Genomic DNA, 103,722 nt, shown 5'->3' with positions numbered 1-103,722 from the left:
CCTAAAAATCTTATCTTCCCTGGAGCCGGCGCCGGCTTCGCTCCATGGCCTCCCACGAATCTCAACCCTGGCAACTGGAGTATTTTACCTTAATTACTTGCTGTACAACTGCAGTATTTCTAAAACAATTTCCATGGCTAGCAGTCAGGTTGAATTAGTAGCTGAGTTTTGCATATATGCAATCACTTTCGCCTGTCTTTGGCCTTTCGCCCTTCACTTTTGAAGCAATGAAATGTTCAATCTTGAAGATGATCTTCGTGTTAATGTTCAAGTGTTATAAACTCAGATTTCAGTGTTAATGTTCAAATGTTCATTAACACTATTTGAAATCTGAGAACTAGAAATGCTGAAATCTGAAAACTGGAATCTCCAGTTAACTGAATTTTTTGAACATTTAATCTTGTCTGACTATTTGTGAGGTTTATTGGGGTTTCCAGTAGATAAAACCTAACCCTATGTATCTATAAATGTAGCAGAACTATATTTATAGAACTTCAGAGAATATATTGTTGTCTTCCTCATATTCTTTTATTACTGGAGCCACCATACAAAACTCTCTGCAGCAGAACTGCATTTCAACTATAAATGACAGGAACAATAAAATTATATATTTCTTGTGAGTACAACTTGAGAGAGTTTCAGAGAAATAAAAGAAAGAAACTAAAACTTCAGAGAATATGTTGTTGTTTATATGGACTGAATACTATGTACTGTCAATATTCAGAAGCAGAGAATATATTGTTGTTTATGTAAACATAGCTGCTTGCTGGTATCTCCATTTTTCAGCTGGGCTTTGCAGTTATCTCAGTTTCTATCTTTTATTGGTTAGGCCTGGTACCCTGCTTCAAATACATTGGCTGAGAAGGCAGCATGGAAGTTTGAAGAGGAGAATGGGCTGCATGTGGTTGTGGTCAATCCAGGGACTATTTTGGGCCCGATGATTCCGCCAAGGATCAATGCTAGCATGGTCATATTTCTTCACTTACTTGAAGGTACGCGTATTACGATAATGTAATCTTGACAATGCTCTGGTCATAGTTTAAGATCTTTTTTATAATTTTCCAGATAGAGAAATTTATATAGTGCTACTCTTTAATCATTGCTTAGTCCCTCTAGAATGTTTGCTGATAGGCTAGCAATAATATCATGAGTAGCAGACTGAAGCAGGGGCAATTCATGAACTTGTACAAACTAAACACATTCTTTTCCTGATGAAACTTTCATACAACATCTAAATTAATCAGAAAACGGATGAGTAAATTATTTTTATCAGGAGAGAACTGGCTGAAATGAAGCTAATACCGATATACTGTATATTCTGCAGTGGTTAGTATATTAGAGAGTTATAAACTGCATGTTTTGTCATATCTAAAACCCTTTTCTACTCCATACTTTACATAAACAATGCCTCTGCATTGGCATAAGAACCATAGATTGAAAAATCATCATCCATTGGCATTCGTCACCCTGGCAATGAAATAACCCGCATTTGCTATTCAGAAGACTTTTCTTGTCCGGTTCAGTGTGTGATTTGTTACTATGATAAGGAAACATTTCCTCAACCCATCTAGCCAGAACAGCAGGTAGGATTATATTTGTTCTTCTATATTCGGTTGGACAGCCTAGAGTTTCAACATGGATTATCTTCCATTGTATTTTGAAATAGCCAAAGAAGGTCTCTAATAACACTAAGTAGCAACAGCAAGTTGGTCTTCATACCAGTCGACTTTATGAGTACGTGATGTCATTTCAGATCATAGACCAACCACTCCTCCCCCTTTTGTGCATATCTATAGAGAGATCTAACACGTCTTCTATAATATGTGTATTTGTCGATCCGCTGATTTAAAAAAAAAAGATCTTACAAGAAAAATACTAAGAGCCAACTTATGTCATCAAGAATCAACATTGCATCTCCATGATTCTGTGGGTTTGTAATAGCCTCTGTTGGAAAAGGCAGTGCCTAGGAGGCGCTTAGGCACGCCTAGGCGCTAGGCAATGGTCAAACGCCTCGCCTAGGGCATAAGCAGAAGTCTAGGCAGAGCAAGTAAGAAATTGTCTACCCAAGCGAGAAATCATGCATACTATACTGATATGCCAAAAAAGCCATATTTCAATCGTAGTAGCTGGTAGTTAAAATACTCATATGCCTTGAATTAATAAAATACACATACAATAACCACATATACACCGAGATAGTAAAAATTATATAACCGCCTAGGCTGCGCCTAGGGCGCCTAAGCACCGCCTAGGCACTAGGCGAAGGCCAACCGCCTCGCTTACGCCTACCGCTTTTTTCAACCTTGGTAATAGCATGTCTAGCGTGCCAGTAACTTTGAAAAACATGATGTAGAAACCATGCTGCAAGAATTTATCAATGCGTACATGCCTTTTCAGTCCATATTTAACAGTGATACAAAATTGTGTTCCTTTTGTTTATGTTCAGAAGTAAAAATCAACTCAGAAATAGAAATGGACCTGATATATGATTTGTTCTGCATGTAGTCTGCACTGAAGAATGTCCATCCTTACCTTCCATCACCTGTCCTATCGTAACAAAGCCAATTTTTCTGTATCTAATTAGTTCACAGACCCAGTTTGTATATATCCAGAGTTCATAGATGGATTAGTAAACATATAAGCTTTTTGTAGAAACAGATAGCCTTTTTCTGTTAAATGGTTATGCAGGTCCGAGCATGCTCAAAGTAGGCTAGGAAGATGACCAACAATTATATTGTGCAGTTCATCACCTATGTAAAATGGTTCTTCATGTTGGACCATATTTTTTGTGCATATCTAAGTATTCGGTCAAATACAAACATGTGACTTGCACTAAAAACAAATGTACAATTTTTTTTTTATCTAGAAGCAGTACAGCTCTTGATTATTTAAGATTGTCAGACATCATTTTCAGGTTCAGATGTATACTTTCTATTCTTGTACTTGGCTGACCATGCTTGAATATTGTCTAACGATGGAAGATATTTTGGTGCTATTTTTTCTCCAAGTTAACGACGAAAGAAGTTTGTACGAACATTTATCTGCTCTTTGACGTTCTTGTGAATTTTCTGAATCTCCGCAACTCTGCAACCAAAAAGGGCTCTCTGAACTTGCCGCTGATTCACCTAACTGCTCCTGCTGCTCTTGGCTGCCTTCGGATGAAGCTACTGCTTCTGTGCTAGATTGGATGGATAAGCAAGAAAGCAAACCGAATGGGGAAAGATTGGGAGCATATGCATTTGTTTGGAAACTAAAAAAGGAGAAGATAAGAGTATGTGGTGTACAAAGCTCACCCGTTTATCAACAACTATGAGTAGGTTGACTTTTACACTGATTGTGTAATATTGACATATGGTTATCAGTATTTTTTTCAAACTTTTCTATAGTTAGTACTATGGTACAGTGAGTTCAAGCGTACTCAGAGTGCAAGAAAAACTGAATGTTGCTACCAATTTAACTTACCATTGCACAATACAAGATAATCAACTGCCATTACCAGTAATTTCGCCGAGGAGCAGATGTAAAAAATGAGAGTGAAATAAATATACCACTTGACATGGATCAAATTATGCAGATATGTAAACCACCGAGGCGCCGCGGACTCCAACATGTCCACGGTTAGACAGTTGATGCTACCCATGGGGCGCGTCATGGCACACTTCAAGTATCTATCGAATATAAGGAGAGGCAGCTGCACCGGTTTTGCGATGGTGATCACATTGCATAATAAGGGAATAAAATGAGCAGCGGAAGCACGGCTTGAGGCGGGTGTTCATGATCAAGCAGTTTTAGGTTAAAATAGAGCGAATATGAGATATATTCTTTTCTCCCGTTGCAACGCACGGGCATATTTCCTAGTAAAAACATTAAAAATAAAAACGAAACATTTCTTGAAAAAAACGTGAACAACTTGGAAATGTCGAATATTTCCTGAAAAGCAAATAATTTATAAAACTCCAAACTTTTGGTACTATTTTGAAAATTTTGTAGAATTTTCGGGATTCCTTACATTTCTTTAAAAAATGTGAACTATTTATAAAAATACAAAAAAATAAAAATATAAAAACACGAAAAGGTTTCAAAAACACGATTTTTGAAAAGAACGCAAATATTTTTTTAAACTTCGACCAAAATTTGGAAAAAGCAAACATTTTATGGATGTGGGAACATTTTTCCAAATATATATTTTTTAATTTGTGATTTTTTTGACATAAGGACTATTTTTTAACTTCTAATCTTTTGAAAGCATGACAATTTTTTCTATTCCTGAACATTTTTGAAACGAACAAAATATGAAAATACGAGCATTTTTTTTCAAATTTCAACGGAATTTCAATAACATGTATATTTTTTGAAAACGTGAATTTTTTTGTAAAATTGCAAACTGATTTAGAAATTCCCAATAGGCGCCTGACGGGAGCGATAACGTCACCTAGTTGGTCCGAGGCCTAAACATTTTTTTCCTTCTATTCTTTTATTCTTCTCTTTTTCCTTAATTCATTTTTCTCCCTTTTGAACTTTATAATTCTTTTTGAAATCTAGTCAAAAATTTGAAATATTGTTTGGAATTCCAAAATAACAGTTTTAAGCAAATGTTTTAATGCTTCTAAATTCTTTTTCATAAATATATTTTTTTCATGTGCTTACATAACCAATTCAAGGTACCATGCCAAGTTGTTTGAGTTTTCAACAATTTCTAGAGTTTTCTCGGCGAAAAATGGTCGATAAATGGCTGGACATGACGCAAAGTTTTCTACTATGTCAGAAATCCTTCAAGCCTGGCAGGGATGCATACCACGGGCATGCCCATATTTTGGAAAAAATGAGGTCATTTCATTTATGTTCGAAGATAGACCATGTTCAACATAGGGTGTCCGAGTAGGACAGAAGGTCCCTATGAGAGCATGTTTTTTTCGGCATCGTCAAACGAATCAATTTCTTCCATGAGCTTATATGACCAATTCAAGGCACTATGCCAAGTTGTTTGATTTTTTGACAATTCTTGAACTTTATGGAGTTTTCTTGGTGAATAATGGCTGATAAATGACCAGACGTGATGCAACTTGCATACAGTGTCGGAAATCATTCAAACCTGCATGGATGCCTGCCATGGACATGCCCATCTGCTGGCAAAAGTTGGGGTCTTTTCATTTATGCCCAAAATTAGACCATGTTTCACGTTGGTTGTCCGGGTAGGCCAGAAGGGTCTGTATCCATAGTCCAAAAAAACCATCAGTTGAGAGGAGTGTGCCACACCAGGGCAGAGTGGTCCATTCGGGAGCATGTAATTTTCCGTAGTTAGAATGCTTTTGTTATTTGCAATTTTCGTCATTATCAAACAACATGAATATTTTATATGTCCTCACCATTTTCTTGAAATTTGTCAATAATTTTGGATGCTTCTGTTATTTACAATTTTCGTCATTATCAATCAACATGAACTTTTTTTTGCAACCCAAACATTTCTTAAATTTGTGAAAAGTTCACGAATTTGAAAAAAAGGAAAAATAATAGCATTTAAAAAAAATAAAACCGTTATATAATAGAACAAAACCCAGTTAAAAAAAACGCAAACACAACTGGTCAGAAAATTCACAAACTTACATTTGGCACATAAGCCAAAAAGAAAAGTGTTCAAGTTGTATTAAAAAATTGTTCAAAATGTTAGTTCTTAAGTTTGCACACTCCTCATATCTCTTTGAAATTGTTCAAAATGTTGTTCCTAAAATGTTCAACATTTTGAACTAACATATCTCTTTAAAATTTTCAAATGTTCATGCTTTTAGAAACTATTGTTCAAATTTTTTAAAAAATGTTAATGCTTTTTTAGAAAAATGATGTTTTCAAAATGTGTTCAAGTTGTTCACAAATTGTTGGATTTTCAAACATTATTTGATTTTTAAAAAATTATTCTGAATTTCCAACAAATGTAAAAAAAATTGGAAATGTGTCCGGATTCTACGTTGGTGTTACCTATGTCCGGGATTTCTAGGCTAGAGGAAGTCCACTTTTGTAAGACCGATTGCTATTCACTACGCCTGAATTAATAGCCAGTTTTTTTTTGAGGTGTAATAGCCAGTTTGTTAATCGATGAAAATTAATTTCAAGCAGTTAAAAGGAAGTTGCGGTCCGATTGGGCCATGACCCATGCGCCATGCAGCCAGTATATGCGTGTGGTGCAGCAATGCATGCGGAAGCGTTGATGGATTTTGACAATTAATTTACGGTAGTTAAAACCATTCAATCCTGCTCACTAATTGGGCAGATTCAAAACAAAAAATCGGCCGTGATGTGCCTTGGTTTTGGCAATACTGTGGGTAGGCACAATAAATCCCGACAATGCAATTCTTAAGTTTGTAGGCTCCTAATTTTTCACAGACACTAATCATCCCAACCGGTGAGCCACTCACCATCACGTGCAAGCGGTCGATGGTTCGATTCCTAGTATGTGCATGTCTTACTTTGTGAATTTTTACCTCCCGTGAACGGCCGCACTCTCTACATCGGTCACTAATGGGCCGGCCCAGTAGGCGTAATGCGTATACACTTCGATGGATGGTCGACGTATTTAAAAAAAATCAGCCGTTCAGAAAAAATTAGGAAAAGACCATCCTACCCTTTCTTATGAAGGGGTATGGATAAATCTCATCCGTTGATGTGTTTAGGGGGGTTGTACCGAAGTGGAAGTGTCTTAAATGCTAGTATGTTTGAAATATATTTTTCCTAAATATTTGCCTACTTATTCATATAAAACTTCAATAAACGCACAAAATTGCTTACCGGGCGCCATGCAAAATAATTTTTTTATTTATATCCATCTTATTAAAAATGGGGGAGTAAATAGATGGTGCTCTCAATGGTGGATGTATGTCTTAACAAGCCGCGAACCCATGCATTCACAATGCTGCTGACATACCCTTAATTTGATCAAGCCAACCTGATGAATACTTCCTTTGTAAAGAAATATAAGAGCGTTTAGATTTAAACACTTATATATTTTTGTACGGAGGGATTACAAAGTACTCCCTCCGTTCGAAATTAATTGTCTCGGAAATGGATGTATCTAAAACTAAAATACATCTAGATACATCCATTTTCGCGACAAGTAATTCCGAACAGAGGGAGTATAACTTAAGAACAATTGTACAAACCGAAAGTGACATTTCAATTTGCAACTCCGGAAGTCAGAATGCTGTTACAAACAAATCATTGGGAGCAAAGCAGGAAAATAATTAATAGTTCATCATGGGAAAATTGCATGGGGTCGGCCCTACACACTTCATTGTTCTTTAGTTGCCCTCAAGCAAGAGGAAAATTCAGACACAAAGTGGACAGTATGCATGAGGGCCTTACGTGGCTGCACAAGATGATCAAACGGCAACAGAATTACAATGCTCTTGACGGTCTTGGTTGGAAGCTATCGCACGATCGATTGAGTCCATGTCGACGAAATCTGTTAGCTCCTGCGAACAGGTGGTTCAGTTAAATGCCGCACATGAAAACAGAGTTCATCCAGGTACAGACAGGGCATGCGTGTTATCTGCAGATTCTTGATCTTCATGCCATAATCTTGTGCTAGATAGTAACAACACGTAGTGCTATTTGTTTGCGCACCACAAGAAATAAAAAGTTCAGAACCAAGGAGAAATTCTTGATATTTCTTGGTACTTGAAATATGAAGGTAGGGCAAAAGGAAAAACAGAGTTCATCCAAGCGTACAGAAGGGCATGGATATGCTCAGCTGTACAACGAAAAATGAACTCAGTTCATCCAACTACCCAGAAGGGAATATAACTAGTGAATTATTTGCTAATCTGGGAAACGTCATGCTTAATCTTGTGGCAGGCAAAAAAATAAAATTAAAATAAAATAAAATTAGACAGTAGTAATGGACTGATCGAACTAGCTAGCTACAGAAAATAGGCTAAAGGAAAATTCCTAAATAGCGTATAGTTTGGTGCTAGTGTGCTACTGACTGATGGAGTACCTGATTGCATGGCTTGATGAATCAATCCCTCCACCTGAAACTGGAAACAATGACAGAATAAATGAACACCGAATACATAACAGTAGGTGAAAGAAAAACAATGTATGTATAACAGAGGTAGCTCATGGGCGAGTGGCGAACCTCGTCACATGCAGGCTTGCCATCATCCTCCCCTGAAATAAAAAGAAAAGGCGACGAAAGGATTGAACATTTGGGACTTGTGAACACAGAAATGTTAATAGGTGTGTGCTGAGTGGAGGTGGGAGTAAAATGCAAGCGTGGTCCTAATTCTTTTCTGAAAGTGTTACTTGGGTCCTAATTCTTTCTAAGTTGTTCACGCGATTAGTACCTCACGTGAACAACTTAGAGAGATTTAGGACTCGGATATTCATTTTAAAAGAATTAGGACTCAAGTGACAATTTCAGAAAAGAATTAGGACCACGCTTGCATTTTACTCGTGGAGGTGGAGTAGGTGTACCTTTCCCGGTCTGCCAACATTACCAACTGGACAAATTAAGGTGCACGCCGTTGGGATGTTCCTCCACTGCGGCCCTCACTGCAACATCTGCTTCCTCCAGCTCGACGTCAGTTGCTTTTTCACACAGAAGCTCAACCTGGACATACTTCAGAGAAGGGAGGTGTCCCATGCCGAAATCAAAGTCGCCACGGGAAATCCACACGGCGGGGAAGCCAAAGCGGAGGAGTTTAACCCTTGGCATAGCTCCTTGTGGAAATATAGATGGCACTGCGGCGACACCGATGAAGCGGCACTCCGTCGCGCATGGGAATGCATCAGCGGCGACGACTGACATTTCCACTGCAGCCGGGCAACAGCCCGAGGAGCAGAATGTCATCCGGTCGCACTTCCTCCACCCATATTTCCAGGTAAGAAAGTAAAGGAAGCGTTGAAGGATTAATCCATGTTGGCAGAGTCTGGAATGAGCAGGTGGTTCCCTGAAACTGCAATCTATGGAGCTGTGGGGGAGGAACCCAGCCTTCACGCATGAGATCGACATGTCGACCGCCATCTGCACAAATATCTAGATTTTGTATTCTGTGCAGGTTACTTAGGGACTCAACCAAAGTTTTATCAGTGGTGTCATTGATACATCTCCATTTAAACCGGAGCACACTCAACTTGGTCAGTTGGCCCAACTCTTTTGCAGTGTCTTGATTAAAATTGCCTGAAGATAACTGGCCTACCAGCAGTCCGTCTAGCACTTCTAGGGACGTGAGGTTACACATTCCGGATGGCATCTTCATGCCCTCGTGAACGTACAAGCAAATCAAATGCCGTAGACGGACAATACTCAACGGTAGTTCTTTTATACCACGAGCTCGTCTCAAGTCCAGCGTCTGCAGAAATTGCAACTTTCCTATTTCCACTGGAAGCTCATTATCATGTGCATGTATCAGCCGTAGGTACCTCAAGTGTAATAACTTCCTCATATACCCAGGATCTGAAACAGTACAACCTTCTAAATCCAACACACGCACAACTTCAAAACTGCAGGTATTCAGCTCACTAGTAGAAAAAGGGGCAAATCTGAGACACATTAGTGCCGGTTCGATTTTGAGTCGGCACTAATGTGTCCATTAGTGCCGGTTCAAACGGCTAACCGGCCGCTCTCATTAGTACCGGTTCGTGACGAACCTTTAGCACCGGTTCGTGCCACGAACCGGTACTAAAGAGAGTGGTGGCAGGATGTTGTCAGTCTGGGGGCCGTCCAGCACCTTTAGTACCGGTTCGTGGCACGAACCGGTACTAAAGGTCGACGTACATAAACCCTTCGTCCACCTGAGCCACTCTTTTCTTCCCCTTTCCCCTCACTTCCTCTGTTCTTCCCCTCTCTTTCTCGAGCTCATCACACATTTTGCCCAAAATTTGTCAAGATTTGAAGGCCCCCATCCATTCAAATGATCACAAAGGTTAGCAACTTTGTCCTTTCAACTCTCATTGCTAGATTAGCTCTTGCAATGCTTTGTATGGTGATTAATTTGGGAGGAATTATATTTGCTAGTATTTGATTTATATGCAATTTGAGGTCAAAAACAACACTTAGTTTGCATATGTAGGTGTGGTTTACTTAGTGCCTTCTAAATCTCCGCCGTAACCACCGTCGATCGCCCGCACCGTCCCGTCGCCGGCACCACCTTGTGGTGAGGCTCTTGTTCATGAATGTTTTACATTACCAAATTGATGTTTGTGTGATTTGGATATATAGTTACTCATATAATTATCTTACCCGTATGTTGTTTGTTATACATAGTGCCATGGTTTTGATATCCGTCCCCGTCGGCCCTCGTCCTTGTTATGATTCGAATGTGGTATATTCTCTTTTAAAACTAGTTGTTGCATTTCGTGTTTATGACAAATTATGCCCATCAAGTTGACATAGATATTTTTATCTAGGAGGTATGTGAACCGGAAATTCCAACCGACCCTATTGTCGAGAGGTTAAATTTAGGTGAAAGAGAAAAACGGGTATTTGAAAGAAAAATTGAAAAGAATTAAGGGGGAGAAGATGGAACTGGAGTTGCATGTTGCCGATGTCGTCGATGATCACAAGATCAAGATGGAGAAAATGAGGTTGAAGATTAGAAATATTAGAAAATATGCCATTGATAGTGTGGCTTGGTATCATTATGTTGTTGGATCAATTGTTACCTTAGTTGCGATCTTGATCGCATTTGTTGTTGCATTTAAATTCTTTAGCTAGAGAGTTATTTGTATGTTGCATTTAATTAAGTGTTGTATATGAACTTTATGTATGAACTTGTATTAATTTGGTCTATTTGGTGTTGTGTATAATGAAGATATGAGCCGACAATGGATGTATGATGACCGATGCTCTCCCGGGTTCATTAATGGCGTGCATACTTTTCTGCTTGCCGCTGAGGCAAACAAGCGGGCGGATGGTTTTATGCCTTGACCATGTGCTGGCTGTAAGAATGGTCACAATTACTCTACGTCAAGAACCATTCACGTCCACCTATTTGAGTTCGGTTTCATGCCCTACTATAATGTTTGGACCAAGCACGGAGAAAGAGGGGTTATGATGGAAGATAATGAAGAAGAAGAGGACGACGACATTTATCCTGGCCATGGGTTCCCTGAATACGATAATACAACAATGGATGAAGAAGCTGAGCCGGCAATGCGGGAACAAGCTGAAGAAGAGGCATCAGATGAGCCCGCTGATGATCTAGGTCGGGCATTGCCGATGCAAAGAAAAATTGCGCAAGTGATTTGGAGAGGAAGAAGTTGCAGCGCATGTTAGAGGATCACAAGAAATTGTTGTACCCGAATTGCGAAGCTGACAAAAAAGTTGGGCACCACACTGGAATTGCTGCAATGGAAGGCAAATAATGGTGTATCTGACAAGGGATTTGGAAAGTTGCTGGTAATGATAAAGAATATGCTTCCAAAGGACAACGAATTGCCCGAGAGTACGTATGAAGCAAAGAAGGCTGTCTTCCCTCTAGGGTTAGAGGTGCAGAAGATACATGCATGCCCTAATGACTGCATCCTTTACCGCGGTGCGTATGAGGATTTGAACGCTTGCCCGGTATGTGGTGCATTGCGTTATAAGATCAGTCGTGATGACCCTGGTGATGTCGAGGGCGAGCGCCCCAGGAAGAAGATTCCTGCCAAGGTGATGTGGTATGCTCCTATAATACCATGGTTGAAATATTTGTTCCAAAACAAAGAGCATGTTGAAAGTGCAATCATGCCCTTAATCATATTTTGATGTTGATGACAACACATATGCTAGGGACTAATCATGTTTATCAAGTATATCTCAGGATTATGTCTCAAAGACCGTGTGCATGGATCATGACTAGGGACAAAAAGCATATAACTCAAGAATGGAGATACAAGATATTGACTTCATTTATGGTTTGTTCTTGAGTATAGGGATCCCGCACTATTAAGAGAGGATCGTTGGATCTAGTGAAAAACTTGCTCAAAAGCCACTTTTTCTATACCTTGCCTTCGGACATCCGGTTTTCTACGGACGTCCGGTCCCTCTTGATTGCCCGGACGTCCGGCCACTTCCGGACGTCCAGTGTTCCTTTACAGAAGCATTTTTATGGATGTCCAGAACTCTCCGGACGTCCGGCACTTTCACAACAGAAGCATTTTTACGGACGTCCGGACTCTTCGGTCGTCCGTGCTCCGGATGTCCGGCCCAGCTCGGACGTCCGTATCCTGTACACTGGGTTGTGGCTCACAGTTTCACAGCGGCTGGTCATCCGATGACTGTCGGACGTCCGGACCTATTTGTGCCTCCGGACGTCTGACGTTCTCCGAATGTCCGGCCCATCCTGTACACTTACGTTTCTCCAAACGGTCACTTTTACCCACCACCTATATATATATACCTTTCCCTTCCACGGGATAGGACTGACCATTCACTTTGAGCCTATCAAGAACACTCCTCACTCTCTCTCTCATTCATCCACACCAAATCCTAGATTCCCAAGTGTTCTAGGAGCATTTGAGAGAAGTTCTCCAATCAAGTGATAGATCCACTCCTTCCCCTTCTTTGCACCAAAGGAATTCGTGATTTGAGCAAGTTTTGAGCTTTTCCCCATCGTTCTTGTTACTCTTGGAGGTTGGAGACTCCTAGGCGGTAGGAGTCATTCGGAGAGAAATCGAACTTTGTGATTACCCTCGGAAAAGTTTGTGAGGGTTTGGAGACCACCCCAAGGTCTACCACTAGTGGTTGAGAAACGCCTCCGTGGTGTTGTCTCAAAGGGAGAATAGGGTGAGCCTTTGTGGCGTTGGTGTGCCTTCGTGGTAACATCCACCTCTCTAACAGTGACTAGCTTCCCTCCAAGGAAGTGAACATCGGCATACATCCTCGTCTCCCGGAGTTGCGGTTATTCCTAACCCTAACTCTCTACTTGTGGTTACTTGTCTCTTTACACTTACGTACATCATATTGTGCTTGCCTACTTACGTGTTTGTGTTACTTGCTTAGTACTTTGTGCTCACGTGCAATTGTTAGGCTCATCTTCATATTCCGCATTATTGCCTAAAATTGCTAAGTAATAATTAAAATTTGTAATTGTAACTATTCACCCCCCCTCTAGGTCCATCTCGATCCTTTCAATTGGTGTCAGAGCCTCGTGCTCTATTCTTGTGGCTTAACCGCCCTAGAGCGAGATGAACCCAGATGGGACTCCCCTGGTTGTAGATCCTAAGGATAAAGGTGAGGTTTCTTCTGAAGTCATGTCCTTTACGTCTGAGGATCTAGAACGGGCTCTTGCTAAGCAAAAAGAGGAGCATGATGCTTCTCTTGAGGCCTTGGTCCAACTGAGATTAGCCACGTTGTACGCGGTGCTTGCACCACACTCAGGTGGTGTGGGTTCGAGGCCAACCGTGCCTACTTCATGACTTGGTCAACAACCTCCTAGTAATGAACACGCCAGTGTTCCTTGGCTTTATGCAAGACCTCAGGTTGAGAAACCAAGATATATCCTCAAGGCAAACCTCCTTTACTTAGTGCCACTTCCGATTTTGCTTTGTGGAGAGTTGCTATGCAGGATCATCTTCGACATGGAAACGATGAGATGCTGGAGATCATAGAGTATGGCTATCATGTGGTTGATCCAAAGAACCCCACACCAAGAGAAATATATGACAAGAACCTCAATGACACGGCAATCATGTGTATAAGGAGAGGTATGGATGAAAAGCAAAGGAGACCGTTCATACACATCACAAGTGCCAAGGAACTATGGGAAAGTATTATACGATCCAAGACTGGCACTTCTACCCTCCGGAGTGCTCAATATGAAATTGCCAAGGGGCAATTGCAAAACTTTTGTATGGAAAAAGGTGAAACCCCCAATCAACTCCATGAGCGTCTCATGACTCTCACTGCGGATATTGAGTCATGTGAGTGTGACAAGACACAAGATGGATTCAACATGACTAAGAGGTTTCTTGTGGATAAGTTGCTTCATGCTCTTGCTCCATATCACCATCAAATGGTGTGGGACATAAGACAACACCATACCTTCAAGGAAATGACTACAGATGACATCATATCCACCTTCCAACTATTTGAAGAGTCAAAGGCTAATGCCACAAAACATCTTGCCATGCATGGTTCCCCATCATCAAAGATCAATCTTGCATTGAAGGCCAAGCAAGTATGTGAAGATGAGCAAAGTGAAGAAGAAGAAGATGATGATGATGATGAAGATGGTGATGAGATTGAATCCGACGAGGGCCCTTCGTATGAAGACATGGCTCTTTTTGTCAAGAAGTTTAGCGCGGGGAAATTCAAGGGAAGATTGCAAAAGAAGAAAGTAAGAAAATGCTACAACTGTGAAGAAACCAATCACTTCTCCAACGAGTGCCCTTATGAGAAGAGAGAAGATAAACCAAGGTTTCCCAAGACCTTTCCCAAGAAGAAGCTGCCAAATCCTTTGAACTCCAAGCTCAAGAAGAGAGATGGAAAGGCAATGGTTGCTCAAAAAGAATCTGATCCGATGATGTTAGTGGTGTTGCCGGAGTTGCTCAAGACTCTCAAAACACTTTGAGGTTAGTTAACAAGAGTGGTGACGTGGTCACCTACAACTACATGAAGATTACAAGGGTGTCAGGACCCCGATCCTAAGTCACACCGATCTAGCATGTAACACATCATATCACTTTGCGGCCTCACGCACGGTATTCCCACGGGTGCCACCTTACCTAGCCCGGGACCGTTTGCGCCTTTTGGCTCACGTATATGATAGTGCCGCTAGCATCCATATGACAAAGAACCCGAGCTGACATGGCTACTCGTGAACCCAAAGTGGCACTAACTTATAGGGACAGGCATACATGACCCAACAACGAACGTGTCGGTCATCAGCGAGTGAATCCAGGCTGTAGCACTGGGCTAGCAGGACTCCGGTGAACCGGGCTATAGCGGGCTAACAGGACTCCGGAATTCATCGCGTGACATTTCCCCGAGGGGACAGACACAGGAACGAAGAAGGACACATGCCGGCCAGCCTAAGTGTTCCGGAGCAGTAGCAAGCTACCATGGCTCAGTGGAAACACTAGGAGACATTTCCCGGTAAGAGAGGCTACTAAGGATAAACAACTAGATAGTCAGATCCCACACATACCAAGCATTTCAATAACATACACACAATATGCTCGATATGTGCAAACACAACATGGCATCACAACATGACTCTACAACTCAAGTATTTATTCAATAGGCTCCGAGGAGCGAGATATTACAATCATGGGTCTCATGACCCAACATTCAGAGCAAACAAGTCAAGCACAAGCGGAAGCTTAACATGTCTGAGTACAGACATCTACAAAAGAAAAAGGCTGAGAAGCCTGACTGTCTATCAGATCCTGCCGAGGGCACAAGATCGTAGCTGAGGTAACAAGCTAAACGTCGAAGTCCACGCGGAACTACTAGCGAGACTGAAGTCTCTCTGCAAAAACATAAAATAGGCAAACGTGAGTACAAATGTACCCAGCAAGACTTACATCAGAACTATCTACATATGCATCATTATCAACAAGGGGATGGTGGGGTTTAACTGCAGCAAGCCAGCTTTGACTCGGTGGCTATCCTGAACTACGAGTGCAAGTAACTCTTTTGAGGTGGCGCACACGAGTCCACATATTCACCATATCAATACACCACTATGGATCCGCTCCCGTCTCCCTACAAGAACGCCATCCATAGCACTCACGCTTATCTTGCGTATTTTAGAGTATCCACTTTCACTTGTCTATGAACTGTACAGGCAACCCAGAAGTCCTTTACCGCGGACACGGCTATTCGAATAGATCATATTAACCCTGCAGGGGTGTACTTCTTCACACACGCTCTCACCACTTACCGCCGTTTACACGACATGTACTCGGCAACCTTCAAGCGGAAGCCCAGCGAGGGTGTCGGCCACGACCTGACTAACCACTCAAGTCTCTCGTCTAGGTTTATCGCCTATTCGGGTTCCATCCGCAAGGAGATCCGGCCGGGGTGTCGCTCATGGCCCCAAACGATGTGTGCAGGGTTCCCAAGCCCACCATCCGGGTGCTACTTGGTACACCGGGCCACTATGCCTAGTCTGTCCCAAGCCCACCTGTACCGGGTGCCACTTGGTAGACTACTAACACTACCTACAAACACCAGAAACTAGTTGCAACTCCTGGACATAGATCGAGTTGATTAATAAGTCGAGAGAGCTTGGAGCGCCCGGAGCCCAATGAGTGGTAGTAACTGATCATGGATCACAAACACAGAACTCATTTCCTGAGGACGGCTGCAATGAGACAACCCACCATGTACTCCTACATGGCCTCTCACCGCTACCTTTACCAAATTGTGTTCACACACTTAGTTCACACACAGTAGGACATGTTCACACACCTCCGATTCATTCCCGATGAATCAGACCTGACTCAACTCTAAGCAGTAGCAGGCATGACAAACAAGCAGGAATGAGTAGGCACATCAGGGCTCAAACAACTCCTACTCATGCTAGTGGGTTTTATCTATTTACTGTGGCAATGATAGGTCATGCAGAGGATAAAGGGGTTCAGCTACCGCAACAAGTAACAGATGAATCATTGTTGTCCTAATGCAGTAAAAGAGAGCAGGAGAAAGAGAGTGGGATTGTATCAGAATGAACAAGGGGGTTTTGCTTGCCTGGCACTTCCGAAGATAGTATAGCTCTTCATCAGTGTCATCGATCTCATCGTCGATATCGCGTCTATCGAGAGGGGACAAATACCGGCAACACAGAAAAGAACACAATCAATGCAATGCACAATATGATGCATGATCATGACATGGCAATATGATGTGGTTTGAGCTAATGCAACTAGTAGCAGGTTAAATGAAGTTGGTTTGAATCAAAGATTCAAATTCAAACTCCATATGTGATTTATTACATGCCATTTAATTGAATTGTCCTAAACAGTAGTCATAAGTTGTTCTAACATGCATGAAAATGGTACAGATGGATAGATTGGATTTTTCTGATCATTTTTCATATATAATTTGTTTCATTTTGGAGTTACGGTTGATTTTATATGATTTTTAGAAGTTTTGGGCATTTTCTGAAAATAATAAATCATTTCTGATTTATTAAAATCCCAGAAACAATTACTGCGTCAGCATGACGTATTAGTGACATCAGTAGGTCAACGGGCGGCCCAGGTCAAATTGACCAGTGGGTCCCGCGTGTCAGTGTCATTAGTCTAACTAATTAAATTAGTACTAATCCTAGATTAATTAGCAGTGCTAGGACCCACCTGTCATTGACCCGAGGGTCAAACTGGGCCCCACCCGTGGTCAAACAGGGTCAGTGGGGTCAAACTCGCCGGCGACTCGACGCCGGCGAGGCCCGAGACGGCGGCGCGGCTTGGAAATCGCCCACAGGGCACGGACGAGGTCGTTCTTGGGCTCGTTGGAGAGCTCTCGCTGGCGCTCGTCGAGTGGTGGTGGCAGTTGGGCCTGGGGTGGCCGGAGTTGTCGCCGGCGTCGACCTTGGCGGTCGCCGGAGCTCGGGTGAGCTCGGGGTCGACGCTATGGTGGCCGGGGAGGCTCGTGCAGGGCACCTATGTGCTCTACATGGCGCGGGAAGGGAGTTGAGCACGACGGCCGGACCGCTAGGTGGCCGGAGGCTCGGCGGCGGCGGTCACAGGCGGCGGTGCGTGCGGGCGAGCAAGGTGTGGCAGCTACGGCGCACGAGAGCGAGAACGAAGAGGGGGAAAAGGTTCGGTGGCTCACGACGGTTGCAGCAGATGTCAAAGCGGGCTCGGGGAAGGCCGGATGGCGACGAGTCGACGATGGGGATCCGCTGCAGCCGACGATGAAGAAGAGGTCGGTGACGGCGTTTTGAGGCGTCCGGCGTCGAGTGAGTCGACGGGGAGGACGAGGGCGTCGAGGCGGAGGCCATGGACACGTCGGCGAGGTGAGGGAGGGCCTGTGGCCGCGGTGGTTCTAGTCGGCGGCGACGGCTGCGCTCGGTGAGATGGGGAATGGCGAGGGAGAGAGGCAGGGGGTGTGTGAGGTGTCTGCGGGGTCGGGGCGGCAACGAAGAGAAGGCCCGAGGCGTCGTGGTGTCCTCAGTGACGCAGGCAAGCAGGGAGGTGCGTGGCGCCGCGGGCGCGCGTGCGCTGTCTCCCTCCTCTGCCTACTGGCAGAGGTAGGTGATGACTGGCACGGGCCAGGTGGTGGGCTAGGCCGGCTACAGGGCCTCCAGGTGGGCATCACAGGTAAGTTAGGTAGGTTCCTTTCTCTCTCTTTTATCTCTTTCTGTTTTCTATTTTTCTGTAGTTGTTTGAGCTTTATTAAAAATACCAGGGCACTTCTAAAAATCCTGAAAATAATTGTGGGCACCTCCTGAAATATATACAACAGCCCACATTTAGTTTCAGAATTATTTGAGCATTTAAATTATTTATAGCATTCGAATGCCCAAATTCAAATACTTTATGAGTTAATTCAAAAATCCATAAATGGCCAAGAAATATGCTCATCATTTTTGGCAGAGGTTTTCACCTTTATCAAAAATCATGAACATTTCCAAAGGCATTTTGGGTTCATTGAAAATATTTTTATTGAACCTAGTTGAATTCAATTGGTGCTAGGGTTTCAACAATCCCCATTTCAACTTTCAAAGAAATTTAGACATGATGCATGGATGCTTGTGCAACTATTTGCAATCAAATTCTAGGGCTGTGACAACTCACCCCCACTAAGCAAGAATCTCGTCCCGAGATTCAAGACGTGAGGTAAGAAGACAGAGGGGACACCAAACTAACACAATCTTCATGATCCAACTTGCGCTTCATAGGAACGTCGATTCGATCACCATCTTTGTCTCGACGTCTTGCTCTGAGAACTCCAGCCAACATGACAAAGAGAGGATAGGGAAAAAATCTAAAAGGATCGATCTTATTGAAGGTCGAACAACTTAGGATCAACTCCAGGAATGAGACATAGCAACATCTCTCGAGTTGAGTCACGAGGCACACATCTAGAGGGATGGAGTGAAACAGATGACGAGGGTTCACTAGGTAGACAACAATTCCACACTTAAGAGGGTGGTGAGCGGTTGTCAACGTAGCGAGGAGTTAAGTTGGCATGACACCATAACGATGCACCTTAGGGAAGGTGACTCGTAGAAATATCCCCTTAAGTGGATAAAAGAATTACCTTTGATTCAAAGATCATTAAAACTCTTTATACCACCTTAAGGCAAATCACAAACGATTATTTGGAGGAGTTCGGTAGAATGACATACTTGGACTAGAATGGATGATGTGGACTACCTTGTTGAAGACAACGCAAGGGATGATTTTGCTTGCGCGTGCTCTCCAAAACTTGAGCATTTCCATATTCATCAAGGTTTTACCAACATCCGTGTCAAGGATCCTGGCAACACAACATACCACCATGATGAATAGTGATGGACGATGCAGATGCAAACGAAGATACCACCTTCTCAGATTTCACCTTAGCAAGGCCAAGGAAACAAAATCTGGATGATCGACCAAGAGACATTTAGCACTCCGCTTCTAATGTTCTCCTTGATGTGCTAGCGTAATCCATAGATAATTATGGTTTGATATCTAGAACATCAAGTAAAAGGTCGGACTTCGGGAACACAAAAATCCATAAGGAACAACTAGGGAGTAGATCCTACGAAATCCTTATGGGGAGGTGGCCAACTTCCTCAATCAAGATACTACAACAAGAGGTCTTCCGGCTGGGTGTGTTGGCCACGACATCCACTTTACCGGGTTACAGAGAGACCATTATTATAGTTCTTGGGAAACATTCCAACCATCATATCTGCCTGAGATTCAGATCTGGTTGGTGTCAGAATAATCCAGACTCATCAAGTCTAGGAAGAAAAATGAAAGTTTACAACACAAATCGACGAAATGACATTGCGAGATTCTCGGGAAATGAACTACGATAGCAAGCTCCAAAACATGAGCTGGTTCTGCTACACATGTGTGAACACGCTGTCTCAGACAAACATGATCACATGGTAGTCTGACAATAAAACACTACCGAGTTCTGGTAGGGAACCATCATTGAGGATATAGGAATCTTGTGCATGAACTAGTATTTGCACAGCAACTCCTTTTCCTTGAACAAATCAATCAGTGGCTTGGTGTGCTAGGGATACATATAGAATGAAGGTTGCAAATCTCCAAACCACAGAATACTTCGCACATGTGCATGACTGACTTGGGATGATTCCAGAGGAAGCAAAACTAACTTTCTCAAATTCACGGCGGCAACTTTCACCAAATGCACGTGTATAAGAGGAAGTCACTCCTTTCATCAAACAAATACTTCATGAGCTAGCATGAAGAAAATGCTTTCAAAAGTTTCCAACACTAACTTATTGTCCAACAAGATCTTGGAGAAGATAAAATGATGTTGATGGGCTCAACAACAAATCATCGAGATTTCCATGAAGATGGAATTCCACGACTAGGTGAACAAGGTGATAGCATTGGTCAGACCAAAAGATGTAATGGTGTATGCCCGAGGGTTCAACCACGAATAAGACAACATTATGAGCATCGTTGGTTCTGACTTGATTTGAGGATAGCCCACGCCCAAATCAAAGGTTGGATAAGATGATAGGTCCATTAACTCATCACAGGGACCAATCGGTGAAGATATCATCTTTCTTCAACACACACACACACACACAAAGATATCCCTTAACATGAACTAAGTCATACAAGCTTTTATCTTCCAACTCTCCAAGTTGTTGTTTGGCTTAATCAACTAGCTCAGGGGTATCCCACACAGATTCTTGGAGAATGGGTGGTTTGGAGGAAAACCAACATGATCACAAACTCAACATAGCGGTCAGGTGACGACCTGGTGATACTTCCGAGAAGATATACAGAAGATCACGAACCACTGACATGTTATTAAGCTCAAGAACAATCTTGCTTTCGAGGCAAGGCGATATGATCAAAGGAGCAAGGGATTGGCACTATCCTAACTCATTGATCGAAGGGTGCACCGAAAATAAGGACTAGGTAGCACGATCAGTCTTAGAATGATGATTCAAGAACCAACACGCTAAGAATGAAATTATTGTCCTTTAACTACCAAGCAACAAGGTTGCTAGGAGTATTGATTTCACACATCACGATTCACTTGTCGACATTCCGGTTGTAACAACATGGGAACCGAGAAATGAATAATGATAGAGAGAGTATCACTGTACCAAGAGTTCATAGGATGGTGTGCAATTCCCATGATATTCTTGATATAAAGATGGTAATACTCCAAGGTGGAGCAGAGCAAAAGCTGGATTAGTATTTGATCTGCGGAGCACAACTACTTTGACCCAATCCTGGATATGGATGGGGTACTGGAGTTTGTTTCTCCTAGTCATTCTGGAATAGAATGGCTTGACGGACCACAAGAGTAATAGGCAACGATTACGGATGCACACATACTCTTGACTATCAATGGATAGACGAAGGTCAGAAGACAACTAAAGAGGGACAACTCGAAAGAACATACGATTTACTGAGTTGTGTATGCATGGATTTGCATGTCGAACGAGTTCAACATATTTCTTCCGGATAACCCATGCAGAAAGGTTGAACTGGCAGAGTTTCAACATAGAATCGAGAACTCGTCAAGAGCACTCTGGTTGTGATCTTTCGGTTTAGCAGAGAACTTCTGCCATAAGCAGTTCATGGTATTTGGAAGAAGGATATACCACGAATTTCGAGGACTATCGCAAAGGTTACTAATAACCCAAAGCTGTCAGGACCCCGATCCTAAGTCACACCGATCTAGCATGTAACACATCATATCACTTTGCGGCCTCACGCACGGTATTCCCACGGGTGCCACCTTACCTGGCCCGGGACCGTTTGCGCCTTTTGGCTCACGTATATGATAGTGCCGCTAGCATCCATATGACAAAGAACCCGGGCTGACATGGCTAGTCGTGAACCCAAAGTGGCACTAACTTACAGGGACAGGCATACATGACCCAACAACGAACGTGTCGGTCATCAGCGAGTGAATCCAGGCTGTAGCACTGGGCTAGCAGGACTCAGGTGAACCGGGCTGTAGCGGGCTAACAGGACTCCGGAATTCATCGCGTGACATTTCCCCGAGGGGACAGACACAGGAACGAAGAAGGACACATGCCGGCCAGCCTAAGTGTTCCGGAGCAGTAGCAAGCTACCATGGCTCAATGGAAACACTAGGAGACATTTCCCGGTAAGAGAGGCTACTAAGGATAAACACCTAGATAGTCAGATCCCACACATACCAAGCATTTCAATAACATACACACAATATGCTCGATATGTGCAAACACAACATGGCATCACAACATGACTCTACAACTCAAGTATTTATTCAATAGGCTCCGAGGAGCGAGATAGTACAATCATGGGTCTCATGACCCAACATTCAGATCAAACAAGTCAAGCACAAGCGGAAGCTTAACATGTCTGAGTACAGACATCTACAAAAGAAAAAGGCTGAGAAGCCTGACTGTCTATCAGATCCTGCCGAGGGCACAAGATAGTAGTTGAGGTAACAAGCTAAACGTCGAAGTCCACGTGGAACTACTAGCGAGACTGAAATCTCTCTGCAAAAACATAAAATAGGCAAACGTGAGTACAAATGTACCCAGCAAGACTTACATCAGAACTATCTACATATGCATCATTATCAACAAGGGGATGGTGGGGTTTAACTGCAGCAAGCCAGCTTTGACTCGGTGGCTATCCTGAACTACGACTGCAAGTAACTCTGCGCACACGAGTCCACATATTCACCATATCAATACACCACTATGGATCCGCTCCCGTCTCCCTACAAGAACGCCATCCATAGCACTCACGCTTGTCTTGCGTATTTTAGAGTATCCACTTTCGCTTGTCTATGAACTGTACAGGCAACCTAGAAGTCCTTTACCGCGGACACGGCTATTCGAATAGATCATATTAACCCTGCAGGGGTGTACTTCTTCACACACGCTCTCACCACTTACCGCCGTTTACACGACATGTACTCGGCAACCTCCAAGCGAAAGCCCAGCGAGGGTGTCGGCCATGACCTGACTAACCACTCAAGTCTCTCGTCTAGGTTTATCGCCTATTCGGGTTCCATCCGCAAGGAGATCCGGCCGGGGTGTCGCTCACGGCCCCAAACGATGTGTGCAGGGTTCCCAAGCCCACCATCCGGGTGCTACTTGGTACACCGGGCCACTATGCCTAGTCTGTCCCAAGCCCACCTGTACCGGGTGCCACTTGGTAGACTACTAACACTACCTACAAACACCAGAAACTAGTTGCAACTCCTGGACAGAGATCGAGTTGATTAATAAGTCGAGAGAGCTTGGAGCGCCCGGAGCCCAATGAGTGGTAGTAACTGATCATGGATCACAAACACAGAACTCAGTTCCTGAGGACGGCTGCAATGAGACAACCCACCATGTACTCCTACATGGCCTCTCACCGCTACCTTTACCAAATCGTGTTCACTACTTAGTTCACACACAGTAGGACATGTTCACACACCTCCGATTCATTCCCGATGAATCAGACCTGACTCAACTCTAAGCAGTAGCAGGCATGACAAACAAGCATGAATGAGTAGGCACATCAGGGCTCAAACAACTCCTACTCATGCTAGTGGGTTTCATCTATTTACTGTGGCAATGACAGGTCATGCAGAGGATAAAGGGGTTCAGCTACCACAGCAAGTAACAGATGAATCGTTGTTGTCCTAATGCAGTAAAAGAGAGCAGGAGCGAGAGAGTGGGATTGTATCGGAATGAACAAGGGGGTTTTGCTTGCCTGGCACTTCCGAAGATAGTATAGCTCTTCATCGGTGTCATCGATCTCATCGTCGATATCACGTCTATCGAGAGGGGACAAATACCGGCAACACAGAAAAGAACACAATCAATGCAATGCACAATATGATGCATGATCATGACATGGCAATATGATGTGGTTTGAGCTAATGCAACTAGTAGCAGGTTAAATGAAGTTGGTTTGAATCAAAGATTCAAATTCAAACTCCATATGTAATTTATTACATGCCATTTAATTGAATTGTCCTAAACAGTAGTCATAAGTTGTTCTAACATGCATGAAAATGGTACAGATGGATAGATTGGATTTTTTTGATCATTTTTCATATATAATTTGTTTCATTTGGAGTTACGGTTGATTTTATATGATTTTTAGAAGTTTTGGGCATTTTCTGAAAATAATAAATCATTTCTGATTTATTAAAATCCCAGAAACAATTACTGCGTCAGAATGACGTATTAGTGACGTCAGCAGGTCAACGGGCGGCCCAGGTCAAACTGACCAGTGGGTCCCGTGTGTCAGTGTCATTAGTCTAACTAATTAAACTAGTACTAATCCTAGATTAATTAGCAGTGCTAGGACCCACCTGTCATTGACCCGGGGGTCAAACTGGGCCCCACCCGTGGTCAAACAAGGTCAGTGGGGTCAAACTCGCCGGCGACTCGACACCGGCGAGGCCCGAAACGGCGGTGCGGCTCAGAAATCGCCCACAGGGCATGGACGAGGCCGTTCTTGGGCTCGTTGGAGAGCTCTCGCTGGCGCTCGTCGAGTGGTGGTGGCGGTTAGGCCTGGGGTGGCTGGAGTTGTCGCCGGCGTCGACCTTGGCGGTCACTGGAGCTCGGGTGAGCTCGGGGTCGACGCTACGGTGGCCGGCGAGGCTCGTGCGGGGCACCTATGTGCTCTACATGGCGCGGGAAGGGAGTTGAGCACGACGGCCGGACCGCTAGGTGGCCGGAGGCTCGTCGGCGGCGGTGCATGCGGGCGAGCAAGGTGCGGCGGCTACGGTGCACGAGAGCGACAACGGAGAGGGGGAAAAGGTTCGGTGGCTCACGGCGGTTGTAGCAGACGTCGAAGCGGGCTCGGGGAAGGCCGGATGGCGACGAGTCGACGATGGGGATCCGCGGCGGCCGACGATGAAGAAGAGGAGGTCGATGACGGTGTTTTGAGGCGTCCGGCATCGAGTGAGTCGATGGGGAGGACAAGGGCGTCGAGGCGGAGGCCATGGACACGTCGGCGAGGCGAGGGAGGGCCTGTGGCCGCAGTGGTTCTAGTCGGCGGCGACGGCTGCGCTCGGTGAGATGGGGAATGGCGAGGGAGAGAGGTAGGGGGGCGTGTGAGGTGTCTGCGGGGTCGGGGCGGCAACAAAGAGAAGGCCCGAGGCGTCGTGGTGGCCTCAGTGACGCAGGGAAGCAGGGAGGTGCGTGGCGCCGCGGGCGCGCGTGCGCTGTCTCCCTCCTCTGCCTACTGGCAGAGGTAGGTGATGACTGGCACGGGCCAGGTGGTGGGCTGGGCCGGCTACAGGGCCGCCAGGTGGGCTTCACAGGTAAGTTAGGTAGGTTCATTTCTCTCTCTTTTATCTCTTTCTGTTTTCTATTTTTTTGTAGTTGTTTGGGCTTTATTAAAAATACCAGGGCACTTCTAAAAATCCTGAAAATAATTGTGGGCACCTCCTGAAATATATGCAACAGCCCACATTTAGTTTCAGAACTATTTGAGCATTTAAATTATTTATAGCATTCGAATGCCCAAATTCAAATACTTTATGAGTTAATTCAAAAATCCATAAATGGCCAAGAAATATGCTCATCATTTTTGGCAGAGGTTTTCACCTTTATCAAAAATCATGAACATTTCCAAAGGCATTTTGGGTTCATTGAAAATATTTTTATTGAACCTAGTTGAATTCAATTGGTGCTAGGGTTTCAACAATCCCCATTTCAAATTTCAAAGAAATTTAGACATGATGCATGGATGCTTGTGCAACTATTTACAATCAAATTCTAGGGCTGTGACAAAGGGCAACGCTCACAAGTGCCTAATGGCAAAGGCCATGGTTGAAGAAGGAGAGGACCAAAGCTCTTCTGACAAGGTAAAGGTAACTCCACGATCAAATCCTCCTCTTTTCAGACCTTCTACTCCTAGTGATGAGTATCTTGATGCGGAGGATAGCTATGAGGATGATGATCTAGATGATCCTATGATTGCTAAACTTAATAAGTTCATGTGCTCCCTCAAAGGAAAGAAACTCACTATGTTTCGTATGCTTATGGAGATGGTGAGTAAGCACACCATCACCATTAAGGAACTCGAAACCCTCGTCACCGAGGAAAAGGAAAAGTGTGAAATCCTTGAGCGGAAAGTCCAATATGAGGAAGCACGAAATGATGAACTATGCTTAAAAATTGGTGCAAATATTGATGTTCACACTAATGATCTTGCCTCCTTGAAAAAGGCTATTGACTCTTGCGAAGAGTTAATGAATGATAAAAGTAAGCTTGTGAAGTCTCATGCTTCTCTATCTAAGGATTGTGGGCTTCTATCCGTGTCTCTCAAGACTAAGGAAGGAGAGCTCACCGTTCTTAGAAAGAGTTTTGACACGCTCAAACTTACTTATCTTGAAACTCTAGCCAAGGCTTACTCTTCCCCTATTATAAATGTTGATGCTTGTACTACTAACTCTAGTAGTGATCTAGCATCTATTCTTGAGGAAAATCGTTTTCTCAAGGCTCAAATTGAGAAAGGTCTCCTGACATGTGCTCAAGGGCAAAAGAATCTTGATGAGATTTTGAGCCAACACAATGAGGAGTTTGCCAAAGAGGGACTTGGGTTTGACCCGAGCACAAGCAAGAAGAAGACGTCCTCTCAAAAGTGCACAACTCCTCTAAAAGTAACATTTGTAAGAGAAGGGCACAAGGAGAAAGGTAAGGTTGTGAGTGGGAAGGCCACAAGGGGCATGCCCACTCTCAACAAGCCTAAAGAGTTCATGCCTCCTTCCTATGTACTTCGTAAGACTAAGGATGGAGAAGTTTTTGCAAAATTTGTTGGTCCTCGAAATGCATTCTGGTTCTATGCTATTTGGGTCCCTAAGACCCTTGTAACTAACTTAAGAGGTCCCGTTGCAAAATGGGTGCCTCTAACCAAGTCCTAATTGTGTGTAGGTAAACTTCTCCGGTGGAGTGAAATGGGTGATTGATAGTGGATGTACAAATCATATGACCGGAGATAGCAAATTGCTCTACGATTTCATGGAAGCTATTCAACCATTCATGAGCATTATGTTTGGTGGAGGGTCAAAAGGACAGGTACTCGGGTTGGGCAAGGTGGCTATCACAAACGACATGTCTCTTCCAAATGTTATGCTTGTCCAATCCCTTAAATACCACTTGCTTTCTGTTCGCCAATTGGCTTCTGTTGGTTATGATACACTCTTTGGACTAACGGATGTGAAAGTCTTTAAGAGAGATATTCTCGAAGTGGCCTTTGTTGGAGAGTTGGATGGCAACCTTTACACGGTTGATTTCTCGAAAGAGAGCACATTCCATGCAACTTGTCTAATGGCCAAGGCTGACAAGGGGTGGCTATGGCATCGCCGGCTAGCCCATGTCGGCATGAGAAATCTTCAAGATCTCTTAAAGGGGAATCACATCCTTGGACTAACCAATGTCTCTTTTGAGAAAGATCGTGTGTGTAGTGCATGCATAGCCGGGAAGCAACATCAATCAAAGCACCCACCCAAGAACATAGTATCTACTTCAAGGCCCCTGGAGCTCCTTCATGTGGATCTTTTTGGGCCTCCTTCATTGGATAGTCTTGGTGGGAAAAAGTATGGGCTTGTCATTGTTTATGATTACTCAAGATATACATGGGTGTTCTTCCTCAAGTCCAAGGACGAAATGAAGATCACCTTCATTGATTTTGCCAAGCAAGCCCAACGCAAGTTTGACAAATAAATCCGGGCAATAAGAAGTGACAATGGCTCTGAGTTCAAGAACTATACCTTGGAAGAATTTCTTAGTGATGAAGGGATTGAGCATCAATATTCAGCTCCATACACTCCTCAGCAAAATGGTGTAGCCGAAAGGAAGAACCGTACACTTGTAGAGATGGCAAGGTCCATGTTGGATGAATACAAGTCACCACATAGTTTTTGGGCCGAAGCTGTCAATACCGCATGCCATGCATCAAACCGACTCTTCCTCCGCACTATATTGGAAAATACTCCATATGAGCTTCTAACTGGAAACAAGCCAAATGTCAAGTACTTTCGTGTATTTGGGTGCAAATGTTTCATCCTCAACAAAAGAGAACGGTTAGGAAAATTTCAATCCAAAACAATTGAGGGTATATTTGTTGGCTATGGATCAAACTCTCACGCCTATAGAGTCTACAACAAATCCAATGGATGTGTTGTAGAAACTTGTGACATGGTGTTTGATGAATTTAATGGCTCCCATGGGGAGCAAGTTTATCTAAGTGATGTAGGTGAAGAAGATTCTTCTCAAGACATTTTGACCATGGGTGTTGGTGCATTTCTTCCTATGGAACAAGAACCTCATGATGATGAAGAAGAAGATGGAGGTCTCACACATCATCAAACTACTTCAACATCCATACCACCACAAGCTCCTATTGTTCAACCGATACCCTTAGCCCAAGTTGAAGAGGATGATCAAGTCCCTCTTAATGATAATCATCAAGAACAAGATCATCATCAAGAGCAAGAACAAGAAAGTCCAATCATTGATGATGAACCTCGACAAATGCAATATGAACAAGAAGATCTTCCTCCACACGTTAATGATCCATATATTGAAGATGTGGATGATGGACATGAAGTTGAACCTCGTGAAACCCTCACCTCCATCATGCCTCGAGTGGCCGGTCGTGTTGATGTTGACAAAATCCTCACCGGCATCTCGGAAGGTAGAGTCACTCGTAAACATTTGACAAACTTTTGTGCTCACTTCTCGTTTGTGTCTAGTATTGAGCCACTCAAGGTACAAGATGCATTGATGGACAACGATTGGCTAGTTGCTATGCAAGAAGAGTTGAACAGTTTTGAACGCAACCAAGTGTGTTCATTAGTCAAGATGCCATCTACCGAGCACAACGTCATTGGAACAAAATAGATTTTCAAGAACAAGCAAGATGAAAATGGTGTAATCATCCGCAACAAGGCAAGGTTAGTGGCACAAGGGTACTCACAAGTTGAAGGTTTGGACTTTGGTGAGACCTTTGCCCCCGTTGCCCGTCTTGAATCCATTCGCATCTTACTTGCTTATGCCGCTTTCAATGGTTTTACATTACATCAAATGGATGTGAAGAGTGCTTTCCTTAATGGTCCTCTACAAGAAGAAGTATATGTGTCACAACCACCCGGGTTCGTTGATCCCTTTCACAAAGACTATTTGTATAAACTTCATAAGGCTTTGTATGGCCTCAAACAAGCACCTCGTGCTTGGTATGATCATTTGAAGAAGTTTTTACTCAATGATGGTTTTGTGAGAGGGGTGATCGATCCCACTCTTTTTACTAAGAGGGACAAGGGTGATTTGATCCTATGCCAAATCTATGTAGATGACATCATTTTTGGTTCTCCTAACATTCATTTGTGCAAGAAGTACCAAGAATTTTGAAATGTCACTCAACACGGATTTGAAGTTCTTTCTCGGATTTCAAATTCAACAATTTCAAGAAGGAATTTACTTATCTCAAGCAAAGTACCTCAAGGATATTCTAGAAAAGTTTGGTATGTCTGATGCTAGTCCATGCAAGACACCCATGCCAACCAAAATTACTCTCACTGAAGACACAAATGGTACTCCTTTTGACCCATCTACTTACCGCTCTATGATTGCTTCATTGCTTTATCTTTGTGCATCTAGACCAGACATCATGTTCAGTGTATGCATGTGTGCTAGATTTCAAGCTTTCCCTATGGAAAGTCATCATAAGGCGGTTAAGCATATTCTTAGATACCTTGTTTACACCCCAAAGTTGGGCCTCTGGTACCCCAAGGATGCTAAGTTTGATCTCATTGGGTACATGGATGCGGATTGGGCTGGAGACAAAGTGGATCGTAAGTCCACATCTGGTGCATGTCAGTTTCTTGGACGATCCTTGGTAAGTTGGTCCTCGAAGAAATAAAATTGTATTGCTCTCTCTACCGCAGAAGCTGAATACATTGCTGCCGCTAGTTGTGCAACTCAGTTGTTATGGATGAGGCAAACTTTGAAGAATTACGGTATCACCTATAGAAATGTGCCTCTTCTGTGTGATAATGAAAGTGCCATCAATATTGCTGAGAACCCCAAAGATCATCTCCGCACCAAACACATTGATATTAGGTATCATTTCTTGAGAGATCATGTTGAAAAGGGTGATATTCACATTGATCACATTGGCACAGATTTTCAACTAGCAGATATCTTCACCAAACCTTTAGATGAAGCAAGGTTCTGTCGACTTAGGCGTGAACTTGGTATCTTGGAGCTTGACAACATTATGTGAAATCTAGTACCCATTCATGCATGAATCTAATGTCTTGTCATGATGTAGGCATATACTTAGGGGGAGACATTCAACTCATGAATATTCTCACCCTACTTAATGCATAAAAATAACCAACAGTCTCAAAGTAACCATGGTTCTAGACCTATGGTGCTTTAACATGATGGAGTAGTGTCTATGCACTCAAAGTTCAAATCTTTCTGTGTCATGTCATGTCTACTCATACATTGTGGCATTAGCCACCACTTGTAGTATATGGCTATGATTGAGTGGGTTAGGGTATTAGTTACTAAATAAATAAATTTTTATTGTGGACGAAAATTGTCTTCTCCTCATCATGATCAGCACTTACACCTTGCCTCCTGTCACACGTCTGGCATCGGACGTCCGTAGGTTCCGGACGTCCATGTGGTTCTTCAATGTCGGTCGTCCGTAGGAATCCGGACGTCCGTAAATTCTTCTCTGATTACCATCGACCGGTCGTCCGGCCTCTCCGGACGTCTGTGAAATCCTTTCTGGTTCCCTTAGTTGGCCTAGACGCCGAAACGCCGGACGTCCAAGTCTCCGGACGTTCGTAATAAACTTTTTGTTACAATCTGGCCGGTCGTCCAAGGCCGCCGGTCATCCGTAAAATCATCTCTGTCATCCTCTATTTTCTTTTGGTCCCGACTCCGGTCGTCGGTACCCCCCGGTCGTCCGGACGCCTATTCGACTCCGGTCGTCCGTAGGCTCCAGCCGTCCGGATGTTTTTACTGGCCACTATATATACTACGCGGTAGGGTTTCTCAATTGTCCACATCTTCTATCCACTATTTCCCCACCGCCGCCGCCGCTCCTGCCGTGTGGCCACTCGCCGGGGCTCCTCTCCGCCGCGGATCTGCGGTCCTGCTTGGCTCTGCTCAAGCCCGTCGGCCACTTGCTCTCTCCGGTTGTTTTCTCCTTGGTCCAGCCGTTCATTTCCTCCGTGTTCCTCCCTTCAAGGTAGGGCATAACCTCCCCCCCTCATGCATTCACCCTGATCTATGGAGGGGTGTTGACATGTGCCTTCTTTCTCCCCTAGGTCATGATGCCTCGGTCCAAGCACTCAGCTCGCAAGCAAGTCACTGGAGGGTCGGCTCGTCCGTCTCGTCGTGGTGGCTCTGACGACTCCCATGAGCAAGATCGCCCTCGGAAACGTGCCGCTCATCCTCCCAGCTCGTCTAGCGATTCCTCCTCGGAGGGGTCGAACTTTGAGGATGACCTTGAGGAGGTGGAACCGGCCCCGTTGATTGGTGTTCGCGTCGCTGCACCCAAGCCGGGCACTCGTCGTCCAACTTTTCACCCTCCTCCTCCTCCGGTCCAACCCCACGGTGATGCTCATCACATCTCAATTGAGCCTTCACTGCCACTCGGCCGTCATGTTAAGCGTTTCAACGAGGTCCCCAAAGCTTCATATCTTAAATTGCGTCGTGATGTAGATCAATTTACTATTGTTAGGGATTCTCAGGATAGTCGCTTTCGCACAAATGTCCAAGCCGACATCTTCACCACGATTGTCATCCCTAAAGGCTTGTCACTCCATGTCTGCATTGATCTTGAGCACATTCGCACTCATCCGGAGAAATATCCGGGAGCCATTGAGCTCACTGAGTCGTCCAATCTAGCTGCTCCATTCGCCTTTCAACATGATTTTAACCACGCTGCCATTCATCAGTTCTATGCCACATGTTACTTTGCTCCTGATAACACTGTCACATGGATGACCTCAGACATTGCACTCACAACATCTTATGCTCAGTTTGTCACTGCCCTTGGATTTCTGGACACTGGGTTAAAAATCCACAAGGATGACCCCAACCATAGGCCCAAGGGCATTGCGGTCTGTGCGGATCTCCTTAGACCTATACCAACTTTGTCTGACACTAAAAAACAAAAGGGTCTAAACCAAGTCTCCATTTGGCACTTTCCATTCAACATCATTTATCAGTGTATCATCTGTTGGGGATATAACTATTTGTGTAAGCCGCCCAGGAGGGGCCAGGTTACGCAAAGAGGACTCACCAGAGAGACGCCCAAGACAAGGCATGAAGATGACGGTTCATAGGAAGCTTAAGGCCCACAGGCGACTTAAGGCCCGTTGTAGTAAACCGCTGTAATAATATTACTTGTATGATAAGGTAGACTTAACTAGTCACCGAGTCGGACATTGTTTATAAGCCGGACGGGACTCTGTAAGCCGCAGGGCGTCGACCCATGTATATAAGGGGACGACCCGCTGGCAGCTTAGGGCAAGAAACAACTCATCGAGAGCCAGACATAGCGTATCTCGCTCCCTGGTCATCGAAACATCAATACCAACCCAACTAGACGTAGGCCTTACCTTCACCGTAAGGGGCCGAACTAGTATAAACCCTCTCATGTTCTTTGTCCCGATTAACCCCTTCAAGCTTCCTAGTTGCGATGGCTCCACAACTAAGTCCTTTCACGAGGACATTTGACGTGACAATTCCACGACAGTTGGCACCCATCATGGGGCCAGCGCACGATGGATTCGAGTTCTTGAAGGGCAACTTTGAAGGGCTCAAGGGATACGTAGTGGGCCGGATGACCAAAAGTCGTCGCGGCAATATCTACATCAACGACGAAGGCTGGGGCCCCGACGCTGGCTCAATTGAGTACGGGTACCGGGTCCCCTTTGGAGGGATCCACGTCTTCATCGGTCGGATTGGAGAGCCGGGGCCTGAGCCGGACAACTGCACCGACCTCGTCGAGACGGCTCAGCGTGCGAAACCCGCCCGAGTTCAACCCGGCATGAAGCGTGTCTTTGTGGGCTGCGTCCACGGAGAAGAGCTTTCTGAAGGTCCTGAAGATGGTGGTGAGACGGCCGTCCCCTCTGACGGTGATTCGTCCACCGGTTCAACAGATTCTTTGTATCAAGTTCAAGATGGTGCGCTCGGGGGCTGTTCCGATGGCCTTAGTATTCCGGACCTCTGTGATTCGCCAAATTGGGCAGGAGTCTTTATGGCTGGGACTCAACCCGGACAAAACTCTACAGTCGTGGCCGCAATCACTTCCGGGTTAGGAGCAGTCGGGGCAGGAGGCCCTGTGCGCCCGCCGGTTCAAGTGCTGATAGACCTCATGGACAAGCTTACGGCCCAGTTAACCGCCACAGTTATTCCTGCAAACAAAGATGAGCATGACGCGGAGGTAGCACAGATACGTGAGGAGATAGCTCAGGCCAAGGAGGCCTTAGCAGCTGAGGATACTAGGCTAGCTACGGAGCGGGCGGCTCTCGACGCCCGGGCACAGCGGTTGCAGTCGGAGGCTTACCAACTCACAATGAGTTTAAACGCGTCCAATGAAGTAATGAGGAGGAGACACCAGAAGACCCAGTCCCGGTTACCTCCGAATTACGATCCTAGGGTTCTTTTTGCTACACCCGTTGTCGGCCCAAGTAATCCGCCCGATGCTAATCAATTTATGACATCCGGAGTGGGAGAACCGGCTCAGCGTCGGGAGATGCCGCCTCCTCATAGGAGCACGGAACCGTCATGTTATGTGCCAATACCGCCGGGACACTTTTCCAACCCCATGGAGAATTTAATCGCAGCATCAGCGCGGCTGGGGGCTCTTCCAGTGGATGGCGATGACCCAACAGCGGTGGAGACCCGGAGGATCAGGGAACTCATTCAGACAGCCTTGGCTCAGCAAGAGATCTATTCTTATAATCAGGATAGATTTCATTCAGCTCCTCCGCCTTGGATGGCACCACCTCGTCAGAACCGGAGTCAGAGTTACAGTAGGCACTTAGGATCTGAAGTTTTGTCACGCGACGTCCAACACCGTGACCAACATGGAGGCTATAACCCGGTGCAAGATCGAGTACGTCGGGAGAAAGAGCGAGCGGCTCAGTTGGCGTCTCAACAGACGGCACGTCAGGATATGCCGGAATATCCAACGACTTCTATTGACATGGGAATAGCCACCAGAGCCGGTGGCTTTTCTTGTTTGGTACCGGCTTTGCGCAATGTGAGCCTGCCCAAAGATTTCAAGGGACCTTGAAAGGTGCCGAATTACACAGCCGACTTACAGCCTGAAGCATGGATCGAGAGTTATGAGATGGCCATGGAACTGTTGGAGGTCAGTGACGCGGCAATGGCTAAATACTTCACCATGATGTTATATGGAACGACCCGGTCTTGGCTAAAAGGTTTACCACCTAATTGCATTGGTTCGTGGGAGGAGTTAAAGGCCCGTTTCATCCGGAACTTCAAAGACACCTGTAAGCAATCTATGATGGTCGTGGACTTGACAAATTGTAAGCATGGGGAAGGTGAATCTACCACCCATTGGGTATGCCGGGTCAAGGAGATAATTCATTCATCTGATAAGATGGATGCCGGCTCTGCAGCCCTTATATTGGAAAATAATTGCAGCTTCAAGCCGCTAAAGCAGAAATTGGGGCGCCTTAAACATGACTGCAAGGATATGGGTACGCTAATGGCGGCTCTGGTCAAATATGCTGATTCTGATAGTACTAAGGATCCCGAGTCTGACAGTGAAAAGACAGGGAAAGGAAAACGGAATGACAGTAGAAAGGGCCAGCAGCACAACCCGGAGAAACAAAATAGCAATAAGCGTAAAGCGGATGACAACCCAGAACTTGTGGCTAATGTTAATACACAAGGTAACAATCAGAGGCATAAGGGTAAGTGGCCTCGATCCGGCGGGTTATACACCTTTCTTCATAGTCTATGGAGTCTAGGCGGCCTTGCTAAGTGATATTCGGTCGTTGGGATATAACCCATCTTTGGTTTTACTATACTTGAGCCCGGCTCTTATGATATATATGTTTTTGACAATGTACATATTATATAAAATAATAAAGCAGGACCTTTGTCCTTTTTTCACCTTCAAAAAAGGTGTATATGTCTTTTTGACAGGTAGTGGAAACAACCAACAGGGACCGGATCATATCTGAATCCGGCTTTCCCTTTGGACCGGCTTATGATCATATCTGAATCGAGCCATGATCACTTGGGGGCTTCCTGTTCAAACATAGGTCATATCTGAACCAAAGAGAACATAGCTGTCGATACCCACTTGATCGGCATACTTGCCAAACCTACTTGGGGGCTTCTTGATCATATTTGAATCATAGCTTAACATCTTTAGGTCTGACGTGGATCGTATACGAATCAGCGTCATTAAACAAATCTTATGGTCACTTGGGGGCTTCCTATTCAAACATAAGTCGTATTCGAACCAAAGAGAACATAGCTGTCGATACCCACTTGATCGGCATCGCCAAGCCACTGGGGGCTATATGATCGTATCCGAATCTTAGCTTAACCCCTTTGGAACGGTTTACTGATCGTATCTGAATCAGAAGCCTGTAAAGTATTTTGATTATCCTGAAACCTTGTGAAAAGCATTTTGAGATGTTTTTTGTCTTGCCGGTTTAATATTTGTTACCCCAGGTTGTTAAGTGCCGGGTAAACATTATATAAGCCGGGAAGATTATCCAAGGATTGCAGAATAAGGCAAGTAAAATTTAAAACACAAAGGAAGCAAAAGCCAGAAATATATAGCCATGGCAGCTTACGAAAAGTATTAAGCATGCACAAAGGCATGACAAGCATGGGGAAGTTTTCTCTACCCTATTACAAGACTCCCCGAGTCTGAAATTGATGAAGCATTGTTTTTTGGCCAAACACTTGGCGATTTACTCCTTTGGCGGGCTTGAGGGATCCGGGTCATCCTTCTCCGCTTCTCCGTTGGCGGTTTTGTCCTGGAAAGTTGATGAGGCCCAATCAATGCCGCTCAAAGCTTCAAATTCAGCTTCAGCATCTATTAAACCGGCCGGGTCCACTTCAGGGGCAAAAGTATGCTTACGAATTGGAGGGATCAGGCTGATTTGATCATACGGAGCGTTTGGGATTCTCCGGTTTTCACTGTCATAAGCTGATGCATACTTGCTAAGATCTATGTCGTTTCCAATAAGGGTTGCCATGGGACGTATGGCCTTGACACAGGCATTGAAGTCATGGTCATCAAAGGCAGTGCCGTCCTCCTTCAGATGTGGGTATCCAAGGGCAAGGTCAGCCGGGTCTAGTTCTGGGAGCCATGCTTTGGCCCGGCTCAATGCGGCTACGGCTCCGGCTCTTGAGGACGCCCGCCTTAAATCTTGGATCCGCTGAGGAAGGAAAGCGAGGCTCTTCAATACATCTTGCAGAAGGCGGGGATGTGGAGTTGATAAAGCTACAACGGCCAAGTCATGTTGTGACCCGGAGTACAGCTGCTCCACAAGGGTGTAAACTGCCTTAAGCTTGGCCAGCATGTTTTGCTTGAGGTTGGTACTCCTAGGGCATGTATGGTCACAAGCATAACAATAAGCCAGAGATACTCGTCACACTAAATCTTGGAAGATTACAATGTTTAAAGGCTTAGAGTGACTTACCGAAGATGGCTGAGACCATTTGGGATATCTGCCGCTTTAAGTCAGACAGTTCGGTTGTTGCCTCTGCAAGTGATGCTTCTGCCGTTTCAGCCCGAGCCACTAATGAAGCCCTTTCATCAACCCAAGATTTTTTCTCCGACTCAAAAATTTTCTTCAATTTCTCTTGTTCAGAGATGCTGAATTCAAACTTGGAGTTTGCTTTTTGAGTTTCCAGCTCTTGAAGCTTCAGTTGGCTCTTCAGGTCAACAATCTGCGATTCAAATTGACTTATGGTGACCTGCATTGACATCAGGTTCTGGTCAGGATTATAAGGTAACATTCAAAGTCTCAAGCACCTTACAAGTAAAGATACTTGACACTTGGGGGCTAATGTATGCTGAAGAATTGTAAACCTTCTCTTGCCGGGTCACATATATTAAAGTCTCAAGCACTTTACAAGTAAAGATACTTGACACTTGGGGACTAATGTGTCAATTCAAAGTTTCATGCTATCAACGGGTTAAAAGTATTCACTTTAAACCGGACAAACTAACAGTAAGTAGATTTCTAAGTCTATAGCATATTCATTCATAAGCGATAGACTTGGGGGCTGGTACAGTAAGTAAGGTTTAGGGAAAGTTAAAGTTATACCTCAGATTTATGATGTATTTGCTTCACCATGTCAATTTCCAGGTCACAGCTGTTGTGCACTTGGTTCAGATAACCTGAGACTATATCACCAATGCTTAGGTGAGCATAATCAGTGATATCTTGTTTAGCTTTCCGACGTTGGGCAAACTCCTCCTTGGCAGTGCACTGAGCAAGAATAGTAGGCTGGCCCGGTTCAACGTATTGGTTTTTCAGAAACACAACTTATGGATTAGTTGTCTTGACCGGGCTATGAATTTCCGGGTTATCAGAATTGTGGACAACGTCTTTTGTAGGCGGGTCAGAGGTTGACACCGGAATATCAAGAGCCGGTTCAGGCGGTGGCTAAGGAGTGGAGCTGTCAGGAACGGATGAGTCAATTGCCGATTCGGGGACCACCGGGTCTTGGGACGGCTTATTCTTCTTTGCCCTCTTGCTGGGCTTCACTTGAAGGCTGTCAATCAAAGTGGAAGGGTGAGTATCAACATATAAGTATGGAAATTTTTAAAGTAAGAAAGGTTGCATTACCCGGGAGCTGTTTTAAAAACCGGCATGTTTGATTGCATCGATTCGTTGGAAGACGGAGAAGCATCCTGATAATTGGAGTCAGATGAATTGAGAGGTTGGCGAATTATACCCGCCAAAGGAAAAGCAGAATGTAAATCGGAGGTAACCTCGGTTCGACGCTTCCTGGTTACATCAGGTAAGCCGGAGGAGAGTTCGGCGTCTTGAGTGGCTCGAGTTTGCCTCCGGTTCTCAAGCTGTTGTTGCTTCAAAAGAAATTGAGGATCTTGATAAGCAAGTGCATGTGAAAATCTTACTTTCCGGGTCACCCTTCGGATCTTTTGCTTTGGCAAAGGCTATGAGTCGGAGGAGATTATAGTTACCTCTTCATTGGCTGCTCGATTGTTCCCCGTATCTTCCTGAAGGGATAAAATGTCAGACGGGTGATAAGAAGGGACTTAAGAAAAATTAAAGATTACCTCTTCCTCATCCGAAGAGCTATCCTCCAATCTGAGTAAGTCAGAGGCGCTGGGTTTCTTCTTCTTTGAGGTTCCTACCTTGGCGGCTTTCCTTTCAGCTTTCTTGGTTGTCCTGGCCTGTTTGGCAGCTTCATGGTCATATTTGACCTTCCAGAAGTCATCACCGGTCTGTGGAAAAAGTCAAAGAATTATGAGTATCAAGAAAGGTATAATATATCCGTAAACATTTGTTACGATTGATAACTTACCGCAGGGGCCGGGTTATTCTTGCAAAATGGGAGTAAGCCGAAGGCGTTGCTCGTCACGGTGCCCTCCTTCAGCAGCGACTGGGTTGTAGCATCCACCACATCATCTGGTAAGTCATTAGGGCTATGGCGTAGCGGATCATTCTTTTCTCCAGTATAAGTACACATTAAGCTGGGACGCCGGCTTAATGGAAGTATTCTCCAAGTGGCCCAGACTCGGACCAAATCGATGTCGTTTAACCCATTTCCCAAGAGAGCTTTAATCTTCCTAATGGTAGAATTGAGAGGCACGCGTTCAAGTGTTGTCAACTTGTCTGGTAACTGATGGTTAGATTCAAGGCGCAGGGCGCGAAAGCCGGGCAGAGGTTTTTGATCAGCCGGAGAAGTGTCCTGACAGTAGAACCATGTCTGGTTCCAAGATTTTGGGTGACTCGGTAGCTCGGCATAAGGGAAAAGACAGTCTCTCCGTCGCTGGATTGAGATGCCGCCAAGCTCAAGACTAGGCCCGTTGGCACGTTCATTTTGTCGGTTCATATAAAAAAGTTCCCTGAACAAAAGCAGACTTGGCTCCTCTCCCATGTACACCTCGCAGAAGACTTGAAAATTGCAAATATTTGACACGGAATTGGGTCCGATGTCTTGAGGTCTAAGGTCAAAGAAATTTAAAACTTCTGTGAAGAATTTTGAGCCGGGAGGAGCAAATCCACGGCTCATATGATCAGTAAAAATTATTACTTCCCCGGCTTTGGGTGAGGTTTTTCTTCAGACGGGTCAGGGGCACGGTAAGACATGACAGCCTTTTTTGGCAGATGCCCAGACTTCACAAATTCAGCTAGTTTGCTATTGGTAACTATGGATGGAACCCAGTTGCAAGTCACAGGGGCCTTGGTAGCCTTAGGAGCCATCACAACAATTGGCCTATGGAAAAATAAGAAGATCCGGTTCAATTTTAACCCGGGAGGAAAGTCTTGATTATTTAAAGTGCCGGCTTAATGAGGGGCCTAATGATATAAGGATGACTGTGCAACAATGTTTAAGCCGCTACAAGTATCAAGTGCAATTCAAAAAAATTCCGGGTCATGAGGGGCAGTGAAGATTCTGTATCATTTATTTAAGCCGGACATCTCGACAGTTGTGTTTCAGGGCATTTACCAGAAGAGATTTTCCGGGTGATAAAAGCAAGTTTCACAGCTAACAGTTATTATTCTGGATCAAAATATTGCTCTAAAAAGGAAATTTCCACCTAAAACGAGGCAGAGAACTTCATGCACTCGAAGAGGGTTCCTGAACAAGGGAAAGGAGATCTATTTTTATGCAAGATCAACACAAACAAATACCGCAGCAGTTCTACGTGGTTTTCACGATCTAAACAGGGCATTGGAAGGAACTAGCGAGGGTTTGGTGTCGGCCAGTGATGAACACTAACGAACTCGATAAGAACCTAATGCAGATCTGAGAAAGGGAACGAAAGGAACTCACAGATGCGGACGAGTTGCGGAGGTTCGCCGTCGATCTCTGGTCAAGGTCAGGTCGATGCAGCGGCCTGAGTCAATGAAGATGAGGGAGTCGATGGTGACAGCAGGCGGAGCTTGAGTGGCAGAGAGGAGAGGAAGAAAACGACTAGGGAAGACCTAGGTAGCTCTATTTATAAGGGAAGACTGACCGAGCGAGCGCGAAAAATGAGGAGATAACATTCATTATCCAGCGGCTCTGGCGCCTCAATTCTCGGGATGGTCAGTAAAGACAAAGATCCATTGAAGATGTGACGTTATAAAAAATAAAGTTTTAATGAAGATGACATCACAGAGATTTAACCCGGAGTTAGATGATGACTTCACGGCGGGTTAAAATCCTTCGCGCAAGATAAAAGACTGCAGGGCGGTTCATAAGGTATTTTAAGATTGACATGAACCGGTTCAAATCAATCTGGGCCTAATGTTGGGGATATAACTATTTGTGTAAGCCGCCCAGGAGGGGCCGGGTTACGCAAAGAGGACTCACCAGAGAGACGCCCAAGACAAGGCATGAAGATGACGGTTCATAGGAAGCTTAAGGCCCACAGGCGACTTAAGGCCCGTTGTAGTAAACCGCTGTAATAATATTACTTGTATGATAAGGTAGACTTAACTAGTCACCGAGCCGGACATTGTTTATAAGCCGGCCGGGACTCTGTAAGCTGCAGGGCGTCGACCCGTGTATATAAGGGGATGACCCGCTGGCGGCTTAGGGCAAGAAACAACTCATCGAGAGCCAGGCATAGCGTATCTCGCTCCCTGGTCATCGAAACATCAATACCAACCCAACTAGACGTAGGCCTTACCTTCACCGTAAGGGGCCGAACTAGTATAAACCCTCTCGTGTTCTTTGTCCCGATTAACCCCTTCAAGCTTCCTAGTTGCGATGGCTCCACAACTAAGTCCTTTCACGAGGACATCTGACGTGACAATTCCATGACATGTCATCCGCACCATCTATCCCAAGATGGGTGACAAGGGCTCCTGCAGCAGCTACTGCATTGATCTCATGCATCGCCTCTTCACATCTCCTAAAGGGAAGATCAATGTTCCACACTTTCTATGGCATGAGATCCGCCTTGCTAGCTTCCAGCACAAGAGGGCTTTTCCTCATGCACCTTTTATTCAGGCTTTTATCGAAAGTGTAGCTCCCTTTCCCATTGCCCGCACTCATGTACATGAGTGATGGGTCATTCCCTCTCACATGGCGGCTGATCATGTTCCTCCTCCTCTCGCTCCTGCTAGTCGCACCGCCGCTAGTGTTCCTTCTCATGCTACCCATCCTCCTTCCAGTGCTGCCCCCTTTGGGCGCATTGCTCGTTTTCTTGGGAAGGCTCACTCTGCCATGATGAAGATGTTCACCTTCCATTGCTCCCAACACCACGATGTGGTCACTCACATGGTCACTTCAAAGAACGCTCTGAAGGCTCGTCTGAGAGACTCAAGAGTGTATGATGTGAGTGACGATGAGCGTCTTCCTCAAGCCCCTCCTTCTGACATTGGTTTTCCCTCCGGTCCTGAGTGGGCTGATTTCTTCGACGAGGCTGGTGGCAGTGGTGTTCATGATGATGATCATGAGGATGATCTCTAATGCTATTATGTTTTCCCCCTATTTTTCTATTTTTTTGGATACTTGATGCCAAAGGGGGAGTAGGCTCTATATGCATGTTATTCTAGCTCATTATGTAATCAAACTTATTGTTATTGTTGTGTTTTAGCTTGTACTGAACCTATGTTATGAGTTTGTTGAATCTGAGATTTGGTGAATCTACATGTGATGAATCTATATGAAGTTTAACTCTTGATTATCGTGTGTATGAGATTTGGTTATAGTGGCGTCATTTTGAGGGGGAGCCCTCATCATTTGGTTTTTGTATCTATGGTATCACTTTGAGGGGGATCTCGCTCGTTACTCATTCTTGATTATGGTTATTGAGCTCCACAACAAATACTTCCGATTACTATTATGAGTATGCATATGAGTTGTCATCAACTACCAAAAAGGGGGAGATTGAAAGTGCAATCATGCCCTTAATCATATTTTGATGTTGATGACAACACATATGCTAGGGACTAATCATGTTTATCAAGTATATCTCAGGACTATGTCTCAAAGACCGTGTGCATGGATCATGACTAGGGACAAAAATCATATAACTCAAGAATGGAGATACAAGATATTGACTTCATTTATGGTTTGTTCTTGAGTATAGGGATCCCGCACTATTAAGAGGGGATCGTTGGATCTAGTGAAAAACTTGCTCAAAAGCCACTTTTTCTATACCTTGCCTTCGGACGTCCGGTGTTCTACGGACGTACGGTCCCTCTTGATTGCCCGGACGTCCGGTGTTCCTTTACAGAAGCATTTTTACGGATGTCCAGAACTCTCTGGACGTCCGGCACTTTCACAACAGAAGCATTTTTACGGACGTTCGGACTCTCCGGTCGTCCGTGCTCCGGATGTCCGGCCCAGCTCGGACGTCTGTATCCTGTACACTGGGTTGTGGCTCACAGTTTCACAGCGGCCAGTCGTCCGATGACTGTCGGACGTCCAGACCTATTTGTGCCTCCGGACGTCCGACGTTCTCCGGACGTCCGGCCCATCCTGTACACTTACGTTTCTCCAAACGGTCACTTTTACCCACCACCTATATATATATATACCTTTCCCTTCCATGGGATAGGACTAACCATTCACTTTGAGCCTATCAAGAACACTCCTCACTCTCTCTCTCATTCATCCACACCAAATCCTAGATTCCCAAGTGTTCTAGGAGCATTTGAGAGAAGTTCTCCAATCAAGTGATAGATCCACTCCTTCCCCTTCTTTGCACCAAAGGAATTCGTGATTTGAGCAAGTTTTGAGCTTTTCCCCATCGTTCTTGTTACTCTTGGAGGTTGGAGACTCCTAGGTGGTAGGAGTCATTCGGAGAGGAATCGAACTTTGTGATTACCCTCGGAAAAGTTTGTGAGGGTTTGGAGACCACCCCAAGGTCTACCACTAGTGGTTGAGAAACGCCTTTGTGGTGTTGTCTCAAAGGGAGAATAGGGTGAGCCTTCGTGGCATTGGTGTGCCTTCGTGGTAACATCCACCTCTCTAACGGTGACTAGCTTCCCTCCAAGGAAGTGAACATCGGCATACATCCTCGTCTCCCGGAGTTGCGGTTATTCCTAACCCTAACTCTCTACTTGTGTTTACTTGTCTCTTTACACTTACGTACATCATATTGTGCTTACCTACTTACGTGTTTGTGTTACTTGCTTAGTACTTTGTGCTCACGTGCAATTGTTAGGCTCATCTTCATATTCCGCATTATTGCCTAAAATTGCTAAGTAATAATTAAAATTTGCAATTGTACCTATTCACCCCCCCCCTCTAGGTCCATCTCGATCCTTTCACATGCGAAGGCGATGCGGTGGCACAGAGAAGACCGTAAGAAAGAGGGAAAGTTGAGAGTACCCGCTGACGGTTCACAGTGGAGAAAAATCGAGAGAAAGTACAGGAAGGAGTTTACAGGTGACCCAAGGAACGTATGGTTTGGTCTAAGTGCAGATGGCATTAATCCTTTTGGGGAGCAGAGCAGCAACCATAGCACGTGGCCTGTGACTCTATGTTCGTATAACCTTCCTCCTTGGTTGTGCATGAAGCGGAAGTTCATTATGATGCCAGTGCTCATCCAAGGCCCTAAGCAACCCGGCAAGGACATTGATGTGTACCTAAGGCCATTAGTTGAAGAACTATTATAGCTGTGGAATGGAACAGGCGTACATGCATGGGATGAGCACGGACAGGAAGAATTTGACCTAAAGGCGTTGTTGTTCGTGACCATCAATGATTGGCCTGCTCTCAGTAACCTTTTAGGTCAGACAAACAAGGGATACCGTGGATGCACGCACTGTTTGGATGATACTGACAGTATATATTTGGAGAGTTGTAGGAAGAATGTGTACCTGGGACATCGTCGATTTCTTCCGAGCAGGCATCCCGTAAGAAAGAAAGGCAAGCATTTCAAAGGTGAGGCGGATCACCAGACGAAGCCTCGCCACCGTACTGGTGCTGATGTACATGATATGGTCAAGGATTTGAAGGTAATCTTTGGAAAGGGTCCTGGCGGACAACCTGTTCCGAAGGACGCTGACGGACGCGCGCCCATGTGGAAGAAGAAATCTATATTTTGGGACCTGCCCTATTGAAAAGACCTAGAGGTCCGCTCCGCAATCGACGTGATGCACGTGACGAAGAATCTTTGCGTGACCCTGCTTGGCTTCTTGGGCGTGTATGGGAAGACAAAAGATACACCAGAGGCACGGGAGGACCAGCAACGTATGCACGGAAAAGACGGCATACATCAGGGTCAGGCCAGCTACGCTCTTACTAAAGAAGAGAAGGAAATCTTCTTTGAATGCCTGCTCAACATGAAGGTACCGTCAGGCTTCTCATCGAATATAAAGGGAATAATAAATACAACAGAGAAAAAGTTCCAGAACCTAAAGTCTCATGACTGCCACGTGATTATGACGCAACTGCTTCCGGTTGCATTGAGGGGGCTTCTACCGGAAAACGTTCGATTAGCCATTGTGAAGCTATGTGCATTCCTCAATGCCATCTCTCAAAAGGTAATCGATCCAGAAATCATATCAAGGTTACAGAATGATTTGGTGCAATGTCTTGTCAGTTTTGAGTTGATGTTCCCACCATCCTTCTTCAACATCATGAGCAAGAGATGGAGGATGCAGGGGTCACTCCAATTACTAGGAGCTGGCCCCCCAGGTGCAGAACTTGGTTCTATGCGCATGGGGGGCATTGGACCTGAAGACATGCCTGGTTTCGCAGAAGGCAAGTCTAAAAGGAGCCAAACAAAAGATACTTGACGCAATAGAAGAAGCTCGAACGGGGGCATTCACGCCCAACAGAGAGAACGACGAGCTTACGCGTGCCCTGGGAAATCCTGAACACCCGGGAAGAACACGAGGCAAGGGTGTTATTCCCTGGTATGAGGCTTTTTGGACTGGAACGACGACTGCAGGTCTGGTGCAAAAAAGAAGATGGAGGGCGAGAAGAAGAGGAAGCTGGAGGAGGAGCAGAGGAAGCAGGACGCAGAACGCCTTCAAGGCCTAGAAGCAAGGCACGCGGACTTGGCACTCAAATTCCAGCAGCAGCAGCAGTAGATCGACTCACTTAGCCAGGAAAGGGGGTCTCAGCAGCGGCATCAGCAAGCGGATGATCGTCCATCATTGGATAGCACCGTCCCATCCATGCCGAGAAGCAGCGTTGGTTCTGCCCCGGGCGACACACGGCTGGATACATACCACCCTGTGGATGACATCATAGAGAACACTAACTGTGAGCTACACTCCAAAATGAAGAACATATCCATGAAGGTGGCGAACGCTGTTGCTTTCATAATTACCCCTGAAGCAACCTTCCATTGCATGCCGATTCCAGAGGGCTATGCTCGTGTCATGGTTGATGAAGTGGTGGAGCCATATCCGATGCTAGCACTTGGCATTGCTGGAGGTGACGGCGAGCGCACACTGGGAGAGGCTGTACATCGTATCATCCTATGGAGAAAGGATTGCATCATCTTTCCAAGTCCACCGACACCGCGTCTTCTGCCGACTCCTCCTCGAAGTCTGCCACCGAGTCAGCAGACTCCCGCTCCTCCAAGTCCACAAACGCGTGAGCCGACTCCTCCTCGAAGTCCGCCACCTCAAGTCCCCGAACGCGTGAGCAGACTCCTCCTCCTTCATGTCCGGCACGGCGTCAGGCCACTCCTCCTGCTTCAAGTCCGGCACAGTGTCATCCACGTCAGCCGTCTCAACAATCGCAGAAGAGACACCCCGCAGCTATGGTGCGTAGCGGTACGAGTCGAGGTAGTACAGGAAGTACAGGCGGAGACAAGCGATATAAATATGGTCCAAGCCTCGCTCCTCTTCCTCAGAGGCCTTACGACGTGACCGAGGAGCAAAACGCAGCCATAGTGCAGGCCCAAGTGGACGCCCATTTTGGACCGAAACCGCACCGCCGCCAAAGGAGAAAGTGCCTGAGAAAACGATTGACCACTTCATTCGTATGGCTAGAGCACCAGCTCCCAAGCCTGTTGACTCAGACTATGAGCGCCAAATTAGGAAGCTATATCGAGCACGGCTATAAAAGGAAGCGAGCTCGAGCTCGAGCCAACAAACAGCTGGCAAAAAATGCGGGAAAACCGTTCCCCAGCTGGGAGAACAGGCGGCGCAAGCGATCCCCCCGCTTGTTGTGCCAACAACACATGAGAGGAGTACGCGCGCCAAATATTATTGTGGGCAAACCGTTAGCTTTCCCCAGCTGGGCGATGTGGTAATAACGGAGGAGCATATAATGCAGGCTGAAATGCTCAAGATCTCTGTTGGACAACTCCTCGAAATCGAGCCCGTGTCTCCGCTTAGAGAATCGAAAATAAAACGGAAATATGTCCGGGGCCAACCTTTGGTCCATCCAGACAAGGTCAAGGACCTCCCAACGAGAATGTATGAATTGCATCAATGGTACATGAACATTACCAAGATTTCCAATCGAGAGTCCCTCATGGTGAATGTCAAGTGTGAGCATTACTACCATGAGAAAGCTCTGGCCGTTGAGTATTCAAAACTATTTCAGTTATACAATCAAGACGTACTCGACAAGTCTATCGTCAATTGCTATTGTCTGTAAGTGATTTCTTTCTGTAATTTAAGTCTCAAGCTAGCTATGTAGTGATAATTTTGATCAATCATTACATGTAATTATCCTCACTATATTCTTTTCTGTGGTATTATATGCAGGATGAAGATGTATGAAATGAAAAAATCTAGATGCTATGACATTGGGTTCATTGACCCAAATACCATTAATGAGTACATATGGAATCTTCCAGAATATCAAGCAGGTGTAGAGAAAAGCATGCTAGAGTTCTTGAAGCGCCTCAATACCAATGAAGATATACTACTTCCTTACAACTTCATGTGAGTCACACTTTCTTGTAATACAAATTCTGTTTTTGCTTACTAGCTAGTTAGATGTTAATAATTAAGTGTATACGGTTTACAACGGTTGATTAATTTTATGCACATGCCCGCTTAATTAAGACATGCAAACGTGTGCGCATGCAGTTGGCACTGGATCTTGTTAGACATTAAAGTTGAGGAAGGAAAAATTGAATTACTGGACTCACTAACTAAAAAAGATAAAGACTACACCATCGTGAAGAGGATAGTCAACAGGTAATTTCAATCATTATTAACTATATCTCGGCCTATTATTAGTTCGTCATTTCCTGATATGAACTATTTAATAACCCCTTTATTAATTTTCTTTGCCAGCGGGCAGGGCATGGGCAAAGTTCATCAAGGTGACTCCAGACAAATGGGCAAAAAAGTTATTTTGGCATCGACCAAAGGTAAGTAATTAAGTAGTATTAGCTAGCTATCATCTCTTTAATTCTTGTTTCAATATCATTAATCAATTATCATGCTTGATTAATCATTATCTGATTTAATTCCATTCTCGTAAAGGCCCTGAAGCAGGCGTCGGGGAATGATATGTGTGCATTCTATGTTTGCGAGAACATTCGCATGATGGCGTCCGAAAGGAGCAGATCTGATAGACAGGACTGGGTACGTTTGTCAGAACACTATTCACACCATTATAGATATCTAGTCACACAACTAATACACATGCATATTGATCTCCTTCTTAACAGTTCAGAAAGGTGCAGGATAAGCTCTTACCAGCGAACCGCATACTAACACTTCAAGAAGAAATAGCCGGATTTTTGCTCGACCAGATCATAGATCCCAAAAGAAAATACTATTACCCGCTACCGCCCCATGAACCACTTGTCATCGTGCTCCGGAGGCACCAAGGCAACATGTAGAAGAAATTGTATATGTATATACATATATATATATATATAGGGTTGCGCTATTCGTCACCCTGAGTGAAGAATATTCCTCACCCTAGCCAGAATGTACGTCGTGCCGAACGCCTGAACCAACGACGTCCCCAAAAAACTTTCCACCAGCCATAAGATTACCTCCCACATAACACCGGCTAACGTAATAAACTATTTATGAGTCGTAAGCTTACCTCGGCATCAGACTAGCGAGCGGGCTTAAAAAACTCAGTAGCCAACATAAGATTACAGAGGCGTACAGGAAAGAAAGAAACCTGCCGTAAGAATAAATGGCAATGTATTTTTTCCAGCAACCAATGTTTTGTAAGTGGCTGATAATTACACCATGTATTAAATGGTTTTTTTATGTCCCTGTTAACTACGTAATGTAAGAGATGGCATTGGTTTGACATATGCACACTAGTGATTCCACTTAAGAAATCACGGTGCATAAATACAACTCAAACTCTTGCCTGGATGTGAGCAATCATGTCGTATAATCATGAGCTAATGTAGTGGGCAATAGAGGATAACAGAAGAACTGCGTGCTTGCTTGACAAAATAATTTAGTGGTCAATAGTGGTCATGAGTAGTACAACATGCCGTTTCGGCCATTTTTCTTTTCTAAGAGCATCCACTGGATTGGTAAATTGACCACTCCAAACTATAGTCAAGGACAAAGAGCATCCACTGTATCAGATGATTAAGATGAATCTTATCAGCGTATTTAATATTTATACAATTATTCCTACCACGTGTAAGAATATATCGAGGAAACTTGCAAAAAAAATCTCTAGAGGACCACATTTTTCAGAATTTCTTCAATCAGATTTTCAGGTGTCAACACAAGGCCTTCATTGCTTTGTAGACAATACTTTTGATCAGTTGGAAGAGGAAGCCAGGGGCAAAATGGTATTCCATAACAAAACATCACAGGAAACCAGCGCCTTGAATCGTCCCTGGAAGACTGACCCCGTCACTCAGCCTGAGAGTGACACCATGGCCCATGGGAGAGACTGGCTCGGCGAAGAGGCATCACAGTGGCGGCGATGAAGGATGTTACCATTATGGCATAAGAGGCGTTCGGGAGCATCCCGTCTAACAAGAGGAGGTTGCATTACCGCCTTGCTGCAATAAATACAAACAGAATGGGGAGTCCGGGATGACTCCAAGAAGCTACAAAAGTATAGTAATAATTCAGAAAAAGAAATGAAACAAGTCATATCTGCACTATATCATACATACTGTTGTCTGCAACTTCTGGCTAGAATAGAGTTATACAACAGTCTGAACTGCAGAATTAGCATTGTGCTTCCTGAACAGAATGAAGAAAACTAAATAGAGCAAAAACTAATAGAAGTATGCAAATGATCAGGATGAACAGATTATACAAGAACAAAGGAAACATTAAACTCCTGCTTTCCTCTTCGTATACAAGAAGTAAACAGAAATCTCTAAGATCATGAGCTTAAAAGCTTGACATGATAATTTACATTCCTGACAGAATTTTTACACACATTTTATTACAAGGAACATATAAGAAATAAAATCATACAAACTAGTCTGTAGCTGGGAATTTCAATCATTAACTGAGATGCATGCCATCAGTCTATCTTGATTTTAAAAAAACCGCAGTAGTAGTCAAAATAAATCATCACAGGAACCACAAGTCAATAAAGATTCAATCTTGGGCGCAAAAGCCTATCTTTTCGCTCCCCTAAATTTGGAGTTACATTTATTGAGAAATCAAACTTTTTAGACAAAAATGTAAATGGTGAGTATATGGCAGTAACAGTACTCCCTCCCCACCCCTCAATCATGCATGTCGAGTAAAGGTTAACTATGAAGAAACCCAAGAAGACATCTAACTAAGGACATACAGAGTAGGCAAAAGAAATTATGACAATCCCAGTACTGAGCATGTAGGATAGCTATACCCGAAACAAATATTTTGGGGGCGAGACCAGTATAAAATACACAATGTTTCAACTCTGCATTTGGGGAGGTAGTCCATCCAAATTCAGAACCAAATTTCTTACTGAATCCAACTTAATTCAAGCACATACTTGGCATGAGAGAGTAAACAACACATAATCATGTAAAATGACGAAGAAGGGGTGATACTAAAGAACTCCCATGGCGAACACCTAGTTGCCAACCGTTGTCGTGGACGAGATGCAGCCCGCATCAAGCAAAATGCTGTCAATCACCAGTGATGCTAAAACAATATACAAGAACAGAAGTTGCTACATGAAACAGTGAATAGACACATAATTCGAGCAGATTCATTGGATGGGAGATTATGGCAGATTCATATATAAATTGATGGACAGGGGGTGACATTGATTGCTTTAATATGGTCATAGCAAGTAAATAGAAGTGCACTAGAGTTTCTTTTTTGAAGTTATTGCTTCATCCGGTTTCTGATTTATCCAATAATCTATGTGGAGAATGTTGGAGCTAACTCAACATTCCCTTAATCTAATTTAGAGATAACCTGGTAGCCTTTTATAAATTTTCAAGTTGTGCATAAGAAAGATTCAAGCAGCTAACTATAAATTTACGCAGAGATGTCAGGTTAGCTGAAACCCAAACAAAGTGAACACGGTGATGGTCATAAGGCTACTAGATTTTTTTCTAAACGCCTTAAAATCTGAACTGAACTCTTATATCATGATTCATGTCATCTAAATATTACAGTTTGGACAGGACAATGGTGGAACTTTGAGCGAACATTCTTTTCCTTCGGTTTTTAGAGCTACCACCATATATTTTTGGAGGCAAAGCTATCCCTGTACCAAGGAGAGCGACTTGATTAAGAACGCCTGTAAGCTTTATACTGAATCCCTGATTTTTTTTTTGAGGAAGACTGAATCCCTGATTTGTTCGAACTACCAAGACACTAGTTCAGAATTCCTACTAGAAAGCTGCATAGTCCAGCTTGCTACACTAGAAGCTACGGAGTGTGCTACTCTTACTATCTTCAGATTAAGCTAATTTTGGAACTAATAAACTGAAGAGCAATGGAACCACACTCCTAACCAATCGGAAAACAAATAATGGTTCTGGTTTTGCTTCAGGCTAGAACATCTCATATTCAGCATGTTTGGCAAATGATGGGCAGAGCAATAGGAGATTAAAGGAAGGAGTTAATAGGATATTGGGCAAGGGAATTAGTATTACTCTAAATCATTTACTTGGTTTCTTTTGGGATTTATTTGCAGGGAGTGAAGGAGAAAGGTTTGATCGCTTTATTTGATTAGTGGGTCAAACAAGAACTAAATGCAACATTACCAAATTGACCATTAGTCTGTTTGTTCCCCATAAATCAACAATATGGATAAACTATCTACCGGATCAAATAACGTGTACTATGTGGTGATCATGGTCAAGTAGATAATGCATGTTTCTGATTTCTTCTTATATTCGTGCACTCCTGCAGCAATAGCCGAAGGTCCAAGCCTCCAAGGCAACTCAAACAAGGCTACGGCCATCGGCTGGAAACATCGAGGCAATAAATTGAGGTTACTGAAGCATATCCATCTGGTCGGGTAGTCGGGCGTAAAAAAGCAATCGATGGTAAAGTTGTAGGAATGAAATAATCAGACAAAAACTCTCGCAAAAATTAATCAAACAAACATGGCTGGATCCTGAAGCAAATCACTAGGGCATCTACCGGAGAGCGTGAAAGTACCTCTTCAGGCAGCAGAGACGACTCACCGCGCCGCCCTACCACGATCAGCTCGCTGTCCAGCCAAGGACGCCACCAACCCCTGGCTCGTGGAGTGGGCCCGTATCGGCCGAGCGTTCATTGCCGGCGACTCGGCCGACGAGGCGTCGTCCGCACGGGAGATGCCCCCGTATCATGAAGAATCCCTGACGCCGACGTCACAGCAGCACGGCTCGGCCCGCCGCGTTGCCCGAAACCTAGGCCAACCTACGAGACGCCGCTCACAACGCGGTGGAGCGTCACGACGCCGGAGTCCAACCGCCGCTCGGCGCTCGCACCCCTCGTCCACTACGCCCCTGTTTATTTTTAGAAGATGGCTCCGCTCCTCGGTTGCGATTTTTTTTTCTTTACGACGGAGTGGGCTCTTGAGTCGATGTAAAATTACATCACGGGGGCAAAAATTTGTGACCGGTGGAGCCTGGTTGGGTGATGCGTTCGAGGAGTCTGGCTCGGTGGCTCGACCGGGGTGAAGAATTACTTATTCTTCACCCTGGGCTACTAATAGACTTTATATATATGCATAACGTGTACAATTTGTAGTATCGTGAAATACCAGCAAAAAAATTGAATGGAAAATAAAACCAACCCCCCCTCAAACATTTAGTACCGGTTGGTGTTACCAACCGGTACTAATATCCTACGCGCGCACGGGCCTGGCTCGTGCCACGTGATGTCACTTTAGCGCCGGTTCGTCATCGTGACGAACCGGTACTAGAGGGGGACCTTTAGTCCCCACTCTTTAGTGCCGGTTGGCAAATCGGCACTAAAGGCCGTTACGAATCGGCACTAGAGGCCGGTTCTGCACTAGTGGATGTACTTTGTCAATTATACCATGTGTGAAAAAAGTAAGAGGTCTCACTTGTTTCATGCTGGTGGTAGAAATATCCATCTTGCCATTTTGGATGGATAATCTGCGAACCTTACTTTGCAAGTTAGACACTTTTCTCATAGTACCATCAAGAATAGTGACAGTTTTCTTCAGTGGACAAGGTACGTATGAGATCAAGTACCATGTCATGTACCCGGCAAGCTTCTACCCTTTCTTCATCATCAATGCCTATGGGTTGTATCATACTTCTATTTATTAGCTCATTGAAATAATTATTTCCGAGCTCATATAAGCTAGTTTCTTGTTTTTCACTATGAACAAAGCCTTCGGCTATCCGCCTCCATATCAAGTCAACTCTTAAGACCTTGAAATTTTCCGGAAATATACTTAAATATAATAAACAAGGCTTCAGATGAGATGGCAGATCATAATAGCTAAACAATAGTATCTTTTTCATGTCCTCCACATTGTGATCTTCTGCAAGTCCATGACAGATGGAATTGAGCAAAGCATACCACTGATCTTTTGCTTTTGTTTGATGATTACTTGCTAGAAGGCTTGCTATGGTAATAATGGCTAATGGTATACCACCACATTTCTTTAAGATGTCTTGGGATACTTGCACCAGTTCATGAGGACACCCCCTCTCATTAGAGAATACTCTCTTATAGAAGAGCCTTCTAGAGATGTCACTAGAAAGAAATTCCATTCTGAAAATATCATCACTAGAAGAGCAGCATGCTTCGGATACACTAACAATGCGAGTAGTCGTGATTATTCGACTTCCAAGACTATTCTTGGGGAAAGCACACTTGATTAAACGCCACACTTTTTCATCCCATATGTCATCAATTACGATGATGTACCTGTTTAAACGTTTCAGATAGTAAGTTAATAAATCAATCAGGGTATATCTAAGTCTGTCTTGGTAAGAAGGGCTTATGTGATGATGTGTTATTGAGGCGAAAATGCACTGGAGAAAAATTCACGAATTTATAAGAACATTGTAAATCTAGTGGATGACTCACAATGTGCTACAAAGATGTTTATACAACAGTACAAAATAGTATCATGATTGTACTATGTGAAAAGCCAAATTGATCAATGACAACGAAAAAGCAGTTGGCATACCTCTTGTTGGTAAGGAATTCATTATTGCTCTTAAAAAATTCGGTCTTGCTCGTAAGAAATTCAATGAGTTCATCGATAAGCTGTTTTTCATCCCTTATTGCACTATGAATGCATGAATACTTCTTCTTGTCTAACTCATAGAGAATATCTGAGAAACTGAAACAAAGGCCCCACAATCAAATTGTACTTTGATCTTATCATACACCACTTTCGCAAGAGTAGTCTTTCCCAGCCCACCAAATCCAACAACAGATATTGTCTTTATCGGACTCTTCAACCAATCATCAACATGTTAATCAACTTGTCTTGTGCTTGTTCGATCCCAACAAGCTCTGTCACATCTGTGTATAGAGCCCCACGAGGGTCAACGCCAGCACCAGCACTGGTGTCCCGCATCTCTTGCTCATATCTTTTGCGCTGCTCAGCCAACTGCTTAGCTTGACCCATCACCTCTTCTAGAGAGTCAGACATCCGATGCAGATCCCTTCCGCTCTTGAATAATTTGATGATCTTCTTGATCAACTTCTTGATTCTATTCTGGTTGACAGGCTCACCGTCATCTTCCACATGCACCATCATGGTGTCAACGATGTCCTCCATTTGGTAGGACAACTCCTTGACATTTTCTGCCCATATTTTGACCCCCTCGTCAAGCTGCTCTGGCGGAACTTTTGCCACCTTGCGAAGGGCAGCGTGCATCAAGGTTAGCTCTGTGACAAGAGACTCCATACCTTTCCTCATGCGCTTCTCCAGGGTGAACTCACCAGCGAGCAGGTCGCCGAGCTTCGTAAGGAGAGGCCTGATGGCCACCATGGCGATCTCCATGGCTAAGGTAGCTTGACCTCTCTACACACTGTTGCGGTGGTATTTTGGGTGTAAGGGAGTTGGCGGTGTGCAATCTTGGTTTCCTGGCAGATAAGCTAGCTAGGAAAGTAGGAAGAAACCAACGGTGACCATTAGTGTGTGCGTCATTGTCTTGTGCAAAAGGAAAAAAATTAGAGAGATCCCTCCTCTGTATGCTCCAGACAAACACGGCTAGTTGGCTGGACCAATCAATGTCGGCACCACCGGCGAACCAACCACACACCGCCATGCGTATGGAGAGGAAAAAAGAGGAAAACGACAAATTTAAACACATTTAAAAAATAGTTCTAACTGCAGAGAGCAATGGGCACCGGCTGTGACTAAGAGATTAGCTGACTAATTTGCTGATTGTGTACCTGGTCATCATAAAAGCATGTGCCATGCAGATGAGTACATTTTCACGAGAGTAAAAAAAAAACATCAGAGTATTGTCACAAGAGTGTTGAGTGAGGGAGACATTAGTGTAAACTTATACAGCTTTTCGTTTGCACACCGCATTGTTTGCTAAGCCAAGTCATTTACCTCCAGAAAAAGACCAGGCTAATAGCACTGCCCCATTTATTCAGTCAAGTTTCAATTAACGTGACGAATAGAAGGCAACAAATAAAACAAATAGTAACCAGTACAGATAATAGGTGAAATTTCAGATGATTGTATAAACTGAACAACCATAATTTCATACCATGATTCTGAAAACTGCTAGGAAGAGACTCAATAGATAATCAAAGTTGTCAAACCAGGCAACAGTGCATCATAATTACATACTCTGCCTTACAAAACGAATAAATTGAAAAGTTCTGCCTTACAAAAGAAATAAATGGAAAAGGAAGTTCATCATAAGCAAAATACAAGAGGCACAACAGAAACTGAATGTTCCTTCAATCAGCAGAAGTGATAATAGAATTCAGGAATAAGTGGGAGCAGTCACAATGAGAGCTTCATGTCGAAGAAGATTCAAAACTCCAAGGCAAATTAACCACCCAGCAGTACATCATAATTACACACTTCCTTACAACACAAAGAAATGGAAATATAAGTTCATAACAAGCTAAACATAGGAGGCGCCGCTGAAACTTGATGGTTCTTGAGTCGATAGAAGAGAATTCACGCATAGGAGGATGCAATCACATGGAGAGCTTCATGTACTTGCAGAAGAAAGACAAATAAAAACACCAAGACAAATGCAATGTTCTCCAAGTTTCAGGAGCCTCCATTGACTAGAAACATACAACACAATATTCTAAATCCAACACAGGTACTCGACAAAAGCAGCACTATCAACAATAGCACATATATAGATATTGCAAGATACCTCACTTGCGGCATTGCTGCTTCTCATGGTGGTCATACCGACATGCTCTTTCGGATGGAGAGTCTTCAAATGTTGCCTTTGTATAAACCGCTTTCACTCAGTGCCATGCAAGTGGTTTTCTGCACTTGGCAAAAACATATGGGATCAATCATCATATCACGAATACGAAGAGATGTTTCCATGTCTTCATCAACATTGATGTCTATTAGTTGAACCTACATCTATTTATGATCTCATTGAGTAACTCTATCACTGAGCTCAAATAGGCTAATCTTTTTTTTTTCAATTATAAATAAAGCACTCAACTACCCTTTTACATATCAAGTGACCTTGATTAATCTTCTAAAAATATACTTAGATATAGTAACTAATCCTGTAGATGACAAGGTAGATCATACTAGTAGTCAAAGAAGCTTGACTCCAGATCATCCATTTGACATAATCTACAAGTCAAGAGCTTCTTTTACTATTTATTTGCTACAATTCATATTGCTGTTGTGTGTGCCTCTTATTGTGTTTTGTCCCTAGTCTATCCTAACTTGCTTAAGACTAAAGATTGTGTTGTTTTTATCATCTACCTTCACATCACTCATTATATGCAATCTTGTTTTTAGAAGATTACAAAATTAAGAGAGACTAGCTGATATTGAGATGGATAGCCGAAGGATTTGTGTATGACGTAAACGAAAATTGACCCATTTGAGCTATGAGAGGGTTACTTCAATGAGCTCATAAATAAAAGCATGATCCAACCTGTAGGCATCGACGAAGAGAAGAGTGAAAGCTTATCGTGTCCATGACATGATGCTTGATCTAATATATTCGTTGCGGAGAGAAAAACTTATGGCAATGTTTAATCCAAGAGAATGTGGATGGCAAGAGCCAAATAGCAAGCCATTCTTCGTTTACTCCACAGTAATTCTCGTCTCATGCCCAAGTACCTATGCACGTGAATTTTTTGCAACGATTAGCTGGCAAGTAAGTCAACATCTGTATACTATTTCTTCATTAAGAGAAGACAACAGTGAATAATGAGCTAGTTATCAAAGCAAAAAAAAGAGAGAAGCAAATCCTAGGGTGAATAACAGTTCATACCAAACAATCTATACAATGAATCACCGATGATTTGCACTTAAGGTGCACACACCTAACGAGCACCAAAAAACAGTGGATGGCGACAGGATAAATCCTCTTCATTTCTTCCGCACTAGCATCTCTTTTAATTACACAAAACAGTTGTGATTTTCATCCTACACTGACTTATGTACATGAAGTAGTAATTTGCACCATTTAGTTGGCAAGCAAATCAAGAAGTATCTGACATATGTTGTTTCATAAAGAGTGGTCAGCATGTGCTAGTTATCTGGCAGCAAATGGACTCACTCACTAGAGAAGATCCTAGGGGTGGCTTATACGACCAAATTAGTCTCAGTACTGAGATGCACACACACACACCAGCTGGGCAGCAGATCTGTAAACGGTGATTTAGAGTGGCTTACTTATACGACCAAATTAGGCACGCATGATTTAGTTGAAGAAACAGTAAACGGTGAAGGATATATGATTCTAGTCGAAGAAACTGATTTAGTCGGATTGAGAAGAGAGGAACGGATTTATACCTCAACTGCGCTGTGCAAGATCCGGCGGCTTCCCCTGCCTACAGGCGCCTCTTCAGGCTGCTGCACATACTCACCGGCGAGCAGGCCGGCTGGATGTACGAGCCCTGGGGCCGGGGGCCGGCGGTCCGCTGCGAGATCCACTCCACGGTTACCCATCTCTCTCTCACTGACTGACTGACTCTGCACATCTCGGCATCTCCAAACGCGGACCAATGAACGTACTACTGGACAGACCATGTGCCCGCTGCCCTCTGGTCCTCCGCAAGGTATGGTCCCACGTGTCATCCAGGTGTAGTATTAAACATGAACAACCAAGTCCAAGAGAGCTGCTATGCACACGACGCTGTCGGCCGATTTGTGCACGACATCACATATCAACCCGTCCATGCTTACCATCCAGCGCATGTGAGCGGCTGGATTGCGCATCGTGTCGCTGTCGTCCGGGCATGCGTCGTCCACACAGTAGTTTCGCAAGTCCAAATTGAGGTCTCAGGTCACTCTGTGCATTTTGAAACCAAACAGAAAAACCATACCGAAAATAAACCGAACCGAATCAATTTATGGTTTCTGGTTTTGGTATGGTATAAAATTTTCATACCGTTTTGAACTTTGGTTTTTAGATATATACCAAAGAACCGAATGGTTAACCGAATAAACCGAAATAAAAATAAATTTATATTTCTTGAGGCAAACAACCATACAAGTTATCATTTTTTGTACATGAGTCAAATTCACTACCAAGCACATACATTTTTCTTGTAACATAGTTATTTTCTCTTTAAAAAAATCCTAAGCACGTCCATAACAATCAAGGCATGAATCAATTCATGCATACATACTTATATATATAGTTATATAGTATTTGTGTAAAATAGTATGTGTTTGGAGTCATAAATTTGTAAATTGTTATGATGTCATTTTTAAATTCCCGTCAACTTTGGTTATTATGGTATATACCGAAACCATACCGAAATAATTTGGTATATATCAAAACCGAACCGTATTTTAAATTTATATACTGTATTTACCGAAGTATTAATACCGTACAAACCAAACTATGTAAACCGAATAAACCAAACGCACAGGCAACATGATAACAAGATGCCGTCATACATATTGTTTGCTTTTTTTTAGAACATGCCAAATTATTTGCAGATGCTGTTACTGATAAACAACAGGCAAAAATAGAAGGTCCATAAACCAGTTCATATTTCGATCGGTACAGGGGCCACCGAATCTAAGTTATCCTACCTGATACAGCTCGAAACGGGTTGACTGAATTATGTAACACTGAGATAGGGGCTTCAGGCTTTCGGCTTCAGTTACATTTCCTGTCGAAACAGAAGCTGAAAGTGATGACATCATCCTCTCGCCCCATCTTGGCCGCACAAACTAGGAAATAAATATGACTCTACATACGTTTTCAAGATAAGGAAAAGAATAATTTAAACATAAAGGGCAGCCCGGTGCATGTAGCTTCCGTTTGCGCAGGGTCCGGGGAAGGGTCCGACCACTTTGGGTCTATAGTACGCAGCCTTTCCCTACATTTCTGTAAGAGGCTGTTTCCAGGACTTGAACCCGTGACCTCTTGGTCACAAGGCAGCAGCTTTACCACTGCGCCAAGGCAGCAGCTTAAACATATACTAGTAAAATCCTTAAATTTTTATATGTTTGAATTTTTTTTGAAAGTACATCTTATATAATCGTTGTTTCACATATTTGAGGCGTAATTTTATTTTTATGACTAGATAAAATGTTGTACGTATGTAAGGAACAACGTGACATGATTCATATTCGCCATGAGCCATCAGAGGCAATGAAGATGAATGTGCTCAATGGATGTTTATGGGAAGAACAAGTCAGCTTCCTTCTTGCAGAAAAGCCAAGGAATTTTTTTACGTGAGCACATTCTCTCTCTTTTCTTTTTCATTTTTGCAGTAGCCGTCAGCACATTCTTTGAAGGAAAAATGACATAAAAAATACCTTTGTCATGCACTAGAAATTTTACGATCAAGTTACATAAAAAAAATTTACGATCAAGAAGTGAAAACAAAGGAAACCTGGAGCACACATATTAACCAAGCGCTCCTGCCTCCTCTTGCGGAACTCTCATTGGTCCAAAAAATATGTGTTCTTGGGGTATAGTTCTCTCCATAAAGGCTATAAGTGCCTCCATATGCCAACAAATTGTGTCTACATATCTCATGATGTTGTTTTTGATGAGAGCGTCTTCCCTTTTTCCGCCATGCCCCAGCCACCCATCATAGCCCCATCTATGCATTCATCTCCTCTTATGCCTGGTCAATTTGATAATGCTGCATATTCACCTGTGTTGTTACCTAATCATGGTGCAGGAACTGGACGTGGTGCTCACCTGGAACTCCTACTCGACGCACCACCTACGTCGCCTGTGGCACACGTCGATCGGCCGGTGCATGCGCATGCACCGCCTCCCGCCTTCGACTCCGCCTCAGGAGCCACGCCTGGGCCGGAGCCCGCGACAGCCTCTGCGCCTGGGCCGGGGCCCGCAACAGCCACTCCTGAGCGGCCCACGTCGCCGCATACTCGCCCCGCCTCGCCTCCATTGTCACCCGCATCGCTTGCACGAGCTTCCCTGCCGCCCACGTCGCCTGGGTCGGCAGCGCCGCACACGACGTCCGGGCCCTCATTGCCTGGCCCACCGTCGCCTGGCCCTTCTGCGTCGGCATCTTCTGGACCGGCCTCGCCTACTTCGGTGTTCGCTGCTCCGCGGCGTCCGCACACACGCAACCGCAATGGCATCACTCGTCCGAAGGAGTACACCAATGGCACAGTTACATACTTGGCTGCTTGCCTGGCTCATGCTGTGGAAGATCCAACTGCCGAACCACACACTTATCAAGCCGCTATGAGTATCCTACACTGGAGGGATGCTATGGAACAAGAGTATCATGCTCTTATGGAGAATGAGACCTGCACTTGTTCCCCCTCCGCCTCGTGTCAACATCATTGATTCAAAGTGGGTTTTCAAGGTGAAGAAACATGCAGATGGTTCTATTGAGTGCTACAAAGCACGTCTTGTGGCTAAGGGTTTTAAACAGCGCCATGGACTGGATTATGAGGATACATTCAACCCTGTTGTCAAGCCTGCCACTATTCGGCTACTCCTATCTCTGGCAGTTTCTCGTGGATGGACTCTCCGCCAGCTTGATGTGCAGAATGCTTTTCTTCATGGATTGCTTGAAGAAGAAGTTTACATGCGGCAGCCACCTGGATTTGTTGATCACACTCAGCCTTATCATCTCTGTCGTCTGACGAAGGCTATCTATGGACTGAAGCAGGCACCTCATGCCTGGCATGCTCGCCTGGCTTCAGCTCTGCGTACTCATGGCTTCATTCCTTCGACGGCTGACACTTCACTATTCTTGTTTCAGCGACCGAGTGTGACCATGTACTTGCTTGTGTACGTGGATGACATTATCCCGGCCAACTCCTCTCCGACGGCTGCTAATGCTCTTGTGACTACGCTTGGCAGAGATTTTGCAGTTAAGGATTTGGGACAACTTCACTTCTTCCTGGGTATTGAAGTCGCTCATCAGTCTCGTGGCAGCTTAGCTCTCACCCAGAAGAAGTACTCTCTTGATCTCTTGCATCATTCTGGTATGCTCAAGTGCAAGACATCTCCTACGCCCATGTCCTCTACCAACAAACTTTCAGCTGCTGATGGTGTTCTTCTGTCTCCTGAGGATGCGACTGAGTATATGAGTATTGTTGGTGGATTGCAGTATCCGACGATCACGCCTTCTGATCTATCTTTTGTAGTTAATAGGGTGTGCCAGTATCTTCGTGCGCCTACTGATGTGCACTGGTCTACTGTGAAGCGCATACTGCGTTATGTGCGCCTCACTGTCTCCTATGGTCTCCACTTGCGCCCCAGTTCCTCTGGAGTTCTTTCTGCATTCTCAGATGCTAATTGGGTTGGGTATCCAGATGATAGGCGATCTACGGGGGGATATGTTGTGTTCTTGGGTCCTAATTTGATCGCCTGGAGCGCAAACAAGCAAGCCACTTTTTCCCGTAGCAGCACAGAAGCCGAGTACAAGGTGGTTGCCAATGCGACTGCCGAACTTATATGGATTTAGTCTCTACTTCGAGAGCTGGGAGTGTCTCAGCCACATCCTCCGGTCCTTTGGTGCGACAACATCGGTGCTACGTTTCTGTCATCAAACGCGGTGTACCATGCACGGACCAAACACATTGAGATTGACTATCATTTTGTGAGGAAACGTGTTGCACGGAAGCTACTAGAAATCAGGTTTCTCTTCAAAAGATCAACTTGCAGACATCTTCACCAAGCCTCTACCTTCTCCCATGTTTGATGTGTGTAGGCACAATCTCAACCTTCTAGATGCTTCGGGAGTGAGTTGAGATTGAGGGAGAGTGTTAGACTTCGTATTTGTAGCCCATCTATGTAATCCATACCGTATTGGTATAGGACTTGTATATCATCGTTATATATATGTGATAGGCCACCCCATAGAGGGTTGAGCCAGTTCCCCCAAAATCATACGTCTTACAAGCCTGATGCAAGGCCTACATGTGAGCAACTTCTGTCACACCCATTCATCAAGCGGTACGAGGAAGCCGGCGTCGACTTGGCGGCATACGTCGGGGGTGTTGTGGATCCAACAGAAAGCTTGAAACAAATAGCTGAGATGCTTGCTGTTCATTATTACCTCCTGTTCAATGGCTCTGATGGGTCCTGGAATCATATGAAGACATTGTACATGGAGGAATCATCTTTCAGCTTCTTAGGGAATGTGTGTGTCGAGCAAAGTGTCATATTTGATACTCTGTCAACTATAAGAAACAAGTTGAAAGGTGATCAGCCCGGTGGGGGAATTGTTCATGTTGTTGAGAAGATACATTATGGTGCAAATGGGGAAAGAGAGATCACTGTTCGTGTGTTCGGACCATTCATTGTGGGCAACCAATTTCTAGTACTTGGTGAAGGGCTGCAAGCCGAAGGGATGCCCAGCCTGGACGAGCTCACGGTTGACATTCCAAGAATTCGGGTAGGTCAGTTCCGGGAGCAGTTCATCATGCAGCCAGGGATTTCCATGGAATGCTATTACATATCAAGACAAGATCTCTACATCATCCAGTCCTAGTCCTCACAACATTTGTAATCTCCAAGAACTTTTGGGCCTAGTTCAGCCTTCATATCACGATTGCCATATTTGCATTACTTTTTTTTTGAAATCCCTATTCCACAATATTTGCATTTAGCAGCCTTCACCGCATCATTTTCATCCTTAATCTTGATGAAATGGTTCCACATCTCTACATCAGCAAGTTTTGACAAGATTTGTAATTTGTAAGATTTCTTGGGCCTAGCTAGTTTAGCTTAAACTTAGCTGCTCACAAAAACAACACAGAGAATTGTCTTCAAGAAATTACAATCAACTTTTTTTTTCGCTTCTATTGCCTGAGCTTATTATTTACTCTCTCTGTTGAAAGGTCTGTAATGTGCATGGACTAAAATGTATCGTGGCTAATGGACATTGGCCTATTTTGTAAAAAAAAAAATTGCAAAAAATATGAGCACAAGAACGTTTTTCAAACACCATTCAAATGTTAAATGTTACGACAAAAATATGGGCCATTGTTACTTGAGAACAAATTTCAAATAAAAGAACGGATGTGCTGCACATACGATGATTTTCTGAGATATTTGTCGATTGAATTTCATCGAGTTAGTTGCGCAGAACCACCACAAGTAGATACTATACTACCGTGCTCGGAAATAAAATCATCGGTATTACTCTAAGTAGAGCAGGCTCGAAATTGTTCATGTTGTTGAGAAGATACATTGTGGTGCAAATGGGAAAACAGAAATCACTATTCGTGTGTCCGGATCATTAATTGTGGGCAATTAATTTCTAATACTTGGTGAAGGGTTGCAAGCTGAAGGGATGCCCGGCCCTGACGAGCTCACGATTGACATTCCAAGAATTCGGGTAGGCCAGTTCCAGGAGCAGTTCATCGTGCAGCTAGGGGTTTCCATGAAATGCTACAACATATCAAGACAAGATCTCTACATCAGCCAGTCTCGACAAGATTTGTAATTTGTAAGATTTCTTGAGATAGTTTAGCTTAAACTTAGCTGCTCACAAAAACAACACTGTAAATTAGTATCCGAGAAGTTACAATCAATTTTTTTTGGCTTCGGTCGCCTGATCTTATTTTTTACTCTGTCTGCTGAAAAGTATATAATGCCCATGGCTAAAATGCATCCTAACTAACTGACGCTGACCCATTTTGAATGTTTTTGCTGAAAATACCATTAAAATGGGTCATTGTCATAAATTTCAAATCAAAGGAACGTTTTTCAAACACCATTGAAATGTTAAATGTTACGAAAAACATATGGGTCATTGTTACAAATTTCAAATTAAAAGAACGGATGTAATGCACATGCGATGATTTTATGAGACATTCGTCAACTGAATTTAATCGAGTTAATTGCACAGAACCATCACAATTGTGGCATCATTTGTAGAAAAGAAAAGACAGTTTTCCATTTTTTTTGATTTGCAATTTGCAGCAAGTGCATTTTGTGCGGTATTGGTGTGTGCCGTGGTGGCAGCAGTCTACTCCTCAAAACGTATGCTCTTCGACTTTGTATGCATTTCCATGGATCTCCTTGGCACGGCCACCTTCACTAAAATTACAAAAGCAACAACACCCAAAGATGCACAAAATAAATAATTAAAAACAACTAACAGAAAAAACCTAAGCGGGAAATGACTGGGGAGAGCGCACCTATGATTCGGGAAAGTATCTGGTGCACCGGTGCTTATGGTGCTACCGGTGCACCGGACGCCCATAGCTCGTTCAAAAATGTTTTAAAAAATCAAATAAAAATGTAGCACATTGGCACAACGTCGGTCTATGTTGTCGCAAAAATTCAAATCAAAATTCAAAACATTGCATGAGATATAAAAACAACAAAATTTGGCATCAATGTGTTAATGGGCCAAATCTAAAGCCCAACTTATGTTGTGTGCTATTCAATGCCAATTTTTTTATTTTTGTATCTCAAGCAATGTTTCAAATTTTGAGTTAAAATTTTACGACAACATGAACCAACGTTGTGTCAATGTGCTAATTTTGTCAGATTTTTAAAACATTTTTTAACGCGCTATGGGCGTCTGGTGCACCGGTAACACCACAAGCACTGGTGTGTATTGGTGTGTGCCGTGGTGGCAGCAGTCTACTCCTCAAAACATATGCTTTTCGACTTTGTATGCATTTCCATGGATCTCCTTGGCACGGCCACCTTCACTAAAATTACAAAAGCAACAACACCCAAAGATGCACAAAATAAATAATTAAAAACAACTAACAGAAAAAACCTAAGCGGGAAATGACTGGAGAGAGCGCACCTATGATTCGGGAAAGTATCTTGTGCACCGGTGCTTATGGTGCTACCGGTGCACCGGACGCCCATAGCTCGTTCAAAAATGTTTTAAAAAATCAAATAAAAATGTAGCACATTGGCACAACGTCGGTCTATGTTGTCGCAAAAATTCAAATCAAATTTCAAAACATTGCATGAGATATAAAAACAACAAATTTGGCATCAATGTGTTAATGGGCCAAATCTAAAGCCCAACTTATGTTGTGTGCTATTCAATGCCAATTTTTTGATTTTTGTATCTCAAGCAATGTTTCAAATTTTGAGTTAAAATTTTACGACAACATGAACCAACGTTGTGTCAATGTGCTAATTTTTTCAGCTTTTTTAAACATTTTTTAACGCGCTATGGGCGTCTGGTGCACCGGTAACACCACAAGCACTGGTGCACCGGATACTTTCCCCCTATGATTCTATCTATCTGATGGTGAAACGAGAAGTGGAGGTCCAGTCCAGAAGTGGCCTTGTACAATCAATCAAGAATGGCAACAGAGCAGGGACCTACGTGTAACAAACTAAGACTAGTCGGCCACAGTGCACGCACAAGGCAAAGAGATCATCGCCCAAAGAAAGGACCTATTTGTAAGCTCCAAAATAAACGAGGGCACGAATGAAAGGCCCCGGGGAACTTATCTGTAAGGAACTCAGGGACCGGCGCGCGAAATCTCAAAAAAATTTGGACCATTTCTCGATTTGTGCGTGTCATCCTTGCGCAGGGGCCATGCTAATCTTCTCTGTATCGTTCCAATTTTATCGGATGTCCCCGAAGGGACAAGTCTGCTGCCGCGCTCAGGCTTATAAACCGGTGCGTCTCCCCTACGCTGGCCGAGGTGGGACTAAACATCAGCGAGTTTCGTTCCTCCGAGCGCCCGGTGCCCCCACCCAGCCTCGTGTCCTCGCGTGGGTGGGCTGCATCCCCTCGCGCGGCCCAGCTCGGCGGACGGCCCAGCCCAGCCGGCCAGGCTGGCGGAGGACGAGACCATCATTATCAGCGGCAGCGGCGGCCGCTTTCCTCCACACACACACACACCATTATTTTCCCCTCCCTCCTCCTGACCGCCCACCCACCTACCAGCCACCGAGGCGGCCGATCCCCCCTCCCCAGCCGCGCCGCGCCACCGCCACCGCCGCCGCCGGCAGCCGTTCGTCTCGAGGTACGGACGAGCTTTCCCTTCCCTTCCTTTCCCCCAGCGATCCTCCCAGCCAAATCCCTCCCGCTAGGGGACCTCGCACGCCGCTCTAGATCTAGATCCGCCCCGTCGCGTCCGCAGGTGTTCGATCCCTCCCCCTCGCTCGCTCGCCCGCAGCGAATCCGGCGAGGCGAGGCCCAAGTAGATCGATCCCTCCGCCTCGCCATGAAGGGCCCTTCCGGTTCCTCGGGCGGCCGCGATCCGTGGGCGCCTCCTCCCGGTTCTGGTGGTGGCGGCGGCGGCGGATCCAGCGAGCCGGCCAAGAAGCAGCAGCGGACCGCCGCGAGCTCGAGCCAGGCCGACGAGGCGTCCACCTCCTCCTCCTCCTCCTCACAGCCTCCGCCACAGCAGCCGCCGCCTGCGCCGGATGGGGGAGATGTGCCGTATCTGGGGGAGGACCTGATGTTCGAGGTGCTGCGGCGGGCGGAGGCGCGGACGCTGGCCTCGGCGGCGTGCGTGAGCCGGGGCTGGCGGGCCCTCGCGCAGGACGAGCGGCTCTGGGAGGCCGCCTGCGTGCGCGAGTGGGCCGACCTCGGCTTCTCCGAGCAGCAGCTCCGCGCCGTCGTGCTCTCGCTGGGCGGCTTCCGACGCTTGCACGCCGTCTCCATCCGGCCCATCCAGCGGCGCCGTGCTGGTGTTCCTGCTGAGCCTGCACAGGGAAGGGGAAGGCAGCAGCCTCCTCCCAGGCTGGGCCGGGACCAGGTCCAGCTGTCGCTGTCGCTGTTCTCGATCGGGTTCTTTCAGAGCATGCCTAATCAGCCCCCTCCTAAGAAGAAAGATGAGGGTGATGGCAGTGATAAGGGTGGAGGTGGGCGGTGCGGGTGATCCAGCTGGTTTGCCTAACAGCTAGTCTGGACAAGAGAGAGCACAGGAAGTCGGGCTGATTGATAAGAGGCATGACGGAGAGGGAGTGGGACTGCAAGGTGGTCGGATTATGCTGTTCTAATATGGACAGGTGTATGGGTTCTGATAGGTCATAAATTCACCTGGAAATGTGGATAGATGTATGGGTACTGATGGGTTGGTGGGAGTTTAGTTGAAGTGTCACAGGGCAGATGGGGTGCCATACCTATGGCACATGGAATCACTTTGGGGAGAAATGGCCCCAAATCTATGAGCTCTGGATTCTGGTTGCTTGATTTTGATTTGACAGTACATAGTTTGTTGCTTAAGTTGGTTTGAATTATTGTGTAAAATTCTCGCCTTAAAGGTTTGAGCAATGTGAAATCGTGTGATTGAAGTGTCAAGCTAATTTACTTCAGTAACAATGGCTAGATTTAAGCTTCCATGTGGTTGTTGTAATAATGAAATGGTATCTGACATTTAGCTAACTGAAATTTCTCGATACTCCAGATTGACCTTTGGTGACTGTTAGAAACCACAGGCGGTGAAGATGGCGCAGCCTGCTAAGCTTTCCCGTGAGGAGAATGTGTACATGGCTAAGCTTGCAGAGCAGGCTGAGAGGTACGAAGAGATGGTCGAGTTCATGGAGAAGGTGGCCAAGACAGTTGACTCCGAGGAGCTCACCGTCGAGGAGCGCAACCTTCTGTCAGTTGCTTACAAGAATGTTATTGGTGCCCGCCGTGCCTCGTGGCGCATCATTTCCTCCATCGAGCAGAAGGAAGAGAGCCGTGGCAACGAGGACCGTGTCACACTCATCAAGGACTACCGTGGAAAGATTGAGGTTGAGCTCACTAAGATCTGTGATGGTATCCTCAAGCTTCTTGATTCCCACCTTGTCCCCTCATCCACCGCTCCAGAGTCCAAGGTCTTCTACCTGAAGATGAAGGGTGATTACTATAGGTATTACAATAATGTCCGGCATAGAGTTCCTGCATGCTTCCTTCATTGCATATTAAATTGACTCCTTGGTTGAATGTATGTTTTCTATAGGTACCTTGCAGAGTTCAAGAGTGGAACTGAGAGGAAGGATGCTGCTGAGAACACCATGGTGGCATACAAAGCTGCTCAGGTGGGTTGCTTGCCGTGGATTTCATGGTCCTAACATTGAGCTTTGTTGGCAATGAATCCGTTTCATGCGTGATTTATCCTGTTTAATTATTAGGTGGTGAATCTCTTGCTCAGTTGAGTTTATGTTAAACCTTTCAGGAGATTGCACTGAAAGAGCTGCCCCCGACTCATCCTATTAGGCTTGGGCTGGCACTCAACTTCTCGGTGTTCTATTATGAGATCCTCAACTCTCCAGACCGTGCTTGTGACCTCGCCAAGCAGGTTTGTTTTCAACAATAACCTGCTGAGCTTATCTACATCTGGACTGAATAGAACCGTGTGGATCTGAGATGATTCAAAGTCAACACAGTTTTATCTGATATTTGTGCTTGATAATTGTGACTAGTAATAATTGAATAACAAGTGTTAGCTAACAAGGTACCAGTGTTATGCGTTATACAGTTGGATAGGCAAATAAAGGATGTTGTTGAACCTGAAGGACTGATGTAAAGAAATAATGATCTAGGAACTGCTACTTGCTTATGTTTTCCAAGATAGTAGAGCTATATATTGTAGCCTTACTCTTGTGTTGCTCATGTCAGGCTTTTGATGAGGCTATCTCAGAACTGGACTCTCTGAGCGAGGAGTCGTACAAGGACAGCACTTTGATCATGCAGCTTCTGCGTGATAACCTGACGCTGTGGACTTCGGACATCTCGGTACTTCATTCATCCCAAGCATACCTTCACCTGCATCCTATCTTCTCTAGAGTCAATTCTAAATATGTAAAATTCCGCTTTACTTGGCTGCAGGAGGACGCTGCTGAAGAAATGAAGGATGCTCCCAAGGGTGAATCTGGAGATGGACAGTAAACACTGTCTATGTGCCCAGAAACTTGTCTTTCTCGCTTGTTCAGTGTAGATTGTAATGTCGTCGTGGTTGTTGGTAATTGGAGGCTCCAATTTGTGTTGTGATAGGGAAGCTTGTAGCTGCCTTGCTTGCTCGGCGGCCTGATTATCGGGCTGCACTGGTTATTGCCTCTTGTTGAACCTTTGTGTTACTTTTGGTGGTTTTAGAAATTTTCTGCTGCTCTTGTTTGTGACCCCCTGCCTTTGTATTCACTAGATGACCAGTTGCGCCAATGGCGCAAAGGCCGAGAGTAAGCCATGTATTGAAAGAATGTACATTAATATTATTCGGGCACATATTGAAACATATGAAAATAAGTATTTATTGCTGGTAGATAGATGCTTAGTGATGATACATAATGTTCTAAGAAGCTTACGATTAATTATTTACAATGTTATTAGCAAAGAAAGTAGATAGTCACATATAGGCGCTATGAAGTGATAAATATTAAACAAAGTCATCGCTGCATGTTTGACCATGACGTAAAAAGCGAGAGTGAGCCAAGCATTCAAAGCATGTGTATGAGATTGATTTAGAATCAACTTAAAATACTTATATTCCATTACACGAAAGCTTGATGCTTGAAAGAAAATATTCAGATCACTTGGTGATAGCATACATTGGCTTTACAAAACAGGCTAAGAACCTACGACCCAGACGGACGAACAACCTAGCCGCACACTGCAGACATGATCAGAGGCCTATAGAGGCACAAAAGAATCAAGCCGACTGTGTATAAAACAATAAGCAGATGGTACACTTTATTAATTATTTTTCTAGCTGTTTTTCCTTTATCACCAAGCAGCACGTATTAGTTGGGTAAACAATAACCAGGTGGTACATTTGATATCGGAAACCCCATACATTTATTATCTCTACTCATTTAAAGAACTAACCCGAGCAGGCATTGCAAGACTATTAAGAATCGGTATGAAACTAAGAAAAGTGGGCATCCGCTGTAAACATGGATATCGACCAATGGCATATGAGCACACAATCACCCAGGAAGAAAACCACCAAAACAAGCATAAGTAATCAAGAACACATTTTTTTTCTAACAAGATCTGGAGGAAAACCCATACAAAGCACGACAAGCATAATAAGGTGAACCCCGAAACACATAGACAGGCAACCTAGCCGCACAAATGCAGGAGTTCACGGCCTATATTATCAAGAAGTAATAACCCAAGGCAATCTGAGTAGACCTAACCTTGTTGGTTAACGGTGGTTAACGGCATGGTCGAACGAACCAACAAAGAACCTGCACAGGCAGAGAAACATGCAATGCAAAATGTTTCAGCTCACAGGCATTTCATCGAACAGGAGACGGCATGAAACATATTACCACATCTTGCAAGAATATAAGGGAAAGAAACCCCACATTAGCTTAGGAAAACCAAATGTGGCCGAGACTGCCGCATCCTCTGCTTAGGCGACATCCAGCAGAGCATAGTGCAGAACTGCAGATTCAGAACATGCAGATCATGTTAAGTTAAATACCCGTATATATGTGCAAATATATCACTTCTAAATTTCACCAGTAAGTCATGACAACAGTTTGGCATTAACAATAGTGTAAAAAAATAGCAGGAAGCATACTTAGTTAATCGAATACATCACAAGCTTCAATTGCTGAAACAAATAGTCCAATGATCAAATTCAAGAGAAGTAATTTGGGTTTCTGTATTAATAGATAACATCGAAGGAGCTGATAGTAGCAATTAAAAAAGTCATCATAAACCTGTCTGGAAAGCTGAATTAAAGCTTTGAAGCAATGGGTGCCAATAGCATGAAGTAAAGAAAAAAAAACTTGAGGCGGGCTCAGGATAATCTTCGAAATTTTTAGTAATCATCTGGCCAGACCGAACAATCAAACAAGGTTGTAATTCCTACCTCAAGGGTACACTGGAAAACAGCCTCGAATATACGAGGCGCATCATCAAGCATTTCAGCTTTGTACCTTCAGTATAAATACAAAGATTAGAAATGATATACAATAACATCAGAGTATTAAGTATTAACAATAAATAACTGGATATGGAACCTAGATGACTGAGAGAAGAATCTTCATACAGACTACCACTCACTACTTAGAGAACATTTTAGTTCCCAGCTAGAGAAAAAAATGGGTATCAAATTCAAGGCAATACTTTTTTTGCTTTAAGAGAAACTGGCCAATGTTCTGATATTGTGCCAGAAGTAATCGGACCAATGTACTGATATGTGCTAAGGTTTCTTGAGCGAATGTGACTGGTGAGGAGCAAGTGTGTGCTGCTCTGAACCTTTTTGCTTTACAAAAGAGAAACTGGCCTGCACTTTCCCACTGCATGGACATATAATATTTAGTGCTGGTACAAGGGTTTGTTGCTGCTGACTGATAGAAATTCAGGCACAAGCGGTGGTGATCTTAGTGGGAACAATCAAAACAGAAGCAGCAAATGAATCCCAGTAGACCCATGTCAGAATAATATATTTGCAATAGAATTTAGCATGTTAATTCTGTAGATAAATGCAGCAGAGACACATGTATATTCGACGGCAGTGGGTCTTGCACGCATTGCATGAAGGGAAGGGAACGAGCCGGCTTAACCAACAGAACAAATGTGTGTAGCCCGCGTCGTACCTTGCGCTAGAGCTCGTATCCGGCCTTGATCCTGACGTCTTGGCCCTTTCTGAAGTCGAGTATGGTCTAGGCGAACTCGACGGCGCCGCTCTTCCTCTTCTGCAGGCAGGCAGGAACAGAGGAACGACAAGGTTCAGGTTTAGGTACAGGTAATACAAAATCAAGATGGTTATGGCCATGAAGGCAAATGCTGATGGTTGGGGGAATGGGCAGTGATTCTACTGTACCAGCTTGAAGTTCTTCTCTGCGAGAAGGCGGCCCTTGATGTTGAGGCCGAGGAGGCCGTCATCGGTGAATGAGACGGCCGGGGCCCGAAGCAGCCGCTCCCGCCTCTGTGGTCTCGCGCCCGAGCGGCACCTCTTCGCAGCTCAACGCCGCAACCACCGCTCCTCTCGCCTCTTCGCAGGTCGACGCCCGCATCCGTCGCTCCCATGCCTCGATCCAACCCTGCATCAGCCGCTCCCCCGCCTCAAGCCAGTGCCACCGTCGCCGGGAAGCTCGCCTCCGCACCCGGGGCGGACGAGGGGTCAATACTATAATGCTGAAAATGCATGTAGATCAACAAAACTGCACTGCAACGACATATACACAACACTGAAATTGTATGAGCATCTAGAACTATGTTCTGGACCATTTTCTCGACCATCATTCCTACAGACCAGACATACACAACACTGAAAACTTCACTACAACATCATTTCTCTCCTATTGATATACAATAAATATGGGGGGAAATTTCTATAGAAAGAAAGGTTGGTCTGCTCAAACATGATCTGTCTTCTCCACTGTACCATCTCTGCCTGGACCACTGTGAAAAGGGGAAGGAAATAAGATCACCTGGTCTTGTCGAAGTCAGGGGGCGTGTGGGTCTGTATGAGACGCAGTCCGTCGAGCTCCCCTCTCCTTCCTTTAGCTGCTAGTCACCAGAAGCAGGGGGGCGGCAAGCTCAGGTTGAGAACGATGGCCGGCAGCACCGCCTCCATGAGGGTCGGTCAGACGGAGCTGCGGCGTCATCCCGCAGGACGTAAATAGAGGCGGCAGCGGCGGCGAGCACGGAGAGAGGAGTCGGAGCGGCGGCAGCGGCGAGGACGGAGGAAGGAGTCGAAGAGGCACTCATTAGCTCGTCGTCACCTCGCATCGGTCGAGCCACCGCCGGGATGCCCGGATCTCCTCTTCCTCCTCCAGATCCTGCCTCCCTCCTCTTCCTCTAGATCCGGGGCAGGCGGCGCGGGGAGGAAAGAGACGGCTGGGGCGAGATTTAGGGTTAGATGAGGGAACGGGGATGGAGGAGAAAGAGGACGGGCACGGGGCTCACCACGGCCGTCGAGCGCGTCCCTCGCGCGGTGCGGTGGTTTTTTCCTCGCGTGGTGCGCTGCATCCTGGCTGTTTTTTTTTTCACGCGCGGGGCGATGCGGTGGTTTTTTTCCTCGCGTGGTGCGGTGCGTTCGAGGCATCGGTTGTGACTAGGAGTCTAGGAGGCTTTATATGTTAGATCTGCTTTTCTTATTTTCCGGATGGGTGTCTTCTGAACCCTTTCCACCTTGCCAAGTCTTGTTTCCATGTTATGGGAGTTTCGATGCACTCTTAACCGTGCACGGTGCTCTTAAAACACATTTCCTTTCCCCACATCTGGTTCTGCGACCGGATTCAAGGAATGGCATGCAAGTGTTGTGATTTCTTGGTGGGAGTATTATTTATCTGGTTATATGCCTGGACTCATGGCATTTGAAATGGAGGCGAACGCAACAAATTTACGACTAGTTTACATTATGTTAACCAGATAGCTTTCTACAGTTATGCAGAATCTTATGATGCGATGAACATCGTGAGTCGTAAAAAGGTTTCCATAGCAACGACAGTGAAAGGTTCATACACTATTTCTGCTGTTTACGCACATATATTGTTGTTTCCTCATTTTCCCTTCCTTTCTTCATGCAACAAAGCTTACAACTTGCTCCCTCCGTTTACAAATATAATATGTTTTGGATATTTCAGTACAGACTACATATATACTGAAATGAGTGAACAAACACACTAAAATGTGTCTATATACATTCGAGTATGAAAAAAGCTAAAACATCTTACAATAGTGAATGGAGGGAGTACATATGTGGGCATTACATGGCTGATGTGGATTCTGCTTGCTTCCACAAACTGATGGATCTTGTGCACCACCAGAAAGTTCAGCACATTTCCACTATTACAGTACAACCAATCATAGTATCCCAATTTCACACAGATAAAAAACAGAAACTATCTCTCACCTATTGACACTGCACTATATACCAAGAATTTACAAGGAATGCATGGAATTATCCACCCATCTTCCAGCCCCCGCCCTGCCTAGATCATGGCTAAGATGCACCACTACTGCTTGATGCCGCCGCCGATGACCCGGTTCGGCGCCGGCATGAACATTTGCGCCAGCCATTGCAGCGGCTGAACAATGTCCGCCTGCTTCTTCCGCCAGTAGTCGATTGCCGAGCTGTAGAACTCGTTGCGGATCGTCTTGGAGGCGGCCCTCCAATCACACTTCTCCATCTCCGCCCTGGCGGTCCTCCCCATGTCGCCCCTGAACTCGTCGTCCGTCAGTAGTAACCTAATCTTGCCGACACAGTCGTCGAGGTCCCCCGGGGCGAAGAGGAAGCTGGTCCTCCCCTCCGCGTCCCCCGGGATTATGTCGGGGATCCCGCCGGCGCGGACCGCCACCACGGGCACCCCGGACGACATGGACTCCAGGACTACTTGGCCGAGCGTCTCCGACTCCGAGGGCATCACAAAGACGTCGCCGCTCGCGTACGCCTGCGAGAGCTCCTCCCCTTGCATCATCCCGGTGAACACCGCCGGCATTCCCTCGAACATCTTCTCCAACTCAGTCCTGGAAGTTAATTTCAGGGAGCATGTCAATAGACTAATGTATGCAAGCTTGAGAAACAAGATGGAGGAGTGACCATGACATTACCTATACGGTCCATCTCCGACGAATGCAATTCTTACTCCAGGCAACCGATCCATTACTCTGCTCAACCATAAACCAGAATTAGTGTCAAGCAACCCATTCATACTGCAAGGCACAAAACACTAGTGCAAAGTAGGAACATTGCTCACATTTTCAGAAAGTCCAAATTCTTCTCGCGCCCAAAGCGCCCGACGTGAATTATCAATGGTTTATCTGGCTCACTGTCACTGAAAATAACACATAACATGTCAGAAGTGCCAACAGTCGTTGGTCTCGGTCTAGCTAGTACATAACCATTCATTCAGGAAGCAATGAAATGGAATTTCACCTTAGCCTCACGCGCATCTCATGGCTGCGGAACCTGGGATGGAAGCTGGCAGAATCGACGCCTTTGTTCCAAAGGCGTATCCGGTTAGCTGAACAATGATATAAACCAAATCATTAGCATGAGAACCATAAGAACATCAGGACATGCAGTGTACTACTACCTCTGTAAACTAATATAAGAGGGTTTAGATCACTAAAATAGTTATCTAAACGCTCTTAAATTAGTTTACGGAGGGAGTACAATTTAGCATGTAGAATCATTAACCAACCTGAAATGACATGGGCAGTTTCAAAATCCTTGATGATAGCAACAGATGGTACCAAAGTTAGGTCAGCAGCTCTGTGGAGGAACCCTGTGGAGAAGAACATCACCAAATTAGTGTGTTTGTGACATAAAATTTGACTGTTTGCAGTAATCGCAGATTAAGCAGGAGTGGATGGCTTACGGATGACTTGCCACATTGGTTCGACGAGCCAGCTAAATGTATATCTTGGAATGTATCTGCAGGGGAAATATAGATATCATTCGGCTGCTATGGCAAACTGATCAAACTGGTGGTTCACTAGCAACTAAGATAAAAGGCTTCTATCTTAAGAGGCGGCAATCTGAACTGTTAATGTACTCCTGTGTTATAAATAAATCCTATAAATTGCTTGATATTGCTATAGGCACCAAACAGTTATTTATGTTCCCGACACAATAGTAACTAAGCCAATGACATTACCAATTTATTCTGGGAATTATGAATTGCATTCTGTTTTTTTAATGTGCTAGATATACTTATTATATGCTATCGGAAAATAAAGAACCTCGTAATATTAATTTACAGGTACACGAGCATTATAAGCGATCTTTTCAAGGAAGACAACAAGTTAAGCTTACACTGGGACATGGGTGTGGTAGGACATCACCAGGGGGACACTGAGCAGTTTAGCAATCGCAAGGGCTCCAAAAACCTGAAAAATGGAAGCAGAGTGTCATCATATATACCTAGCAGCAGCTAACCGATCGCCGGAGAACACACATACGATTTTAAAGAAACGATTGTGCCCATGAAGCTACCATGATTCCAGGTGAGGACGCATGAATGATGTCAGGCTTGAACTTTGCAACCTCTGAGATGATCCTAGGGCTGAGTGCCAGTGAGAGAGGAACCTTTCCATAGAGTGGACATGGAAAGCTGGAGATGATGAGAAAAACGGTTGTAAGCATAAATAGGACACCGAAAGGCACGGCAGATCATGCGGTTCGATCAAAATGAGCACATCACTCACAATCTTTTACAGATTGACTATCATAGCATTCATCAGTTCATGCATACAGCTGAGCTGGAGCACTTGTTCAGAAAGTATATGACTGGAGTACTTGCAAAGAAGAAGGCGGTACTTGATTTGGTAATACGTTTGGATTGTAAAAGAACAGGATCTCCTGAGCCCCTAGAACTAGAAATTCCAAATGTTGTTGTATCTTAACAGAGCAATTCATGGTCATGTACAAAAAAGATTGAAGCTTTTAAATGTAGCGTAGATGCTCATTTTATATCCCAAGACGAATGTAGAAACAAATCCCTTGAGAACTTACCTCCATGAACCAATAACCTTAGCACCGTGGAACTCCTGTGGAACCCCCTCATGGTTGGTCACAACAATGACCTGCAAGCAAAACACACCAGAAACGTCCCAAACTAAGCCACTGCACATGCTACTAATCCACTGCCCTGTGGTTGTCTCAAACCCACCACTGATCAGTAGTACTTAACCAATGACATCAAAAAAAAATGTGTACCTCGTCGCCCATTTCGCGCAGATGCTTGATGAAGTTCTGGAACCGATTCTTGTACCCAGAGATGTAGCTGCAAAAATAGTTTAAAATGTGAGAGCATACATGGAAACTCAGCTTAATCACCATCGGCAGTTACCATTAACAAAAAAAAATGGATTCTGTCGACGCAATTTGTAATTTCCTTTTCAAAAAAAATGCAATTCACGATTTTTTTTCCTTCACACCCAACGAAGAAGCCACTGCAGAGCAGGTAGTACCAACTCTAGTGCTCAACCAACTGAATCCACTGGCAGCTCAATCAGTTTTCATCAATATTCGCATGTCCCAAAGACCCAACAAACATGAGAAAACAAGGGAGGGCGCCGCAAATATCAGACCAGAGCTTCAGCAACCAAGGGCCCTCACAAAGGAAGCTTGGAAGGGTGGGCAGGTGAGTTCTTACGCGAATGGCGACGGCTCGACGAAGAGCGCGACGCGGCGGGGGCGCGGGTAGGCGGCCTCGTCGTCGTCGAGGAGCAGGAGCGGCGGCGCCTCCTCCAGGTCGTTGGTGCCGATCGCCATTGCCGCCGCCCCCGCAAGAAACCAAGAACCAAACCTAGCAGAATCTTGCCTTGGCTGTGTGCTGGTACAAGCTGCAATTGTTGCGTGTGTGTGTTGGAATGGGTGCTGCGTGTGGGAGCAAGAAAGACGGCGGGGCATATGAGAGAGAGAGAGAGAGGTAGAGAGAGAGAGAGAGAGAGAGAGAGAGAGAGAGAAGAGAAGTGGGAGAATTCGAGGGGATATTCCGTTGGGGATATTGGAGGGAACTTTGCAAAGCATATGCTTCCGTTTGCCTCCAAGATCGCCTCTCTCTTTCTCTAATAATTTCTTCTTCTGAGATACTAGTAGTATATTTTTCAAGGATGCCTGAGATAGTAAATGAATGGTTGATGCATGATTGGCTGTGGCAAAAACCCAAATCTTTCGCACATAATCCAATAAATCTCTGGTGATGTGCAAGTGTGCAGCTGGGATTTGTTTATTTAACACTGCCCGCCAAGCTAAATGTACAGGCAGTGTTGAGAATAACTTGGAAAAAAAAAATGCTTGGAGTCTTAGTAGTAGTAATTGGTGTAGAAGAAGAGGTCAATAATGCCAGTGTGCTTTCAGTGCAGTGATAAGTGAGAGAGCGAAATTTTGCGATAAGACTCACGAGAGTGACCCAGAGAAAATAACTGTGCTTGCACAAGAATTAAAAATAGGGTAGGGTTGAAAACAATGGATTATTTTTTAGCTTTGGGCATCGCCCCTACTTCCTTATTTTTTGGAAAACAAAACTGCTGGACGGACGACACTAGCTGGCCGAACCCCACACGATGCAGGAATGGACGGTGTTGTCTGCTTTTGCTCTAACTCATCAACGGCTTGATGTGTAGTGTCGTCCGCTGATCGTCCAAATCTGTCGTCTGTGTAGCAGCGCTCTTCGGAAAACTGGCCCCTACTTTCTTTTTCTGAAATACGCACTGCCCCTACTACTAGAGCACAACAATATCAGAATTCGGAAGTCCAAATCTTGTGTGTAAAAATGGATTTACCTGGTCAAGTGAGCCCTCTTACAAGGCTAGTACAATAATGCATAAATTTGTTTTTGTTTTTCTTGGATTGGTTTGGCTGAGAAATCAGATCTGAGTCATTTTCACCCAGTCATGTGGTCTATGATTGTTGTGCTGGGTATATTCCAAGGAGGTTTTTTGGCAACCATGGAGCAGCCAGTAATAGTATAAAATAAAAACTAACTGACAATAACTGCTACCATGGCCTACAAAGAAGCCTGAAAGTGTGGTGAGCTGCTAGTGGGAAGAATTCAGCCGCAGAGATCAGATCTTGTTGCCTAGCTGAAGAATTAGCAACAGCCAAGTGACACTGACACAGCCAAGCCAAGCCAGTGAGCGACCAGATCCTTGGGATGCAGGATATCCATGTAAATTTTGAAAGAAACAGTCGAGGATATGCTGGCAAACTTGCAGGAACATCATCATTGGACAGAACACACACACGTGAACCATTACATGAAGATGGAGGCAAACATCATCCCAGTAGTACCGCATCATTATGTTCATGATAAAGCCATAAAACCAATGGACCCAGGCCACACATATTTCGCTGATTTTACTCATGTTCTGCAGTGTCACCGAAACAACAGATCCGAGTCAACATCGCGATATCAACTGAAGGTTGCTTGCATTAAATCTTGATGAAGTGATCTTAGAAACACTCAAGCCGTGAGCCTGTGACCATACATATTATTCAGTTGTCGCTACAGCATCCAGGACTGAATGTTACCGTAATGCAATTCCTAAGTTCATGAGTTGAAACATCCTGCCGCCACGAGCTTGACCATCGACAGGAGGTGCGGCAGATGCGGTGATCGTCCAAAGAATTTGACACACACAGCTGCAGAACGTCCTGGCCATCGTTTTTAAGACCTCAGAGGGCGTCTCGAGCAGCAATCCTGCACACGATTGCCTCTGGCAGTGTAGATATTGATAATTCTTGTGGAGTTATTTTGTATTGCTGCCAGTAGGGAAAAGGGATATTCAGTCAAGGAAAAGGAAAGATAAAATAATTATGATACTCAAGAGTCATATAGCTAGTGTCCAGCTGAAAAACCTTCAGAATCTTTGGTTGGTCTGCTCTTGTCTCCAATTCCGACAGATCAATCTCGGTTCCGCTGATGAGCTTTTCCAGAGCTTTCATCTGCAATGTAACCAGTTCACACTTGATGGTTGTTCGAATTCCTCCATTCAGAATGACAATGATGTATATAAGGAATATAAATGGTATGAAGCTGGGGGTGCACGCTGAAAGTAACATTTTATTTCAAGAGCACCATATACAGTAACACTGCTTGTTCAATTCATCTCATAGTGCTTCTGACACATTTAGAGTGGTCTGCATAGAGCAGGAGAGGGAGATGAGCTCCATCAGTTCTTTCGTATTGGTTCTTCAGAAAATGTTTGCAGGCATGTTCTGCAGTTCTTCCACACTGCTATGCACATTACTAGGATAGGTGATTTTGGTATATTATGATCAAACATCTATGAGAAGACACTTGCATCTCCAAATGTTCCTTTTGAACTTCATGTTTTGTAGTAACTCAGAGATGGCCCATTGGCCCCACAATTTCTTTTTACCCAGATATGGAATCAAAGATATAAGTATACTTTTGGTTTCATATAATGTTTTTTTTTCATATATCCCAATAATTGGTAACAGGAACCAGATTGTGGCGCACATAAAACGCTTCAAGTTATTTACTAAAATCTTGAGTGATTACAATTACAAGAATCTCTTAACTCAAGGCCCCATACTTAGAGTACTAACACTAGAGTGGTCTGCATTGAGCAGGAGAGGGAGATGAGCCCCATCAGTTCTTCAGAAAATGTTTGCAGGCATGTTCTGCAGTTCTTCCACACTGCTATGCACATTACTAGGATTGGTGATTTTGGTATATTATGATCAAACATATATAAGAAGACACTTTCATTTCAAACTGTTCCTTTTGAACTTCATATTTTGTAGTAACTGAAAGATGGTCCCACAATTTTTCTTTTACCCAGATATGGAATCAAAGATATCAGTTTACCATGAGAATTTCGGTTTCGTATAATGTTTTTTTTCTTCAGATATCCCAATAATTGGTAATAGGAACCAGACTGATGCACATAAAACGCTTAAAAGTTATTTACTGAAATCTTGAGTCATCACAAGAAGCTCTTGATTCAAGGCCCATAATTAGAGTACCAACACTAAATGTCCAAAGCAAGAAAGTTTCAGCTAGGTTTTGAAAGATTTTTCAGTTTTACACTACAACCGTCAGGGCAAGAAAGTTCGAAACTTCAAATTTGTGGTACTCAAGCTCAGGCAATTAGCAAGAAACTGATCAAGCAGGGTTATTCGCAAGAAACTGACAGGTTCAAAACCATGACTGAACAAGGGGTGCATCCTGAACATTATACCTCTTCATCTGAAGCATCAAACCGAGCCGCAAGGATATACTGCGTGTCATCAGCGATACCGCACCGCTTTAGGGACTCAGTTATCTAAAAAAACACAGAACCAAGCAAACTGTCAGCAAACTGTGGTAGAACAATGTCATCATCATGTAATGCAAGATCAAGTACATCCAAAGTAACAATAATTCTCTGAAAGAGAAGGAAATAATAACAACTAGAGAAACCCACATGCTTCGAGCCAGAGCAATTGTAGACAAGCTCCGAGTGCAGGGTTCTCGTGGTCAGCGACTCCCTCGACTTGGAGAGCAGCGCTTTGTGCGCCGCCGCGAGGACCGGGAACACGCCCGGCACCTGACATTGCATCGACTTAACTAATTGGTATCCTCAATTGCAGCGACTGGGGATTTAGCATCAAAAGAATGGTAGAGTGTGGTACAGTACCAGTGATGCATTGAGAAAAGCGGCCTCCGGCTCCAGCTTCCCTGACTGCATCAGATCTAGGAGCTCCCTGTGTTCATATCGAGCATCGTCAGTAATCATGAGCGAGCAAGAACTATGTCCCCAGACGCACAACTTATGGGTTACTGAAGCAAGGGTGAAGGGAGAGGGGGGAGGAGACGCACCGGCTGTTGGAGACATCGGAGAAGAGGGCGAGGGAGACGCTGCGGCCGCCGGCCACAGGGAAGCTCTTCATGCCGCTCGCCCGTGACGAGGTTTGGTTTCTTCCCCTTCTTCTTATTCGGTGGGGCGGCCTTCACAGAGGCGGCGACCTTGCGGGGCCGAGCGTGTGGACCGCAACGCTGATCTTGCAAGCTCTCCGTTCTGGTTGAGCAGCAGCGCGGCGGCGGAGGGGATGAGGAGGAGCAGAGGAGCCAGACGCTGGCCTTTCACAGTGGGCCACTACAAGTGGGCTTGGCCCAGCAACAAACATCATAGGAGATTAGGAGCAAGTAGTAAGACAGTAAGCTTTTTTCGCGATATTAATATATTCCTTTTATCGAAAAAGAAGCAAGACAGCAAGCTTGTCTCAAAGAAAAAGAGTAAGCCAGTAAGCCATCCCTCAATTTGTGTTATTAGATACTAGCACAAATGCCCGTGCGTTGCAAAGGAAGAAAAAAATCAACTTATATTCAAGTTTACTTTGATATTTATGTGCATAAACACATTCATAGGTGATGCAAAATTTAGTTAAAATTAAAATTGTTCAGAAGATTCAAATTTGTCCAAGCAGAAAATGCTAATATTATAAAATATTTCTTTACCTGCCTAAACATATAACAAAATAGAGTTAAGAACATGATAAAATTTAGTCATCCGAAATTGCTAGTTGACCAGAGATACTGCTCACAAAATTCAGAGAGAGGGAGATAGCATACGCCTCATGGCAACTATTATTGTTTCGGGCTTCTTAGTGTGGATGGACATTCACGTTCAATGGAAGTGGTCTATTTGAGATTTTTCCATATGACTATATGTATGTTACAAATACTATTCCAAAAGCAATGAAATAGCATTGGGGGCTCTCGACGTTTCTTGTTAAAAACCAAGTGATCTACATGTAAGACAGGAGGAGCCCTTTCATTTTAGGATGGAAACTGCAATATATGTATTATTTTATATCTAGGACAGACAACATGAAGAAAGATTGTTGATTTTCCTTCTGTTACCTGTTATTTATAATATACTTTTTCATTAGCGTTCGTGGGGTAGTCAGATTGGATTTCTACCCGTTTTTATTAATGATGATCATGGGACTCCTAGATATTTTTGTCAACATTAAATGGCGATTCATATATACTTTCTAGTACAACACATGTACATGTATGTTGCATAAATATACTCCTGAGTGTACATACATACTGTTTTTTTCTATAGTATGGAAATTTTCTGGATTTAATGATTTTTCAAATATATGGATAATTAATTTGCTCTCTTATTAGGCAAAAAACAATTGACTTATACTCTAGTAGAGAAGAATCCTCTGCTGCTATTTTCATACAAAAATATGATGGAAGAAATATTTCTCCACATCATCTCCCTTGCACATATATGCAAGCAAGCATCAAATATTCTAAGCTTGGAAAATGTCATCTACATCCATGAAAGCATGCAAAAAGTTGAAGCTAGAGGGTCTGCATCACGCCAAAATCAGTAAATTGAATAAATGTGGGTTCTCATGGGTTGGGAGATTAAGGGCTTGTTCAGAGTCCCTCCGCTCCACGAGGCCGCTTCAGAAGCTGACGGAGTTGCAGATTCTTAAATTCTACAGAGCGGGTGGACCGCCGAATAGCTCCTAAGAATGCGTGTTGTAGGACGGACACAAAGTTGCTCATCTCCATCGCCTCCCGTGGAGGCCGTGTCGGCCCTGGAGCTGGGTCCCGAGATGCTTCAAGTCAAGGTAGCAAGGTGCATGGTGTGCGCCATCATGGGCAAGGTGTGTGGTGTGCGCCGTCGCGGTCCTTCCTGTCAGTTTCTGACTCCCGTTGGGTTTTTGCAGCGCTTACTTTTTTTCATTTTCCCATCCAATCCCGTCCTTTTCTTTTTCATTTGTAGTGCGTTGCGCCTTTTTTGTCGTTTCCATTATGTTATATCATTCGCGCCGTTTTCATTCTTTCTGTTTTCTCCCCTTCCTTAATTTCCTTCCATGATTCTCGGAGCGCCTTGCTGATTTCAGATCACACACATATATAAATTGGTGGACTATGATGTAAAGAAGCGAGGCCGTACTATTTAATATGAAATCGAATCCTTCCTGTGGTTTGCGAGGTGGGCAGTTCGATTCCGGTTGATAGTGATCATATTTTTGCCTCATGGGCTGCCTTCGTTGGGCCTGGGCCGGGCGAAATTTATTTTTTCACAACTTTTCTCAGGGCACGAAACGACCGATTAAAAAAGATGTACGATGTAATAAAAAAGTCCGGTGTACAAATAAAGTGGAGAAATGCGGACCAACCTGTGGTTGGATGTTAGAGGGACTATGGTATCCCCAGCCCATCAGGGTTCAAATCCTGGTGCTCGCATTTATTCCTGGATTTATTTCAGGATTTCTGGTGATGCGCATTCAGTGGCAGGAGACGTTCCCGTCGACGATGAGGTGCCTACGGTGACTTCGTAAATTTCAAAATGATATGCTGGCTCAGTCTTTCGAAGGTGCTCATAGGGGTAGGATGTGCGTGTGTGCGTTCATAGGGGTGAGTGTATGCGCGTGTATATGAGCGCTTGCTTCTGTAGTGTGTTAAAAAAAGTGGAGAAACAATCCGCGCAATAAAAGTGGATGGGCTACAAAACAAATTCCGACATAAACTCGTATCTATACCAAATAAAATGTCATATTCCTTCTCTCTCTCAAACATCTTGATGTTAACTGAACTGGTTAATGCATGTGGCCTTGTTCCCAGCGGCCGCGGTTTGAGTCCTTGCAAACATAATTTTTTTCTCAACACGAATTTCTTTTACATGCAATTATACAGAAAACGAAAAGATGAAACGGGGACGATGTACGGAAAAGCAGACGGACGTACGCAAAATCAAAAAACAATTATGTGGACCAAAAAAATGGAGAAACAATTAATATGAAATCGATCCTTCCTTTAAAACAGAAACCACGGGTAGTTCAGTTGGACGTAGCCTTCACGACGGTTTGCGAGGTGGGCAGTTCGATTCCGGTTGATAGTGATCATATTTTTGCCTGATGGGCTGCCTTCGTTGGGCCTGGGCCGGGCAGAATTTATTTTTTCACAACTTTTCTGAGGGCACGAAACGACCGATTAAAAAAGATGTATGATGTAATAAAAAAGTCCGTTGTATAAAAAGAGTGGAGAAACAATCCGTGCAATAAAATTGGATGGGCTACAAAAAAAAATCCCAACATAAACTCGTGTCTATACCAAATAAAATGTCATATTCGTTCTCTATCTCAAACATCTTGATGTTAGTTGAACTGGTTAATGCATGTGGCCTTGTTCCCAGCAACCGCGGTTCGTGTCCTTGCAAACGTAATGTTTTTCTCAACACGAATTTCTTTTACATGCAATTATATAGAAAACGAAAAGATGAAACAAGGACGACATACGGAAAAGCAGACGGATGTATGCAAAATCAAAAAACAATTATGTGGACCAAAAATGGAGAAACAATCCTCCTTTTAATATTAGGTAAAGATAAAAAAGTAAGACAGTAAGCCATCGCTCAAGCAATCCCGGTATATTCGATGGTCTGTTTTAAACTACCAAGAGGACTGTGTGAACACTTAAATTCCATTATTAGGAAATTTTGGCGGGGATCCACAGAGGGACAAAGGAAGCCAGCATGGGTTTATTGGAAAAGTTATGACATGGCCTAAATAGGGCAGGCTAGAATTTAGAGACATGGAAATGTTCGATCTAGCCCGGCTTGCAAGGCAGACATGGAGGATTATCGGTGTTGCTATACACACGACAAGATTACAGCCGATAGCTGCACGATCCAACATGGAGGGCCAGCAGTGAGCGTGCACACAGGAGGTTATTTGTTTTTCTTTTTTTAGCTGATGCTAGTGCTGTTGGAGAGGAACATCGTTTGCAGATCGTGCGTAAAGTGTCGTCCCTGAAGCAATTTCGGAGGATTATTCAGGAGCCTAACTCTCTGAGTGCGAGAATTTTGAAAGATGTGTATTTCTCATAGGATAAAATTCATAATGCGGAACTTGGCACAAAACCCTCCCGGTATGGAGTGCAATATTTTAGGGAGGGATATCCTGAAGCAAAGGTTTGATCCGAAGGATAGGGATTGGACAAGAGACTTTTATTTGGTCAGCCAATTGTTTACCATAAAATTCCTACCTTCGTCCAATTTTATCGCTTGTTCAGCATCCACCAGAGAGGGTTTCAGATCTTCTGGAGCCAGCTATAGCTAGCTAGAGTGAGCATCTAGTCCGCAACTTTTCACCTGTTTTTCAACAGTGGGACGAGATTTCCACTGCTTTTCAAGGTTTTTTGTTTTTTCTTGTTTTTCACCTGTTCTTTTCTTTCTCAGTTTTACTGTTTTTTCTTTCTTTTTACATTGGTTTTATTTGTTTCTTTCTTGGTTTTCATTTTTTTCTTCTTCTGTTCTTTCATTTTTCTTTGGTATTGTTTCTTTCTTTCATGTTTTTCATCCGTTTTGCTTATGTTTTCCCTTGGTATTTCTTTGTTTTCTATATATGTTTTTGTATATATCTAATACTCCCTCCGTCCGGAAATACTTGTCGAAGGAATGGATGTATCTAGATGTATTTTAGTTTTAGATACATCCATTTTTATCCATTTCTTCGACAAGTATTTTGGGACGGAGGGAGTACATATTTAACATTTTTTAAATACAAATTTAACTTTTTGAATTCACGGTCAACATTTTTTCTATAAACATTTTTTAATATTTTAAAATCTTTGATTAACATTTTTCAAATACAAGATTAGCATTTTTAAAATACATGGTCAACATTTTAAATATTTTTAAATGCTTTATTAACATTTTTAAAAGAAAAGATTAACATTTCTAATACATGGTCAACAATTTTTCTATACACATCTAACATTTTTCAAAAGCTTGATTACCATTTTTAAAATACTTGTTCAACATCTCTATCATTATTATTATTATTATTATTATTATTATTATTATTATTATTATTATTATTATTATTAAAAGAGCAAACATATTCTCTTCTAAGAGCACTCGGAAACATATACATAGGATAACCAACACAAAATAACACCTCACGACCTAGCCCTCCTAATTAGATCTAACGATTAACATAAAAATTAACCCATACATGTGTACGTTTAGCCATTTACAAGAGCAGACGAAACTCCGTCATCTTTTTTTAGGATCAATGTTGCCGCTTTATTTATTAAACAAAGTTCAGAATCTCATCCGACATAACATCAAGAATAAAGTCCGGGGGAGCCCCTAACCAAACCTTACAAAAGGTTCATCTCCCACACCTACTCTATCTAGCTTATGCACGGCAACATTAGCAGAACGCCTAATCCACGAAACCTTGAACTCTGAAAAGGATTTCAGCAACCTTTATTTCTTCCACCAATGGACCTGCAGCGGAGAGAACCTTCTGTTGGGGAACGTTGCATGGAAAACAAAAAAAATTTACGCACATGCAATGATCTATCCATGGAGATGCATACCAACGAGGGGGGAAGTGTGTCTACGTACACTCGTAGGCCCTAAGCGGAACCGTTTGACAACGCGGTTGATGTAGTTGAACTTTCTTCATGATCCAATCGATCGAGTACCGAACGTACGGCACCACTGCGTTCAGCACACATTCAACTCGGCGACGTCCGCGCCTTCAAAAATGTTCATTAATTTTGGCACTAGGTGTAAACCTCTACCAGAACTGAGGCACATTTTCCATGACATTTTGGTCTTTGATTTAAATCACAATGTATTTATATTGAAGTAATTAAATTGGTATTAAATATTTAACAACTCCAAAAAAATTCTAAACTTAATTGTTTTGCTTTGGAATAATTCAATTAGCTTTCACAAAAAGTTTCAGGATTAAATAAAATGATTTACTGCCTAAACTAAATCAAACAGAAAAACACGCAAGAGGTCTCATTTGCCCACCTTGAAAGTTGGCCCATTAGTCTAGCCGGCACTCGGCTCTCCGCTCTAAATTTGGCCCACAGAGAAACCTTTTTTTTTACAGAAAGGCAGAGCAGAGAGCTGCATTTCATTGATCAAAGTTTCTGAATTCTCATTTCTTCTCCCTTTTTTCAACATATTTAAATGTTGGTCATTTCTTCTCCCTTTTTTCAACGTTTAAACAACTTTGACCAACATTTAAACAAGATAAATTTCTCATACAATTTCAAGCTTACAAATTCCTCCATAATTCATGCCTTTCCATACAATTTCAACATTACACTCAGTGCGATAACCATACCTACAAAGCCCAAAAGTAATTGCAAATGAGTATTTGTGCTTGATATTCGAGCTTCCTAACCTTCTTCTTCAACATCCTAAGCTCAACAGCTAGCTCTCTGTCATTGCGTGCTTCGCCCTCCGTCTCTTCTTCCGGAGTTCGTGCTGCGGCCACTGCCATCCGTGGCATGGGCAACCATTCTTCATGCTCTTCTTGCAGTTCATTCATCAGAGTCTTGGCCAGAGCATTGACCCAAAGGAAGAAACATTTCACCTGCATGAATGCCAAACAGATCAACCGTATTGCTCAAAGATCCCGACCACAAAAATGGTGCAATTGCCCCGATTCTTACCCCATTCTCGCTGCACACGTAAAACGGACGATTATGGTTCTTCGGTGTGTGAGAAACCCTCCGATCAACGCCCGCCCGGCACCACGGACAGACGAAGATCGGCATCTCCACGCGTGTCGGGCTCTGGACCGCGAGGTGGCGCGGGAGCTTGAAGAAGACATCGAGCTCGGAGCCGAAGGGGATCTCAACGCCGTCGCGCCCTCCACAGCAATCTTTCCACCGCCGTGCTCTCTGTCGCCCGCTCTTTCTGTCGCCCGCTCTCTCTATTGCCGCGGTCACCACCGCTCTCTCTATCGCCCGCGCCCAGCTCCCTAGCCTAGCTGATTGTTGCTCACTGCTGCGAGCTCCGGGTGAAGGAAATATGCCCTAGAGGCAATAATAAAGTTATTATTTATTTCCTTATATCATGATAAATGTTTATTATTCATGCTAGAATTGTATTAACCGGAAACATAATACATGTGTGAATACATAGACAAACATAGTGTCACTATTATGCCTCTACTTGACTAGCTCGTTCATCAAAGATGGTTATGTTTCCTAGCCATGGACAAAAGAGTTGTCATTTGATTAACGGGATCACATCATTAGGAGAATGATGTGATTGACATGACCCATTCCGTTAGCCTAGCACTTGATCGTTTAGTATGTTGCTATTGCTTTCTTCATGACTTATACATGTTCCTGTAACTATGAGATTATGCAACTCCCGTTTGCCGGAGGACCACTTTGGGTGCTACCAAACGTCACAACGTAACTGGGTGATTATAAAGGAATACTACAGGTGTCTCCAAAGGTACATGTTGGGTTGGCGTATTTCGAGATTAGGTTTTGTCACTCCGATTGTCGGAGAGGTATCGCTGGGCCCTCTCGGTAATGCACATCACTATAAGCCTTGCAAGCAATGGAGCTAATGAGTTAGTTACGGAATGATGCATTACGTAACGAGTAAAGAGACTTGCCGGTAACGAGATTGAACTAGGTATTGGATACCGACGATCGAATCTCAGGTAAGTAACATACCGATGACAAAGGGAACAAAGTATGTTGTTATGCGGTTTGACTGATAAAGATCTTCGTAGAATATGTAGGAGCCAATATGGGCATCCAGGTTCCGCTATTGGTTATTGACCAAGAATAGTTCTAGGTCATGTCTACATAGTTCTCGAACCCATAGGGTCCGCACGCTTAAGGTTTCGATGACAGTTATATTATGAGTTTATGAGTTTTGATGTACCGAAGGAGTTCGGAGTCCCGGATGAGATCGGGGACATGATGAGGAGTCTTGAAATGGTCGAGACATAAAGATCGATATATTGGACGACTATATTCGGACTTCGGAAGAGTTCCGAGTGATTCGGATATTTTCGGGGGTACCGAGGAGTTACGGGAATACGAGGAAGAAGCAATGGGCCTCATGGGCCAAGTGGTGGAAGAGAGGAGGCAGGGCGCGCGCCCCCCTAGCCCAAACCGAATTGGACTAGGGGGTCGGCCCCCCTTTCCTCCTTTTCCTCCCTCTCCTTCCTTCTCCTTCTCCTTCCCTTCCTTCCCCTCTCCTAGTTGGACTAGGAAAGGAGGGAGTCCTACTCCCGGTGGGAATAGGACTCCTCCCTAGCGCGCCCTCCCTTGGCCGGCCGCCCCCTCCCCCTTGCTCCTTTATATACGGGGGCAGGGGGACACCCCATGACACAGAAGTTGATCTACGGATCGTTCCTTAGCCGTGTGCGGTGCCCCCCTCCACCGTATTCCACCTCGGTCATATCGTCGCGGAGTTTAGGCAAAGCCCTGCGCCGGTAGAACATCATCATCGTCACCACGCCGTCGTGCTGACGGAACTCATCCCCGACGCTTTGCTGGATCGGAGCCCGGGGATCGTCATCGAGCTGAACGTGTGCTGAACTCGGAGGTGCCGTACGTTCGGTACTTGGATCGGTCGGATCGTGAAGACGTACGACTACATCAACCGCGTTGTCATAACACTTCCGCTTACGGTCTACGAGGGTACGTGGACAACACTCTCCCCTCTCGTTGCTATGCCATCACCATGATCTTGCATGTGCGTAGGAATTTTTTTAAAATTACTACGTTCCCCAACAGTGGTATTAGAGCCCAGGTTTTTATGGTTTGATGTTATATGCATGAGTAGAACACAAGTGAGTTGTGGACGATATAAGTCATACTGCCTACCAGCATGTCATACTTTGGTTCGGCGGTATTGTTGGATGAAGTGGCCCGGACCGACATTACGCGTACGCTTATGCGAGACTGGTTCTACCGACATGCTTTGCACACAGGTGGCTGGCGGGTGTTAGTTTCTCCAACTTTAGTTGAACCGAGTGTGGCTACGCCCGGTCCTTGCGAAGGTTAAAACAGAGTCTATTTGACAAACTATCGTTGTGGTTTTTGATGTGTAGGTAAGAACGGTTCTTGCTCAGCCCGTAGCAGCCACGTAAAACTTGCAACAACAAAGTAGAGGACGTCTAACTTGTTTTTGCAGGGCATGTTGTGATGTGATATGGTTGGCGCTTTATTGTATGAAATGCAAACGCCCTGTAATTGCTTTACTTTATTACTAAGCGGTAGCGATAGTCGTAGAAGCAATAGATGGCGTAACGACAACGATGCTACGATGGAGATCAAGGTGTCGCGCCGGTGACAATGGTGATCACGGCGGTGCTTCAGAGATGGAGATCACAAGCACAAGATGATGATGGCCATATCATATCACTTATATTGATTGCATGTGATGTTTATCCTTTATGCATCTTATCTTGCTTTGATTGACGGTAGCATTTTAAGATGATCTCTCACTAATTATCAAGAAGTGTTCTCCCTGAGTATGCACCATTGCGAAAGTTCTTCGTGCTGAAACACCACGTGATGATCGGGTGTGATAGGCTCTACGTTCAAATACAACGGGTGCAAAACAGTTGCACACGCGAAATACTCAGGTTAAACTTGACGAGCCTAGCATATAACAGATATGGCCTCGGAACACGGAGACCGAAAGGTCGAGCGGAATCATATAGTAGATATGATCAACATATTGATGTTCACCGTTGAAACTACTCCATCTCACGTAATGATCGGACATGGTTTAGTTGATATGGATCACGTAATCACTTAGAGGATTAGAGGGATGTCTTTCTAAGTGGGAGTTCTTAAGTAATGTGATTAATTGAACTTAAATTTATCATAAACTTAGTCCTGGTAGTATTTTGCAACTTATGTTGTGAATCAATAGCTCGCGTTGTTGCTTTCATATGTTTATTTTGATATGTTCCTAGAGAAAATTGTGTTGAAAGATGTTAGTAGCAATGATGCGGATTGGATCCGGGATCTGAGGTTTATCCTCATTGCTGCACAGAAGAATTATGTCCTTAATGCACCGCTAGGTGACAGACCTATTGCAGGAGCAGATGCAGACGTAATGAATGTTTGGCTAGCTCAATATGATGACTACTTGATAGTTTAGTGCACCATGCTTAACGGCTTAGAATCGGGACTTCAAAGACGTTTTGAACGTCATGGACCATATGAGATGATCCAGGAATTGAAGTTAATATTTCAAGCAAATACCCGAGTTGAGAGATATGAAGTCTCCAACAAGTTCTATAGCTAAAAGATGGAGGAGAATCGCTCAACTAGTGAGCATGTGCTCAGATTGTCTGGGTACTACAATCGCTTGAATCAAGTGGGAGTTAATCTTCCAGATAAAATAGTGATCGACAGAATTCTCTAGTCACCATCACCAAGTTAGTAGAACTTCGTGATGAACTATAATATGCAAGGGATGACGAAAGTGATTCCCAGGCTCTTCGTGATGCTGAAATCGACGAAGGTAGAAATCAAGAAAAACATCAAGTGTTGATGGTTAACAAGACCACTAGTTTCAAGAAAAGGGCAAAGGGATAGAAGGGGAACTTCAAGAAGAACGGCAAGCAAGTTGCTGCTCAAAGTGAAGAAGCCCAAGTCTGGACCTAAGCCTGAGACTAAGTGCTTATACTGCAAAGGGAATGGTCACTAGAAGCGGAACCACCCTAAGTATTTGGCGGATAAGAAGGATGGCAAAGTGAACAAAGGTATATTGGATATACATGTTATTGATGTGTACTTTACTAGTGTTCATAGCAACCCCTCAGTATTTGGTACTAGTTCAGTTGCTAAGATTAGTAACTCGAAACGGAAGTTGCAGAATGAACAGAGACTAGTTAAGGGTGAAGTGACGATGAGAGTTGGAAGTAGTTCCAAGATTGATATGATCATCATCGCACACTCCCTATACTTTCGGGATTAGTGTGGAACCTAAATAAGTGTTATTTGGTGTTGAGCATGAATATGATTTGATCATGTTTATTGCAAAACGGTTATTCATTTAAGTAAGAGAATAAATTGTTGTTCTATTTACATGAATAAAACCTTATATGGTTACACACCCAATGAAAATAGTTTATTGAATCTCGATAGTAGTGATACACATATTCATAGTGTTGAAACCAAAAGATGCAGAGTTGATAATAATAGTGCAACTTATTTGTGGCACTGCCGTTTAGGTCATATTGGTGTAAAGCGCATGAAGAAACTCCATACTGATGGACTTTTGGAATCACTTGATTATGAATCATTTGATGCTTGCGAACCGTGCCTTTTGGGCAAGATGACTAAAACTCTGTTCTCCGGAACAATGGAACAAGCTACTGACTTATTGGAAATAATACATACCGATGTATGCGATCCAATGAGTGTTGATGCTCGTGGCAAGTATCATTATTTTCTGACCTTCACAAGATGATTTGAGCAGATATGGGTATATCTACTTGATGAAACATAAGTTTGAAATAGTTGAAAGGTTCAAAGAAATTCAGAGTGAAGTGGAAAAATCATCGTAACAAGAAAATAAAATTTCTGCGATCTGATCGCGGAGACGAATATTTGAGTTACGAGTTTGGTCTTCAATTAAAACAATGTGGAATAGTTTCACAGCTCACGCCACCTGGAACACCACAATGTTATGGTGTCCGAACGTCATAATCGCACTTTATTGGATATGGTGCGATCTATGATGTCTCTTACTGATTTACCACTATTGTTTTGGGGTTATGCATTAGAGACAGCTGCATTCACGTTTAATAGGGCACCATCTAAAACCGTTGAGATGACACCGTATGAACTATGGTTTAGCAGTAAACCTAAGCTATCGTTTCTTAAATTTTGGAGTTGCGATGCTTATATGAAAAAGGTTTTCAACTTGATAAGCTCGAGCCCAAATTGGAGAAGTGCGTCTTCATAGAATACCCAAAGGAAACTGTTGGGTACACCTTCTATCACAGATCCGAAGGCAAAACATTCGTTGCTAAGAATGGATCCTTTCTAGAGAAGGAGTTTCTCTCGAAAGAAGTGAGTGGGAGGAAAGTAGAGCTTGATAAGGTAATTGTACCTTCTTCAGAATTGGAAAGTAGTTCATCACAGAAATCAGTTCCAGTGATTCCTACACCAATTAGTGAGGAAGCTAATGATGATGATCATGAAACTTCAGATCAAGTTACTACAGAACCTCGTAGGTCTTCCAGAGTACGGTCCGCACTAGAGTGGTACGGTAATCCTGTTCTGAAAGTCATGTTACTAGACCATGATACCTACGAAGTATGAGGAAGCAATGAAGAGCCCAGATTCCGTGAAATGGCTTGAGGCCATGAAATCTGAGATGGGATCCATGTATGAGAACAAAGTGTGGACTTTGGTGGAGTTGCCCGATGATCGGCAAGCCATATTGTATAAATGGATCTTCAAGAGGAAGACAGATGCTGATGGTAGTGTTACTATCTACAAAGCTCGACTTGTTGCAAAAGGGTTTTCGACAAGTTCAAGGTGTTGACTACAATAAGATTTTCTCAACTGTAGCGATGCTTAAGTCTGTCCAAATCATGTTAGCAATTGCCACATTTTATGAAATCTGGCAAATGGATGTCAAAACTGCATTCCTTAATGGTTTTCTTAACGAAGAGTTGTATATGATGCAACCAGAAGGTTTTGTCAATCCTAAAGGTACTAACAAAATGTGCAAGCTCCAGCGATCCATCTATGGACTGGTGCAAGCATCTCAGAGTTGGAATATACGCTTTGATAAGTTGATCAAAGCATATAGTATTAGACAGACTTGCGGTAAAGCCTGTGTTTACAAGAAAGTGAGTGGGAGCTCTGTAGCATTTCTGATACTATATGTAGATGACATATTGTTGATCAGAAATGATATAGAATTTCTGGATAGCATAAAGGGATACTTGAATAAAAGTTTTTCAATGAAAGACCTCGGTGAAGCTGCTTACACATTGAGCATCAAGATCTATATAGATAGATCAAGACGCTTGATAAGATTTTTTCAATGAGTACATACCTTGATAAATTTTTGAAATAGTTCAAAATAGAACAGTCAAAGAAGGAGTTCTTGCCTGTAATGCAAAGGTGTGAAGTTGAGTAAGACTGAAGACCCGACCATGGCAGAAAATAGAAAGAGAATGAAAAGTCATTCCCTATGCCTCAGTCATAGGTTCTATAAAGTATGCTATGCTGTGAACCAGACCTATTATATACCTTGCTCTGAGTTTGACAAAGGAATACAATTTTGATCTAAGAGTAGATCACTGGACAGCGGTCAAGAATATCCTTAGTGAGGACTAAGGAGATGTTTCTCGATTATGGAGGTGATAAAAGAGCCCGTCGTAAGAAGTTACAACGATGCAAGCTTTTACACCAATCCAGATGACTCTAAGTCTCAATCTGGATACATATTGAAAGTGGGAGCAATTAGCTAGAGTAGCTCCGTGCAGGGCATTGTGGACATAGAATATTTGCAAAATACACACGGCCCTGAATATGATAGACCCGTTGACTAAACTTCTCTCATAAGCAAAATATGATCTTACCTTAGTACTCTTTGGGTGTTAATCACATAGCGATGTGAACAAACCCTTTGGGTGTTGATCACATGATGATGTGAACTATGGGTATTAATCACATACAGATGTGAATATTGGTGTTAAATCACATGGCGATGTGAACTAGATTATTGACTCTAGTGCAAGTGGGAGACTGAAGGAAATATGCCCTAGAGGCAATAATGAAGTTATTATTTATTTCCTTATATCATGATAAATGTTTATTATTCATGCTAGAATTGTATTAACCGGAAACATAATACATGTGTGAATACATAGACAAACATAGTGTCACTAGTATGCCTCTACTTGACTAGCTCGTTTATCAAAGATGGTTATGTTTCCTAGCCATGGACAAAAGAGTTGTCATTTGATTAACGGGATCACATCATTAGGAGAATGATGTGATTGACATGACCCATTCCGTTAGCCTAGCACTTGATCGTTTAGTATGTTGCTATTGCTTTCTTCATGACTTATACATGTTCCTGTAACTATGAGATTATGCAACTCCCGTTTGCCGGAGGACCACTTTGGGTGCTACCAAACGTCACAACGTAACTGGGTGATTATAAAGGAATACTACAGGTGTCTCCAAAGGTACATGTTGGGTTGGCGTATTTCGAGATTAGGTTTTGTCACTCTGATTGTCGGAGAGGTATCGCTGGGCCCTCTCGGTAATGCACATCACTATAAGCCTTGCAAGCAATGTAGCTAATGAGTTAGTTACGGAATGATGCATTACGTAACGAGTAAAGAGACTTGCCGGTAACGAGATTGAACTAGGTATTGGATACCGACGATCGAATCTCGGGTAAGTAACATACCGATGACAAAGGGAACAAAGTATGTTGTTATGCGGTTTGACTGATAAAGATCTTCGTAGAATATGTAGGAGCCAATATGGGCATCCAGGTTCCGCTATTGGTTATTGACCAAGAATAGTTCTAGGTCATGTCTACATAGTTCTCGAACCCATAGGGTCCGCACGCTTAAGGTTTCGATGACAGTTATATTATGAGTTTATGAGTTTTGATGTACCGAAGGAGTTTGGAGTCCCGGATGAGATCGGGGACATGACGAGGAGTCTCGAAATGGTCGAGACATAAAGATCGATATATTGGACGACTATATTCAGACTTCGGAAGAGTTCCGAGTGATTCGGGTATTTTCGGGGGTACCGGGGAGTTACGGGAATACGAGGAAGAAGCAATGGGCCTCATGGGCCAAGTGGTGGAAGAGAGGAGGCAAGGCGCGCGCCCCCCCCTAGCCCAAACCGAATTGGACTAGGGGGTCGGCCCCCCTTTCCTCCTTTTCCTCCCTCTCCTTCCTTCTCCTTCTCCTTCCCTTCCTTCCCCTCTCCTAGTTGGACTAGGAAAGGAGGGAGTGGGAGTAGGACTCCTCCCTAGCGCGCCCTCCCTTGGCCGGCCGCCCCTCCCCCTTGCTCCTTTATATACGGGGGCAGGGGGACACCCCATGACACAGAAGTTGATCTACGGATCGTTCCTTAGCCGTGTGCGGTGCCCCCCTCCACCATATTCCACCTCGGTCATATCGTCGCGGAGTTTAGGCGAAGCCCTGCGCTGGTAGAACATCATCATCGTCACCACGCCGTCGTGCTGACGGAACTCATCCCCGACGCTTTGCTGGATCGGAGCCCGGGGATCGTCATCGAGCTGAACGTGTGCTGAACTCGGAGGTGCCGTACGTTCGGTACTTGGATCGGTCGGATCGTGAAGACGTACGACTACATCAACCGCGTTGTCATAAAGCTTCCGCTTACGGTCTACGAGGGTACGTGGACAACACTCTCCCCTCTCGTTGCTATGCCATCACCATGATCTTGCATGTGCGTAGGAATTTTTTTGAAATTACTACGTTCCGCAACACCGGGGACGCGCACTGCCGCTTATATCGCACACCCGCAACGGCTCTTTGCTCAACGACTCTTTGCTGGGTCCCACAAGCCACGAGAGCAACGGTCTGATCTCTGCCGCATGGTCCCACCTGTAAGGGCCGAGTCAAAACGTTGACCTGACGGAGGAGTCAAAACGTTGAGCTGACGGAGACGGCTGTGTTCACAAAACGAGTCGGTGCGGACAACCTAGGGGCTAAACTGAGCATGATTCACAACTGAGTGCACAACTGAGCACAGAGACACCACTGAGGGCAAAAGAATAATTAACCCATCATTATATCACGTACAAAAGCTGCAGATGTTTCCACAAATCCCCAACATGCGAAGTTGCAGCTCCCAATTTGAAGGTCGAAGAATCTGCGAAGTTGCAGCTCTCAATTTGAAGGTCGAAGAATCTGAGTCATCGACCCCACAAGTATCATGTGGTATAATACAAATAATCTTAAAATTTAATTCCTGTACCATAAGGCCTCTGAAATATTTTTGTTTCATGTTTGCGGGTTTCTTCCTGTTTTGCACAAGTGAGCTTATATAGGATGCCACTAATAATTGTATTGACAAAACCTAGATGTATTCTTATGTTTCAGATCATGCCGCAGTAGTAAATTGAACTTTTGTCTATTCAATTGTAGGTTCTGAAAATGAATTGAGAATCATGTTGGCTTAAGGATCCACACATATTTTGTTTGAACGCATTTACACATGAGGATGTTTGTTTTTTCACAAAGGTGATACTTTAGCTCTGTAGATTGCAATGCTTCAGCTATGCATGCTGCAAGCTTGCCGTTATTGAACAAGAAAATAAAAGGGGAAGTGTTGTACTACAGGGCAAAGATCGCTGTCAAATCATCCATAAGACAGGTTAAGCCATTGGTCAATTCTTGTCAAGTCTTTGTGGTAATGTGAATCAGGCTGTCGCCGCTAAATATCCTTCCAGTACTGATTTGCGGTCAATAACGACATGTGCCATACATAAAAGGATGTGCGACGGGAGGTGTTGTCAAAGAGCATGCGCAACAGCCATGAGGTTTCCATTTGTTGCTAGAGCCATTGATGACCCTGGAGCTTTTGATTTGAAACCACGAGTTGCCAAAGTTCACGCTTCAGAGTTTTAGAAGATGTGCTATTCACTGATTACTAAGCTTCTCTTACCAGGAAAAGCCCTTCTAGAGGTTAGTGAGGAACTTACTAAGGACACACCAGGGAAGATTTTGTTGCTGAGGATGTAAGATTTTATTTATGGATGAATATGTACTATGGTTCCTAGATGTTCAGTTGATAGCCTTTTCTTTGCAGGGGCGTTTTTTATTGCCTAATTTGCCGAAAATGCCTAACGGAGACTGAGCTCTATGAAGGCCTTTATTTGAAAACTTCAAATTCAAACTTTTCAGTTTCAAAAAATTCTGAAAATAGATACACATATAGCTAGATACATAATATACATGTGCGCAAATTTGTAGGTCGAAATACAATAAAATCTGAGCTGCAAAAAAAGACAAATCTTGGGTTTTTTTAGCATATGTACTGTTCATCTTTAAAGTCCATGATTTTTTTGTGCAGCTCGCAATTCAAGGTATTTCATCCTGAAAATTTTCACATATACAGTTTACATCCGTGCATACATGTGTAATTTTTTCCAGAATTTTTTTAAACCAAAATTTATAAATTTTGATTTTTTTTAACTAAAGGGCTCCATGGAGCTCGGTCTCCAAAATGCCCTACTCCTAATTTGCTGCATAGTTGAATTGGCAATACTTGATAACTTCAAAATGTCATCCAGTCAATTATGGATAGTTATTTAGATTCAAAATTTCTCTTATTTAGAAATGTTCAAAATTGCTCCATGTGATATTTGATGTTTAATCATCGAGTACTGATGATTTGTGCCTATAAGTATTTTTTTGCGCCATGAGACCAGGTTCCTTTCTTTTTATTTTCAAAAAAACATGTCCACACATATATTTTTTGAAGGTAAATGTTGGAGATTAGAGTCCAGTTACTGAATCCAAGGCAAAGTTTCATTACTATATTTGTATGTGAGCTCTGAGATCGAAACTACTGGGCGGACGACAGTGCCCGCCCGAACTATGCACGATGGCTGATTGAACGGCTTGATACAGTATATCTTGTGTAAATGGACGTCTTGATGGGTAGCATCGTGTGTAAATCGTCCATACTTGTCGTGTGTATAGCAGCGTTCCTCTGAGATAGACTGATGCACTGTTGAGTACTAGTGCTTTCTTGAGAGTACCTTCTTGTCGATTTTTTTACTGTCTTACGAGTACAAGGTTCAGAGCACTTCTGTCAAATGCCACAACATGCTTAGGCTGGTTCCTTCCCACCATTGCAGTTGTCCCAGTTTCTTATAAAGAAGATGATTTGGAAGCTCGACATATAAAATGATTTACTGTAATGCAGGTTACATATTAAACAACTTTTGGAGGCAAAGTACCGTGAGAAATGTGGCGAGCTCTGTACGAGTAAAGTTCTGTAAGAGTCTTTTTGTAAGTCTATAACCATTCTATGCATTTCACTTGTTGTACTTCAAGATTCATCTGCACTATTGTACGTATATTTTATCATTAATTTATTCTCTATTCATGAATTATCGTGTACTCCCTCCGTCCGGAAATACTTGTCATCAAAATGGATGAAAATAGATGTATCTAAAGCTAAAATACATCTAGATACATCTATTCCAATGACAAGTATTTTCGGACGGAGGGAGTACATTTTAGAAGAGGTGATGGCACAGTCAGTGATGACCAGTGCATCTCACATTGTAATAGACCTTGGTCATGTAGTGACTTAATTTCTGAGCCTCTTAGAGTAGCACTTAATTTTTTGTGTGATATGAATCATGAAAATATTATAGCACCAAAGCACGGGCTCAATTAGTGGATGTAATAAACAATATATAGATTCTTCGTCCTTACCTGAACTAGCCTGGCAAATAAATTTGCAGGAGGTGTTGTAATCCCTTGCATAATCTAGCTTGCACATAGTATTATAGTATTATTGGCAAATAAATTTGAAAGAGGTGATGTAATCATTGGGGAACCGGCCCAACACAACCACCGAGCGCGAGCTGCAGGCGCGTCGTCGCCGGATTCATCATCGCTCATGGGAAGTCGGCAGCTTCAGTCCATAAGAGCCAGCATGGCGGGGAAGAATTGAACTGAAGACACCATCACCAAGTTGTCTCCTCCCTCGCCGGCAACCAAGAGGGAGGAAGAACTGGAGCCACTCCACATGAACAGCAGGCCTCCCAGGCTCAGCGATGAAGATGGAGCACACCTCGTCGCTGCAGAGGAGCCTGGAGACAAGAGTTCCATAGCGCCGCCACCATCTCCACCATGATTACCACGCCCAGAGACCACAAAACTTGCCGGATCCAGCGGATCCCGAGCACCAAACGGCGCATGAACCGCGTCGAAGCCCTTGAAGACGCCGACGTGGACGGGATGGCAGCACTCCGCCTCCTCAACGCCACCGCCAGAGACTCACACAACCACACCCTATGTACACGCCAAAAGCGTGGATCAAGGGTTCCCCCACCCAACCGTCGCCTGAGTAGTGAGTACGCAGGACGGAACCCTTTTTTTCACCGACGGGCAGCTTCAACTTTCTCACATATATGTCCACTCTTTAACAAGGAGATGAATTGGAATAAGAATTACTGGGTACATAATATCTATTCTAAATTTTAGATGTTACCAAATATATGCATTGCACGTACATGATTGCTAGTTTTTTCAAATACTTGATTAACATTTTTATAAACATGATAAAAAATCATCATTTTTTAATACATGGTCAACATTTTCCTTATATATATTCAACATTTTTCAAATGCTTGATTAATTTTTTTTCAAATATATGTTCAACATTTTTTAAACGCTTGACTAACATTTTTTAAATACATGATCAGTTTTTTCATCATTTATTTAATACATGGTCAACATTTTTTCTATAGATATTTAACATATTTTAGACGCTTCCTAACATTTTCAAATACTTGTTCAACATTTTTATAAATGCTTGATTAAAAATTTTAAATACATGATCAATTTTTTCATACACATTACTTTTTATATACATTTTTCATATACATTATAAACATTTTCTGTATACACATTTAACATTTTCTAAATACTTGGTCAATATTTTCCAAATGATTTTGTAGAGTGTTTTTTGTAATATAAAACATCTGGAAATATTAATAAACTAATAAAGTGAAAGAAAAAAAATGTAAAAAAAGAGAATATGGCATGTGGCCTCTGGTCAGCGGCGCAATGGGCCAGCCCAGTATGAAGCTCGCCTTCAGCAAGACTTCCTCTTGTCTCCCTGTAGGCGAGACATATCAGTTCGTAGCAACGAGGGGAACCCCCGAAAATCCTACACCTATGAAAAGCATACATAAGCTAACGAAACCTTCCAATTAAACCAAACATCATCCTCCCTGATTTTCAGGCGGGTGGGCCTCTGCCACCCCTAAACTCCAATACTGATGCTCCACGTTGATTATTACGTAAGGTACGTAGCTATTTTTTCGTAAGTCTAGCATTACTCGGGGAGCCCCTATTTCTCGTTTTAAACGAGCACGGGGCAGCCTCGCGTAGGGACGAGCCCAGATGGGCCGGCCCATGCGTGAGCGAGGCCACAGCCTGTTTTTTTACGTTTCTGGTTTTTATACTTTTGTTTATATTTTAAATATATATGTATTACAAAAACTCTACAAAAAATATTTGTAAGATGTTGAACTAGTATTTGAAAAATGTTATCAAGCATTCAAAGAACTGTTGAAGAAGTATTTGAATTTTTTTGAACAAGTATTTAAAAAAATATTAATGTAGCATTTATAGAAATGTTGAAGAAGTATATGAAAAATGTTGAACAAGTATTTGAAAAATGTTAATCAAGCATTTAAAAAAATGTTGAAGAAGTATTTGAAAAATGTTAATCAAGCATTTTGAAAAATGTTGAACAAGTATTTGGAAAATGTTAATCAAGCATTCAATTTTTTTAACATGTTTTGAAAAATGTTGAACAAGGATTTTAAAAAAAAATCAAGCATTCAAAAAATCTTGAACAAGTATTTGAAATGTTGATCATAGGTAGGGGTACCCTTGAGAAAGCTCCTGAAGGAGTACTCCTTAATTAGTTGCTCCCTTATGGTGAATGCTAATGGCGTAACATTGTCTGGTTGTCGGATGTGGGTCATGGGTCCTACTTGAGTCTATATCTATAGGTCCATACTCCATACCCCTATATAGTATACCAGTTTTTGAATCAGGATTTTTTTTGAAATTTTCACCGGGGGAGGAGGGGAGGCCCCTCAACCACCTGAATATATTACATCGAATTTGCCTAGAAGCCTCGCAGCTCCATACAAGATAGGTTCAAGTGAACCAGAATACACGGGAGGATACAAGAGGAGATACAACCGAAAAACACACAAACACATGCACGCGCGCGCACACACACACACACATCCAGCCGAACCTCCGGAAGACCCGCCGAGGAAAGGGCACAGAAGAAGGCCTTTCGACGATCCGAAGCCGGATGCACCACCACCCCCGACCGCCATTCCAAATATCATCAGCACAACCAGCAAGGAGGAGGACCTCAACTTACACCTTCATCTGACCAAGCAAGGAGAAGAGCCTTGAACGTTGGCCGTCTGGTCGCCACCCAACAACACCCAGTGGAGAAGGGGTGCCATATGGGAGCAAGGTGATCCAGAGAGGAGGATAACGCCCCCGCTGACCCGGCTTCGGATGAAAATTCAGACCCACTCCCGTGCATGGCCGAGCCAAGATCACGCAGACGGAGCACCACCACCCCATTCCTGAAGGAAATATGCCCTAGAGGCAATAATAAAGTTATTATTTATTTCCTTATTTCATGATAAATGTTTATTATTCATGCTAGAATTGCATTAACCGGAAACATAATACATGTGTGAATGCATAGACAAACATAGTGTCACTAGTATGCCTCTACTTGACTAGCTCATTAATCAAAGATGGTTAAGTTTCCTAACCATAGACATGAGTTGTCATTTGATTAACGGGATCACATCATTAGGAGAATGATGTGATTGACTTGACCCATTCCGTTAGCTTAGCACTTGATCATTTAGTATGTTGCTATTGCTTTCTTCATGACTTATACATGTTCCTATGACTATGAAATTATGCAACTCCCGTTTACCGAAGGAACACTTTGTGTGCTACCAAACATCACAACGTAACTGGGTGATTATAAAGGTACTCTACAGGTGTCTCCGAAGGTACTTGTTGGGTTGGCGTATTTCGAGATTAAGATTTGTCACTCCGATTGTCGGAGAGGTATCTCTGGGCCCTCTTGGTAATGCACATCACTATAAGCCTTGCAAGCAATGTGACTAATGAGTTAATTGCGGGATGATGCATTACGTTCGAGTAAAGAGACTTGCCGGTAACGAGATTGAACTAGGTATTGAGATACCGATGATCGAATCTCGGGCAAGTAACATATCGATGACAAAGGGAACAACGTATGTTGTTATGCGGTTTGACCGATAAAGATCTTCGTAGAATATGTGGGAGCCAATATGAGCATCTAGGTTCCGCTATTGGTTATTGACCGTAAACGTGTCTCTGTCATGTCTACATAGTTCTCGAACCCGTAGGGTCCACACGCCTAAAGTTAGATGACAGTTATATTATGAGTTTATATGTTTTGATGTAGCGAAGATAGTTCGGAGTCCCGGATGTGATCACAGATATGACGAGGAGTCTCGAAATGGTCGAGACATGAAGATTGATATATTGGACGACTGTATTCGGACACCGGAAT

At 43.9% G+C, this 103,722-nt stretch overlaps 4 protein-coding genes, 2 long non-coding RNA genes, 1 other non-coding gene and 1 pseudogene across 14 annotated transcripts; 3 read left to right on the top strand and 5 right to left on the bottom strand.

Moving 5' to 3' along the window:
* LOC119279229 overlaps positions 1 to 3,352 on the top strand; it is a 7,605-nt pseudogene extending 4,253 nt beyond the window's left edge.
* A 3,853-nt stretch (positions 3,353 to 7,205) lies between these two features.
* On the bottom strand, positions 7,206 to 57,776 carry LOC119274625. Of its 5 annotated transcripts, XR_005135242.1 has the most exons (6): positions 57,576 to 57,776; positions 56,710 to 56,897; positions 53,781 to 56,075; positions 8,129 to 8,160; positions 7,988 to 8,027; positions 7,206 to 7,463 (listed from the first exon to the last, which is right to left on the bottom strand). It is a non-coding gene; the product is annotated as an uncharacterized LOC119274625 (long non-coding RNA). The 5 variants fall into 5 exon arrangements; XR_005135245.1 differs by lacking the exons at positions 7,206 to 7,463; positions 7,988 to 8,027; positions 8,129 to 8,160 and adding an exon at positions 52,993 to 53,515 and having other exon boundaries at positions 53,781 to 54,406; positions 54,512 to 56,075; XR_005135244.1 differs by lacking the exons at positions 7,206 to 7,463; positions 7,988 to 8,027; positions 8,129 to 8,160 and adding an exon at positions 52,993 to 53,515 and having other exon boundaries at positions 53,781 to 54,458; positions 54,545 to 56,075.
* A 7,928-nt stretch (positions 57,777 to 65,704) lies between these two features.
* On the bottom strand, positions 65,705 to 65,807 carry LOC119282879. Its single transcript, XR_005138912.1, has one exon. It is a non-coding gene; the product is annotated as a U6 spliceosomal RNA (small nuclear RNA).
* Positions 65,808 to 66,039: 232 nt separating this feature from the next.
* On the top strand, positions 66,040 to 69,416 carry LOC119274621 (14-3-3-like protein B). Of its 2 annotated transcripts, XM_037555341.1 has the most exons (7): positions 66,040 to 66,188; positions 67,578 to 68,027; positions 68,118 to 68,196; positions 68,334 to 68,456; positions 68,777 to 68,893; positions 68,987 to 69,082; positions 69,114 to 69,416. In XM_037555341.1, exons 2-6 carry the CDS (start codon positions 67,618 to 67,620, stop codon positions 69,044 to 69,046), a joined length of 789 nt encoding a protein of 262 aa, XP_037411238.1. In that variant the 5' UTR covers positions 66,040 to 66,188; positions 67,578 to 67,617; the 3' UTR covers positions 69,047 to 69,082; positions 69,114 to 69,416. The 2 variants fall into 2 exon arrangements, with proteins under 2 accessions (XP_037411238.1, XP_037411237.1); XM_037555340.1 differs by having other exon boundaries at positions 68,987 to 69,416.
* Positions 66,195 to 67,464, top strand: LOC119274622 (F-box protein GID2-like). The gene has a single exon (XM_037555342.1). It carries the CDS (start codon positions 66,390 to 66,392, stop codon positions 67,047 to 67,049), a length of 660 nt encoding a protein of 219 aa, XP_037411239.1. The 5' UTR covers positions 66,195 to 66,389; the 3' UTR covers positions 67,050 to 67,464.
* Positions 69,417 to 69,587: 171 nt separating the features above from the next.
* Positions 69,588 to 73,047, bottom strand: LOC119274623. 3 transcript variants are annotated; one of them, XR_005135240.1, is made up of 6 exons: positions 72,544 to 73,047; positions 71,934 to 72,278; positions 71,707 to 71,805; positions 70,977 to 71,043; positions 70,465 to 70,543; positions 69,588 to 70,344 (listed from the first exon to the last, which is right to left on the bottom strand). It is a non-coding gene; the product is annotated as an uncharacterized LOC119274623 (long non-coding RNA). The 3 variants fall into 3 exon arrangements; XR_005135238.1 differs by having other exon boundaries at positions 71,934 to 72,247; positions 72,544 to 73,045; XR_005135239.1 differs by having other exon boundaries at positions 70,310 to 70,344; positions 70,429 to 70,543; positions 71,934 to 72,247; positions 72,544 to 73,046.
* Positions 73,048 to 73,724: 677 nt separating this feature from the next.
* LOC119274619 (sulfoquinovosyl transferase SQD2-like) lies at positions 73,725 to 77,537 on the bottom strand. Its single transcript, XM_037555338.1, has 11 exons — positions 77,218 to 77,537; positions 76,779 to 76,845; positions 76,575 to 76,645; positions 76,056 to 76,173; positions 75,876 to 75,949; positions 75,439 to 75,494; positions 75,262 to 75,345; positions 74,994 to 75,081; positions 74,815 to 74,892; positions 74,669 to 74,725; positions 73,725 to 74,584 (listed from the first exon to the last, which is right to left on the bottom strand). The coding sequence occupies exons 1-11, from the start codon at positions 77,472 to 77,474 to the stop codon at positions 74,074 to 74,076; spliced, it is 1,461 nt and encodes a 486-aa protein (XP_037411235.1). The 5' UTR covers positions 77,475 to 77,537; the 3' UTR covers positions 73,725 to 74,073.
* Positions 77,538 to 78,848: 1,311 nt separating this feature from the next.
* Positions 78,849 to 81,659, bottom strand: LOC119274620 (EKC/KEOPS complex subunit TPRKB-like). The gene is made up of 6 exons (XM_037555339.1): positions 81,394 to 81,659; positions 81,212 to 81,278; positions 80,999 to 81,121; positions 80,774 to 80,857; positions 79,425 to 79,511; positions 78,849 to 79,328 (listed from the first exon to the last, which is right to left on the bottom strand). The coding sequence occupies exons 1-6, from the start codon at positions 81,462 to 81,464 to the stop codon at positions 79,242 to 79,244; spliced, it is 519 nt and encodes a 172-aa protein (XP_037411236.1). The 5' UTR covers positions 81,465 to 81,659; the 3' UTR covers positions 78,849 to 79,241.
* Between the last annotated feature and the right edge of the window lie 22,063 nt (positions 81,660 to 103,722).

Source organism: Triticum dicoccoides, chromosome 3B, assembly GCF_002162155.2.
Source record: "Triticum dicoccoides isolate Atlit2015 ecotype Zavitan chromosome 3B, WEW_v2.0, whole genome shotgun sequence".
Classification (NCBI taxonomy): Eukaryota; Viridiplantae; Streptophyta; class Magnoliopsida; order Poales; family Poaceae; genus Triticum; species Triticum dicoccoides.
The sequence above is the reverse complement of the archived record's forward strand: the minus strand, read 5'-3'. Positions and strand labels throughout refer to the sequence as shown.

Excerpts from the sequence above, each read along its gene's own strand:
- LOC119274620 (XM_037555339.1), bottom strand. The coding sequence starts at position 81,464 with ATGAAGAGCTTCCCTGTGGCCGGCGGCCGCAGCGTCTCCCTCGCCCTC. Across the intron at positions 81,122-81,211 it reads CTTTTCTCAATGCATCACTG|GTGCCGGGCGTGTTCCCGGT; the intron begins GTACTGTACCAC and ends ATGCAATGTCAG. Across the intron at positions 79,329-79,424 it reads ACCAACCAAAGATTCTGAAG|CAATACAAAATAACTCCACA; the intron begins GTTTTTCAGCTG and ends CCCTACTGGCAG.
- LOC119274621 (XM_037555341.1), top strand. The coding sequence starts at position 67,618 with ATGGCGCAGCCTGCTAAGCTTTCCCGTGAGGAGAATGTGTACATGGCT. Across the intron at positions 68,028-68,117 it reads ATGAAGGGTGATTACTATAG|GTACCTTGCAGAGTTCAAGA; the intron begins GTATTACAATAA and ends TGTTTTCTATAG. Across the intron at positions 68,457-68,776 it reads CTTGTGACCTCGCCAAGCAG|GCTTTTGATGAGGCTATCTC; the intron begins GTTTGTTTTCAA and ends TGCTCATGTCAG.
- LOC119274622 (XM_037555342.1), top strand. The coding sequence starts at position 66,390 with ATGAAGGGCCCTTCCGGTTCCTCGGGCGGCCGCGATCCGTGGGCGCCT.
- LOC119274619 (XM_037555338.1), bottom strand. The coding sequence starts at position 77,474 with ATGCCCCGCCGTCTTTCTTGCTCCCACACGCAGCACCCATTCCAACAC. Across the intron at positions 75,495-75,875 it reads TACCACACCCATGTCCCAGT|ATACATTCCAAGATATACAT; the intron begins GTAAGCTTAACT and ends TTTCCCCTGCAG. Across the intron at positions 75,346-75,438 it reads ACCAATGTGGCAAGTCATCC|GGTTCCTCCACAGAGCTGCT; the intron begins GTAAGCCATCCA and ends TCTTCTCCACAG.